This window comes from Meriones unguiculatus, chromosome 21 (assembly GCF_030254825.1).
Source record: "Meriones unguiculatus strain TT.TT164.6M chromosome 21, Bangor_MerUng_6.1, whole genome shotgun sequence".
In the NCBI taxonomy this organism is placed as follows: Eukaryota; Metazoa; Chordata; class Mammalia; order Rodentia; family Muridae; genus Meriones; species Meriones unguiculatus.
This window is the reverse complement of record NC_083368.1, coordinates 56,830,638-56,972,737: the sequence shown is the minus strand read 5'-3', so window position 1 is coordinate 56,972,737 and position 142,100 is coordinate 56,830,638. Positions and strand designations below refer to the sequence as shown.

At 47.3% G+C, this 142,100-nt stretch overlaps 2 protein-coding genes and 1 pseudogene across 10 annotated transcripts; 2 read left to right on the top strand and 1 right to left on the bottom strand.

Annotated features, from left to right (window-relative positions):
* Positions 1–44,233: 44,233 nt before the first annotated feature.
* Positions 44,234–116,352, top strand: Tnpo3 (transportin 3). Of its 5 annotated transcripts, none has more exons than XM_021641282.2 (23): positions 44,234–44,713; positions 67,229–67,429; positions 68,435–68,508; positions 70,307–70,463; positions 74,400–74,543; positions 77,371–77,546; positions 78,446–78,584; positions 84,515–84,661; positions 86,479–86,586; positions 88,078–88,169; positions 90,092–90,231; positions 93,667–93,858; positions 94,292–94,383; positions 96,442–96,518; positions 98,206–98,266; positions 99,524–99,664; positions 100,838–100,954; positions 102,478–102,572; positions 104,616–104,772; positions 104,974–105,141; positions 107,660–107,772; positions 113,793–113,926; positions 115,358–116,352. In XM_021641282.2, exons 1-23 carry the CDS (start codon positions 44,594–44,596, stop codon positions 115,522–115,524), a joined length of 3,012 nt encoding a protein of 1,003 aa, XP_021496957.1. In that variant the 5' UTR covers positions 44,234–44,593; the 3' UTR covers positions 115,525–116,352. The 5 variants fall into 5 exon arrangements, with proteins under 5 accessions (XP_021496957.1, XP_021496958.1, XP_021496959.1 ...); XM_021641284.2 differs by having other exon boundaries at positions 44,235–44,713; positions 113,831–113,926; positions 115,358–115,496; XM_060373898.1 differs by lacking the exon at positions 44,234–44,713 and adding an exon at positions 53,352–53,493.
* On the top strand, positions 60,151–64,868 carry LOC132649720 (obg-like ATPase 1; annotated as a pseudogene).
* Irf5 (interferon regulatory factor 5) lies at positions 115,482–131,182 on the bottom strand. 5 transcript variants are annotated; one of them, XM_021641288.2, is made up of 9 exons: positions 122,991–130,005; positions 121,661–121,850; positions 121,409–121,467; positions 120,942–120,975; positions 120,514–120,771; positions 119,926–120,318; positions 119,722–119,840; positions 119,401–119,519; positions 115,482–115,608 (listed from the first exon to the last, which is right to left on the bottom strand). In XM_021641288.2, exons 1-9 carry the CDS (start codon positions 123,183–123,185, stop codon positions 115,482–115,484), a joined length of 1,494 nt encoding a protein of 497 aa, XP_021496963.1. In that variant the 5' UTR covers positions 123,186–130,005. The 5 variants fall into 5 exon arrangements, with proteins under 5 accessions (XP_021496963.1, XP_021496960.1, XP_021496961.1 ...); XM_021641285.2 differs by lacking the exon at positions 115,482–115,608 and adding an exon at positions 131,111–131,182 and having other exon boundaries at positions 118,755–119,519; positions 122,991–123,196; XM_021641286.2 differs by lacking the exon at positions 115,482–115,608 and adding an exon at positions 130,156–130,335 and having other exon boundaries at positions 118,755–119,519; positions 122,991–123,196.
* Positions 131,183–142,100: the final 10,918 nt, after the last annotated feature.

Sequence of the window (142,100 nt, the reverse complement as noted above, 5' to 3'; positions counted from 1 at the left end):
TACCCTAGTAATGGGAGCAGGGTCTGTCTCTGACACAGCTTTGGCTGGTTGTTTTATTGACAATACAGAGAACAAATGGTGGCATGTTTACACAAACTTGAGACAGATGATGCTTAGAATAAACATCACAATGCAATGTCTGGATTGAAACCAGAGAGTGGGGTAGAGAAATCAGCATTTGATTGCACAAGGGTAAACTGTATACATTCCACAAGAACATTATACCAACACTTCTCCTTGCTTGTTTTTGCTTTGTTTTGTGCTAGATGGTCCACGGAAGTGCTCTACCATTGAGCCACACTTCAGTGGTCAAACTGCTTTCATTCTCCAAGATCCATGTGTCTTCACAGAGCCCACCAGCAAGTCAGGAGGAATTACCAGTGTCAATACGCTCAAGTCTTTGAAACTAGTCTTGATATCCAGAGACCGGTACTGCATTTAGTGTGCTGGCCTGGTAGCTAGAAGCAGCTTTAAAGGCTCCTGCTTGGGCTATTTTTTTCCTACAATAGCCCTGACAGGACATGTTCAGAAGCCACTGCAAGGGTTCTGCCCACTGCTGGGTATGCCTGTGCCACTGTATGGCACAGGCCTGGGCAACAACAGATAAACCGATGCCAGAACTCTGTGGCTCATTTAACAACCCCAAGCCCTGCTCTCACTGGCATGTTTTGGGCGTTTAGGACTCAGTATCCGTCCAGAGCCCGTTCCGACTTCCCCCTCTCTGATCCACAGTCATTCAGCAAAGGACTGCAGCTTCTGGAGAGGAAAATCTACGTTGTGAGTGGCTGGCTGTGTGGTGGGAGCCTTCTTCACGGGGGGCTGGACTTCATGCAAGCAGCTTGAGGTTCGGAACCTCACTCCAGTCTTGGTTAAAGACTAAGATTCTTTCCTATGGGGCCAGACCTGAAGTGTCTCCAGTTAAAAAAATAAAATTTTTAAGGGTTGGGAGAATGACACAGAGGAAGAGCATGTTAGGGTGCCTCAGGTCCTAAGTTTCATTCTCAGCAGCACAGACACGAAGGAGCGAACTTTTCTGTAGGCTGCGCATCTCCTTCTGTAGGCTGCGTGCCAACTCTCATTCTTGCAGCACAACTTGCCTTTGCCAAATTCCTCTGTAGGTCACGCTTTCTGCTCACCACTCTGGCTCCACGGTAGATTGTCAGAGCCACAGCAACATTGCCGGCTGCTGCGGCTGCTCGCTCCAGGCCACCTGGAACCCCTTACCTTCCCTGCTTTCAGGGAGCTCCTTTCTGCTCATTCGTGGCAGACAGTTGTCACCAAAGAACCCTTTAAGGAAACGCTCCTCGCCGTGTGTGTCTTGCTGCTTCGGGAAAGCTCCCTGTGGCCATGGGAAAGGGTAGAAGAGAGCATTTCACCTAAGCCGACTGCTTTAACCCAACACCCCCGCGCCTTTGGAAGTTTCCCTCGATGGTAGTCATTCTCTTCGGGAGCTGATTTTGGCCTCCAGTAGCACTTGGCAATGTCTGAAGCCATTTTTGGACATTGTAACTAGAAGTGTGTTACAGGTATCTGCTAGGTACGGGCCAAGGTACTACCAAATATGGCAGGATTCAGACGAGGCAAGGCACCAGGGCCTAAAACTAGATCTCTGACTTGGCTCACCCTAGTCGTGGCCCTAACGGTAAACACTATTCAATGCCTTGGACAGGCCTCTGACCAAGTATTGTATGAATGCTTCCAACGTTGAGCAATTCTGCTGTAGAGTATTGGGAATATCCACGGGTTAAGTCGCCTTAGGCCTAGACTTCTGTCAGCCAAACACCCAGAGCCGTGTTAGAGCGAGTCTCTGCAGGGTGAGTGCCAGTGTGTTTGGCTGCTTCAACTTTATACTTCCTCTCTCTCTTCCCCCTCTCTCCCTCTCTCTTTCCCCTTCCCTCCCTCTCCCTCTCCTTCTCCCACTCCCTCTCTTTCTCCCTCTGAGACAGGGTTTCTCTGTGTAGTCCTGGCTGTCTTGGACTCACTTTGTAGACCAGACTGGCCTGGAACGCACAGAGATACACCTGCCTCTGTCTCCAGGGTGCTGGGATTACAGGTGTGCACCGCTGCGAACTGCTTGGTCCCATACTTTTTTTTTTAAGTAAATTATTCTTTATTTTATGTGTATCAGTGTGAAGGTGTCAAATCTCTTGGAATTGGGGTTACAGACAGTTGTGAACTGCCATGTGGGTGCTGGGAATTGAACCCAGGTCGTTTGGAAGAGCAGACAGTGCCCTTAACCACTGAGCCATCTCTCCAGCCCAGTCCCATACTCTTAAGATCTTTCCTACACATATCACCAGGTTAAGATACGATGGTTGTTAAAAACTGTGAACTTGCTGGAGAGATGGCTCAGTGGTTAAGGGCACTTATTGCTCTTGCATAGGACCCAAGTTCAGTGTCCCAGAACCTATACGGTGGATCACAACCATCCATAACTCCAGTTTCAGGGGATCCAATGCCCTCTCCTGACAGGGCACATCCATCCATCCATCCATCCATACATACATACATACATACATACATACATACAGGCGAAGCACACATACAATAAATAAATCTAAAAGCAAGCAAACAAAACCTGCAAATTGTAAACTCTAATGCTGTGCATTAGTGGAGTAAGCGGCTCCTCAGTGGGCATCTGTCTGCGCGTGGTTAGGCACTGTGTCTCAGGCCGTGGGGCCTGCTTCTAGATCTAGGAGCAATGCAAGCCGAGTGCCGGGCTCTGGGAGGAAATGGCACCCTTCATAAAGCGCCTACCTCGTGGGAAACCTGTGTGATTTCTTCAGGCAAAGAGAGTCTGACACGAATCTTTAATGGAACGACATGGGGGAGAATAAATAAAAATAGTGAAGTGTGATTGAATCTTACATTTCAAGTATGATCCATTCCTTACAGATGTGATTTCATTACACAGAAACAGATGAGATTTGTCTGTTTTGGAAGAAAAGGCTGGATAGAAATTGGGTCTCATAGATGACACTAGCTCCATTATGAAACTCAAGTGTTTGTGATGGCAATTGCTGGGTACTTGTGCCCTGATTATGGACACAGTGCAGCTCACCTCTTCAAAGCGAGGCTTTTGTGACAGCACCCTGTTCTCGGTGGCACACTGTTCTCCATGGTACCCTGTTCTCCGTGGCACACTGTTCTCTGGGCACACTGTTTTCCGGGGCACACTATTCTCCATGGCACCCTTTGTGGGCACTCACAATGAGTGAAAACAATATCCACGCAGAGAATCTGGATCCTCGCATATACAACAGAGCTATACTAATGGAGCAGAACAGTGAGCTACGGACACCACGATTCTGTGCTGGGGACAAATATTAACCAGCTGCAGCTGCAAACTTAGGTGCACATGCTCTAGCTCTGAGTTTCACTAAGTTGTTTAGATGGAATGAAAAAATCAGGTTTGGCTTTGCCAATGATAAAAGAACATAAATTTAGGGAAACGTGTTAGCACGTGACTGTAGTTCTAGCACATGGGGGCTAAAAGCAGGAAGATTGCTTTTGAATCCTAGGCCAGCCAGGGCCACATAACGAGTCCAAGACGGTCTGGGATATAAAGTAAAACTCTGCTTGAGGAGGAAGATAAAAGCTTGGCCTGGAGGAACATTCGGGAGGCAGAGGTAGCGGGGCCTCTGTGTGTTCAAGGCCAGCCTGCTCCACACACAGTGAGTTCCAGGACAGCCAGGGCTGTTCTGCTATGCCTTGTTATGGCGCCCAAGCCGGCTTTAATCACCCTGCCTCAGCTGCCCGGCTGTTCAGATTATAAACACGGGCCCCAGCAGGCAAGGATAGGTGCTGCCAAGGCTGAAGGACTGGCTGGGACTCACCCAGCAGGAGGAGAGAACCATCTTTCCTGAGTCCTCCTCTCACCCTCGTGTCTGCTGTGGCTCCTGTGCACGTCTGCTCGCACAGATTTAAAACGTAGTGAAACATTTTGCTTAAAGATTACAGGTGTGTACCATGGATGGCTGCCAACACCATGCCCTGCTTCTGACATCTTTTTAAAATGAAAAAAGAACAGTTCGCCTAAAAAGAAAAGAAAACCCCGAATGGTGGGGCATGGCTGCCACCCAGCACTTGGAAGGCGGGAGCAGAAAAACTGTTAAAGCCTCGCCTGGCTATGTGCACCTGCGCTCCCAGCCCAGGGGCGTCAGCAAGAGGTGGACAACACAGCCGATGCCAGGCCGGTGAGGGGCCTTACCACACAAAAAAGTATATGGCCTGTAAGGAAAGTTACAAGTGCACATTTGTACATGCCACACACACGTGCACACGACACACACATGTATGCACACATACACACACAGTGAATTTTTTTTGAAAAAGGAAACAAAATCTAGAAGCCCACTGTCTTCCAAAATTTTTTTTTGTGTCACATGTCTGCCAGATATTTACTGTTTTTAGAAAACTGGACAATGTCAGAGGCAGTGTCGGGAATTTTTTTAAGAGCTGGAGAAATTATTTAACAAACCCCACTTGCGTTCTCCTTTGATCCTCCTGGTAACTTTAGTAGGCAACCATTTTTAGATTAATTCTTAGCGAGCATTAGAATCGCTTGTAAATGTTTCCTTTGATGTTTATCAGAGTGTGCTTCGCCTGATGACTTGGGGGGGGAGCCTGAAAACCACAGGGAGGGGAATAAGGAAGTGAGTCTTGCCGGGCAGGCGGCTGAGGCGACAGCCCAGTGGTTAAAAGCATTTACTGCTCTTGTCGAAAAGCCTGGTTCTGCTCCCAGCGCCCACAGGAAGGCTCACTCACCTGTAACTCCTAGTTCAAGGGGACCAGGCGTTCTCTTCTGACACGGGGTGCACAGACACAGAAAACCAACCCCAAATTCTGCCTCTACCAGCAGAGGAGGAAATGGAGTCCTCAGGAACAGATCCCCAGCTGCTGCAGTCTGAATGTGACCGTAAACTCTTTTAACACTTGGTGTTTAGTCCCCCAAGCCCTCTTCACCCACCCTCGTTGGGGGAACTGTTGGGGAGCTTCGGGAACTCCGGGAAGCTTCGAGGAGCTTTGGAGAGCTGTTGGGGAACTTTGGGGAGCTTCTGGGAGCTGTTGGGGAGCTGCGGAAGTAGGATCTCACTGGAGGAAGTGCGTCCTTGGGGTAGGCCAGGGAGCGCTACAGACCCACTTCCTGTCCTCCCCGGCTCCTGACCACACCAGCCTCGTGTGCTGCTGAAGGCCTTCCCCAGCAGGGCGGACTGTATCCTCTCAGACTGTGGTCTAGAGCAGACCCTGCTCCCCAGAGTTGCTTTCATCGGGCGCTTTGCCACAACAGCCAGAAAGGAACCTCTGCACGAGCCGGAATGGCGGTCACAGCCACCATGCCTATAGGACTATCAGAATGGATGGATGGATTTTCTTTGTCTCGTGGTGTCTTACAAACTTTGAATTTGGGTGACTATGCTTGAGGCCACATTCTCTCTTCAGCCATCATTTCTACCTTCCGACTTAGAAGCATTAAATTACGGTGGCCCCAGCAGGCACTTGAGTTTATAGCCACAGTGATGTCCGGGGTCCCGGCTGCCTCCAAGGGCCTTGTCTGAGTCTGTGTGCTGCCACCGGGGCCGTGCTCGTGGTGTCACCGGAAGCCACGTGGAAGTGGAAGGTCATGGTCCGGGCTCCCAAGGAAGCCACTTTTGCAGTGCTATCAACTGCACAGTGGAAGGCTCTGTGACAACCCCTCTCCCCCCAGCCCCCAAAAGTAGCAGTCTAAACAGGAAGCCATCAAAGAGACTTCTTAAGAATTGTGCTAAGGATGCCGAAGTGCAGCTCTGTACAGCTGACGTCTTCTGGTGGGGTGTGGAGGGAAGGCCTCGGCTCTGTTTAAGGGTCAGGCCACTCTTCATGCTCCTGTGAGTGCACAGATACCACAAATTGGACTTGGATTTTTTTTTTCTGTTTTTTTATTTTCATTTTTTGAGGGGGGTCACAAGGGTGGGGGGCAGATACGGAAGGACTGGGAAGTGAGTGTGAAACCCCCGGAGACTCAGTAGAAAATATTACGTTGAATAATAAAAAGTAAGACAATGAGCTTTGTTACTTACCAATATGCTCTGCTTTCCTTCCATGAATTCCCACCTCCCGAGGCTTTCCTTTTCCTCCAGGTCCTTTCCGTCCTATAGGGTCCTCACCCCTTTGTCTGCCTTCAACCCGCATACACCCTACAGCCCTTTCTTAACCCCCTTCCCCTACCATCCCTTCCTTCTCTCTCATTACCCCCCTTTTTTTTCATTTCATGACCTACCACATACTCAAATATAGACACATACAAAAACATCTGTATTTGTAGATTCTGCATATGAGACAAACCTATAGTATTTTCTTGTCTTACTCTGGCTTAATTCACTTAACAAAATGATTCCTACTTCTATCCATTTCCTTACTAATGTCAGGCTTTAATTCCTCTTTGTAATTTCGTAAAATCCCAGTCGTGGATAATGTACCGCATTTTATTCATCACTTGATGGCCATCTCCGCCAGTCCTGTTCCTGGCTACTGTGAATAAAGCAGCAATCTCATCAATTCAGGAATAGAATTTTGCCTGTAGACATAGTTTGTGTTGCTAGCGTGATGCCAACTATGGCCAGCTAGTGAAGAATGGCTCCAAATGGTTAGAGGCAAGTCGTTAATAGGGCGGACAGGTAGTAAAACTTATAAATCAGGAACATGCAGTAAGGAAATGGAAAAGTCTAACATGAAGGAATGGTGGGTCCTGGGGATTTGGAAGGTCTATACATTAGCAAGAAAAATAAGTTTCAGTTCTTTTATGCTCACTCAAGAAGACAAAAACATCCTTGTCTGTTCGAACTCGCTGGAAAATTCCATGTTTTTCTAGATCCTAATAACAGGGGAGAGGATAGTGGAGCTGAGTGAGACAGCAAAGAGGAGGCGGCACCACGGGCCTCTCAGAGGGGGGAAGAGCCGGAGAAAAAGCATGGCCCTGAAGACCTAAGCACACCGACAGCAGCGACAGTTAAGTTTGGGGCTTAAAGGTTCCCTGCTACGAGACGCAGCAAAGTTTGTTACCTGGAACCCTGGGATGTCTTGGTAGATGCTCTGTCTGAAGCATGTCTGGAGTGTAGCAAAGAACAGATGTGGAGGGAGAGGAAGGATGGGGCCCGTGGAGAGGAAATAAACGCTGTGGTCTGAACGTGTCCCCAAAGCTTCCCTATTAGAAACTTGATACTAAATTGAACAGTGTTGGGGGTGGGGTCTAATATGGGTGTTCAGGGAGACCCTGTCCTGTTCCGTAAAGGAGAGCGGCCCCTCCTCCCTGTCCGTGAGAATCTTGCCAGCTTGATCAGTTGATTAGTAAAGCACCCTCTGAGCAGGTCTGTGTGGGTAGGGCCTGCCTGAGGCAGAGCCCTCAGCGTTGGCTGGCATGACTGTATGTTCGCCAGTGCATGCATGGCTCGTGCCTGAGGAACTGTAATCACAACGGTTGTGCGCTGACATGGGGGTGCCAGAACTAGAACTCGGGTCCTCTGCAAGAGAGGCAAGTGCTCCTAAGCACTGAGCCACCTCTCCAGCACCAGGATGTTTTATGTTATGGCTCATTTTGAATAGTAAGGCTGTAAAACTAACCTTTTCTCTACCTCTGTCTCAGAAGATGGCTACCTTCCGGCAGCTTTCACGTCCTTTAAATGATGCATAAAGAGTACTAGGACTGATGTCAAAGAAATGTTATTATCACAGAGCATGGGGGTGGCTTTCATTTTTATCTTCTCCCCGGCCTCTCTCCAGACTCATGTAGCTCAGGCTGGCCTTGAACTTGCTGTGTGCTGATGGGTAAGCTTGAACTTCTGGTTTCTCCTGTCTCCACCTCATAAGTCCTGGAATTACAGGTATATACCTCCAGACCCACTGTATGTGGTGAAGAAGAGGGAACCCAGCGCACGGCAGGCAAGCACTCTACAGCCCCAGGCAAAGGGTGCTACAGCCCCAGGCAAAGGGTGGGTCTGCTCTAAGTCTGACCATCCCTATGCTCTCTGTCCTCCTCCCTGTTTCACATATGCCCACGTGCTATTCCACAGGCTACAACTACGGCAAAACGACTCTCACCAGATGCAGCCCTTCATCTTGGATTTCTTATCCTCCAGACCATCAGCCAAACAAAAGTTTGCTGTTCATAATTCACCCAGTGCGTGTTACTCTGCAGAGCAGCAGAAAGCAGAGTAAGGTGATTCATTAGTTACTTTTCCCATTGCTCTGGTAAAACACCCGTAAAATCAACCTCGCGGGGGAAGGTCCATTCTGCTTGGTTTTGGAAGCTTCGGTGTAACATGTCAGTGAAAGCAGGCTGGCCATCCCATCCCAGGGTGAGCAGGGAGTAGCGGCAGGGAGGGGCTCCGGCGAAAGACACACCTCAGGGAACACCTTCAGCCCAGACTGACCTTCACAGTTTCCCGCTTTCCGGGGGCTTCACCTGCAATCCCTCGATGGCTTCAGCTGCTCAGTAGGCAGCAGTCTCTGGAAACAGTTGCTCTCCTAGAACGTTCTCAACATAATCAAGCTGGTGGTCGGGACCAGCCACCAGAGGCACAGAGGAGGTTAGTGAATAGTTGGAGAATAGAGCCTGGTCAGAGAAGAAACTGGCCGAGATGACCGAGACCTCAGGGCCTAGCACCAGATTGATGGTCCCTCACTGAACAGGAGAATCCCTACCAGGAGAGCAAACCCCGTGTATACGACGCTTCCTGTGTTGCCATTAGACTACACTCTAAGTTTGCATTATTATTAGATTGAGGCATCAGATGGTATGCTCGCCTTCATGCTCCCCCCACACTGCGTGCGTGTGTGTGTGTGTGTGTGTGTGTGTGTGTCTGTGCGCGCGTGTGCATGTGCGTGTGTAGGCCTGAGTTTAGGCTCTCAGCTATTTACTCCATCAATAAACTACACCCCAGCCCCCTATCAGGTGTCCTTTAGACAATGCGTCTCTTTCTGGAGGGATACCCAGCCTGAGCCCTCATATCTTAAAGTGGCACACTACCGGACGCTTGTTCTGTGCACTCTCCACTCGGAGCCACCAAAAAGCAAAGGGTGAAGACGCTCAGACAGGACAGCATGCATTTGAGGTTGATTTGAACGCCGTTATCTGAGTACTCTAAAACTGTTTCAAATACGTATGCAGGCAGACCCCAATACTATGTGAGCTCAGCATCCGCTGTCCCTTCTGGAACCTTCTGCAGTCTTTCCTCTGAGAAACAACCCATCACCCGCCATGTTAGGCCGAGTGACCAAGGAGCACATCTCTCCGTAGGCCCTGACGCTCTTCTTCCAGCCAAGAAGAATGAACGGTGAGCACGTGACCCAAGCCATCCAGTCAGAATGAAGCCTGGAGCTTGGTGGGGAGGGGACCGTTCTTGAAACGTTCTCTGTGTCTCTGGAAACGCTAGCACTGATAGTGCAGGGTCTGGAGAGGAAGTCCCCACAGCAGAGGGACCCTGAGAGAGGAGACTGGCAGTGAAGAGGGGCCGAGCGCAGTCCTGGGCTTACCCCAAGTCCTGATGATGTCTGCCTTCCCATCGTCGGCGCTTACCTTCTCAGCCATGTGGGTCAATAAAACCTTGGGTTTAAAGCTTTTTTTAAATTTACCATATTTTGTTTGCTTGTTGCCCAAGTCAGATAAAAATAGCCACCTCGCAGCTTAAAAGGTACCGACGGCATGTGCTCCTGCGGCTGTGAGACGTGCTCGTTAATAGGCTTCTCCTGTTCTCCGGGCGGGCGGCCGTCAGATCTGGGCCGCCGGCTCCGCAGCCAGGCTGCTCGCCTCCCCCTCACCCCTGGCGGTGGCCTCCTTTCAGCTGCACGAGCAGGGAGCGCACAGTGGGCGCCTTCAGAGGTGGACCCAGAAGGCTAGTCACACAGACACCGGCCAGGGAGAGCTGTGTGACCACGCTGGCCTGGAGTCCCCGGGGAAGATTCCAGCCTGTCAGCGGGCCAACTCCGGGATGATCCCGCCGTCGGCTGAGGTGGAAAACACCCTCGAGAAACGTGGCTCTCTGAGCTGGGGACAATCAAGGGATGAGTCAGCCTTGCAGAGGAAACTGTCGCCTCTGCGAGGCCCAGCCCCCACCCCAGCGCGGCCTGCAGGCCTGCAAGGGCATAATAATACCTTAGGAGGGAAAGCTGCAGAGCTGAGCCTCTTTCAAAGCACTCCTGCATTCATTATCTCATTAGGATAGCGGATTTGCCATTTTTCCCTTCGGATTCATGTTAAAAAAAAAAAAAAAAAAATCAGAGCCAGCAAAGGAAATTATCATTTGGCTTTCGACAAGCTTTGAGAAGAGAAAAATCAGAATTGAATCCAAGAGCAAAGCTTCTCTAGAGACAGATACCTACACCCCTTCTCATGCTCAAAATGTCAGGAGGACAAGGCCAGAGTCTAGAGCAAAGAACACGATGTGTGTGTGTGTGTGCGTGCTCCTGCGTCCTTGTCAGGGGCCCCGGAACAGTGGGCTCACTGACCTCACCACATGAACATAAACTAAAATGCCTTGACAAATCTGTGAGAGGAAGGGAGGGAGGGAAAGAGAGAGACAGAGAGCGAGCCTGTTCTTGTCAAGCTCACTCTCTACCTGAGGGCTCTGTCCTCCTGCCTCCTTGGGGGTCTGGAGCCCTGAAGGGCGGGGAAGTGGAGCCAGAATGCAGCTAGGTAATAAGGGTGGCAGATCTCCAAGATGGCAGCCTCTTCCCCAGCCTTTTGACGTGAGACAAAAGCCCTGGCAGCCTTTGCCTCCCACTGGCAGGCTGGCTACCGATGAGCTGGCCACAAGTTCAAGGCTCGATCAGGTTGGGTCACACAACAGTTTCTGGCCAATCAACCATCCTAGTTGTTTTTCAAACTGCCCAACCCTACATTAGGGTAGGAAGACACTTCACAGGCTTTGAAAGGCCCAGGCTTGGAGAAGGGCCTGGACTTTTGTCTTTCTGGGTGCCCCGCCTGCTTTGCCAGAGGCTCTGCTTATTCTCTGCAGGCTGCATGTTTCTCTAACTGCGGGGTCTGTCTGCAGTGCTTGACGTCTCTCTGCTACCTGTTGCCTATCAGCAGCTGCTTCCTGGAGGATGGGACTTTTGCTGGGAGGGAGCCTGCAGGTTTGCTCAAGGGCAACTGGGAAGCAGCTGAAGCCTTGGTGCAGAGAAAGAAAGAGAAGGCTGTAGCCCTACAGTCACACCATGGCGGAAGAGCCTAGGACTGTGGGGAACAGGGGAGGAGAGAAGACGCTTCTGGGAAGTCCGTTCAGCCAGCGGCTCAGAACGACCAACCGTTCACACATGCACAAATGTACCTTTGGGATAACAATAGACCCCAAGCTGTTCATCGGACAGAAGTCTCCTCGCCTGAAGTCCTGACCAGAGCCTCTGATAAGCACTGAACAATGCTTAACAACCACACTCTGCCCTAGCAGCTGAAGACTGGAAATATCTACCACGGTTCCTGTCACAGTGATCCAGAGGAAATCTCCAAGCTATGGGGCCCTACATGGAGATGGCCCAAGAAAGTAAATTCTGTGAGCCTCAGAATTTTACCCCAGAACCAACTATCTCTAGATGATCTCATGTAGTCTAGGCTAGCCATGAGCTACTGTCTCAAAAAACAGAAACAAAGCAAGAGATGACCCTGGTTTCTTGGAACTGGTGGTGCTGTCCCTGAAATCCTGGCTGGGGTTTGGCTCCCGAGAGTCCCACAGGACTGAAGGGGAAGAAGATGATGAAGCAGGAAAAGAACTTATTCAGTCAGGCTGTACCGAGAAGAACAGGGATCTCAGTGTCCTCCCGCCTGGCTGTGGATAGCGACAGAAGCCCTAGGCTCTCCTAGGGACAGAGGCTGGATGTGTGCTGAGTCGGTGGCCTGCAGGGTCCTGCAGGCACTGGGGCAAGACCCCCCCCCCCAGGCTTTCTATTCCTGGAACTTGAGGGGAGAGGGAAGATGGGTTAAAGGGAAGCCCCATTAGACAGACAAAGACGAGAGCTTCCTTTTTTAGTTGCCATTCCTGTGTTCTGACAGTGGACACCGTATCTGAGGCAGGACAGAAAGACAGGAAACTCTAGGGGTTCAGGAGAGGGAAAGAAGCCCCTGTAGAGCTAGTTTTCCTTCTCAAACAAGGATGTTAAAACAACAAATAAGCAGGTAACCTGGGTATGCTGGTGCCCGCCTGGAATCTTAGCGTGGACTAGGTGGTGGCAAGAGGCTAGATGCTGGTTCAAGTCCAGCCGGGTCTACCTCGCTTTAAACTGCTTTTCTCAAGTATTTGTTACAGCCACAAAATTTCAGTACAGGTGCCTTTTAAGGCTCCACAAAAGCCCTGTTTGTTCAGTGCCCGCCTTCTGGCAGTGCTTGGCATTCCCTTGCTGGTCCACCTTCATTGTCACATTGTCTCTGCAACGTCCACCTTCATTGTCACATGGCATTCTTCCCACATGCCTCAGTTTCTAGGTGTCCTTTTCTTGTTGCGGATAGCAGACGCTGGCTTCAGAATACTCTCACCTTCACTAATACATTTTCAAAGACCCTAGTTCCAGGAGGGCCACGCTTGGGGTTCTCCACGGACACTAGCTTTGAGTAAGCAGGATTCGACTCACTCTAGGCCATCCCTTGGACCCCAAGGTTACTGTCTATCTCATGTGCAAATGCACTCAAGCTCCTCACTCAGGGCTGCAGTTGCCAGAGAGGAGACCAGAGTGCGCCACCTTTGCCCTGCAGCTCCCTCAAGGCTTCCTCGAGCCTCGGGTCGGCACACACGGATGCTACCTCTCCATTATTTATGCTCTCCTGAATTTACCTAAACTCTCCCCTGTCCAAGACTGAAGATGACAAAATCAGTGTAAATAAGTTATTTTTCAAGACTTAGGGGTTGCCATGACCAATGTATCTGTGATGGCACAGCAGGAGACTCAGCCCAGCAGGGCCCCAGCTTCTCTTTCCCGTCAGGGACCTCTCTAGGGTAAAGCAGATCCTAGGCCACGGGTCCACCAGCAAGGGAATGCCAAGCACTGCCAGAAGTTGGGCACTGAACAAACAGGGAAGATTTATCTCTGCCCACTACTTCACAGGTTTCAAAGCCACGTTCGCCTGGTCCCGTGGTTTCTAGCTGTGGTAAGGCAGAAGAGCAAAAAGGCATGGTGGAGTTGACTGCTCCTCTCCTGGTGGCCAGGAAGCAGGATGGAAGCGAGGGTCTACTCACTGCTCCAGGTCTTATCAGCTGGCCTTTTCACAGGAACCTTCAGGGGACATTCTAGGTTCAAACCAGAAGAGCACAACTTCCTCATTCAATGCACCCCAGGGCCAAAGATTTAACCAGCAGAGTGTGTGTGACCTGGATCGGGGCAAGGTCGCTGTATTCACGTAGTGTCTCACGCAGTGAGTGAGGAATGTAGCTCGGCACAGCTACGTCTGTATTTGAATCGTTCCTCTAGCAGAGCATGGTGGTTCACACCAGCACAGAGGAGATAAAAGAAAGAAGTTCAGAGGTTGAAGAGCGCCCACTGAGGGCTATCTAGAGGCCAGCCTGGGCTACAGGAGGCCCTGACTCCTTGTCCCCAAAGTAAGGCATTTTGAGGGCCAAAAATGTGTGCGTTGGGAGTGAACATGAAATTGTATAGTCTTGGGGCTGGAGAGATGGCTCAGTGGTTAAGAGCACTGTTTGGTCTTCCAAAGGATCTGGGTTCGATTCCCAGCACCCACATGGCAGCTCACAACTGTCTGTAACCCCAATTCTAAGGGATCTGACACCTTCACACTAATGCACATAAAATAAAATTAAATAGATTATTAAAAAAAAAAAAGAAATTGTATAGTCTTTGGTGCAATGGCCAGGGAAGGGGGAGGGGCGTGCTGTGAACTCGGCCTGCTCTGGGGAGCAGAGCAGAGCTCACGGGAGCTGGGACTGTTGCCTCCGCTGGCTGTTCCCCCTGGAACTGACCTCTAGAAAGAACCAAGCGCAGGGAATGCCTGCGAAGCCTGTCCCTTTCGCCTGGCTGGGAACCCCAGAGCTGGTTACTGAGTAACTGCCGGATGAAGTCAATGTGCCTGGAAGGCCTTCATGGGAGCAGCAGTTTAAAAGCTGTGAGTGAGTGGGTCCAAGGTCAAAAGCCGGGAGAAACTCCTTTCTGGTCCAAATACGCAGCTGCGGGCAGAGAGAAACCAGACCAGTGGATGCAATACAGGGAGCAAATGAATGAGGAAATATGGGGTGGGCGTTGGGACAAGCTTCTAACCTGCCTCCAGCTCTCAATGTCATTGGCTGAGCTGCTAATGACCAGCTGGGCAGGATACAATCAACTTGTCCCTCCGGTCTGATGTCAAGCCGCACAGATTCCTCCCACCCCCTTAAGACGGGCCTCTCTATGTAGCTTTGGCTGTCTTGGAACTCAGTATGTTGACCAAGCTGGTCTTGAACTCACATAGGTCCTCCTGCCTCTGTTTCCCAAGCGCTGGGATTAAAGGCCTGCCCCACTGTGCCAGGCTATAAGCACAGACTCTTAAACACAGAACGCAAGAGTTTAAGAAATAGAGAATATAATCCTATGGTCCCTCTTATTTTACTCTTCAAACACCCGGAGACGGGCCGCTAGTTGTCTGCTGTGAAAAGCCCTCACTGTGGCTCCCCCCTCTCCTGCTGTTGTGAGCAGTTTGGGTTTCTCTGCCTAGCGCTGAGACAAGCCTCTCTTTTGCACGTTCCTTGCCTGACTCAGGGTATTTGTCTTTTCACGATGGCGTCATTTCTCGTTCTGCTTTATTTGCAGCAGCTGCGAGTGGCTTTATCGTGAGTGCACAGGAATTAATCAGTGTTTAGGATATAAAGGACCTAATCAAGCCCAGCGTACTGTTTAATCTGGTCCCGTTTTCCCAGCATCCTTTGCTCCAGCCACTTCTTCCTCCTCACGGTTCTCAGCCAGGAACTGTGTTCACACCCTTGTGCCTTCTCTTCTGCTATCCTTTTCTCTGGATTCTTGTCTGCTCTCAGACATGCTGCTCCATTCCGGCCTCTCTGTCAGCCAGGATGGAAACCCCTGGAAGGCAGGACTAGAGCCATCTTTTTTTCCTGCCTGGCCCGATGCCATACAGTGCACCCAGCAGAGATTCAGTCAGGGTTTTCTCAGGTAATTAATGACTTACTAAGGTTTTGGCCAAAGCGACCTTTTGGTCTACAGTGTCCAGGGAGCTGGTATGGAACTGCCGAGATGGAATGTGTTCAAACCACAGAGATCTCAAACTTGAGATTTAAAACCTTGCCCTGAGAGTGGAAGGTGTGGGACAAAGCTCTCTCCTTGTTTCCCTGCGGCCTCAGGAGCTCGTGACACACCTCAAGGTGGTGGCTGCAGGTCAGCCAGTGGCACACTTTCATCCTCAAAACCCGTCCCATTTTGAGAGGATGGTCTTGTTGTTGTGGGGTTAAAGGCGTGTGCCACCTCGCCCAGCCGAGACAAAGGTTTTTGGGTGTTTTTTTTTGTTTTTTTTTGTTTTTTTAGATTGTTTATAAAGTATTCTGCCTGCTGTCTGCATGTACGCCTGCGCACCAGAAGAGGGCACCAGATCTCCCTATGGATGGTTGGGAGTCACCACGTGTTTGCTGGGAACTGAACTCAGGACTTCTGGAAGAATAGCTGTTGCTCTTAAGCAATGAGCCATCTCTCCAGCCCACAAAGTGTTTTTTTAAGACAGGTTGTTTGCGTTTCCTGGCTTGTAACTGCATCCCTCCCCATCACTAAAGCCAGAAATGGCAGTCTTAGTCCTTCTGAGTCCTCATCACCCACTTCTCTAACTCTGATTCTTCTGCTTCTGTCTCCCACTATGACCCCACGTTTGTGCTGTGTCACCTGGAGAATCAAGGACAGCCTAGTGTCTCCGCCTCAAGCTCCGTTACCAGTTCAGAATGCTCTAGAATCAGAATGCTCTAGAATCTTCCCTGGAGAAGCCATGACACGGGACTCTAATTCAGTAGAAGAGACATAGAGACAGAGAGACACAGAGAAACAGAGACAGAGAGAAAATGAGAGAGAGATTTCCAGTGAGGAAGACAGATCTTTGTAAACCAAAGTCTCATCTGAACTGGCTGTAATAACATATTTTGGTTCCTTTATCCATTAATGAGTTGGACAATCCCTGCTGTTCATATTGTGTAAATTCCATATCGCTGATTTTCAAAAAGCTAATTTTAGCAACCAAGTGTTTGTCATCGTACCCTGTCAGTTCTAGCAATGATTTTCTGGATGGGGCCTGAAAGGCAGGGCTTTGCGCTCGCTAGGCAAGCGCTCTACCTCTGAGCCACATCCCGACCTGTGGTCCTAATCTTACCCAACACTGCTATTACTGATTCAACAGTTTCTGCTTTCTGTGGCAGCACAGGCTGAGGAGTAGCCCATGCTGTGAAGATCTGCACTCGGGCGGGGGAGAGGCTGCTCATCGGCCAGGATTCTGGTCACAACGCCACCAGGACCGCACAGGATCAGGCAGCACGCTGCGCTTTCAGTAGCTAAGGCGTGAGGACTGATGTTTCCTTCTGCTGTTGGGAATTGGAGACGGGGCTTTATGAATACCCAGTAAGCACTGGACGGCTTCTTCCTTTCCAGGACCTCTGTGGAGTAGGTTCTCTCTGAGGTGACAGTTAAGCACTTCTTTCTGACGGTCTGTGCTAGAGCCTCTCATGCTGTCTTCTACTGAGTGGATTTGCCAACAGCGCACGGGAGCTCTGAAGAGCCATGTGCAGGCTGACTAAATCTGCAAATCACCCAGCACAGGGCAGGGCAGGAGGTCACACAGCCTGGGAGCTGCGTGATGGCGAGTGACAGACCTGTCGCCTGCAGCCACTGGGATGAGACAGCAATGGCTGCGGTCATCGGTCATCGACCACATAGGGCACTGAGGCTCAGGCACACTCAGGAACTTGCTTAGGGTCTCACAGAGAGCGAAAAAAGTAAGACACAAACCAGGGTCTTCCCAGTCCAAAGCCCTGGGTTTGGGCTTAATTCTGTTTCTTGTTACTTTTTCACCGCTTCATGTGTGTATATAATTTCTATCATACCCCCCCTTCTCCCAACTCCTTTGAAGTTCACGTTTTAACTGGGGACCTAAGCTGCAGTGTTCTCACTGGCAGTGCTGTCCTGGAGAGTGTCGAGTTTGTCATGATGACGGGGAGACATTTCTGCCACTTAGGATGGCTAAGTAGTCCTACAGAGACCGAGACAACCCTACAAGATGAGCAGCTGTCCTCCATTCCCTCTAGCTTTGGAACGTGTCCTCAGAACTGCACAGGGGAGCTGGTCACAAGCCTAAGACTGAGCACCTTTGTGTGTAAGCAGAGGACTTCTCCACAGCGTTTAACAAGCAGGTCATCTCACTGGACTTCAGCCGGCCTGTACACCAAGCATGTCTGTAGTTTCTTTTGTGGCAGAAATGTCTGCAAGTCCCAACATTCAGGAGATTTGTGAGTTCAAGGCCAGCTTGGGATTCATAGTGAGACAGCCCGTTCATCCCTGAAATTAACTACAGCTATTGTCAAACTGGAACATGATGCCAGAGACAGTAACTTTTGGAATTAGAGACTGTCAGTATAACATCTGTGCTGTTGTGGCTTTTAGGAGTATCTATCCTTCTATTCCATGTTTTAATATAGCTGTGGCCAGCATTCATTAGTTTATTGTAGTTACGCTATTAATTCCTATATTGGTGTCAACTAAAGTTTCCAGAAAAAGTCACACGTATATTAAAGATTGAGCAGGGGAACCTTTGTAGCCTGCACTGGATGCCAGCTGCCGGGATGCAGTGCAAGCCCTCTGTGACATCCGGTCGGAGCAGGAACCATAAAAGGCTAACGTTAAGGGTACCTTGTCACAGTAGGAGGAAGATGGTGTCTTCCTCTCTTTCCACAACTAACAAAGAAGTGTCATGCTTCGTCCAGGCCCCCCTGGCACGTTGATGGGTTCAGGTCGTTTGGGGACTCTACAAAGGCCAGCAGATTGGCTCCAGTTTCCAGGAGGAAACCCGTCACTGCGCATATCTGTTCAGTGAGGAGAGGCCGAGGGCACAGCTGTCCTTGTGGCACTCAGTCCAGCCAGGTGGGCATCACCAGGCTAGAGAAAGACTACAAAAAGTCCTGGAACAGAAAGCCTAACCTCACAAACAGATGGAACAAACAGCTGAGAAGATGCAGGAATCGAGTAATCTTATATTCTTCTTTCATTCAAAAAAACAAAAACAAAAACCAAAGAACGAGGATGGTACAAGGTTGCCTGGCTGGCTACGCCACTGTGCAGGTCTGGAGCATGGAGAGTCTAGGGCGAATTATCCTAGGCTGTCGTTAGTCCCCTTGCTATGCATTGGGCACCGGCCTCTGCGGCTGGCCTAGTGCGCTGTGACTGGCCAGTGAGCCCTTTCGGGATAGTTTCGTGGGTCACCAGCTCCACCCACCCGCCAGCTAGGAAGGCCGCCAGCCAGTGTCTGAGTCTGACAGCGCCCGCTGAGACCCCCTCACATGGCTGTCGCCACCTCATACTGTCTCCACCGACGTATTTGGAAAAGGACTTGAGTTGTGACGTTCTTTTGTTTGATAAACGCTTCATGGATGTGTTTTCGTGTTGGAGCATTTTACTTACGGCAACCCGAGTTGGTGTTTCTGGGCCATGGTCCCTCGTGTTTGGCTCAAGAATAAACTCTTATGTTCTTCAAGGTGAGAGCTGTGTTTTGTGTCGAGACTTGCAGTGACAATAATTCATTATAGATTATTATTTAAACTCATTTTTACTTTTTGTTTTCTTTATGTATACGGGTGTTTTGCCTGCGTGTGTGTACCATGTGCATGTAGTGCCCACAGAGACCAGAAGAGGGCACTGGATCCCTACAGGCTGCAGTGACGGAGGGTTGTGAGCCGCTGTGTGGGTGCTGGGAATATGAGCCTGGGTCCTCTGGAATTAGAGCAGGCGTTCCTGACCACTGTACCATCTCTCCAGCCCCAAGCTGTTAGCCTGTTACATCTCATTTATAACACAGAAACAATGCATTGTTTATCTTTTGGAATTATCAATTATCTTTTATAAATGGGTGCATGTCATAACATGCTTTTCGCAAAAGATAAGGGTGCTGAGTGCAGCTAAGAGTGAGGGTGGCGGAATGAGCTCTCAGGCAAAAGCCAGAAAATCTCAGCCAAGCACTGCAGCTGTGTGACTTGTTTTTGAGCTTACTAAAAGCCTCCTTGGGGGCTGGGGCTGGGGCTCAGTAGTGAAGCACTTGCCTGGAACACATGGGTCTCCATGAAAACGAACATGCTTCCTCTGCAGGGTAAGCAAAACCTCCACCCTCAGCCCCTCAGGATATGTACTGTGACCAGCACGAGATCATAAGAAGCCCCACACGCTAAGGGCAGTCTCTCCATGTGGCCTTGCTTATTTGTGATTAAACCCAGCAAAGCTCAGAACGTTCACTCTGGGTAAACCTGGGTTCTAAGCAGTTTGCCTAAAAAGCCTTGAACAAGCACTTAACAAGAGAAGATTTTCAAGCCTAATGGCTGATGAGCTCATGGAAAGGTAGCTTTACAAGGCAACACCAGCGCCCGCCTACCAGGGTGGCTGAAATGAAAACTAACACTGGTTTGTGCTCAAGAATATAAACCGTGGGAGCTTTCCTACCTGGCCGGTGGGAGTGGAGGTTAGCTAGTACAAGCCAGCAGACAGCTTGGAAAGCTGGCAGTGAGCTTCCATTCTTCACTTATGCAACCAACACAGCATGCATGTAGGTACAGGAGGAGGGGCTCAGGGTACGTGCTTGGCTCTCCTGAGGCCCTAGGCTTAGGGCTCAGAACCAGAAATCAGTCGATCAAATTCATACATCAATCAAAGGTACATTCATATTTTTCAAAATCATTAAAAGAAGTTCTCCTACGATCGTCCCAAATTTGAAATATTCCAAGAGTCCACAAAGAAACATTTCTACAGTGATATGCTAACAGAATGACAGAGACTGCCTTGGGCTGTGGGGGGTGGATGGGGGAGGGGCTGAGAAAGGGAGGGGAGGGGGAGAGAAGGGGGAGGGGCTGATGACAGGTCAGGAGAGATGGGAAGAGGCACTGTAATGCCAGGTTCACAGGACCTCAGAGACCATCAGGAGATGACTTGATGTAATAGCAAGAGAGCTTTATTACGAGAGCATTCGAACTCGGGACCCAAGTCTCACCGATGCAGCAGTAGAGAAGTGGTACCCCGAGCCCTGAGTGAGCAGGGTTTTTAAAGGGAAAGTCTGTGATGGGGGGGTTTCATGGCGGCAAGCAGGGTGGCACAAGTCTTGGTGTTACAGCATTGGGTGAAGTTTAGCAGGGCAGGGTGAACTTTTCTGCACAATGGCGAAGGCATATAATCACAATAGCTATTCTTCTGAACTATATCTGAAACATTGGGGAGAGTTTTCCCACCCGATTTCCAACTGATTCTCATTGATTATTGCCAGGGAGTTTGTCTCCATTTTCTGTGAAGCATTTATTCTGTTATATTTCCTGGAGGCTGTTGCTAGGAAAGTTAACTTTGTTCTCTGCAAGGTGTATATTCTGTGATATTTCCTGGTACCTGAATTCAGTTCCCAGTCAAGATCTTTATTTCAAAATGGAGTTATACTCAGGCTAACTTAAACTCTTCAGCACAAGTGTGATAATCTCAGTGGCCCCTTTCTCTGTCTGGCTGCATAGTTGTTATACAAACATAGGACACAAATATTGACACAAATATAGGAATTAATAGGAATTATTAATATTAATAATTATAATAAACTAATGAATGCTGGCCACAGCTACATTAAAACATGGAATAGAAGGATAGATACTCCTAAAAGCCACAACAGCCACAGATGTTGTACTGACAGTCTCTAATTCCAAAAGTTACTGTCTCTGACATCATTTTCCAGTTTGGCAATAGCTGTAGTTAATTTGGGGGATGGACAGGCTGTCTAGCCTCGTCTCTCATACATTCAAGCCAGATGTGATGGCTTATATCTGCAATCCCAGCACTTCAGGGCCTGAGGCAGGAGGACTGCATTGAGTTTGAAGCCAGCTTGGGTTACTCGGCTACATAATAAATTCCAGCCTGGCTATAGAGTGAGATGCTGTCTCAAAACAGCAACAGTAACATCAAACACACACACACACACACACACACACACACACACACACACGTAGGAGCCAAGGTGGTGTCCGTGGTTTGGTTTTGGTTTTAGAAACCGAGAAGCCTGAGAGCCAGGGCTGACACTTGTGAAAGTTTATCCCACCCCACCCCCCTCACCCTCCACCCTCCTCACCCTCCACCCCCCCACCCCCCTCACCCCTTCACTCTCCACACCCCACCTCCCTCACCCTCCACCCCCACCCCCCTCACCCTCCACACCCCACCCCCCTCACCCTCCACCCCCCTCACCCTCCACCCCCCTCACCCTCCACACCCCACCTTCCCCACAATGAAGTTCTGTGTGAAAGTCAGCAACTTTCTGTCGGTCCTACACAAAGCTCACGCTGACAGTCGGGTTCCTCAGTTGCTGCCCTGCAAATAACTTGTCTTACACCTGCTCTTTCATGTGATAAAGCTCTGTCATCTGCTTTGTCCCCTTCTCTGCAATGTTAAGGTCTATGATTGTTCCTAAGATCCTGAAAGGTTTATGCCCAAACCTTTACTCCCTGGCAGCTAGAGCATGGAGAGACAGACCTTTGTGAGTTCAGGGCCAGCCTGGTCTACAGAGTGAGTTCTAGGATAGCCAGGGCTAGATAGTGAGACCCCATCTAGAAGTGGGGGCTATCTATGCCCAACTCTAAGATAAATTTTGTTTCAAAATGAACTTCTTTAAGTTTTCATTTGACTTCCTAAGTTTTCATTTGTCTGATTTAAAATATATGCACTTCAGAACTGACTTCTTCAGTTTTCATTACAATCTAATGGTTTCCTCAAAGTTGTTTTCAAAGTTCTAACCCTAGGGCATAGAGTGTGTTCAGTGGTTAAGCGCACTGGTTGCTCATCCAGAGGACTTGGATTTAGCTCTCAGCACCCACATGTCCGCTAACAGCCCTCTGTTACTCCAGTTTCAGGGGGTCTGAAGCTGGTCTCTCCAGAATGCTGTGGCTGAAGGGGGTTGAATGGGGAAGGGGTTGGAGGAAGAGGAAGGGAGGCGGGAGGGGTTGATGAATCACTCAGGATGATCTGTTCTAGTTCCATCCATTTGCATGAAAATTTCCTTGTTTTTAATAGCTGAGTAGTATTTCATTTTGTAAATGTACCACAATTTCTGTATCCATTCTTCAGTTGAGGGGCATCTGGGCTGTTTCCAGGTTCTGGCTATTATGAATAAGGCTGCTATGAACATGGGTGAGCAAGTGTCCTTGTGTGGTGGAGCATCTTTTGGGTTTATGCTCAGGAGTGGTGTAGCTGGGTCTTGAGGTAGAGCTATTTATAATTTTCTGAGAAAGTTCCAGATTGATTTCTACAAACTGAAAAGTTTCTGTGAAGCAAAGGACACTGTCAACAGAACAAAATGACAGCCTACAGATTGGGAAAGGATCTTCACCAACCAACCACCCACACATCAGACACAGGGCTAATATCCAAGACATATAAAGAACTCAGGAAATTAAATACCAACAAACCAAATAACCCAATTAAAAATGGGGAACAGAGCTAAACAGAGAATTCTCTGTAGAGTAATATCGAATGGCAGAGAAACACTTAAGGAAATGCTCTCCCTCCTTAGCCATCAGGGAGATGCAAATTAAAACAACCCTGAGATTCCACCTTACACCCATCAGAACGGCCAAGATCAAAAACTCAAGTGACAACACATGCTGGGGAGGATGTGGAGAAAGGGGAAGCCTCCTCCACTGCTGGTGGGAATGTAAACTGGTACAACCACTGTGGATTTCAACTTCTTAAGAGAGCGTTGTCCATGTTTGACTCCTTGATTTGGGTGCTAGTTCTATGCGGAAGCTCGCTTTGTTAAAAGTACCCGGAGCTTACACGTGTGCAGTTTTCTCTGTGCACTACATGATGCAATTAAGCCCTTAAATGTTAAACACGCCTGTAACCCATGCACCTGGGAGAGCTCAAGGCCAACCTGGCTTACACAGTGAGTTCCAGGCTAGTCAGGGCTGCACAGTAAGATCCTCTCAAAATAGATAGACAGACAGGCTGACGGATAGAGGGTGGATGGATAGATGGATGGATGAATGGATGGGCTGGCGGGTGGGGGGTGGGCAGGCAGACAGGTAGGTAGGTGGGTGGTAGATATATAACAGAAAAAGGAAGAAACTTTCTCAAGCTTGTGCTACTTGGGGCCTTTTAAATATCAAACCTGAACCCTGGCGAGCTTAAGGCTCTTTTTGTGAGGACAGAACTGAGCAAAGCTACTGGGATGTCTCATGAGCTCAGCAATAGTCGTGACGCTCCAGATCAAGGGTGCTGCCCAGTTTGCTTTTTATAAAACATGCTAGAGCCCTGGCCAGAACCAACTTGGGAAAAAGGTTTATTTGACTTACAGGCTGCCATCCATCACAGAGGGAAGCCAGGGCAGGAACTCAGGGCAGGAACTGAAGCAGAGACCACGAGGGGGCTGCTTACCGGCTTGCTCCCCACTTTGCTCAGCTCCCCTATCCCGGGTTACTTGGTTTTTATTCTATATGTGTGGGCCTTTTGCCTGCGTGACATCTGTGCATCAGGCACGTAGAGAGCCACTGGAGGCCAGGACAGGCCGCTGGATCTCCTGGAACTGGAGCTGCAGACAGTTGTGAGCCATGGCACTGGGAACTGACGTCTGTAAGAGCGGCAAGTATTAACCACTGGACGGGCTCTCCAGTTCCTCAGGCACCGTCCTTACACTGCCCAGGCACGCCTGCTCAGGGCTGGTACCACCAGCTGCTTGCCGAATCCTCCTAGGTCAATTTGCAATCAAGAAAATACCTCATAGACGTGACCCTAGGTCAGCCGCAGGTGTGTCCTGTTGACAGACGAAGCTAGCTATGATGAGTGTGGTCAGACACACTCTTAGTAAAACACTAGAAAGGCATTACACAGGTTGTTTTTCAGCTCCTCTCACTCTGCAAGATAAAGGATAAAAGATAAAGGATGGCGGAGTGAAGAGGACATCACGCAAGATGGGCGTGTGGAAAACGCTGTGAAGTGTTTCCACGTTGCAAAGCAGAGGGCCGCGATGCACAAGACCAGCTCTGGGGAGCGAAAAGAACGGACAAGTATGGCACATGCGTAAGCCAGCACCTGAGGGCTGGAGGCGGGAGAAGCAGGCTGTGCTCTCCTACACTGCGAGTGCCAAAAAAAAAAAGGTGAAAGAAGAACGAGACAGAAAATGTCTCCGATGGAAATCTTTTCTCATCCACCTCGGAGGCAGGAAGAGCTTCCGATAAGCGCCTGTGGCCGCCCAGGCTGTTGGTGCTCGGCGTCTCCTGTAGTGCCTGTCTCGGTCACAAGAGGGCGGTGTGCTCACGCGGCTCCTGATTGGCAGGGCGGTGTTGGGGAGGGAGGACCTTCCGTGGAGAGCGCCTGTGTCCTCCCACCGCGCGCACACCGCTGCTAGGAGCTGGGCGGGAAACGTGGAGCAGGCCCCGGGAGGTCAGTCCAGGAGGAACTGGAGGCGTGGAGGTGGGAGTCAGGGAGTTTCCTGGGAACTCTTACAGGCACGCCTGCTGGGGCGCTCCTCCCGCCCCCACAAGCCGTACCTGGAAAGCCTTTACCCAGCAGGGATGGGGCTTCCCTACAGCCGCAGTGCTTCCCCCAAGTAAACAGCGCGCGAAGCTGAAGGGGGACGCCGATGAGGGTGGAGGGGAGCCGTGGGAGAGGTGGGAATGGGAGTGGAGCTGATCGACACCTTCTATACGGGTGTGAAATTCCCAAACAATTGTTTAAGCAAACAAAACACACGCAGGGCTTTTTGCCTGCACTGTGTGTCTGTGCAACACATGCGTTCGGTGCTCACGGTGGCCAGAGGAGGCTACCCGCCACCCTGGACTGGGTGCGCTTAACCAGCAAGCTCTCTGCAGCATCTCGCTTTTACGGCATTTAAGACTGGAAAGGCTCTTGCCTTCTTGCTCTTGTGTTCTCCTCTTTCCCCTCCCACTATCATGTCTTGCTCTCTCCTTCTCTCTCTCCACCCAATAAACCTCTTTCATATAAAATAAAAAATAAAAAGGGGGGTGCTGGAGAGATAGCTCAGAGGTTAAGAATACTCGCTGTCCTTCCAAAGGTCCTGAGTTCAATTCCCAGCAACCACATGGTGGCTCATAGCCATCTACAGTAAGATCTGGTGTGCAGGCAGAATGTTTTATAAATAATAAATAAATCTTTAAAAATAAGACTGAAAAGATATGATGGACATCAGTTAGAGGTGGTGTTCTGCCATGGAAGCCTCTGTGCCTTTAATTCATTTGTTTGTTTGTTTGTTTGTTTGTTTTTTCGAGACAGGGTTTCTCTGTGTAGCCCTGGCTGTCCTAGACTCACTTTGTAAACCAGGCTGGCCTCGAACTCAGAGATCCACTTGCCTCTGCCTCCTGAGTGCTGGGATTACAGGCATGTACCACTGCTGCCACCACCAGACTCAACTCACGACCTTTCCTGGTGGCTGTCAGGCTTCCTCGCCAGGGGCAAAGAAACAGGTATGCCAGTATGTATATATGTGTGTGTGAAAAACATATAGAAATATAGATATTTATATTTTATATATATTTATATTTATATACTTTATTTGTATATATTGTATATATTTTATATATTTTTCACTTTTTAAATTTTATTTATATTTCTATAAATTACAGCTTATTCACTTTGTATCCCAGCTGTAGCCCCCTCTCTCATCCCCTCCCAATCCTACTTTCCCTCCCTCATCTCCTTCTCTGCCCCTCCCCAAGTCTAAGGAGGGGTCTTCCTTCCCTTCCCTCTGACCCTAGCTTATCAGGTCTTATCAGGACTGGCTGCATTATCTTCCTCTGTGGCCTGGTAAGGCTGCTCCCCACTCAGGGGGAAGTGATCAAAGAGCTAGCCACTGAGTTCATGTCAGAGAGAGTTCCTGTTCCCATTACTAGGGAACCCTCTTGGAGACTGAGCTGCCATGGGCTACATCTGAGCAAGGGTTCTAAGTTATCTCCATACATGGTCCTTGGTTAGAGTGTCAGTTTCAGAAAAGATCCCTGTGCCCAGAATTTTTTGGTTCTGTTGTTCTCCTTGTGGAGCTCCTGCCCCCTCCATGTCTTTCTATCTTCTATTTCTTTCATAAGATTCTCTGCACTCTGCCCAAAGTTTGGCTATGAGTCTCAGCATCTCCTTTGATACCTTTCTGGGTAAAGTCTTTCTACAGCCCTCTGTGGTAGGCTCCTGTCCTGTTGTCTGTTTTCTCCCTCTTCTGAGGTCTGTTCCCTTTGCCTTTCTGCATGAGGATTGATCATCTTAACCAGGGTCCTCCTCCTTGCTTAGCTAGCTGCTTTAGGACATTTGCTCACACATGTTTGTAGCAGCTTTATTTGTTATAGCCAGAATCTGGAAACAACCCAGATGCCCCTCAACTGAGGAATGGATGCAGAAATTGTACATTTACACAATGGAATACTATTCAGCAGTTAATAACAAGAAAATTATGAAATTTGCAGGCAAATGGTGGGAACTAGAAAAAATCATCCTGAGTGGGGTATCCCAGAAGCAGAAAGACACACATGATATATACTCACTTATAAGTGGATGTTAGACATATAATATAGGATAAACATACTAAAATCTGTACAGATATCTATTTTTAAAGAGATTTGTTTTTTATTTACATGTGTGAGTGTTCTTCCTGCATGTGTGCCTTAGAAGTCAGAAGAGGGCACTGATCCCTTGGAGCTGCAGTTATAAATGCTTGTGAGCTGCACGGCTGGGAACTGAACCTAGGTCATCTTGCAAGAGCAGGAAATGCTCTCAGCTTCTGGGGGGCTCCAGAGCATCTAGCCTCCGGCCCACAGTCCTGCCCATTTCCCCAGGGAAGGCTTCTAGGTCCCAGGACCATCCATATCAACCCACCTTCCCAAGGAGTCCATCAGGCACAAGGAACACCCAGCCAACACCAGGGACAACCAGATGGCTAAAGGCCAGTGTAAGATCACAATCAGCAAGAGCCAGGGCAATATGGCACCGGAGCCCAGTTATCCAACTACAGCAAGCTCTGGGTATCCTAACACAGCTGAAACACTAGAAGATGACCTTAAATCCAACCTTATAAAGAAGATAGAAGCCTTTAAAGAGGAAACGAATAGATCCCTTAAAGAATACAGTCAAGTACGATCAAACAAGTGAAGGAAATCAATGCAATGGTTTAAGACCTGAAAATGGAAACAGAACAATAAAGACAACAAAAACTGAGGGAATCCTGAAGCTGGAAAACGCAGGGAAGAGAACAGGAACCACAAACTCAAGCATCACCCACAGAATACAGGAGATGAAGGAAAGAATCTCAGGTATAGAAGATGCCATAGAAGAAACTGATACACTTATGAAAGAAAAGATTAAATCTAAAAAGTTCCTGACACAAAACTTCCAAGAAATCAGGGACACAATGAAAAGATGAAACCTATGAATAATAGAAAGAGAAGATTCCCAGCTCCAAGGATCAGAAAATAGTTTTAACAAAATTGTAGAAGAAAATCTCCCCAACCTAAAGAAAGAGATGTCTATAAACATACAAGAAGCTTATGAAACACCAAATAGATTAGACCAGAAAAGAAAATTCTCCCACCACATAATAACACTAAATGTACAGAACAAAGAAAGAATATTAAAAGCTGCAAAAGGCCAAGTAACATATAAAGGCAGTGCTATCAGAGTCCACCTGCCTTCTTAATACATTCTAAAACCCAGAAGGACCTGGGCAGATATCTTGTAAGTTCTAAGAGACCACAGATGTCAGCCCAGACTACTATCCTCAGCAAAATTTTCAGTCACTATAGAGGAAGAAAACATGATAGTCCACAACAAAACAAAAGTTAAACAATATCTGTGCACAAACTCAGCCCTATAGAAGATACTAGAGGGAATATTCCAACTCAAAGAGGATAACCCCACAACAGCAAAACCAAAAGAAATACTCTCTCTCTCTCTCCCACCACCACCATCAAAATAACAGGACTTAAAAATCATTGGTCATTAATATCTATCAACATCAATGGACTCAACTCCCCAATAAAAAAGACAGAGGCTAACAGAATATATGTGAAAACAGGATCTATCATTCTGCCGCATACAAGAAACATATCTCAGCAACAAAGATAGACATTCCCTCAGAGTAAAGCGTTGGAAAAAAGTTTTCCAACCAAACGGACCCAAGAAGTAAGCTGGAGTAGCCATCCTAACATCTAATAAAATAGACTTTCAACCACAGTTAATCAAAAGAGATGGGGAAGAACACTTCATACTCATCAAAGAAAAAATCCACCAAGATGACGACATCTCAATTCTGAACAACTATGCTCACATACAGGGCACCAACATTTGTAAAAGAAACATTACTAAAGCTTAAGTCACACATTAATAGTGGGAGACTTCAACACCCCATTTTCAGCAATGGACAGATCATTAAGACAGAAGCTAAACTGACAAATATTGAAACTAACGGAAACCATGAAACAAATGGACCTAACAGATATCTACAAGACTTTTCACCCAAACATAAAAGAGTATACTATACCTTCTCAGCTCCTTACAGAACCTTCTCCAAAACTGACCATATAGTCGGTCACAAAGCAAGCCTCAACAGATACAAAAAAATTGAAATAATCTCTTGTATCTTATTAGGCCACCATGGATTAAAGCTGGATTTCAACAACAACAGAAACCCTACAAAATCATGGAAATCAAACAACTCTCTACTCAATGACCACTGGGTCAGGGAAGAAAAAAAGAAAGAAAGTAAAGAATTCCTAGAATTTTTATTTTTTTCATTTTTTGCTTTTTCGAGACAGGGTTTCTCTGTGTAGCCTTGGCTGTCCTGGACTTGCTTTTATAGACCAGGCTGGCCTTGAATTCACAGCAAACCACCTGCCTCTGCCACCCTGACTGCTGGGATTAAAAGCACATGCCACCACGCCTGGCTAAGACTTTCTAAAATTCAATGAAAATGAAGGCACAACATACCCAAACTTATGGGACACAGTGAAAGCAGTGCTAAAAGGAAAGTTCATAGCACTAAGTGCCTTCATAAAAAAATTGGAGAGATCTCACACTACCAATTTAAAAGCACACCTGAAAGCTCTAGAACAAAAAGAAGCAAACAAACCTAAGAGGAGTAAGTGGGAGGAAATAATCAAACTCAGAGCTGAAATCAATAAAGTAGAAACAAAGAACAATACAAAGAATCAACAAAACCAAGAACTGGTTCTTTGAGAAAATCAACAAGATAGACAAACCCTTAGCCAAACTAACTGAAAGGCAGAGAGACTATCCAAATTAACAAAAGCAAAAATGAAAAGGGAGACCTAACAACAGACATTGAGGAAATCCAAAGAAATACTAGGTCTTACTTCAAAAGTCTGTATTCTACAAAATTGGAAAATCTAAATGAAATGGATGATTTTCTTGATAGACTCCTCTTACCAAAGTTAAATCAAAATCAGGTAAAGTCTAAACAGTCCTATAACCCTGAAGGAAATAGAAGCAGTCATTAAAAGTCTACAAACAAACAAACAAGAAAAAAAGCCCAGGGCCTGATGGTTGCAGCCCAGAATTCTACCAGACTTCAAAGAAGAGCTAATACCAATACTCTTTAAACTATTCCACAACATACAAACAGAAGTCAGATTGCCAAACACATTCAATGGGGCACAGTCACCCTGATACTGATAAACAAGGACTCAACAAAGAAAGAGAATTTCAGGCCACTTTCCCTTATGAACACTTATGCAAAAATACTCACAAACTGAATCCAAGAACACATCAAAAACATCGTCCACTATGATCAAGTATGCTTCATTCCAGGAACCAGGGATGGTTATGTGTACATATATCCATTAATACAATCCACCATATAAACAGACTGAAGGAAAAAAAAACAAACCACATGATCATGCCATTAGATGCTGGAAAAGTCTTTGATAAAATCCAACATTGCTTCATGCTAAAAGTCTTGGAGAGATTAGGGATACAAGGCACAACACAATGCGTATATGGCCTAAACACAATAAAGGCAATCTACAGCAAACATACAGTCAACATCAATCAAATGAAGAGAAACCTAAATCAATTCCACTAAAATCAGAGTCAAGACAAGGTTTTCCTCTCTCTCAGCATCTATTCAATATAGTTCTTGAAGTCCTAGCTAGAGCAATAAGACAACTAAAGGAGATCAAGGAGACACAAATCAGAAAGGAAGAAGTCAAGTATCACTATTCACATATGATATAATAGTATAGATAAGTGATCCCTAAAATTCTACCAAGGAACTCCTACAGCTGATAAACACCTTTGGCAAAGTGGCTGGATACAAAACTAACTAAAAAACAAAACAAAACAAAAATCAGTAGCCCTCCTTTATACCAACAATAAACAGGTTGAGAAAGAAATTAGGGAAATAACACCCTTCACAATAGCCACAAATAATATAAAATATCTTGGTGTAACTCTAACCAAGCAAGTGAAAGACCTATATGACAAGAACTTCAAGTCTCTGAAGAAAGAAATTGACAATGATCTTAGAAGTTGGAAAGATCTCCTATGTTCATGGATCGGTAGGATAAATATAGTAAAAATGGCTATCCTACCAAAAGGATTCAATGCAATTCCCATAAAAATTCCAACACAACTCTTTACCGACCTTGAAAGAACAATTCTCACTTCATATGGAAAAATTAAAAACTCAAAATAGCCAAAACAATTCTGGACAATAACACATCTTCTAGAGGTATCTCCATCACTGATCTCAAGTTGTACTACAGAGCAATAGTAATAAAAATCGCATGGTACTGGCATAGAAACATACAGGCTGATCAATGGAATTGAATTCAAGACCCAGAAATAAATCCCCATATCTCTGGACACTCGATTTTTTGACAAAGTCAAAAGCAGACAATGGGGAGAAAAGCATCTTCAACAAATGGTGCTGGTCTAAGTGAATGGCTTGAAGTAGAAGAATGCAAATAGATCCGTATTGTCACCCTGCACAAAAGTCAAGTCCAAGTGGATCAAAGACCTCAGCACAAAGCCAGATACACTAAACCTAATAGAAGAAAAACTGGGGAAGAGCCTGGAATTCATTGGTACAGGAGACAACTTCCTGAACAGAACACCAACAGAACAGGCTAGAAGATCAACAATCAATAAATGGGACCTCATGACACTGAGAAGCTTCTGTAAGGCAAAGGACACTGTTATCAGAACAGAATGACAGCCTACAGACTGGGGAAAGTCTTCACTAACCCTACATCCAAAATATCCAAAATATATAAAGAGCTCAAGGGCTAATACCCAAAATATATAAAGAGCTCAAGAAATTAAACACCAACAAACCAAATAATCCAATTTAAAAATGGGGCACAGAGCTGAACAGAAAATTCTTAACAGAGGAATATTGAATGGCTGAGAAGCACTTAGAGAAATGTTCAACATCCTTAGTCATCAGGGAAATGTAAATTAAAATAACTCTGAGATTCCATCTTAAACTAGTCAGAATGGCTAAGATCAAAAACTCAAGTGACAGCACATGCTGTCGAGAAAGTGGAGAAAGGGGAACCTCCTTCATTGCTGGTGGGAGTGCAAATTTGTACAAACACATTGGAAATCAATCTAGCATTTTCTCAGAAAATTTGGAGTAGATTTACCTCAGCTATACCACTCCTGGGTATATGCCCAAAAGATGCTCAACCATACAGCAAGGACACTTGCCCAACTATGTTCATAGCAGCTTTATTCATAATAGCCTGAATCTGGAAACAACCTGGATGTTGCTCAACTGAAGAATGGATAAACGGTGGCACATTTACACAATGGAAAACTACTCAGCCATTTAAAATAGAGACATCATGAAATTTGCAGACAGACGGATGGAACTAGAAAAGATCATCCTGAGTGAGGTAACCCAGACCCAGAAAGCCACACATGGTATATACTCACTTATAGGTGGATATTAGACACAAATTACAGGATAGCTATGCTGCAATCCACAGACCCAAAGAAGCCAAGTAACAAGGAGGCTTCCCTTGGAGGGCCCAAGGGAAGATGCTGGAATCTCTCTCAGGAGGGGAAATAAAATAGACATTGGAAGTGGATGGAGGGAGGGAATTGAATGGAAGAGGGGGTGGAGAGGGAAACATGGGTGGATCAGAGGTGGGGGGCAGGGAAAGAAAACAGCAGTCAGTGGGGAGCATCCCTGGACACTGCCAGGCTCCTACGGGTGACCCTAGCTGAGACTCCTGGCTTAGGGGCATATGGAGGCTGAAGAGGCCACTTCCTGTAGCCAGGCATGACTTCCAGTGGAGGGGGCACAGCAACCCAACCACAAAACCTTCGACACAAAATGTGTCCTGCCTTGAGAAGTGCAGGGTTAAAGACAGAGCGGAGATCTAGAGAATGACAAAGCAGTCACTGGCCCCATTTTAGACCCAGCCCATGGGAGAGAGCCAACCCCTGTCACTATGAATGACCCTCTGCTGTGCTTGCAGCAGGAGCCTAGCATAACTGTCTTCTGAGAGGCCTCACCCAGCGGCTGACGGAAACAGATGTGGAGACCCGCAGCCAGACAGCAGCTGGATCTTGGAGAGTCCTGTGGAAGACTGGAGGGATAGACTGAAGGAGGATCAGGGACTCCACAAGACCTACAGAGTCAAAGACTGAACCAGCACCCAGTGAGGCGCGTGGGCTGGGCCTAGGCCCCTGCACACAGGCAGCAGGTGTGCAGCTGCTCTTCATGTGGGTCCCCTAACAATGGAGTAGGGGCTGTCTCTGCCTCTGTTGCCTGCCTTTGGGTCCCTTCCCCTGGCTGGCGGCCTTGTCTGGCCTCAGTGGGAGAAGATGCGCTTAGTCCTGCTAGGACTTGATGTGCCAGGGTGGGTTGGCACACATAGGGGTGCCCTCCCTTCTGTAAGGACAAAGGGAGGGGGAAGGGAGGAAGGGGTGTGAGGGTAAGGCTGGGAGGAGAAGGGGGCTGTGATCAGGATGTAAAGTGATTAAATAAATTAATGAGGGGGAAAAGCAAAAAAAAAAAAAAATCTGTGCTTTTTAAGGAACCAAAATTCTGAACTCACTACACCTCAGAATGAGAAAAAGTGAAAGAAAGACAGCCCCTTACAGGCTTAAATATTCTCCACTGTTCAGATGAATTATCATGTGCACTCCTGTGGCACCTTCCCTTCCTGCAAAAAGAAGCTGTATTTGGATACCTCTACACATAAACGCTGGCCTTGCCCAGTCGTGTTCTGATAATTCCAGTTCCGCCCGCCTCCTTACGCTTGGACACATCTAAACAAATAGTGTGAGCTAACAGGGGAGCTCCTGCGTGTTCACGGGGGTTGCCGGAGGGACTGGGTTCAGGCAGATCGGGGGTCTTGCTGCTTCCCCACGAGTGCCTGCAGTTTGTTTATAATCTCTCAACAGTTATTTCATGATGAAAAGGAAAGAGCACACCGCAGGGAACTCGCAAGCTCACAGGATGAAAATGTGCTTCAAATGCCCTTCACCCACTCTGAACTCTGACAGGCACAGGGTATTCGGCTGAATGGAACACTTTAGAGGATTGGGGAGACGCCCCGGTCAGCCAGGTATCTGCCCCACAGACACGGGGCTCAAGTTTGGGTTTCCAGCACTGGTGTGAAGCACTGGGGCACTCATGTCTACCGCTGGCGGTGAGGAGGCTGTGAGGTCCACGGGCAGAGGCCTGGCACACACAGCCAGCCAGTCTCACGGACCATTGAGCTCCAAGCTCAGAGAGTGCCCCTATCTTGGAAAATAAGGTAGAGAGCAAGTGAGGAAATTGCCTTCTCCATCCATGCAGACATGTGCAAACACGTACAGTCACACATATATAGCGAGGGAGAAACACAGACGGTTTGAACACTTGGGAGACCGAGGCAGGAGGATTTCTGTAAACTGGAAGCCAGCATGGATGTGAAATAACTCTATAGGCCTGCCAGTGCTGCAGAGTTAATACTCAGAAACCAAACGGACCACCAGACTAAACCAAACCCCACATCTGGGGTTGGAAGTTATGGGGAAGCGATGGCTTTGCTGGCCACCACAGCCTTGTTTCCTGCTCAGCCCTGTGTGCCAGAGCTGTGGTCAGACCGAGCCGAGGAGGCGGCCTCTCCATTAGCACCGCCCTGCCAGGCAGTCGAGGGGCTCCCGCTCTTTTCTAAGTTCACTTTACACCCTGACCACATCACCATCTCCTCCCAGCCCCCACACCCACCCCTCACCTCTCCCCTTCCTCCTCTCTCCTCCTCAAAGAAGGGGGAGGTCCCATGGGTACCAACCCACCCTGGCACATCAAGTCCTAGCAGGACTAAGCGCATCTTCTCCCACTGAGGCCAGACAAGGCCGCCAGCCAGGGGAAGGGACCCAAAGGCAGGCAACAGAGGCAGAGACAGCCCCTACTCCATTGTTAGGGGACCCACATGATGACCAGGCTGCGCATCTGCTCATGTGTGCAGGGGTCCAGCCCACGCATGCTGGTTGGTTGGTGGTTTAGTCTCTGTGAGCCTGCATGGGCCCAGGTTAGTTGACTCTCTTGGTCTCTTTGTGGAGTCCTTGACCTCCCCAGCTCCCTCAGTGGCTCCCCCAAATCTTCCCTAGGACTCGTTGAGCTCTGTCTAATGTTTGGCTGTGGGTCTCTGCATCTGTTTCCAGCAGCTGCTGGATGGAGCCTCTCAGAGGAGTTATGCTAGGCCCCTGCTGCAAGCACAGAAGAGTGACACTAGTGTCAGGGACTGGTTCCCCCCATGGGCTGGGTCTCAAGTAGGGCCGGGCCTTGCTTGGCAGTTCTCCCAATCTTTGCTCTGTCTTTGTCCCTACATGTCTGCTGGCCCAAGTGTCATGGCTAGAACTAGTGCGAGGGCTGGTGCCGATGCGCTCAGATCCTTAAAGCAACCCTGTTCTCAGAGAAACAGAAAGTCGTTGACTCATCCCCCCATGCCCCACCCCCACCCCTAGTTCATGCCAAAGACCATCATTCGCCAGCCTTGCTGCTTGGGCAACAGTTTGACCCTTAGCACACCCTGAAGTGACTAGGTGAAGTGTTAGTACATTGAATGTAGCAGGAATTGTACAAACTAATCTTGAGGACGAGGAGCATGTAGTTCAATGTTAGAGTGCTGACCTAGTGTCTGAGGTCCTGGCTTCAGTTCCCAAGTGCCATAAAAATAAACAACGAATCTTTAGAGAAAGCCACTCTCCTGAACTTTGCATGTTTTTTCTCTTCTATTTTCCTGGGTTCTCTGTAGTGTTTTGTTTTTTTGTTTTTTTCTTAAAATGAATTCCATCTTGTTCATAATCAAAAGACACCAGCGGACCTGTGCCTCTCCGCTCAGCATTTCACAAAGTTATCCCTCAGCAAGGCTGCCTCTCACTGACCGACTGAAGGCTGAGCTCTGTGCTCTTACAGACATTCACAGTCCTTGTTTAACCCCCCCCCCCGTTCCTCCCATCAGCTTCAGTTTGCAAGGGAAACGTGAGGGAAGCTGGCTGTGACTCGGGTGCCTCTGAGCTGGAAAGCCAAGAAAGGCATGTGCCACCATGCTCCACTTCTCCTTTTATAAAAAGGATTTACTTTTTATGTGTGTGAATGTTTTGCCTGCTTACACATACACACACGTACTGCTGTTATTGGAAGCTCACCAAAGATGACCACCCAGAGACAGTTTATGGCTAATTGAAAGTCTTTATTCTCCTGGGCATGGTGGTGCACACTTGTATTCCCAGGACTGGGGGAGGCAGGGGCAGGTGGATCTCTGTGAGTTTGAGGCCAGCCTGGTCTACATAGTGAGTTCCAGGACAGTCAGGGCTACATAGGGAGACCCTGTCTCAAAACAGAACAAAACAACAAAAACAAACAAACAAAAAATAAAAAAGAAAGACTTTATTTCAGTGGCTGGGACACACTCAGGAATTTGGGCCTTAAGTGAAGTTCCCATCAAGGGTCCCTAATTAAGGGGCCTTTAAAGGCAAAAATAGCATCCTGTTATCTCTGCTGCAGGGGAGCTTTGCACAAGCAGGAAGTTTAACAGAAGCTAAGATAAGCAATTAGCTGGACGGGTTTCTGCACAAAAAGTTAGATAAGTTACCTAGGGCATCTTGAACTTTGGTTTCTAGAATAGAGTTGGGACTCTCCATCAGGGAGATCAAATTCTGGTTAAACTTGAAATGGCCTCAACAAGCATACAAGATGGAGGAACCTCTGCACTGTATTGTCCTGTCACACCATGTGTGTGCATGGTGCTCCTAGAGGTCGGAAGAGGTGGTCAGATCCCTTGGCAATGGAGGAACAATGGTCATGAGCAGTCATTTGGGTTCTGGTCCTCTGCAAGAGCAGCAAGTGCCCTTAATGGTGAGCCATCTCCCCAGTCCTAATACTTATAATTGAAACCTTACTTTGAAGGATTCCCACTGTGAGTCCTGAGAGGAAGGCAGTTCTTCCATGAGCTGGAACAAGAAACTATCACCCCTGAACCTCAAAACCCTGGTACCCAAAGTTTCTGCCAGGACTTTCCTAACACAGGCACAACTGATGCTGTCCTGACAGTGCCTGCCATGTGACCAAACAGGATTTCATTTCCTCTTGGAAATTCCTCCGAATTCCACTTGGAACACTACCCCAAAGTTTCCACCCTTCAGTCGTGGGCTGGACTTCCCAGGAAGGGCCAGCTTCAGTCCTGAGCCTGTGTAGGGTTATCCTTGAGTCACCTCGGTGCCGTAACCAAGATGTTGCTCACCTTGAAGTTTTGAAGCCTAAACCAACAACTTGAGACAAGGGCCGAGCACATTCCTTACAACACCACACCATCTCATGTGAGCAGAGCACATTGGCAACTGAGATACACGACCACGCATCATCAAACAATAAGACCCGAGAACGTGCTCTCCCCTTGACTTCCCCCTTTTCTTTCTGCTCTTGTCTCAGCCAGGGTTCTCTAGAGGAATAAAACGGATGGAGTGAATATATTGTAGGTTGTCTTTTGCTACTTTGTGGGTTCTTTTTTCTCCACCCTTTATTCCTCTGGTTTCACCCCCAATCACTACGTCGGAGAGAAAGAAGGACACAGGGGAAAGATATAGACAACCTGAATCTAATTTATTCTTGTTTCTTCTTTGAGCATGACTGCTAACAAACTGCAAGCAACCCACCCTGAATGACCAACAAGCCCCAACCCCGCCTAGCGGGCCCTAGCACTTACATACCCTCTGAAAAGTTCCCAGAATTCCAAACGTCACACAACTGCAGAAATTACCTGCAGCTGGCAAAACAATGCCTCTTAGAGCATGAGGCAAATCATAATCAGCTGTTGCGGACAGTCTGAAACAGGCCCATATCCCCATAACTGGGATTAAAACAAAAACATAGTCTTATATTTGTTTTTTGTTTCATTTTGGTTTTTTGGTTTTTGGTTTTTTGAGACAGGGTTTCTCTGTGTAGCCTTGGCTGTCATGGACATTCTCTGTAGACCAGGCTGGTCTTGAATTCATAGAGATCTGCCTGCCTCTGCCTTCCCAAGTGCTGAGATTACTGGTGCTCCTGGCTATCAGTGTTTAAAAAATCAAAACAAAAACAAAATTCCAGAATTCTCACTACAATACATACCTATATAATCCCATATATGTGGATTTATTAGAGTGGCTTCCAGGCTTCGTTCTAGCTAGTCCATTACGGCTGCCTACCAACAGAAGGCCAAGAATCAAGTGTTGTTCATCCCGTGAGGCTGGGTCTCTCAGCTGGTCTTCAGAACATGCCAGAATCCTGAAGCAGTCAGCTCTAAGCCCAGTGAGAGTGCGGGCAAGCAGGCAAAGAGCAAAAGCTTCTTTCTTCCATGTCCTGGGATAGGCTGCCAGCACAAAGTATGGCCCTCATAAAGATGGATCTTCCTGTCTCCACGATCAGGGTTAAAGGTGGTCCTCCCACTTCAAATGCTTCAATCGAGAAATCTCCCTCACAGGTGCACTCAGCTGTTTGGGTTTGGTTAAATCCAGTGGTAGTGATGGTGACAACCAACAGCCCTGTCACCACCGCGTACATCCTTTCAAGACAGGATCTCATATATCCCAGCGGTCTACACTGCCGAGGAGAACCCTGAACTGCTGACCTTCCTGGCTCCATCTACTGTAAGAGTGCAGAGCTGAAGGCTCTCCATCGGTTACCTGCTGATGGGCACTGAGGATGTCTCTGATTTGGTTCAATAGGGCAATCACACTGGAGCAAACATTCTTATGTACACACATAGTTTTTTTTTTTTTTATTTCTCAAAAAGCTAAAAATAAATTTACCATATGAGCCAGCTACACCACCCCTTGTTCTATGCACAGAGGACTTGACATCCTGCTCCGAAGACACGATGCAGCCACATTCATCACTGCTCCATTTGCAGTAGCTGGGACACAGAAACAACTTAAACGTCTGGATGATTATACGTCCGGATGAACGGATAATGAAAATGTGATACACATACGCTATGTTTCGATACCTCTCAACTATAAAAATGAAATCATGAAAGCTGTAGATAAATCAACGGAACTAGAACATACACATTGACTGATATAATCCAGCTCAGAAAGACAAATGCTGCATGTTCTCTCTCATGCTCCAAACTCCAAATTTTCAGGTGTGAATATACAACATGGATAACCACAAAAATGAGGGAAAGAAAAAGATACAATGGAGGGTGGGCCCAGAGAGGGGAATAGCAGAATACAGGTGATATGAAGGGGGGATGGGAAAAATGGGGGAGGGCTTTAATTGGAGAAAGGAGTGGAAGGGGAAAATAACAAGGATGTTTTGAAAACCTCATGAGGAAGCCTATTGTTTAACTAACTAAAATTACATATAATACATGTAACTGTATGTGTATACACATATAATCTAAATGAAGTTAGGCTAACAGTGCTTGCCCCAAGAGTCAAAGACTATCGAACGAAACCCAGCATCAGGAGCTGTTGGTCAGGGGAGTCCAAGGGACTCCCCAAACAATGTAGGCTATTGCTATTGGCCGTGGCTGCCTCTCAGGGGCTGGAGGTCTCTATCTCTAAATACACCACGCACTTAGGATGCAGGACTCAGAGGCCTCAGTCTGGATCTGACCTGGAAGCCTCCTCTCTGCGGACAAGCTTTCAGAGAAGTGGAGGATGCCACGCAAGCTGCCAAAGGGAAGCTACAGTGCTGCACAACTTTGATGCCTCTAGTCCACAGCAGTGGTCAGCAAGCCACCCTGTTCCTGAGCGTGCAATAGTGGCATTTGTGTTTTGGTGGTAACCAACAGCGGTCTAATTGGATTTATGGCCTTTTAAGCATGAGGGAAATCATGTCTGGTCCTGGAAATCTAGTCAACCTCCCAGGACTGGGGAGGTCATGGATTCAGAGGAAAGCCTGCTACTGCCGCCATCTTAGTAACTCTTTTATTGCTATAACAAGAAACCATGACAAGACAATTTATTGGGGCTCATGGTTCCAGAGGGATAGAGTCCATGATCATCACGGCAGGAAGCTAGCATCAGGCAGGCCTGGTGCTGGAGCAATAGCTGAGAGCTTTTATCTCGATCTAGAAGCAGGAAGAGAGAGAGCTGCCTGGGAATGGCATGGACTTTGAAACGGCAAAGCCTTTCTCCATGACATCTCTCCTCTAACAAAGTCACATTTCTGCTGTTTCCCAAGCAGTTCTGCCAACGGGGGACCACGCACTCAAACCTCTGAGTCGGGGCCATTCTCATCCAAACCAGCACAGTTGCTTTACTAAGTGAACATACATAACTGTATTCTAAATATCCAGGTGCAATGGCACACACCTGAAATCCCAGCAATTAGTGAGGCAGAAACAGGTCTCCATGAGTTCAAGGCCAGCCTGGTCTACAAAGCAAGTCCAGGACTTCACAGAGAAACCTTGTCTTAAAAAAACAAAAAACAGAACAGCAACAACAAAACAACAGAGTAGATTCTAAATGGTTACCCTTTTACCTACAGAAAAGTGTAGCTCTCATCCCTCATCAAAGAAGCTTCCCTTTGCAACAGGCAGGGGCCAATACAGAAAAGAACAAGTGGTCAAATTGTGGAGAACAACTGACCGTGGCTTCTCAGGCCCAGGGATACATCCACAACACAATGCCTGCACCTGAGGCTCGGAGAACACCCCAGAAGAAGAAAGAGTGTAAGCGCCAAGGACCAGCACATCTGTGGTGAGACTGTGTCTCCTAAAAATACAGGGGCGCGCCACCTCCAACACAGCACCAACATGGCTGCCTAAGGCCGAACGAGGATGACACCAACAGAGGCACTGACACAGAAGGGGGCAATCTCACAGGGCCCCACCCCCAGACAAAGAACTACAGGTAACCAAGAAACAACGAGAGCGGCAGAAATAGGCTTCCCCAGGGAGGAGCCCTCTCACTGGTTATCAAACACCAACTGATCCGCCCTGAGATCAAATGCATACAAGTAGTAAATGGAGTGAGCAAGTTGTGCTTATGAATTTAGTCATATATATATGTATGTATATATCATAGATACACACACACATACATATAAAACAAAGAAAAAGGGACCATGGGTTTGAGAGGGAGCCAGGGAGGGAGCTGGGTGAGATTCCCTTTTACAGGCAGCATGGGCTTGTGGATTTGTTATTCAATAATTTTTTTCAGACAGGGTTTCAGATAGCCCAGGCTAACCTTGAACACATGCTACGTAGTTGATGATAATCTTGAACTTCTGATCCTCCTGCCTTTACCTGTCTAGTGGTAGGATTACAGGCATTCAGTACCAGGCCTGGGTTATGTAGTTCTTTGGACAGAATCCAGGGCCTCATTCATCCTAGGCAGGCATTCTACCCCTGAGCTGGATCCCCAGCCCTTGTCTTCAACTTTTATTTCTGTTTTTGTTGCAGTCAGCCTGACTTTTTGGTTTTGTTTTATTTTTGAGACAGGCTTTCTCTACATAACCCTGGCTATCCTGAAACTCGCTATATAAAGCAGGATGATATCAAACTTACAGCAATCCTCCTGCCTCTGCCTGAAGAGTGCTGAGATTAAAGTTATCAAGGCTGATTTATTTAATACGATTACAGGGTTTCTCTGTGTAGCCCTGGCTGTCCTGGAACTCACTCTGTAGATCAGGTTTGCCTCAAACTCAGAGATCTGCCTGCCTCTGCCTCCCAAGTGTTGGAATAAAAGGCATGTATCACCATCATCTGGCTTACTATGATTTTTAAAAGACATTCCTGTAATCTCTTCACCCCTCTCAGCTCTCTGTAACCTATTTATAAATGTATGAAGTATGATGTATGAGTTGAAATTCATATTAGTAATTATGATTAGACTGGAATTTAAGTAAAATCTTGCAATTTCCCTAGCCACAACTCCAGGTGAAATTAGGGGTAGTCAGAGATGAAACTGACATATTCTCAAAGTCCACTGACATTTACTACACTCTAATCCTGTGTAAAGACAGAAATATGTCAGTCCATGTTAATGGCGTAACTCACTCCTGACAGGGGGACTCCATGGAGCCACAGCTTGCTATTTAAGTGGAGCTCCATTGGAAGTCATGTGTGTCATCCTGGGATAGACAGACCTAAGCTTGATGACAATCCCTGTGACAGCACTCAGGGAACTGAGCAGCATGTCTGACATCCTTCTTCTCCTTCTACTAAAAGTAACAGTGTCTATGTTTCAGAAAGCCAAGCTTTCTTCTCCCTGCATCTTGTAACTACAGTCATCAGCACATCCAAATCCACTCTCCTAAATTTATCTTGCATTTCATCATCTCCATCTCTAATTGCCTACATCATGCCACTATGGCTCCTCAACAGGATTACTGCGGCATCTTATTATTTTTGTCTTTGTCCAAGACATTTGGTGTTGTAAGCTAGAATGATTTAAGAGACATCTCTAAGGAGCTAAAAAGACAGCCACTTCAAACAGTTTCTGTTCACCTACCATATCTTTTGCAATCTTTTGAGGACACAAAGATTTGTGAGGTATTGTTTCGCTAAGCATCAAATTTTTCTTCCAGCTGGTGTGAACTCTTTCAGTCTATAGACTCTGTAGAATACAATTTCCTCTTCCTAACATAAAATTTATGTTAATAAATTTTAACATTTATTGCCTTTAACTGGAAATAAACTTTTTTTTTTTTTGAGACAGGGTTTCTCTGTATAGTCTTGGCTGTTCTAGACTCACTTTGTAACCAGGCTGGCCTCAAACTCACAGAGCTCTGTCTCCCCAAGTGCTAGGATTACAGGCACACACTGAGGGACCAACTGGGAATGAGAAACAACTGTGATTATTTGAATTGAAGCCAGGTGCAGAGAGCTCTTGAAGGGCGGGGGTGAACTATTCTGAGAAATAACCAGCTGTAAACTATCTATAACCAGCTGTAAATTATAGTTTAAATATTTATAAATAAATATTATAATATAGTTATAAATTAATATTTATAAATAAATATTAATTTATAAATGTATATTTATATACATTTATAAATTTATATAAATTTATAAATAATTACAAATATAGCAAAAGTGACCTGATTTTCAGGTATAAAAACCTTGTGCTTTGCATGTCCAGGGTCGTCTCCTGTCTTTGGAGGGGTGACCCTATCGCGATAGCAATAAAACCTCTTGCTTTTGCATCGAGCTGTGGTCTGTGAGAGTTCCTGGGAAGGGCGTGATCCTGAGCAGTGAGACTCCAGGTCTTACAACATCACTGGGTCCAGTCACTGAAATACTTATCTTAGTTTTCTATTCATCTATTAGTCCAGTCTTAGTTTAAAAAACTTAAGAGACAGGGTATCATAAATCCCAGATTGGCCTCAGACTTACTAAGTACCCAAGAATGACCACGAATTTCTGATCTCGTCTCTCACTCTAGAGGGCTGGCATGACTGCTGTGTGTCACCACTCCTTTTATGTTGTGTGGGGCTCAAAGCCAGGGCTTTGTGCATGCTACCAACTGAGTGACAGCCAGCCCAGGGCTCAGTAATCCCTCTATTTATTTTTACTTTATGCGAATGAGTGTTTTGCATGTATGTATGCGCACCATGTGCATGCCTGATGCCTGGGGAGGTCAGAAGAGGGTCCTGGAATTGGAGTTACAGACCCTTGTTCACCACGAGTGCAGGAACCAAACTGAGGTCTTCCGCAAGAGCAACGTAAACTCTTAACTGCTGTGCCATCTCTCCAACGCCTGAAGTTTTTAGTTTTGACCAAGCCCAAACTAAAAGCGCATTTTCTTTCTGACTGGTTTTGGTAGCATAGCTAAGGAGTCATTGCCTAACCCAAGGTCATGACCATACACCTGTTTTCATCCAAGAGCGTTAATTTTTTTTTTCTTTCTTCGAAACAGAGTTTCTCTGTGTAGTCTTGGCTGTCCTGGAACTCACTGTGTAGACCAGACCGGCCTCTGAGATCCGCCTGCCTCTGCCACTCCGGTGCAGGGATTAAAGGCATGTGTCACACCCCTCACCTCCCCCACCCTCGAACCCCAGCTCAAATTCCTACTTTAAGAAATCTTATGACTAGCAGCGTGGTGGTGGCGCACCCTGGCTGTCCTGTGACTTACTCCGTAGACCAGGGGCCTTCAAACTCGGAGACCAGCCTGCCTCTGCCTCCCGGGAGCTGGATTAAAGGTGTGCGCCCCCACCATCTGGCTGTTCGGTTTTTAAAGACGGCTTCACGCAGCAGAGGCTGGTCTCGATTTCCTCCTGTGGCTCATTTAATAGGACGGTAGAGACAGTTGAACTAAGGATGTTTCTCAAACGCCCACAGGGCGCAGAGAGCAGTGCTGGGGAGAGGGGTGAGTGTGCGGGAGCCCGGAGGAAAGACTTCGGATTCGTTGCCGATGAGATATTATTCAGCCAGGGACGTGGCACACGCCACTCTTGGAGCTAAGAGACCTACAGACCTGGGGAACTACCTCGCACCTGCTCGCCCTCGCTCGCACAGGTCCGTCGCGTCACTTCCGGGAGGGGGCGGGAGGAACAAGAGGAGGTGTGCCGGGAGGGAGGCAGATTGTGGCGCACCAGACGGAAGTGTGCCAAAGTGTACGGGCGGCCGCTTCCGGTCTGCTGAGGCTCCGCTTGGGCGCGTTGCGTGGTTTGTGTCGCGCGGAGGTAGGCCTCTGTGAGCAGGGCGGGAGGTGAGGAAGCCGGAGACCGCGTCCGACTCCACAGTCCAGATTCCAGCGGGAGCGCGCGACAGAAAGGAGCCAGGAACCTCGAAACGACGTGTCCGCTGTTTCCGAGGGGGCAACTTCCACGAGGAACTCCCCTTCCCTGGTAACGGCCAGAAAGGAGGAGATGGCGCCAGTCAGGGAGCGGCTGTGGCCCAGGCAGTGAGGGAAGCTTAAGGCGGAGCGAGCGGGAAGCGTCGGGAGAAGTGTCGGAGCCCTCGCTGCCATCGCCGCGGCCGCCGCCATGGAAGGAGCCAAGCCGACGTTGCAGCTCGTGTACCAGGCGGTGCAGGCGCTCTACCACGACCCAGATCCCAGCGGCAAGGAGCGCGCCTCGTTTTGGCTTGGGGAGCTGCAACGTTCGGTGAGGGGCCCGGAGAGGCCGTTCTGCGCCGCGGGGCCAGGGCCCAGGGGGGTCTCGGCTTGAGCAGAGAGCCGCGGCCGGGCGGTTGGCCTTGGGAGCTCCTCTTTCCGAAGGAGCTGTGGGTGGGGCCGCGCAGTCCCATCTCTGCTGCCTTTCGTGAACTGGTGGCAACTGTCCGGGCACGAGCTGGCCCTTTCCCTGTCTCGTAGAATCCGTTTTGTGGTTCTGTACCTCTCGCTTGTGGCTTGTATCCAGCGCCCCTTTAAGTTCCACTATCGCTTTAGCTGTTTTTAAGGCCATGCTTCTCTTTCTCTTCTTCCACCTAAGCCAGCCCCACCTCTCACGTAGGATGCTTTGGATGCACCTTCCGTACCCAAGGGTTGCATCTGGCAGTGCCTTCCCTGTGGTAGCCTTACACCTCAGTGTTCTTTGCCGGTTTTCATTCGAAATTTCTCAGGCCTCTAGATCCGTATTCGTAAGACTTTCTTTCCCCCTCGCTTTGGAGTGGAACATAATCTAAAGAGTAATTATGGTTTCAGGAAATCTTTGGAGTTCTTTTGTTTTATATTGGATTCTTGCCTTATTTCTTCTACTGGTACGTTTTATTTGTAAGATGGGTATCCTAACTCCTTCAATTAACACATATAGTTATGCGACCATGTGGTGGAGCGTTTGTGTTTATGTTTATTGTATTTCCTTATGTTTAAATTTTTTGGTTCATGTATTTCATTTTTGACTCACATTTTAAATTTTCTCCCCTGATTTTCACACTCATTTTTGCTATGTTTCATTTTTATGAGTTTTTATAGCTGGTGATTTTGCTGACAGTGTTAAGGTTTTAGTCTATAAACTTTGAAATTCTTTGAAAACTGAGGAGGCTCGTACAGACTGACCAAACACTCGCCTTTCTGCCTGCCTTTCTTTCTCTCTCTCTCTCTTTCTTTTTTCTTGTGTGTGGTGCTGGGGATCCAGTTCAACCTACTCCCCTACCTCTCCCTTCTCCCTTTATTTTTGTATTCATACTCAGAAGCATATTTTTGTTTGGTCTCCCTTCACTTTTATCTGTTTAGCTCATAAGTCCCTAGGTTGCAAGTATATAATTAAAAATATTTTTGATCATTACATGTAAATGTGAGACCCGAGTTCTTGTTTATAGGAAGACAAATAAGATTTTGCTAGATGTGGCGGTGTACTCCTTCAATCCCAGCACATGGGCGACGGCAGAGGCAGGCTGTTCTCTGAGTTCCAGGACAGCTTGGTCTACACGGGAAAATTCGTTGTAGGCTCCCCATGTAGGCCTCACATAGTTTTTAGTTCTGCAGTCAAGGGATTACAGTTCCCTGATCTTCTACAGTTTTCTAAAACGTAAATAACCTATCAAATCACCGCTTCCTTGCTAAATCTATTAATTGTGTTTTAAATCAGTACCAGAGTGCTAATCATGGACAAACAACTTCTAGGTGTTGGTAATTGGAATCAAAGCGACAAATGTGCTGACCACATAGTATCCTCATGATGATGAAGAGTTTAGTGTTCGCAAGAGCTTAAAGAAGTTCTTCAACATGGAGCTTAAAACTCTTGCTAGCATTTACTTAGATTTAGTCCTCCTTTACTTCCCATTCTACTGCTGCATCTTTTGATCATCACGGAATCTCAACAGGAAGATGTGAAGGAGTTGACAGAATAATTAGCAGAGATTGTTTTCTTTTTCTGTTTTTTTAATTAGAGGTACTGGAGATTGAACTGAGGGCCCTACCCAAGGTAGGCAAGTTATTCATCTCTGAGCTATATTCACATTTTTTTTTCATTTTTATTTTGATACAAAGCCTTGTTAACTTCTAGATCTTTCCTGCTTCAGCCTCTGAATAGCTAGGATTACAGGCCTTGCTTCCATTTACCATGCCCAAGGAGCGTTTGTTAATAAAGATACTATTTGTAAAGTTGCAGGTCCCAGAAGAAATGGTATTATAAGCTGTAGCCAAACTCTTATCTTTCTGGAAGGAATAAGAGAGAGGAGTAGTTACATGGGTTCTTTGAGGGAGGATATTGAGTTTCTGGTGACGGAGTTGAGGTTTTTTGCAGTGGGGGCTGTGAGAATGAATTTTCTTACTATTCTTCTGGGATTTCTTACTGACCAAGCTAATCTGAAGCCAGGGGCCACTGAGAAGGTCTATACAAGACAGCCTACTGATAGCTGGGCATAGTGATGCATGCCTTTTAACCCAACTTGGGAAGCAGAGGCAGCTGGACTGCTGAGTTCCAGGACAGCCAGGGCTATGTAGAGAGGCTCTGTTTCAAGGGGACAGCCTGCTGGGGCAGAGGAGACCATGGGAAAAGGGCTAGGAAATACCCAGCAGAGTTCCTCATCATCATTGGGCAGCTTCAGGGTTTGTTGATTGTGTGGATGTGTGCGGGCACACTGGTGGGCGTCAGAAGACAAGTGAGAAATGAGTTCTCTCTTTCTGTGGTGTTGATTCTAGAGACCTGTCTCACTCTGGGTGTCAGGCTTGGCAGCTGGTGCCCTTACAGGCTAAGCGTCTTATTTGCCCGACGTGAGTATTAAATGAACAGTTCAGCTAACGCACGCTTGGGCCTCTTGATTCATCTATCTATCTATCTATCTATCTATCTATCTATCTATCTATTTCAGGTCACATAGTAGTACCCTGGGTTTTGTCATTACCAAAAAGCCCCAACCTCCAGATCACTTACTCAGACATTCTTCTCTGAACACAATTTGTGGTTGACTGTTGCTGGCTCAAGAATTTCAAGTCACCCATTGTTTTTATTATTTTGAAATCTTAAGTAATTTCAATCCTTATCAAAACTTAAAAAGTTTTACTTCAAAATTTTAAGATTTTTTTTTTGTGTTTGGTGATCAGTATCTTTGTTTTCTATATATCTAAGTCATTTGTCCTCAAATGCCTGTAGTATAAAAATGTCCACCTTATATATTTATATTGTTAATCTGTTTTCCGAACTGACCGAACTGAGCTTGAAGCCCTCAGACTTACCAACCCCACACATAGCCCTCACCTAAAAGGCAGTAAGAGTTTATTCTTGAGCCGAGTATGAATGACTGTGGTCTAGAAACATTCAGCCTGCCTTGCAGTATGTTTCACTGTAGAATCAGTTACATGACATTGTATCAGTTATAGAACAGGGAAGTGGGCTGGAGATACAGCTCAGTGGAAAGAGTGCTTGTTCTAGAGAGTCTAGACAGTCCCAGCATCTGTCCAGCAACTCAAAACTGCTTGGACTCAAGTTTCAGGGGATCTGATGCTCCCTTCTGTATGCATACTTACACACCTGCATGCACTCAGGTTAAAAAATAAATAAAAAGAACAAGGAAAGGCAAATCAAAGAATTTATGAAATACATTGGTGGGGCGTTTGATGAACAGGTTACAGGAGAGAAACAGGGGTACTTGCAGCTGTTTTGTTCTGTAGAAGTGTTGGCTGTTTTGTTTTGAGACAAAGTCTTACTGTGTATATAGCTTTGGCTGGCCTGGTATGTATACCAGCTAGATTTGAACTCATGGAGCTCTGCCTGCCTCTCAAATGCTAGGATTAAAGGTGTGTGCCACTACAATTGGCTCCAGTAGGTTTGAAGTACTACCTGCTAATATTTTTAGCCTTTGGATTGCTAGTGGTTTGCTAAGAATACTCCTTAAAGGTTGAAGGACAATGAATGGCTATTGAGGGTGCTAAAAATTGTCCAAGATAATTTGGCTTTGTAGTGGCAAGATTCTAATTCTCTGTGATCAGAAGTTCTAATCAGCCATTCAGCCTTAACACAGGTATGGGTTTGGTTTTTCTTTTTTTTAAGATTTATTTATTTTATGTATATGAGTGTTCTCTCTGAATTTACATTAGTCGGAAGAGGGAACCAGTTCACTTTATAGACTGGTTGGGAGCCACCATGTATTCGCTGGGAGTTGAACTCAGGACCTTTGGAAGAGCAGACAGTGCTCTTAACCTCTGAGCCATCTCTCCAGCCCCCAGGTTTTTGTTTTTTAAAGACAGGGTTTCTCTGTGTACCCCTGGCTGTTCTGGAACTCTGTAGACCAGGCTGGCCTTGAACTCACAGAGACCTGCCTGCCTCTGCTAGGATCTAAGGCCTGCCCCGCAGCTGCCACCACCCTGCCCAGGTATGTTCTTTGTTTTTTCTTTTCTTAGAACTTTAGTTTACAGAATCTTCCATCTGTCTTGGTTTGGTTGCCTAATTACTACTGTTCTGGGGATCCCTCTTTAACACTGTCCTAGGGATTTTCCTTCGCCCGTTTCTTTGGTGGATCTACTGATAGCTGGATTTTCAAACATTTTTTTGGATTGTTCTTTCATTTGGTGGATAATTAAACCTCTTTTATTGTCCTTGCGTTTCTCTTCTGTATCCATGTTTATGTGTGAGAAGGTGAATGTGAGTGCGTGCAGATGGGAGGCCAGAGGACAACCTTGGGTGTCATTTCAGGAACTGATGGCCATGTCCTTTGAGAGAAAGTCTCATTGCTCTAGAGCTCACCTCCCTCACATTGGAATAACAAACTGATGCCTGTTTTTTGTTTTTGTTTTTTAATTTTTATCTATTGTGAACTTTAGGGTTTAAACTGAGAACTCTATTCTTTTAAGATAAGTGCTTCTGTGACTGAGAAAGCCTCTCCAGCTTTTTAGTCTTTCTTCCTTTTGGGTGCAGAGTTTTACTATGTAGCTCAGGCTGGCTTTGAATTCTTGGTCCTCCTGTCTCAGCCTCCTAACTATTAGAATTATAGAGTACTCTGGCTTAACTCTTAACTCCCCTTCCCCCACTTGTAGGGAAAACAGGGAAAGGGCTAGGAAGTTGGAACAGGATCTTGCTGCATAATTGAGATGGGCATAGATCTTGCTTTGTGGCCTCTGCTCTAGCCTTGCACTGGAGTTTCTTCTGTCTCAGCCTCAGGGTAGGCTGCTGCCAATGACGTCCCCTACTGTCTTCTGTTGCTCTTTTTTTCCTGGACCACTTTTCCTTTGAGCAGAGCCAGTCCTCTAGTCTTCTGCCTGGAGATTATAAGATGGGCTCCAGTGCCCCGGCTGCTAGGTGGGGAATGAAGCAGGTGATGGAGCTCACGTGTGTGGGTTTTCACTTAATCTCATGTTTTTAGGTGGTATTCCTGTCCTTACCCAAGTATCCAGAGACCCTGTTTGAGTCTTGCCAGAGTCTTGCCATCTTTTAGGATGGGAGGATAGTAATCCATTTGCTTAGAGTCAAGGAGAAAATCCGGGTGTCTGCCTTTAGTTGTACCTGGTGCTCATAATTCTGAGCTACATGATTTCAGTTTATTTCTTGGCTTTCCCCGTCTCAGTTCATCCTATCCCCAAGCAAATTTCCTCCTTTTAGATTTGTCCACTAAGGTAGTTTATATGCAGGGTGGTGGTGGTGCATGCCTTTAATCTAGCACCTCTGAGTTCGAGGCCAGCCTGCTTTACAGAGTGAGTTCCAGGACAGCCAGGGCTACACAGAGAAGCCTTGTCTATGAAAAAACAAAAAATAAGATGATTTATGTATCTTTTTGGTTTTTACAGTTTTGGTGTTATCTGTTTCCTTCTTCTTTGTCATGTGGAGTTTTGCCTATTTTTAGACGGTGTCTCTTGTAGCACAGTGTGGCCTTGAGACCTCTGCATCTTCCTGTCTGTCTGACAAGGCTGGGATTAATGGTGTGTTCTCTCAAGTCTAGCTAAAGTAAGTGTTTTCTGAAGAACCTTTATTCATTATGCTACAGACTTTTTCCTCTAAAGTTTTTAGAACTCTGCAGCCATGGTTATGTTTTCTACAGTAAACAGATGTCGCTGATGACTCTAAGGTGTTTTAAAAGAAACTAAGTTATTTTGAATCAAGCCTAAAGGAGCCTTTATGTAACAGCAGTTTGCCTGTTCTGAACACTTAGGAGTTCCTTTGGCCACCTCCAGTGTGTATACAAAATTAGCAGGCAATTTAGAAAGCTGTGGGCAACAAAGACTACTTCGTAGGGCCGGTAATCATGCTGCTGCTTGTTTTAAGTTGGTTCATTGACAGAGACAATTTGTGGGCTAGGAGTTATCTTAGAAGTTATAGGTTGGGGCTGGCAGTGTGGCCTGGTTGCTAGACTGCTTGTCCAGCATGCATGCGGCCATAGATTGGATCCCTGGTTCTGCATGTGGCACGTGCAAGAAGACCACTGCATGCGGAGTGAGGCCTGCCTAGGCCTGAGACCCTGTCTTAAACATGCCAGAGAAAGGTAGGTTCCGCAGTCCTATCTGGAAACTGAAAAGGCGTCACGAGCAGTCTGTATATGAGCACACACACACACATATACACACACACAACAGTTTGGTGGTGCAGACTTTGTCACTCAGGCGTACGCGTGGAGTCCCCGCTTGTGGTTCTTTGGGTATGTGTTCAGAAATAGAGCTGCTGGCTCACATGGGCTTTTGTTTGTGCCTCTCAATAACTGTTGCTTAGGTTTTTAGAATTTTAAGCCCTGTTCCACAGTGTATAGGGAGTTTTGATCATTTGCATGATCAGCTTGTTCCATGGTGCTCACTGTCACCAGTGCTCTGTGGTTGTGCAGGTGAAACCACAGAGAAATCTTACACTTCTGTTAGAAGGGGCAAGTTTGTTGTCCCTTTTAGAAAAGTATTAGGAAACAAATCTTTTTTTTTTTTTTTTTTTTTTTGGTGAGATTTTTGTTATCAGAATTTATGTTATGGTTTTTACTTATATTTCTTCCTTGATCCTACAGCACAATTCTTTTTTTTCAGTGTGTGTGCATTGTTTCTTTGTACTTTTATTTTTATTTTATGGCAGTTGCTGTTTTGCCTGCACGTATGTCTGTGGGTGTCAGATCTTGGAGTTACAGACAGTTGTGAGCCACCTTGTGGTTGCTGGGAATTGATCCAGGGTCCTCTGTAAAAACAGTCAATGCTCTTAACCTCTGAGCCATCTCTCCAGCCTCTGTACTTTCTGTCTCATCAGTATTGTAATGATATTTACATTATCCCCAAAACAAGAGAATATATGAGTCAACTAGCAAATACACATTTTAAAATATTAATTAATTAATTAATTAATTAATTAGTTGGCTTTGAGGCAGAGTCTCTCTTGGTATCCCCATCTGGCCTGGAATTAGCTTTGTAGACAAGACTGGTCTGAATTTCTCAGAGATCTGCCTGTTCTGCTTCCTGAATGATGGACGTAGAAACACGGTAACTTCATAACTAATATTCTAATGTCACATCTCATAATTTTTATAAGTGTAAATGCTTTATTTTCAATTTTGTTATTATGGCTAATACATATAATAAACTTTCATCAGTTGAACAGGAGATATAGCTCAATTGTAGAGTACTTGCCTGGCATACACAAAGAAGCCTTGGGTTCAAATCCCAGGAGTGCATAAAACCAAGGGTAGTGGTGCATGTTCGCAGTCTCAGCACGGGTACGTGGAGGCAAGAAGTTCTGGAAGAAGTTCAAGGTCATCCTTGGCTCTGTACTGGGTTTCAGATACCCAGATACAAAGCTTCCTCTGATGAGTTCAGGCCCTGGAGCCTGTGTAGTAGAAAGAGAGAGCTGACTTCCACAAGTGGTCCTCTGAGCTCCTCCACTCACGAGTCATGGCACGTGCACGGAAACACATATGCACAGTAAATAAAAACATGATAAAAGTTTAAAATCCCATCTAATATTTGAGTTGTTCCAAATTTACTTAGGTTGGCAGGAATGAAAGTAAATAAGTTTTCTGTGTTTTTGGCGTTGAGGAAGCTCTCTTGCCTGGGCTAACCATTTGTTCTCTCTAAACAATGGTTTCTTCTAGCTTGATTGATATTCTCGGCAGAGCAGCTGGGGCTCCTAACTGTGGAGCATCTCTCCAGCTCTGCCCCAGAAAATTGAGATCACGTGATCTGGCCTAGATTTTCTAGCAGCTCTCAGTAAACAAGTCTGTCATTGAGCCAGCGAGGTGGTGGCGCACGCCTGTAATTCCTGCACTCAGGAAGCAGAGGCAGGAGGATCTCTGAGTTTGAGGCCAGTCTGGTCTACAAAATGAGTCCAAGACAACCAGGGCTACGCAGAGAAACCCTGTCTGGAAAAACCAAACAACATAAACAATACGCAGCAATCAGACATCTTAACGTTACTCTCCATGTCTCACTGAATGTCTGATTCCCAGAGACTCATTTTCTGTTTGTCAGAGCTCTTGGGTTCTCTGAAGGATTTTAAGTAATTCTGTGAAGTTTTTGTGCAGGATTAATTAGCAGCCCTGAATTGAGTCTAAATCTTGGCAGCTAATGAGCCCTTTGGCTGCCGTTTGGGTGTGTGCTTGCATTGCTGAGGCCTGCTCAGTGATTTTGGTTGATTTGGTAGTTTAGAGCTGTTGGTGTAGCAGTGAGTCCTGGAACAAGAGAGCATCAGTAAAGAAGAAAAGAGGCAAGTCCTTTGCAGATAGGCTGTGGTACAGTGAAGGACTTGGAGCATGCTAGTGAAAGGATTACCGGCCGTCGCCGGCCCGCGTTCATCATGGAGAGAAGATGGGAAACCCTGCACTGTGGCTGCTGCTGTGTGAAGAGGGGGCTGGGAAGTAGACCTTCCGTGGAACGTGTTCTCTTGTTGCAGTCTCTTTGAAATGTGCTGCCAGTGGGAGCTGCAGCTTCCTCCTGCTAACTGTGAGCCCCAGGCTTCGGTGCGATGGTCCTCTGAGAATGTGGGCCTTAGTTCAAGCCTGGATTTCAGTAGGTAGCAGCTGGCCTCTGAGCCTAGAAAGTCCTTGACATGTAAGTGCTTTACTCTCTTGTAAAGAATCCTTAGTCCTCCTTCTCTCTCTCTCTCTCTCTCTCTCTCTCTCTCTCTCTCTCTGCAGGAGGGATGGTGAGCAGCGTACTCTAGCTTCTGGGGGGTGGGATTTGGCTGCCTCGTGACCAGAACAGGAGCAGGCCCTCCCTGCTCTGGGTCTCTAGAATGCAGAATAGAAAAAAAATGAAACAATAACTTGTTACCTCTCAATGTTTAGTATTGGTATGAGGGTGGGGATTGGATGCTGGGTTTGAACTCACTCCTTGGGGATTGAACCACATGTAGGATAGACAAAGCACTTTACCACTTTGACATATTTATATTCCCAGATCTTTTCTTTTTAAAGATTTATTTGTTTATTGCAGCATTCTGCCTGCATGTGAGCTGTGAACCAGAACAGGACAGCAGATCTCACTATAGGTGGTTGTGAGACACCATGTGGGTGCTGGGACTTGGTCTCGGGGCTGCTGGAAGAGCAGATGGGGCTCTTAAATCTCTGAGCCATCTGGCCAGCCCCCCAGATCTTTTCTTCCTCTGTAGTTTGAAACAGCCTCTAAAAACTGTCCAACCTAGCTTTAAAGCCTCTGGATAGTCCAGGAAGGTTTATTTATTTTTTAACTAATAATTTACTTAGTAGCTTTTTGGTTTTTTGAAACAGTGTATCATAGAACCGAGGCTGGCTTAGAGCTCCTATGTCGCTCAGGATGACCTTATGGTCTTGTTTCTCCCTTGCATTTGTGCTTGCCCGGTGCTGAGAGCATAGGCATGGGCTCTGGTCATCAGGTTGTGAAGAGGCCAAGCATGCTAGGGTGTGTGTGTGGAGCAGTGCTCATGGCACGGTCACTGGGAGACTGGAAAAATCCATTATATTTGGTGTTTTCAATTACATTTATTTTCTGTGGGTGGGGGCACGTGTGTGCCATGGTGCAAGTGTGAAGATCAGAGGAGTCACTTTCTGTGTCTACCCTGTTGGTCTCAGGGGTCAGACTCAGGTAGTCAGGCTTGAGCTAAGAACTTTTATTATGCTGAGTCATCCTGATGGCCCCAGCATCAAGTTTTGAATTTATTTGTGGGTTAACCCTTGGATGAAATTTAGAATCTTCAGGATCCAGTTACCAACCGGGGATGCCACCTTGACACATTGTTCCATTAGTGACTCAGTTAATGAGCTTTGGAGACATTTCAGTTCTAAACTGTAATCTCCATCTAGATCACACAGTCATTAGAAAATGCAATTTTTCCTGTTTTTTTTTTTCCAGAGTATATTAGTTATTTGTCTTGTTGCTATAACAAAATACCTGAAAAAAACAACTTAAGGATGGGTTTGTTCTGTCTTACAGTTTCAGGAAACATAGTCTATTGTGGCAGAATCAATAGGCCACAACCAGGAAGCAGAGAGCTGTGATTCCTTCTGTTTACCTTACTTTCTTCCTTTCATTCAGCCGGGGATCCCAGCCCATGGCATAGTAGATACCATTCACATTTAGGTTTCTCACCTCATGTAACCTACTCTAGATAATCCCTCACAGGCATTCCAAGAGATTTGTTTCCATGGTGATTCTAAATCTCATCAAGTTGACAGTGAGAATAGCCATCTCAGAGGGTCTCATGTAACCCAGGTTCTTGTCAGACTCACTGTTTAGCAAAGATGTCCTTGTGCTTCTGAAGTTCTTGTGCCTCTATTCTGGTGCTCAGATTATCCTAGGATAGGTGAGCACCCTTAGTTTTTGCTCTGTGCTGTTGACCCAGACTCTCATCCGTGCTCGACAAGCCGCTGAACTGCATCACCCACAGTGCCAGAAGATGCACGTGTGTTCTGTTTGTAGCTGCTGCTTTTAGTACATTTCAGACATACCGAAAATATTTTGAAGTAAGCCACTTTCTAGAAGACCCTTTTCCTTTTTTCTCCAGCTGTCTTGACCTTGGTGGTCGTCCTGACTGTGTCTCCCAGTGTTGAGATTATAGGTGTGCATTGCAGCACATGGAACAAAACTTTTCAACTTTTAGATTTTGGCTAGAGAAACCATCAAGCTCTTGTCGCTAAAGAAAAATTCAATCCTGGCAAGACCTGTGCAGTTGTACAGATAAGAACTCAAAGCTATTTCTTAGGCTGGGCCTACAGTTCAGTGGACTAAGTGTGTGCTGTGCAAGAGTGGGGACCTAAGTGAGGATTCCCAGAACCCACATAAATCTGGAAGCAGTAGTGTGCTTCTGTGATTCCTCAGCTCCTATGATGTCGTGCCAAGTGAAGACGAGAATTCCCAGAAGCTTGTGGGGCCGTTAGCCTGGCTGCACAGCGGAGAGGAAGAGACCCTGTCACACCCTGCCACGCACGGCCACTCTAGCACTGCTGCACCAGCAGTCACGCGCATAGGGACTGAAAGGGGATTTCTCACCTTCTGGCTTGGGGTTCTGTATGTAAAGCCTGACTTGCTTGTTGTGTTGCTCTTTCTCTTTTTATGCATTTTAGATTCTGTTTTGATGTTTTTTTTTCATGTATGTGTGCGTATATGTATGTATATTTGGTTTTCTTGATTTTATTTTTATTTACTATGTAAACAGTGGTCTGCTACATGTGTGCCTGCACACCAGAAAACGACACCAGATCTCATTACAGATGGTTGGAAGCCACCCTGTGGTTGCTGGGAACTGAACTCAGGACCTCTGGAAGAGCAGCCAGTGCTCTTAACCTCTGAGCCACCTCTGCAGCCCCTGCTTTTTTGAGGCAGGGTTTCTTTGTATAGCCCTGGCACTTCTAAAAATAACTCTGTAGACCAGGCTGGCCTTGAACTCACAGAGAACTGCCTGCCTTTGCCTCTCTACTGCCGGGTGATATAGTTTTGTGGTCAGGTGCCTCACGTGCCTAGGAAAGTGTGTGTTGCATGTTTGTGAGAACGAAGAGGTATCATAGAGTGAAGGATGATATTCTTTCTCATACCTGACAGTGTAATGTGTTCTTTATACAGAGCTTATTGTGACCTAAGAATCTCTCAGCGCTTTGGGGGAGGTGCAAGGAGATAATTACGGTTGTTTTTGTGTTTTTGAAGACAGCTATGGCCTCTTGAATTGAACACAAAGGCTGAAGTAATCACAGTGCAGAGTCAAGGGTACAAATAAAAATGTACTATGCTAGAGATAGCTTTTCTGTTCTTTTGTTACAGAATATGTGAAACTAAAAGAATACAAGAATAATTATTGTTGTTTTCAGACAGCGTTTCTCTATGTAGCCTTGTCTGTCCTGGAACTAATTCACTTTGTAGACCAGGCTGCTGCTGCCCTCTGAGTGCTGGGTGGATTAAAGGCATGCATTATCACTGTCTGGATTAAAAATTGTAAAATCAGTAATTACGGTGCTGGGATGTAGGTCAGTTGGTGTTTTTCTAGTATGCATGTGCCTCTAGAAAAACTACAAAAAGCAGGCGTATTGGCATATTCTACTCAGTCAGAAGGCGGAGTCGGCCTTGGCCACATGGCCAACAAGAGGCAATGTAAGCTACCTGAGACTCTGTCTTTGAAAAAAGAAAAGGAAAATCAGTGGTTATGATTTTTCTGTTTTCTTCCGTTTTTTTTTTTTTTGTTTTTTTTGTTTTTTTCTTTTATAGTCCAGGTTATCCTCAGTCTCTCTGTTACTGGAAGAATGGCCTTGAATTCCTAATCTTCCTGCCTCTACCTGGATTACAGTTGTGAACCACCCACTTTATGTGGAGCAGAGATCCACATAGGACTTTGCACTACATCCTCACGCCCTTGCTCACTTCCCCCTTACATCTGTGGCTAGTCAGTTGTCCAGTGTTGGGTTTTGGGGGGTGGGGTAGGGTGAGGACAAGCCGTCTACCCCTGAGGTGGATCCCGTCACTCGTAGTAGCACTTTTAAATAGCCTGGAAGAATTTTGAATCTTTTATAGTTTCTATGTATTAACATAGCAATCTGTGGCCTGAAGTCTCATCCATTTTCTGCATATAGAGAAACATTTCTTTATTTTTTTGTTTGGTTTTGTTTTTCCAAGACAGGGTTTCTCTGGGTAGCCTTGGCTGTCCTAGACTCACTCTGTAGATCAGGCTGTTCTCAAACTCACAGAGATCCACCTGCCTCTGCCTCCTGAGTGCTGGGATTACAGGTGTGCACCAGCACACGGCAAGTTTAAATTTTTTTAATTAAAAAATATTATTTTTTATATACTACGCTGTCTTGAATGTGCAATACGGTGTTTTTGTTTACTTTGTATACCTTTTAAGTAGTCAGTGATAACATCAAGGCATAGAACATTTTATTAATTTTAACAGATTACTGAATACGTCACAGTAAATTCTTCTTGTTCCCCAACAACTCCTATTCAGACTTAAAGGAGGTTTGGTAAAATTGGCACACAGCTAACCTACTTAAAAGTGTAGCGCTTCTAGTGTATCCATAGAGTACCTGTGTTACCACGGTTGACTTGGCAACACTTCTTTATCCTAAAAGAAACCTATACCTTTTAGTTTGTTCTCTCAGTTCTGTTCCTTGACAAGAAAAACTTAAGACCTTGTTGTGTACCTCTTAAACAGTGTGATATGTATCTTGTAAGAACAAGCATATTCTTTCAAACTAAAACATCATTCTCAAGAAATTTAATGTTAATGTATTGCTAGGTTCTAATACATAGAGACTTCTCCGATTTGGTCAGTCATAGACGTCTAGCTTTAGGTTTTTACAAAGATCGGTTGTGGCTGACTTTGAACCCTCCTATTCCAGCCTTCCTGATGGCTTGACAGACTGCCTGCCTCCAAGCTGACTTTCTTATTCCCCATCTCTCTTTGGTGGTGGTCGGGACTTGAGACAGGGCCTAATGTAATTCAGGCTGACCTCAGACTCTGCCATGCATGGTTTGGTATACACTGAGGGCCAGATTCAGTTTTCGTGCATGCTGTGCAGGTGCTCTATTACTGAGCTAGCTCTGCGTGCTGCTTGCATATGAAGGACTTTGAGAGGTTTCTAACACAAGATCGGGTCATCTGAGCAGAGGTCATTTTACTCTTCCCTTCCAGTTTTCATGGCTTCTATTTATTTTTCTTACTTAACTGTGCTGATTAGAATTTATGGTACCATACTGAATAGAGTTTTGCTCCTGGTCTGAAGTGTTTTAAAGTAAACTAACAAATCAAGGCTTTGCTAGGTAGCACTGTCTGGGATCGACCTTGCAGCAGTCCTCTGTCCCAGCCTCTCATCGCTGGATTGCAAGAATGGGCCACCAGCCATCCGTGAGTCCAGTCTTTTTAGATTTACCAAGACTTTTTAAAAAATTGCCTTTGAAAAAAGATTGCATTTGTTTTGTTTTAGGTGTTTGTTTCTCTTGCACCGTGTGCCTGGTGCTCAGAGGCCAGAAGAAGGCGTCCAGTCCTTGGGACAGGGATTGCAGATAGTTGGGGGCTACCGTGTGGGTTCTAAGGGCTGAGTCCAGGCCCTCTGGGAGATCAGCCAGTGCGCTTAACTCCTAGGCTGTCTGTCCAGCTCTTTTTGCTTGGTGCCTGAGTCAGTCAGTTTGGGAGTCAGTTCTCTCTCCACCTTGGGTTCTGGGGACTGAACGGAAGTCCTGAGATTGGAGACTCTTTTACCCATCGAGCCATCTTGCTATTCCGTATTTCTTGATCTTTACTGGATTACACTGAATTTTTAGACGGTGTAATCAGAATATCTTTTCCTATGTTATTTCTGAATCCTAAAGTTATGTTTTTCAGTATGGGAGGTAAGAGTGTATTTTTGTGTGTTTGTGTGGAGTTGGCTTGCGTGCTTATGTAGAGGCCAGATAACTCTGAAAGCCACCTCTCCCCTGTTATCTTATGGGATCTGGGTTCAAACTGTGATTGCCAGGCCTGCGTGCAAGTCTCTGATTGCTCAACCATTATTATTGGGCCTTGAATTTGAATTTGAATTTCCAGTCTTAGTTTTCTTAATTTAGTTCCCCAAGTCTTTTGAATTAATTGCCTGAAGTTCTTCAGCTTCTCAGCTCTTTTGGATGAGAAAGTAGCACATTAGTATGTTATAAAAAAAAATCAAAGGCTGGAGAAATGATAGGTGATAATGTCAGCTAGTTACAGGGTGTATCCAGTGTATAGGATAAACTGTGTTAAAAAGTATCACTGCGTTTTGTGAACAAAGACTCACAGTGAGCCTTCATTACTCTGGCATCTTGAAGTTTGTTTTCTGCTTGGCGCAAGATTGTTTACAGAATGTCAAAAAGCTTTGTGTAGTAAGGCTGAGGCTATCTAGAATTCTTTTTATTTTTTAAAATTTCCTTTGTGTGTGTGTGTGTGTGTGTGACTGCATTCACACTGAGAATGAATGCAAGTGTGTGTCAGAGTGTATGTTTAAAGGTCATATGACAACTTTGTGAGGTCAGTTCTCTGTCGTGATGTGAATTCTGGAGAGTGATCTCAGGTCATCTGTATTTCCTTTTTAAAGAAAAAAATTCATTTTGACACAAGGTCTTATTAAGTGGTCAGGCAATCTTGAATGTTCCATTTTCTTGCGTCAGCCTCTCAAGCACTCGTATTTTAGGCATGCACCACCTTGCCTGGTATCCAAAGATATTAAATACAAACAAACAACAAAAAGCAAATTGCAGTCTTAGTAAAAATTCTGGAGAACTAAATCTCTTTGCCTTTTATGTTTGCTAACTTGGATTTCTGTTCACAAGTTAGTCAACTTGCCAAAGACAACTTATTCTTTGTTTTGGTTCTCACATTCACTTTTATTTATGTATTTTTATATGTGTATGGGTATTTTGCCTGCATGTATGTCTGCATCACATGTGTGGCTGGGGCCTGCAGAGGCCTGCAGAGGCCTGCAGGCGTCAGATTCCCCAGTCCGGGGATACAGACAGTTGTGAGCTCCCATGTGGATGCTGGGAATCGATCCTAGGTCCTCTGGAAGAGAATTTAGTATTTTTAACTGCTGACTGGTCTCCTGCCCCTTCTCTCCTTTATGTTTTAAATCTCTGTTTTTAAAGAAGTCAAGATAGTTAAGTCAGAAATGTAGATAATAAAGCTGGATGCAGTAGCTGATGTGCCTAACACCAGTATTTAAAAGGCTAACGAAGAGGGATGGCCATGAGTTCAAGGCCAGTTTGAGTGAGACTTGGGCTCAAAATAGCACAAACAACTGGCCTTCCTGCCTGCCTCCAGCTGCCAGTGACACCAGTCTCTGCAGCCCAGGACCCCGTGCCAGGTATCTACCCTTACCAAGATGCTGCCCAAAAGGGGAGGAGATGGACTCAAACCACACTAATCATTTCAAGACTTGGAGCCTCACTGAAAATGAGTACTGTTGGATTTCCAGCTGTTGGGAAGTTACCGTTTCCAGTATGTTAACCAACAGTCAGGCTTCAGCAGAAAACTTCCCATTCTGTACCACCTACCCCAAAGAGTAAAACCCTGTGCCAGATGAAAGATTCCATTTGCCAGTACCACAAACTAGCAAACAAGATTCTAGCTTTCCTAAATGTGGGTATTGCTGGCCTTGTGAAGTGAGCTCACAATGGGAAGGGCTTGGCATATCTTTTTATCCTATATTGCTGCCTGTGATGGGATTTTTAATTGAACATGTTTTTGAAGATGATATCATGTATGTTGAAGGAAGTGTAGTTCCCACCCCAGATACAGAAACAATAAGAGCCTCAGCTGAAAGGTAGGGAAATGATTGGGTCCATTACAGATCAACTAGGAAAGGTGGCTATGAGAGGAGGACATAAGAAACTGAAGCCAGAGAGAGGAAGAGAGAGAGAGAGAGAGAGAGAGAGAGAGAGAGAGAGAGAGAGAGAGAGACTGAAGCCCAAATATGATATAATGTGCAAAGTCAACTCTGGGTTATAGATCAAAACAAACATGTTCACTTCTGTTATAATCAAAATGACACAGATTTAAGTGCTAATAAACATTTATATTTTACTTCATTTGGTTAATCTTTCTGAAAAAGATTTTGAAAGGGGATACAATATGCCTGAAGCAAAGGCATAAAAAGACTTTCTAAAGGAGTTTCTGAGTGTTCCTTGTGACTTAGTCCAGAGAAGCCTCTTCAGGTAGCACTGGATAGCTTTGGAGCACCTCCCTCATGATGGGCGGGGCAGACAAGTGAATGAGGACCAATTTTGTAGACAGGCTGCTCATGGCTTTCATCGATGTGTGCACTCTTGCTCGCAAAGGGCATAACCTAATTCCTGGTTTACTGGGCAGACAAGTGCAAGAGATTAAAGTCAGAAGTCGAAAAACAAAGTGAAAAAACAGAAAAGTAGGAAACTATAACAGTCAGCTGGCTGGCAACCACAAAAATATGTCAGTGGTGTGAATGAAATCCATGTTTCGATTGGCTTTTCTTTACTGCCTTGATGGGAATGTTTAATGCCATAGTTGATGGTAGATTGGTGGCAAAGTTCCCCCTGACTTTCTTACATGCAAAACCTGCTGGGAAATTAGACAACTAAAGGAGCTCAAGGAGATACAAATCGGAAAGGAAGAAGTCACAGTACCACTATTTGCAGGTGATATGATGGTATACATGAGCGACCCCAAAGTTCCAACCAGAGAACTCCTTCAACTGATAAACACCTTCAGCAAAGTGGCTGGATATAAAGTTAACCCCCCCTCAAAAAAAAAAAAATCAGAAGCCCTCCTATATACCAAAAACAAAAGGGCCAAGAAAGAAATTAGGGAAACAACACCCTTCACAATAGCCACTAATAACATAAAGTACCTTGGTGTGACTCTAACCAAGCAAATGAAAGATCTGTTTGAAAAAAACTTGAAGTCTCTGAAAAAAGAAATTGAAGAAGATACCAGAAGATGGAAAGATCTCCTGTGCTCATGGATTGGTAGGATTTACATAGTGAAAATGGCCATCCTGCCAAAAGCGATCAACAGATTTAATGCAATTCCCAACACAATTCTTTACTGACCTTTGAAAGAAAAATTCTCAACTTCGTATAGAAAAACAAAAAATCCAGAATTTCCAAAACGGTCCTGTACAACAACAGATCATCTAGAGGTATCTCCATCCCTGATCTCAAGCTGTACTACAGAGCAATGGTACTGGCATAGAAACAGAATGGTGGATCAATGGAATCAAATAGAAGACCCAGAAATAAACCCACATACCTATGGATGCTTGTTTTTTGACAAAGAAGCCAAAACCATACAGTGTAAAAAAGACAGCATCTTCAGCAAATGGTGCTGGTCTAACTGGATGTCTACATGTAGAAAAATGAAAATAGATCCATATTATAACCCTGCACAAAACTAAAGTCCAAGTGGATCAAAGACCTCAACATAAACCAGATACATTAAATCTGTTAGAAGAAAAAGTGGGGAAGAGCCTAGAACTCATTGGCACAGGAAGCAACTTCCTGAACAGAACACCAAAAGCATAGGCTCTAAGAGCAACAATTAATAAATGGGACCTCATGAAACTGAAAGGCTTCTGTAAAGCAAAGGACACTGTCATCAGAACAAAGTGACAGCCTACAGTCTGGGAAATGATCTTCACCAACCCTATATCTGACAGAGGTCTAATATCCAGAATATGTGAAGAACTAAAGAAATTAAAAAAAAAAAAACAACAAATCAAGCAATCCAGTTAAAAAATGGATTATAGAGCTAAACAGAGAATTCTCTGTAGAGGAATATTGAATGGCAGTGAAACACTTAAAGAAATGCTAAACGTCCTTAGTAATCAGGGAAATGCAGATCAAAACAACCCTGAGAGATTTCACCTTACACCCATCAGAATGGCCAAGAAAAAAATCTCAAGTGACAACACATACTGGAGAGGTTGTGGAGAAAGGGGGACCCTCCTCCACTGCTGGTGGGAATGTAAACTTGTACAACCACTTTGGAAATCAATCTGGTGCTTTCTCAGACAGTTACGAATAGCGCTTCCTCAAGATCCAGCTATACCACTCCTAGGCACATATCCAAAATATGCTCAAGTACACAACAAGGACATTTGTTCAACCTTGTTCATAGCAGCTTTATTCGAAATAGCTAGAACCTGGAAACAACCCAGATGTCCCTCAACTGAGGAATGGATACAGAAATTGTGGTACATTTACACAGTGGAATACTACTCAGCAATTAAAAACAAGGAAATCATGAAATTTGCAGGCAAATGGTGGGATCTAGAAAAGATTATACTGAGTGAGGTATCCCAGGAGCAGGAAGACACACATGGTATATACATACCTATAAGTGGCTATTAGACATATTATATAGGTTATTCATACTGAAATCTGTACACCTAAAGAAGCTAATTAAGAAGGAGGACCCTGGGTAAGACGATCAATCCTCACTCAAAAAGACAAATAGGATGGACATTGGAAGAAAGAGAAAACAGTAAACAGGTCAGGAGCCTACCACAGAGGGCCTCTGAAAGACTCTACCAGTCAGAGTATCAAAGCAGATGCTGAGACTCATAACCAAACTTTGGGCAAAGTGCAGAGAATCTTATGAAAGAAGGGGGAGATAGTAAGACCTAGAGAGGACAGGAGCTCCACAAGGACCAAATATATCTGGGCACAGGGGTCTTTTTTGAGACTGATTGTCCAACCAAGGACCATGCATGGATACAACCTAGAATCCCTGCTCAGATGTAGCCCATGGCAGCTCAGCATCCAAGTGGGTACCTTAGTGGACAACATGGCAAAATCGTTCTAAAAGCAAGTGGCACCGTCCTCCCCCCTAGCCCCCCCCAAATAAAAAAGATTAAAAGGAAGTTAGCGTATTAGAAGATGTGTATAGTTATGTGCATACATTGTGTCATTTTATAAGACACCTGAGCGTCTACAGATTCTGGTTTCTGGGGGTCTGGGAGCCAGTCCAGGGTACAAAGGGATAGCTGTTGTTATCTCTTACAAATTGCCAACTGGAACCCAAGTCTTGATGAGATGCAGAGTTGGCCTCTTTGTCCCTTGGTCTTTCAGTTGTTCAGGAAGCATGTAATGTCTGGTCACCTGTTACTGTGAGACACATTACTCTAACAGAATAACTTAAAGCAAAACTAGTTTATTGTGTCCTTATAGATTTGTAGGTTGGGAATTCTTGCAGGGCTCTTTGGCTTTTGATTATGCTCATGGAGGTATCCATTTAGTGATTGGGTTATTTTAGAAGTTCTCAGACATGCTAGACACCAGAAGGAGAGCCTAGAAAGTTAGACATACTCAGACCCCTTTGTTCTCTCTGTGGTCTTGCGGCCTTTCCAAGTTTCCTCACTAGGAAAGAAGTTGGGAATTCCACGTGACAGTTGGTTCTCCGAGGAATGCTAAGAAACCCAGCAGAAGTTCCAAGCTCCCCCTGACCTGAACACAAATTACTTAAGGCCAGACCATGTTGAAGGAGAGGAAAAATAGATTTGATCTTTAATCTAGAATTTTAGCATTGAATTACAGCTCTCTTTTCCCTGTTCATTTTTGGTGATGTGCTCTGTTGTCAGTGCTGAACCTGTTGTTTTTGGTGTGATGACTGACACTATTGCTGGAATACTCTGAAGAGATCCCTGTGTGCCAGCACACCCAGCATTAGCACTGCTGCTTTGGTGCGCATATGGGGAGAGTTGTGGTTGTGGGCCGTTTTCGGGGCTGGGGAGCAAGTCCAGGCCCTCGCTCTGGAAGTGCAAGGGTGCTGTGTGATGCACGCGCTCAGCCCTCCCCCCAGCTAGTTTACCTTTACATTGGCTCTTCTTTCTCAGCCTGTGGTGGCTCAGCTGTCAGGGAGTGGGAACAGTGCACACTTCTCTTCCTGGGAGTCTCCCTCTGCTCTTCCATCAGTGTTGAAGCCCTACTCTGACCATTGGGGTATCTGAAGCTTGGCTTTTGAAAGTTAATTGTGTGTATATGCATGGGTGTGAGTGTGGGCCATACCACTATTTGAAAGTCAAGAGGACAGCCTGAGGGAGTGCTTCTGTCTTACTGAGTGGACCCTGGGCATCGGACTCTGCTTGTCAGGCTTGACAGCAGGCACCTTTAAACAGTAAGCTGTCCTGCCTGCTCAGAAATTATTCTAAAAGATTATTGTGTGTGTTGGGGGGTGGGGTTCACTGTGCCTGCATGCATTCATGTATAAATGAGAGGACAGGCTCTGGTGTGTGGATCCTCAACTTTCCCCTCTCTAGCTGTTGGCCACGGGCTGTGCACTGTGGGCTTCCTGGAGACTCTCTGGTTCTGTGCCCATCTGCAGCAGGAGCAGGGTTATAGAAATATGCCATGGCTGTGTGGAGTTTATGTGGGTTCTGGATATCAAACCTGGGTCATCGATTTGTGGTCTAAGTGCATTTATCCATTAAGCCTTTTTCATCCTGAAGTTTGTTGCTGGATGATGTTATTATTATTATTATTATTATTATTATTAAAATTAAATACTGCTTAGAAAGAGCTCAGGGGAATAAACTGAAATTCAAAAAAAATTCTCTGATTTCTTGCTTGTAACAGTTTATGGCTTTTATAATGGAATTTAGTTTGACCAGATAGAAAATTTTATAACATTTTTTCTTAATATCTTCAGCATATCATGTTCTATTTTCTTCAGAAGGGTTTCAGTCAAGAAACCCCCTTGCTTTTGTTTTTACTGTGCGAAAGGATGACGGAGATCGTATCTCGCAGTCCACTTTATCTCCCGGGGATAGCACGGTGTCTCCGCAGCATTAGTTTGGCCATCTCTTGGGTTTTCACAGACACTGTTTGCAGCTCTCCCTGCTTGCTGGATCGTTGGCCCTTGGTCCTCAGGAACAAGGGAGTGGAAGGCGATTTACTGGGGGTTCCGTGACCCGTGAGAACAAAAGTAAATAGCCGTCCAGGACCAGCTGCAGGGAGGCAGCCTAACTTTATCGGGGTGAATGAGGGTATATGGAGCTCTGCAGAGTGGATGAATGTCATTGGCTGAAGGGCTGAGGTACAGGTGGGGCCTCGGCCTCCCTAGGTTAGGCAGAGAAGAGGGAGCCCTCTTCATCCAGCTCAGGGCTTTCTGTCCATGAAGGACTGCAGCCTTAGCGGCAGGGTCCAACAACAGTGTGTTGTCTCCCTGCTTAAAGTGTGGGAAAGAAAAACCCGTACGTGTAACATACAACACAGTGTCAGTGTCAGGCAGTGATTTTTCTGTCCAGCCATTTTATATAGAAGACAGGAGTGTGTGTGTGTGTGTGTGTGTGTGTGTGTGTGTGTGTGCCACCGCCCCTAGCCTTTCTTATTATTTTTACAGACAAGTTTACTTAATTTTTTTGAAACTGATTTTAGTAGTGTTGTCAAAATCTGTTATATATATAAGCATATAAGAAATAAAGTATGTGAAAATTTTGCTTTTTCCAGTGAGACCAATGGAATACATTTTTTTTTTTTATTTATAGTAAAAAGTTTCAAGTCTTAAGTCTCAGAATGACCAAAACATTTAAGGAAAAAAGAGAAGAAACATTCAATTTGCAAATATGGTTAGAAGCTTTATAGTAATGATTTAGTTTTAGTAGAAATTTCTGGGATATTTTTCTTTATAACCTTATTCAGATTTTCCAGGTTCTGTCTTTTGATTCAGTTAAGATGTCTTAGGCTATTAGGCCATATTAGAATTGCTTTTGTTGAACAGGCCCTGCGAACTGAAGTTAATTTGTGAAATTTTTCTTCCATTATTAACTATACCAAAATTATATGACTTTAAAATTATTTATAAAAGTAATATACATTAAGATATCTTTTTATCTCCTTTCAGGTTCATGCCTGGGAGATTTCTGATCAGTTGTTACAGATCCGACAGGATGTGGAATCATGCTATTTCGCTGCCCAGACCATGAAAATGAAGATTCAGACCTCATTTTATGAGCTCCCTACGGACTCTCATGCTTCTTTAAGGGACTCATTGCTAATTCATATTCAGAACTTGAAAGACTTGTCACCTGTCATTGTAACACAGGTAAATCCTATACTTACTAAAGGCAATTTGTAAGGTGATTTGGGTACATCAAATTCATTTTGGTTTGCATTGATTGGTCATGTAAGGTAATGTTAACTTTATTGCTATATTTTCACAATTATAGCAGAATAAAAAACTTAATCTTTTGTAATAGTCTTTGAGTTCATTACGCTTCAAATATTGGAAGTGGAGAGGTGAGTTTTCTCTAGCTTGTGCTCCCCACTGTTAAAACTACAGATGATTTTTTAAAAAATCTGTACTATTATGGGTCAGAGGTCTGTGTAGTTAAAAAAAAATATTTTCTGGGAGAATTGATTAGTAAAAGTCTTATAAATGAAACAGTAAATATTTAGCCAGGGAAATGCATTAGGAAGTAAAGTTCATGAAGTGCTCTTGGATAAGGCTTCGAGGTGAGAGATGGAAAGAGGAGGGAAGCAGTCGTTGCTTAGGGCTAAGTCAGCTCTAACTTTGTCAGTAGCTTTGGCCTTTTGGCAAAGTATAATTTATCTTTGAAATTTTGTGGTATTGCCAAATAAAAGTAAATATTGATATATTCTAAGAAAATCCATGTTTTTAAATGTTTTTATTCATGTTGTTTTTAAGCTAAGCATTGTGGTCTAAACCTATAATCCCAGCTCTTGGGAGGTAGAGAAAGGGGAGTCAGGATGTCGGTCAGCTTCTGCTGCATAGTGGGTTCAAGGCTAGCCTGAGCTGGATGATCGCGGTCTCAGAAGCAATAGAAAAATAGATGTTCTACCTATCAAGTGTATATTTCATTGTTTAGTTGTTGTTGTTGCTTTTTGGTTTTGTCTTTAATTTTTAAGTTTGATCTTTAAATACAAGCATTGTGTAGCTCGCTTGATAAGTGGATAGCTAGGCTTTCTTTGGGAAAGGAGGGAAAGGGATGCTAGTCGTACTGGGAAGAAATGTGGTCTCTGCTTTCTGTTAGCATTGATGGTATGTGTGTATCTGGTCTGTTCATTTATTCACTCTCTTCCTGTTCAGCTGGCTTTAGCAATAGCAGACCTTGCCCTACAGATGCCCTCTTGGAAGGGATGTGTACAAACGCTGGTAGAAAAGTAAGTAATTTCTAAGTTGTATCATAAGAGCATTGGATTACCACTAGTCCAGAGAAATCTGCTCCAGTAACTAGACAGTTGATGATTTCCTAAATTGTGTATAAGTATGTGTCTGCATGTGGGTGTGTGCACATGAACACACACGCCAGCAGAGGGTGGGTGCAGCCTGTGCTCTGGAGCTGGAGTTCCGGTTGTGGGCTGCCTGACGAGGTGCTGGGAAGAGCAGCAAGCCCTCTTAACCACCAGTCTGTCTACTGCTTCATTCCCAAATGACAGATTTTTATTTCTCCTCCAAAAATGATTGCTTTGTTTGTGCATTGTGGGTGTGCATGCCACGAAACTCATGTCAAGGACAAGTTGAAGGAGGAGTTGGTGCTTGCCCCTACATAGGTTCTGTGGACAAGTACCTTTGCACATGTCAACTTCTCCAGCCCTTGAGTTTTACAGTATTAATTTTTATTAAAGCAAGTAAAATTTGGGTGTGGGCATGAAGGTTTCATGCATTCAATCCCAGCAGTCAGGAGGCAATGGTAGGCAGATCTGAATGAGTTCAAGGTTAGCCTAGTCTGCATATTGAGTTCCTGGCCTAGTAAGACTATGTTGTCTACCAATGAATACATGAATGAATATAAACAAACAAGCCTTCCTGTCTGCCAATAAATAAACAAATTCAAAAATATGTTGTCTCTGAATAAATAAGTAAATATATATATATTTATATATTCTTATTAGTATCTTATTCTTTATAGTATAAATTCATGAATCCACATATGACAGACCTCATAAAATTGCTGGTTGTCTTCTGAATTGAGTTACTATGATTGGTCAGACCTACAAAGTCAGAAAGATACTGTTGTTTAATACTGAGGCTTCTGATAATACAGAACCTGGCTGTGTGTGTGTACATACACACACATAATATTTTAAAATTAACCAACTGAGGGCAGAAGAGATGGCTCAGTGGTTATGAGCATATACTGCTCTTCCTGAGGACCTGAGTTTGATTCCCAGCACCCACATCAGGCAGCTCACAACTGTTGTAACTCCAGCTCCAGGGCATCTGACACTTCTGACTTCTATGGGCGCCTGGACTCATGTGCACCAGTCCCCACATTTACAATTCAAATAAAAAGAAATCTTTCTTTCTTTCTTTCTTTTTTTTTTTTTTTTTTTTTTTTTTGGTGTTTTGAGACAGGGTTTCTCTGTGTGACAGCTCTGGATGTTCTGGACTCACTTTGTAGACCAGGCTGGCCTCAAACTCACAAGAGATCCATCTGCCTCTACCTAACGAAAAAATAAATCTTTTTATTTATAAAGACTAGAGACTAAAAGTAACTTACCTTCCTTTCTACCTCTGAAACCATCTTCCCTCTTTCCCTCCCTCCCTCCTTTCGTGCTTCCTTCTTTCCTCCCTTCCTCCAACATTCCCTCTGTCCTTCCCTTCTTTCCTGCAACTATACAAGTTGGAGGCCAGTGTGTAAAGCAGAAAACCTTTTTTTCAATGAAACAAACATTTGCTGGTATGGTGGTGGCACGCCTTTAATCCCATCCCTGGGGAGGCAGAGACAGGAGGACCCCTGTGAGTTCAAGGCCAGCCTGGTCTACAGAGTGGGTTACAGGACAGCCAGGCTATGCAGAGAAACACTGTCTTAAAAAATCAAAAAACAAAATAAAGCAAAGATTATATTTTCTTTTTAGTAATAGATGTTGCTTTGTCCTGGGCTCTTCTGGCAGGCAGCATTGTGTGTTTTTGGGCTCTCAGTGACTCATGATGCATCCTTCCTCTTTTGTGTTCCAGATATAGCAATGATGTAACTTCTTTGCCTTTTTTGCTGGAGATCCTTACAGTGTTACCTGAAGAAGTGCACAGTCGTTCCTTGCGGATTGGCGCCAACAGGCGCACAGAGATTATAGAAGACTTAGCCTTCTACTCTAGTACCGTGGTATCTTTATTGGTAAGCGTGAAGTGGCCATTTGTTGACAAAGGGCAAAGACCATGGTGTGGCTGTTTTGTGACCTGATGGCAATAGTGGGAGGCAGCTTTTTTGGCCGTGGGACTACTTTGGTTGGCATTTATACAACACCTGTTTTTTGTTTTGTTTTGTTTTTTGGTGTGTGTGTGGGGGAGGTTTGTTTCGAGACAGGGTTTCTCTGTAGCCTTGGCTGTCCTGGAACTCTTTCTATAGACCGAGTTGGCCACAAACTCACAGACATTCGCCTGCCTCTGCCTCCTGAGTACTGGGTCTAAAGGCGTGCGCCACTGTCGCCTGGCTTATACAATACTTTTATGCTGCAGAATACTTTTAAGTCTGTACTTCTTGAGAAGTCTTTGTAATCCTGTGAGAGTAATATCTCTATTTTGGGAATAGGAATGGGTTTAGTGTTCTTTACGTAGAGCTTGAACCCAATTCCTTTATTTATTTATTTTTTTAAGATTTATTTATACAGTGTTCTGTGTGCATGTACACCTGCCCACCAGAAGAGGCGCCAGATCTCATTAAGGGATGGATGTGAGCCACTGTGTGGTTGCTGGGATTTGAACTCAGGTCCTCTCAAAGAGCAGCCAGTGCTCCTAACCTCTGAGCCATCTCTCCAGCCCTTGAGCTCAGTTCTTATGATATATAAAAGCTATTGGCTATTGATAAAGGACCCCACTAAAGGGAGTGCATATAAGCTTACTAGGTAAAAGATAAGGAAAGTGGACATTTTAATAAAGAGATAAAGAAGACTTGACTTTATTAATTATATATTAGCTAATAGCAGAGTTGGAATTTGTATAGTTTAGACTGGGAGTGGGTAGATTTGCTTATGAGCCGGTAGGTTGTATAGGAGTTTTAGTGAACACAATTGAACTCTTTGGGTTGCATGTTATCTCTGTGTATTATTTTATAATGTCTTAGCAGAACTGGGTAGTTTTCACAGAGACCATATGGCATGTAAAGCCTGATATATTTTGCCTGGTGCTTAATTTAAAGTGTCTGCTGGTTCCTGAACTAGATTGTGTTAATAAATTACTTAGCCTATCTTATTTTTAGGTCTTTTTTCCCAAGCCTCCCACATAGTAGGCAATATAGTTCTATTCTATCATAGAACTATAGTTCCAGCCCAGCTCATTTTTAGATTTCTACTATCTAGCTTTATTTTCTCAGTAATGTGGCTATTTTTCAATGATTTGTTTTAGTACTTCTGCAATGTCATATAGCAAACCAAACAGTTTAAAATTATATTCAGTTTGGTGTTAAAACCTGTTTGGAAAATATCTTTAAATTTTTAGTTGGTCATTTATTTTAAAGAAAATAGCATTGTAGAAAATGAGAACAAAAACCAATTATATTCAAATAATTTGGAAAGCATATGCTCTTTTTTATTTTGTGGTGTTGAGGATTGAAGTAGGCCTCGTGCATACTAGAAGTGCTCTACCACAGTTCTTGTTTGTTTTTAATTTTTGTTGTTTTGGTTTTTTTGTTGTTGTTGTTGTTTTTTTTTTTTTTTTTTTTTTGAGACAGGGTTTCTCTGTGTAGCCCTGGCTGTCTTGGAACTCACTTAGTCTAGGCTGGCCTTGAACTGAGAGATCTGCCTGCTTCTGCCTTCTGAATGGATGTTGGGATTAAAGACATGCACCACTGCCACCCACTTGTTTAAATTTCTCGAATTAGATATATTTATTGTAGGGAGGCGAACATGTGTAACTATAGTGTAGGATGTGTGTGGGGGTCACAGGATCACTTGCACAAGTTGATTTTTCTCCTTCTGCCCTGTGGATCCCAGGGATCAGGCCGTCAGTCACCGTAGCATCCATCTTCAAGCCACCCAGCAAGCCAGTTTTTAAAGGGTCTCATACATCCTAAGATGGCCTCACACTTGCTTAATAGCTGAGGATGACCCTGAACTTCTGATTCTGCTCCTCTGCTTGACTCTGCCTCAGGGGCAGCATTACGGTGTATGCTGCCACATCTGTCCCTCCCTCGTTTCTTAGTTTCTGTGTCATTAGAGGTCAGGAGACGAAAGAGGCTCCCCTGAGCTAGCATCCAGAGGCAGCTTGAGCTGCTGCTCGGTGTGTGTATAGCAGCACATACAACTTTCACTTCTCGTCTTTACGAGCAGTCCAGTACCGCCTGGAGGACACTAAGGAAACAGCCACCACGGCTGGGCTTGTGTATGTTGTTGCCAGAGCAGACACACCAGTCTGAGTTCCGTCCTCAGTGTCAGAGGGGTGTGGTGGTGACATTTCCAGTTCTTTCAGTGCATCCAGGGGCAGATGCAGACACAGGCAGATTCTGTGAGTTCCAGGCCAGTCACAGTCACATGGTGAGGGAGCTGTCTCACAAAAGGCATCAGTACAGATTGTATTTCAGATGCTTTGAGTCTGGGATTTTCCTGTGTAGGTTATATTTCCGATCCAAACAAATACCAAAATTTTATTCTTTAGACTGGTTGCTGCCAGCTTGAAATTTTTAAACTTTGATATCTGTCGATTATAGGCAATGAATTCAGAGGCATTATTTTGGAATGGAACTAATTCTGGAAGTCCAGCTGCCAGATTTTAGATCTGGTGTTTTCCTTCATGTTTCTTGAACCTCGTGGCAGTTGTGATGTTTTTAGCCTGCTGCCTGTAATCTCTCTTGAGATATTGTTTTCTAGAAGTTGCTTTATGCTTTTACTTTGACTAAAGCTCAGATAGAGGCAGTGGTGAGTTTTAGTCTGACTTATGTCTTATAAAAACCCTCCTTTTACTACTGGGAATTGAACCTAAGGTATCTGCGCATGCTAAGCTACTGAGCAATTTGCTTTTAAAGATTTCTTTCTATCTGTAAATCTTCCAGGTGTTTTGCCTATAGTTGTGTCTGTATGCCATGTGCACGCCTGGTCCTCTTTGAGGCTGAAGAGGCAGTGGATACTGTGGGACTGGAGTGACAGATGCTTGAGAGCCACTCTAGGTGCTGGGAATGGACCCTGGGTCCTCTGCAAGGCCAGCAAATGTTCTTCACTGCTGAACCATCTTTGCACAATCCCTTCCCCCAACAATTATTTATTACTTTTGTGTCTGTGTTTGTGCTTCTGTGACTCCACTCCAGTGCCATGGCACATATGAGAACGGAGGACGGCCTGAAGGACTCTGTCTTCTCCCTTCACTGTGTGGGTTCCAGGGATTAACCAGTCATGTTAGGGGGCAAAGCAAGTTTTCCTGCTAATCCATCTCTTGCCACCATGTTTTTGTTCTTGAGTCTGGCCGACCCACTGGCTGAGCAAGGCTGCGGGAAGCCAGCAAGCCCCAGGCACCCAGGGAAGACTCTCCCCTTTCCCAGCACTGTGATTACAGATGCACCTCCAAGCCTGGCTGGGTGGCTGCTGCAGATTCAGGCTCAGGCCTTACACTTGAGCACAAGCGCTTTACTGACTGAGCCGCTTGCAGCCCCTTAGTGTGAGTTTTTATGTGGGGATAAAAAGTGGGATACTTTACGAAGTTGTGTGGATAAGAGTACGTTAGCACATAAGCAGGAACTAAGAACCTGTGGTGGCGTTCAGGACGCTGTTTATCTGTGTTGACACCCCTGGCTGCCCCGGAACTCGCTCTGCAGCCAGGCTGGCCTCTGAACTCACAGAGATGCTGGGATGAAAGGTGTGTGCCACCACCCAGTGAACCTTAGTTATTGTTAATGTCTGTTTGGGGATCTTCAGCATCTCAGGACCTCAGTGTCCCCATTATAAAGAGGAGATGATACACACTGTAGCACTTTACTGGCAATTATGTGGTAACTGGCACCACTGTAGCAGTCGCGCCTACAAAGAATTTACGTGTGCTGGGTTCTGCTGTCATTATGGCCATGGTGCTTCTAATAGTGACTTAATGTAAAGATGGATGTTTTTAACTATATTTTTCTTCTCTTTAGATGACATGTGTAGAAAAAGCAGGAACTGATGAGAAGATGTTTATGAAGGTCTTCCGCTGTTTGGGAAGTTGGTTTAACTTGGGAGTTCTCGATAGTAACTTCATGGCTAACAATAAGTTATTAGCACTTCTGTTTGAGGTTTTGGTAAGTAAGGCTGTGCCTGCCATTGTCATTTTAATAACCGACCTTCTGGGTTAGTTTGTTTGAGGGTTTGTTTGGTTTGAGAGAAAAATTTTGTCTGAATAACAAAGAGTTGAACTTGATGGCACATGCCTATAATCTTGGCACATGAGAGCTAGATAGGAAGATGAGTAGAAGTTCAAAGTCATCCTTAGCTAACTAGCCAATTTGAAGCAAACCCGGGCTAAAGAACCTCCCATCTTAGTGGGGGAGAAAGCCGAGTGGAGATGTAGAAGAGCACATGCAGAAGCAAGCATGTGCTTCTGTGCAGATGGCCTACAAAGCTATGTGAGGGCTTCGATTTGCTGGGCGTGGGCACCATTGAGTGCCTAGCATCCTAGACCTGTGCAGGCTTGTGTGGAAGCACTAAATGTTCTTCATTATCTATTTTGTGTATATGTGTTTTCTGTGTGAAGGCACGCACGTACCATACCACCCTTGTGGATGTTAGAGGCCTGTGTTTGGGTCCTCACCATCCGTCTGGTGTTTGAGGCACTCCTGTTGTTTACTGCTGCCCTGCGCACTCCAGGAGAACTGGCCCGCTAGCCCTGTGGAGCCTCTGCTGTCTGTCTGCCATCTCGCCGTGGGGGTGCTTCAGTGCAGCTCTGCAGGGTCTGAGCTGGTTCTCAGGCTTGTGCGGCAGACGCTTTTGCTCCCCAAGCCACCGCCTGCCTTTCTTTTCCTGATAGAATGTCTCTCCTATTGCTACTTTGAGAAGCAGGGGTGGTGCTGGTGGTGGCGGAGGAGAGATGGCGCAATGGTTAAGAGCACAGGCTGCTCTTCCAAAGGACCCAGGTTTGATTCCCAGCACCTCCATGGGAGCTCACAACTGTCTGCCACTCCATTTCTGGGTGATCTGACATACTCTCCTGGCCTCCCTTGGCACCAGACACATGTGCCATGTATATAATGTATGCAGGTAAAACACGCATGCACATATAAATGAATCTTTTTTTAAGATTTATTTATTATTTATACAACATTCTGCCTGCTCACCAGATCTTACTATAGATGGTTATGAGCTACCATGTGGTTGCTGGGAATTGAACTCAGGACCCTTGAAAGAACAGCAAGTGTTCTTAACCTCTGAGCCAGCTCTCTAGCCCTAAAAATGAATCTTAAAGAAATAAAATATTTTTAAAGAGAGCTAAGAACCTATTGGGATGATTTGCATTTGCTAGCTTTCCTAACTTTACCTAAGTAGAGAGAATCTAAGGTCTGTTACTACTGTTGTTAGAGATGGCTCACTAAATTATATGGGTAGATAAGCCTGCAGCATCCCTCCCTGTACTTTGGCTATTGTTCTGAGGCAGAGTCCTCTGTGGCTCAGCCCTGTCTATGTGGCCCAGCTAACCTCCAGGATCTTCCATTCTCCCCGTGAGTGCTGACTTGTGCCCGCCCCGCCTGCGTGGTGGCCCCACCTTGGACCTGCGGATTTGTTTTTAGTTCCTTTTTAGATTTGCTCCTCCCTATGATGCTTATACTTTTTGGATTTTTGTTTGTTTGTTTGTTTGTTTGAGACAGGGTTTCTCTGTGTAGCCCTGGCTGTCCTAGACTCACTTTGTAGACCAGACTAGCCTCGAACTCAGAGACCCACCTGCCTCTGCCTCATAAGTGCTGGGATTACAGGTGTGAGCCACCACACTCAGCCCAACATCTTTTTTTTTTTTTTTTTTTTTTCTTTAAGCCAAGGTCTTACTTAGTCAAAGCTGGCTTGGACCTCACTCTGCCCCATGGTGATCTTGAGTTTGTGGTAATCCTCTGGCCTCATCCTCCCAGAGTTCTTGAATTGTAAGTGTGCTCTACCATACTTAGCAAGAAGCAACATGGTTTCCGTTTTTGATTGACACATTGGTAGGCAGAGCTTTGGTTAGGCTCATTGTTATGTTCTTCAAGTTTTCCAATGCTGTGTTCTCACACACGAGCATGCAGCTTGTGAGTGAGAAATTGGGAGACCTGGCCGTTTCAGCGCTATGTCTCGTCTTCAACCCAGAAGTTTTAAGAACCTCTGCTTAGCTTTGGCATTCTGAGATCTTACTTTGGCTGAGATCTCAACCTTTTGGAGTTGTTGAGCCCTTTCATTTTAAGTAGTGCTTAAAAAAGAATGGACTTCAGGATAAGACTAGGGCAGAAGCACACAGTGCCCTATGCAGAAAATCGTATACACAGAAGCCCGGGGATAATCTGCTAACTGCCGGGCATGGGCCACACACATATGATCCCAGTTCTCCAGAGAGTGAGACATAGACCACAGTGTTTCCAAGAAAGGCTAGCTACAATCAAGTTATTAAAAACAGAAGAGATCTGGTGTGGTGGTATAATAGCTTTCATCCCAATACTTTGGACCTCTGAGTTTGAGTTTGAATACTGAATTCCATCCCAGCCAAGGCTACACAGTGAGACCCTGTCACCAATAATAATAATAATAATAAGAAGAAGAAGAAGAAATGAATCTGATTGGGGGATAAAGACGTCATTTCCTTGGCATGTCTGGAAATAGAAGCAGGATAAGGAAGAACTTGTCTTGGCCCACAGTTACAGGGCTGTTCGTAGTAAACTGTCAGGCAGCCAGACATGGGAACACATGGTGTGCATCTCTGTAGTCTTACACTGTAGGCAGAGTCGGGAGGAACAAGAGGCTAGCTTCTGCTACATAGTGACTTTCAGAGCAGCAGACTACGGGACACCCTGTCTCATAAGACAAACAAAAAATAATTTTCAGAAGAAGCTTGTAATTGTTTTCCTTGGACTACATTGATTCTGATTTTTGCTTCTGTATTCTGTTTCCCAGCAACAGGATAAGACTTCCTCTAACCTACACGAAGCTGCTTCAGACTGTGTGTGCTCGGCTCTCTATGCCATTGAGAATGTGGAGACTAACTTGCCGTTAGCCATGCAGCTTTTCCAGGGAGTCCTGACTTTGGAGACTGCCTACCATATGTCTGTGGCCCGGGAAGATCTAGACAAGTGAGTCATTGCTCAAGTCTGGAGCTCTGGGTTCCCTGCAGCCTGGTGCTTTTTCAGATCTTTGTAGTTCATCTATCATTTCTTGTTCTCTGACGGTAAATGGGAAGCACATGTGTCGATGGCACATGCCTGCATCTGGAGTGGAAACTTGGTGTAAGAGAGAGGAGCACCACCACTTCCTGACTGTATCGGCTTTTTACACTTAGAATGAGAAGACTACAGGAAGTAGGCGTAAACTTTAACACATCTGGCGTCGGGCCTGGAGAGATGGCTCTGCAGTTAGGAATGCGTGCTGCTCCTCCAGGGGGCTTTGGCTTTTAGCATCCACATTGGCCCCGCACAGCTGGCTGGGAGTCCAGCTGCAGGGAGTCCAGTGCCTTCTGTGCGCTCGTGTATCCACATGTGCGTACTGTACCCACACAGGTACAAGTCTAACAGCCACAGCTGAGATGATGGGAATGATTTAAAATACCTCATGGGGAATTTTAAAATCTTACTTTGTTCTTTAATTGTGTGTATTTGTGTGCACATGAATGCAGGCATGCTGGAAAAGCAGGCATTGGATCCCCTGGAGCTGGAGTTGGAGAAGGTTGTGAGCCACCTGGTGAGGTGCTGGAAATCAAGCCTTCCAGCAGGCAGGTGCTCCTCACTCCCGAGCCATCGCTCCAGCACCTGAATTTGACATTTTTATTCACAAATGTAACAGAGAATACAGTGGGCTTGCTATCTCATGCTCTTCTGTGCAGGTGTGAGCGACCTGAGCACAGGCGTTTGCCACAGACACCATAACGCCCATGCTGCACACCCACCGAGCGCCCTCAGGCGGGAGCCCTTGTTCATTCGATTGTCCGTGTGTAGGCCCAGATTCTTGACCTGGTACTCTCATTCCACTTCCACAGAGTTCTCAACTACTGCCGCGTCTTCACTGAACTCTGTGAAACTTTCCTGGAAAAAATTGTTTGTACTCCAGGCCAGGGGCTGGGAGACCTGCGGACTTTGGAGCTGCTCCTCATCTGTGCAGGCCACCCTCAGTATGAGGTAAGGTCTGCCGGGTTAGGGCTGCTGGGCTTCAGCCTTGCTTTTGATTCACGGGGCCTGGGACTTGCATCTGATGGGAATTGTTTTTCAACTTTATTATCCGTATATGGGGTTGGAGCACAGCACACACGCTCCAGAGTGAATGTGAAACAAGGCAGTGTTGTGCAGTCAGCTCTCTCCTGCTGCTGTGTTGGTTCAAGTACCTTTACCCAGTGAGCCAGCTTACTGACCCCATACGTGGGATTGTTTTGTTTTGTTTTTCAGGACAGGGTTTCTCTGTGTAGCCCTGGCTGTCCTGGACTCACTCTGTAGACCAGGCTGGCCTCGACCTCATAGATCTGCCTGCCTCATCTTCCCAGAATGCTGGGTTCACAAGAGTGCACCACCATGCCCAGCTCATAAACTTGAGATATTTTAAGAATTGGGTGTGGGTTGCTGTTTTGTATTCTTTTCTGTTTTCTTACTTGATTGTCAAGGTTGACTGTTGGTACCCCGGAGTATCTATCAGAAAGAAAACTATTTGTTACCTTTCCACTGTGCACCCCCACCTCTCCCACCCCCCAAGATATCTACAGAGCTAGTTCCAGGACAGCCAAGGCTATACAGAGAAATTCTGTCTTAAACAAACAAACAAACAAACAAACAAATAATTCTTAACGGAGCATGGTGGCATGTGTCTTTAATCGCAGCACTCAGGAAGCAAAGGCCAGGAGGATCTCCAGGAGATTGAGGCCAACATGGGCTACATTGTGAGCACCAGGCTAGCCTGGGCTATATTTACCAAAATAATGATATTCTTTACTCTCCTTCACCTACCCCTTCTGGTGCTAGGATCTCTCTCAGGGCCTTGCACATGTTAGGCAAGTTGGTACCACCAAGCTACATCCCAGCCAGCCCTTGCATTTGTTTGTTTTTTGTTGCGCTTTGTCTGTAGACCAAGTGGATTCGTGGCTGGCGGGCTGGCCTGGCTTTGTCTCCCAGGTGCTCAGACAACAGCCGTGTGCTACTGTGACCAGCTTATAAATTTTCTAGATTTTAGGGGTTGGAGAGAGAGATCAGTGGTTAAACTGGCTGTTCTTCCCAAGGACCCGTTAGTACAGCTATGGCTCTAGTCCAGCACCCTTTTCTGGGCTCTGTGCGCACTGCGCACACAGTGGGCTCTGTGCGCAGACACACGTGGGCTGACAGCCGTACAGATCACATAAAGATAAGCAAGAAATGGAGACCTTTTCCTCGAGTTTTAGAAAGCTCCTTATCTATTTAAGAAGCTCTACCTCCTGCGTATCACTTAAGTAATTAAGGAAAGTTGTCTTAGTAGCTGTGAGCACACACTGCTCTTCGGAGGACCTGAGCTCAGTTTCCAACGCCCACGTCTATTGGTTTACAACCACCTGTAACTCAGCACCAATAGGAGCTAATACCTCTGACATCTTTGGGCACCCGCACTCATGTGTACTCATTTCTCCCTTTCTCCCCAACCCCTACATAGTAAAAATAAGCCTTTAAATCGAGTTTACTTTAAAAGAAAAAAAAAAAAAATAGCTAGGCTGTCTTGGCACATGCCTTGAATCCCAGCACTCAGGAGAAAGAGGCAGGCAGATCTTTGAGTTCCAGGCCAGCCAGAACTTCACAAAGGAACCCAGTCTCAAAAGGAAAGATAAAGAAGTGCTCTTGGTTTGGCATCGTTTCAAACAGCTTTCCTTTGGATCCGTAGTGGAAAGGAGCAACAATAGGCCCGTTTTCTGTGCTTGCTCTTTCTCGTTCCTGTGGTCCTTGTCCATAGATTCTCCCAAGGAGTCTAGATTGGGTAAATCCAGGACATCAGAGCCTGCGTGTTAGTGGTCACTTCTGAAGTGGCACTGTCTGGAAGCTGGCTGGGGCTGAACTTCCGGTTTGCTTCAGCCATCGTTCATGTTCATGAAAACAGCCACGTGAGGGCTGGACTTGAGCAGGAGAGGCAGGAGAGGCAGGAGAGCGGGTGTTGAAGCTAGCCTTGACTACATAAGACTTGTCTCAGGAAGTGGGGGGCAAGTGTTTAAAATCCCGTGTGGTACAGTTGGCTCACCTGGGAAGAAATACTGTGATAGGAGCAGAAATTTAGGGAAACTGTGCCTTAGAAGCTTTGTGTTCTCCATAGAACCTAATATGCTCTGGGAAAAGTTTTCCCAAATATAAATAGAGAGTGCAAAGCCAGTCGTGGAAGGGGGCAAAGCCAGCCGTGGAGGGGGGCAAAGCCAGCCGTGGAAGGGGGCAAAGCCAGTCGTGGAGGGGGCAAAGCCAGCCGTGGAGGGGGGCAAAGCCAGTCGTGGAGGGGGGCAAAGCCAGTCGTGGAGGGGGGCAAAGCCAGTCGTGGAGGGGGCGTTGGGAGCACTTTGGGAAGGCGCTTAAGAGGTAGCATGACGGGTCCCTCCCTAAGGCAAGGTGGCTCCTCACTGACTGTAAACATTGTGGGCGAGTGTAGCCCTACCCCTGTAGGCAAGGTGGCTCCTCACTGACTGTAAACATTGTGGGCGAGTGTAGCCCTACCCTAAGGCAAGGTGGCTCCTCACTGACTGTAAACATTGTGGGCGAGTGTAGCCCTACCCTAAGGCAAGGTGGCTCCTCACTGACTGTAAACATTGTGGGCGAGTGTAGCCCTACCCCTGTAGGCAAGGTGGCTCCTCACTGACTGTAAACATTGTGGGCGAGTGTAGCCCTACCCTAAGGCAAGGTGGCTCCTCACTGACTGTAAACATTGTGGGCGAGTGTAGCCCTACCCTAAGGCAAGGTGGCTCCTCACTGACTGTAAACATTGTGGGCGAGTGTAGCCCTACCCTAAGGCAAGGTGGCTCCTCGCTGACTGTGAACATTGTGGGCGAGTGTAGCCCTACCCTAAGGCAAGGTGGCTCCTCACTGACTGTAAACATTGTGGGCGAGTGTAGCCCTACCCTAAGGCAAGGTGGCTCCTCGCTGACTGTGAACATTGTGGGCGAGTGTAGCCCTACCCTAAGGCAAGGTGGCTCCTCACTGACTGTAAACATTGTGGGCGAGTGTAGCCCTACCCTAAGGCAAGGTGGCTCCTCACTGACTGTAAACATTGTGGGCGAGTGTAGCCCTACCCTAAGGCAAGGTGGCTCCTCACTGACTGTAAACATTGTGGGCGAGTGTAGCCCTACCCTAAGGCAAGGTGGCTCCTCACTGACTGTAAACATTGTGGGCGAGTGTAGCCCTACCCTAAGGCAAGGTGGCTCCTCACTGACTGTAAACATTGTGGGCGAGTGTAGCCCTACCCTAAGGCAAGGTGGCTCCTCACTGACTGTAAACATTGTGGGCGAGTGTAGCCCTACCCTAAGGCAAGGTGGCTCCTCACTGACTGTAAACATTGTGGGCGAGTGTAGCCCTACCCTAAGGCAAGGTGGCTCCTCACTGACTGTGAACATTGTGGGCGAGTGTAGCCCTACCCTAAGGCAAGGTGGCTCCTCACTGACTGTGAACATTGTGGGCGAGTGTAGCCCTACCCTAAGGCAAGGTGGCTCCTCGCTGACTGTAAACATTGTGGGCGAGTGTAGCCCTACCCTAAGGCAAGGTGGCTCCTCACTGACTGTAAACATTGTGGGCGAGTGTAGCCCTACCCTAAGGCAAGGTGGCTCCTCACTGACTGTAAACATTGTGGGCGAGTGTAGCCCTACCCTAAGGCAAGGTGGCTCCTCACTGACTGTAAACATTGTGGGCGAGTGTAGCCCTACCCTAAGGCAAGGTGGCTCCTCACTGACTGTAAACATTGTGGGCGAGTGTAGCCCTACCCTAAGGCAAGGTGGCTCCTCACTGACTGTAAACATTGTGGGCGAGTGTAGCCCTACCCTAAGGCAAGGTGGCTCCTCACTGACTGTAAACATTGTGGGCGAGTGTAGCCCTACCCTAAGGCAAGGTGGCTCCTCACTGACTGTAAACATTGTGGGCGAGTGTAGCCCTACCCTAAGGCAAGGTGGCTCCTCACTGACTGTAAACATTGTGGGCGAGTGTAGCCCTACCCTAAGGCAAGGTGGCTCCTCACTGACTGTAAACATTGTGGGCGAGTGTAGCCCTACCCTAAGGCAAGGTGGCTCCTCACTGACTGTAAACATTGTGGGCGAGTGTAGCCCTACCCCTGTAGGCAAGGTGGCTCCTCACTGACTGTAAACATTGTGGGCGAGTGTAGCCCTACCCTAAGGCAAGGTGGCTCCTCACTGACTGTAAACATTGTGGGCGAGTGTAGCCCTACCCTAAGGCAAGGTGGCTCCTCACTGACTGTAAACATTGTGGGCGAGTGTAGCCCTACCCTAAGGCAAGGTGGCTCCTCACTGACTGTAAACATTGTGGGCGAGTGTAGCCCTACCCTAAGGCAAGGTGGCTCCTCACTGACTGTAAACATTGTGGGCGAGTGTAGCCCTACCCTAAGGCAAGGTGGCTCCTCACTGACTGTAAACATTGTGGGCGAGTGTAGCCCTACCCTAAGGCAAGGTGGCTCCTCACTGACTGTAAACATTGTGGGCGAGTGTAGCCCTACCCTAAGGCAAGGTGGCTCCTCGCTGACTGCAAACATTGTGGGCGAGTGTAGCCCTACCCCTGTAGGCAAGGTGGCTCCTCGCTGACTGTAAACATTGTGGGCGAGTGTAGCCCTACCCTAAGGCAAGGTGGCTCCTCGCTGACTGTAAACATTGTGGGCGAGTGTAGCCCTACCCTAAGGCAAGGTGGCTCCTCGCTGACTGCAAACATTGTGGGCGAGTGTAGCCCTACCCTAAGGCAAGGTGGCTCCTCGCTGACTGTAAACATTGTGGGCGAGTGTAGCCCTACCCTAAGGCAAGGTGGCTCCTCGCTGACTGTAAACATTGTGGGCGAGTGTAGCCCTACCCTAAGGCAAGGTGGCTCCTCGCTGACTGCAAACATTGTGGGCGAGTGTAGCCCTACCCTAAGGCAAGGTGGCTCCTCGCTGACTGTAAACATTGTGGGCGAGTGTAGCCCTACCCTAAGGCAAGGTGGTTCCTCGCTGACTGCAAACATTGTGGGCGAGTGTAGCCCTACCCTAAGGCAAGGTGGCTCCTCGCTGACTGCGAACATTGTGGGCGAGTGTAGCCCTACCCTAAGGCAAGGTGGCTCCTCGCTGACTGTAAACATTGTGGGCGAGTGTAGCCCTACCCTAAGGCAAGGTGGTTCCTCGCTGACTGTAAACATTGTGGGCGAGTGTAGCCCTACCCTAAGGCAAGGTGGTTCCTCGCTGACTGCGAACATTGTGGGCGAGTGTAGCCCTACCCTAAGGCAAGGTGGTTCCTCGCTGACTGCAAACATTGTGGGCGAGTGTAGCCCTACCCCTGTAGGCAAGGTGGCTCCTCGCTGACTGTAAACATTGTGGGCGAGTGTAGCCCTACCCCTGTAGGCAAGGTGGCTCCTCGCTGACTGCAAACATTGTGGGCGAGTGTAGCCCTACCCTAAGGCAAGGTGGCCCCTCGCTGACTGCAAACATTGTGGGCGAGTGTAGCCCTGCCCCTGTAGGCAAGGTGGCTCCTCGCTGACTGTAAACATTGTGGGCGAGTGTAGCCCTACCCCTGTAGGCAAGGTGGCTCCTCGCTGACTGCAAACATTGTGGGCGAGTGTAGCCCTACCCCTGTAGGCAAGGTGGCTCCTCACTGACTGTGAACATTGTGGGCGAGTGTAGCCCTACCCTAAGGCAAGGTGGCTCCTCACTGACTGTGAACATTGTGGGCGAGTGTAGCCCTACCCCTGTAGGCAAGGTGGCTCCTCACTGACTGCAAACATTGTGGGCGAGTGTAGCCCTACCCCTGTAGGCAAGGTGGCTCCTCGCTGACTGTGAACATTGTGGGCGAGTGTAGCCCTGGGTGGCGAGTAGCAACGGAGCCGTTGTTTTCTCTGCTCCTTTTCTGTACAAATAAACCATCCCCTTTCTTCCCTAACAGGTAGTAGAAATTTCCTTTAACTTTTGGTACCGACTAGGAGAACATTTGTACAAAACCAATGATGAGGTTATTCACAGCATCTTCAAAGCGTACATTCAGAGGCTGCTTCATGCCTTGGCTCGACACTGCCAGTTAGAACCAGACCATGTGAGTTCCTTTTTCTCCTTTAAATCTCCACCTGTTAGTCCTAGCCTGAAAAACTGGGGGGGGGGGGAGGAGGGGAGGAGAATAGGCGGTAGACCCAACAATTGTCAAGATTTTTTCACTTCTGTTTACAGTGAAGAAATCGCTACTAGTATAATAAAATTAGGCCTGTGTAGGCATAGTGCTCCTGTGGAGCCAGTAATGGCTTACCTAGGAATTTGCTGTAAATGATGTTATAAAAGAATAGGTATTGTTTTGTACAAAGCAGAGAGTGCATGTTATATGTGTAGAAAATGATTAACTATGTCCAGCAACCTAAGCTTCTGTAGTTATCACTTCTATCGGCATGAGTGGTAAAAATTGGAGTGTCACATTCTGTACTCTTTGCTTGAGCTTTTTTGTTTTCTTGTGATGTTAGGGACTAAATCTGGGCCTTGATCATGCCAAGCCTGTGCTCATGCTGAGCCACATTCCATGTCCTTGGTGGTTTGCTTCGTTTTTTGTTTTGTTGTGCTTTGAGACAGGGTCCGCTGTGCAGTGCTGGCTAGCCTAGAATTCCTGTTGAGATCAGACAGGCCTCCAGCTCAAGTGGTCCACCGGCCTCTGCCTGCCAGGTGGACTAAAGGCAGGTGCCACCACACCTGGCCTCATCCTTGGTTTGGTTTGGTATGTAGTGAAGACAGTTTTAAAGCTAGTCCCCAGACTCCTGCTTGCTGTGACTGCAGGTGTGCACTAGGTTCACACTTGGCTTTCGATAGTGTGGGTTAGGGCTAGGTAAGAACTAGTAGAAAAACTATGTGAGGACGTTGAGGCTTTTCATCTCCCTGCGTGTGTGCATATTTATTTACTTATAATTTAAAACAGTATCTAGGCATTTGCTTAGAAGAAAACATACAAACACATGAAATAATTCATTGGAAAACTCTTCCACCTTCTCTGCCTGGTTTTTGGGTGGCTTTGGTCTAGGCCCTGGAGTAAAACTTAATTGCTTATAAAATTAAATCTGACCTGCTGAATTTTTCTAAACTAAGGATCCCTAGATGTAATGACATTTTTGCTGGGAATATCCCACATGAGCAGCTCTTGTCTGAGTGGAGTCTCTGCTCTTGTTAGTTCTGTGGCACCAGTTCCCTTGCAAGTAGGTTTTGTTGTTGTTTGTTTGTTGCAAATAGTTTCTTAAACTTGAAAGTTTATAGTACTTTTGGATTTTATTTATTATTTCATCAGGAAGCCCTCACTTGCTCATTATTTTTCCATTTGAGTTTCTTCATCCTAAAAAAAGGAGGCTGAACTAGAGGAACAGTTCTCACTGGTACTGAGGGATGTTTCTAGGAATTCATAACCGAAGATTTGAAGGGTGCCTTTAACTGTCTCAAAATTAATCGGTAACTCTTTTGAGAAGTGCATTGGGATGGGAAGAATTTAGATTTTAAAATTTTTGTTATCTTGTTTTGTTTTAAGATTTTTGAAGAAGAAAGTATCAGATTTATTCAATGTTAAGGAGCTGACCTTTTCTAGATAGGTTTGTAACTTTTACTGCATCTCAACAATCACTTCTCATTGCTGTGATTTTTCTTAGAAGCAAACAAGATGTGTAATTGAACAGCAGAATGGACAAACATAGTCAGACATAACGTGAAGCATTTCTCAGGAAAGTGGGGTGCTCATGCTGACTCAGCAGTGTGCTCACCTTCAGTGTGCGCACAGCCTATGGCTTTGTACTTTGTTTCCTTGGCATTTGACTGCTGAATGGAATTGGTATAAAGGGCATTGACAGCTTCGGTGACTTTTAACAAATGTTGCATGCTTTTGAATTTCAGGAGGGAGTTCCTGAAGAGACTGATGACTTTGGGGAGTTTCGAATGAGAGTGTCAGACCTGGTGAAGGACTTGATTTTCTTGATTGGATCTATGGAGTGTTTTGCTCAGGTATGTTCATTCTTGGGCCAGTTTTAGTGATCACATTGGTGTGTTTATCTAGCTTCTATATCTCCTGTAAATGTTCCATCTTTTTTTTCCCAAGCTTGGTGGCCAAATGAGATAGTTGATATGTAGGTGCCTAGCACATTGCCTGGCATATAGTAGCAGTGTTCGCTTAGGGCTGATAGAGCAGTTGTAGTGGACAGACAAGTTCAGTTATGGTTTACTCTATTGCTCTTACTGATGAGAGCTGTCCCATGTGTACAGCTGAGAAATATGGAGTCTCCAGGAAACGTGCAGGGATGTGGGCCCACTGGGAAAAATGGGCAGGTTTTCCTGCTTTAGTCCTGGCAACTCTAGTCACATCGAATTTCCACAGTCACAGTTAGAGTCTTGTGCAGTTTCATCCCAGAGGTGGATATACTCATAAAAGAGGCCTAGTCCTATGGTTTCCTGGCGATCAGTGAGTGACCTTTTTCCTTGTAAGCTTGTAGTCATTATCATCATTCCATATCACATTATGTTAGAATTTCGGGTGTTTTTGTATTGCTGGAGCAGACCTTAATGAGCTCTGATGTGACAGTTTGGATGCTGTGTTGTAGCCACAGCAAACTAACTTAAGAAAATGGGAAGACAGGTTCACGTGTAGATAAATGTATGTACAATGTTACCTAGGAAATGTCCATGAATTTGAATCTTCTGCAGAGTTGGAGATTCTTAGGAAGCTAATTCAGTGGACAGATGATCTACACTCAGATTTCAACTTTTTTCTCATGGGCTTTGTATCTTTGACTTCAATTTTGACTTTACAGTTTACAATTTTAAGTTGTCAAGTTAAGTTTACAAATTTATAAACTGTCAATGTTGCCAAGATGTGTTCTTTGGAGCTCCAGGTCCAGAAGATGTTCTTTAGCAAAAATGAAAGAAAGCAAGCTAGCCAAATCATTCATTGAAATTGGGAAATGATATAAAGATCTATATACTACATCAAAAGTTCTGTGATGCCATGCAAGAGAGTTTTTATTTTGCTTTCTTTGTGGCTCTTTTTGACTACAGAAATTTGCTTTCAAAAGAATTGTGCTTGGATATGCTGTTGTGTAGAGCCTTCTAAGCACTTGCTTCAGACTGTAACTGGCATGATGGTTGATGCAGTGATGAACGGTAGAGCAGACGACAGGCAGAGTCTGTGCTCTAAGGAGACCTATTGATCTGCACCTAATACCAGCAGACGTTAATGTTTCATTTCTTTCATAGTATCCGTTTTCTGGGCCACATGATAATCTTGATAAACTCTTGGGGTTCTAATACATTTATTTTAGGTACTAAAGCAGTCACGTCTAGTGAGGATACGAAACGTGAAAGTACTGTTCTTGGCTGGCTCTGAGCAATAACTGGGTTTAGAAACAAGAGTTGGATTTCTTTGAACTAATATTTTTTTGTTTTATGTTTGGAATTCTGTTTTTTCTTTAATGGATCCATAATCCACCTCTTCTTCTCTAGTTGTATTCTACTCTGAAAGAAGGCAACCCACCCTGGGAGGTGACAGAAGCCGTTCTCTTTATCATGGCTGCTATAGCAAAGAGTGTTGATCCGTGAGTGTCATTAAGCCTTTTGTTGGGAACTCTTAAAATATCAAGAGAAAGGAGATTTATACCATGTTTCTCTATGCTATATTGCTGGAAAGTCTTACAACTTCTATGCTGCTCTCTGGCCTTCCAGCTTCAGTCTAGTGCAGGGTAGCCTGCATTGCTGTGCAGTATTTTAATTAGTTCCTAGAGTTAATTTTTTTTACTTTTGATGCTAGGAATTTTTACTGAGGTTTTTTTTTTTTTTTCCCTTCAGTGTCTCCTTTGTGCCAGTGGGTGTGATCAAGGAATTTGTTAGAGTGTTAAATTGTCAGTATTTGCTTAAAAACAATAGGATAGGTATTAATTTGGGTCTCCTGTTTTTGTGACCTTGGATAAGTTATCCTTAAGATGTTTAATTAGATTGTTCTCTTTCTCTGTCTTAAGGAATCTATAGTTTCAGAAGCAGAGCATTGGTACCATTTCACCTAAAAGAATAGATAATCTAAATGACAGATGTTACTTTTGATATTGCCATTGAGAAATTTTAAATTATTTAAATTTGAATTATGATTGTTTAGCATGAAAAGTTAACTTTATGACAGGGTTTTTAAACAGTTTGTGTCCTGAGTTTATACATTGATGTAATAACCTTGTCATGTTCTGTTGGATTTTGATCAGCTGCTTATATTCTAACTGTTTAGGACCTTGATTGGAAAGATGGTGAAGGCAGATGCTACCTGTTGAAAGCACAGTGTCTCTTTATTAGCTGCCTTAAAGGGCCTCGTCTGTGAACTCTGAGACATTTTCAACCTAAGAATGCTTAAGGAGATGATTAGGCCTTTTTTTTTTTTTCCTAATAGAAGTTCTTCTTAATTACTGTAGTATTTGCTCTTAAACCATTTGGTGTCTTTGATGGTCTGAGGATTACCAAAGGCATTGCTACCATACCCAGCAGACGTTGATGTAAAAGGGTAGGTAGCTGCCCTCCCACAGCGGGCTGTGTCCACAGGACGTTTATGACGTGACTGAGACAGTAATTCTTGTTTACCCTCGCTTCAAACAAGCATAGGGCTTTTTGTTTTTCGTCCATTTAAAGAATTTAATAAGCCTAGTAATTGATAGGTGTGCTCATGTAATCCTGGATATCTTCATTTTTAAACATCTTCATTTCTGGATTAAATTCTACCTGGGAACATCTTCCATTCTATGTTTTTTAACACAGTTTGGTAGGTGGATGAGGGGTGATAAATTCACAGAACTGTGGAAAGTATTTGGTTAATTTTAATTTTCCTTCTTGTTCCAAATCAGGGCACCCTATTGGCTCCTGCAGCTTCTTTTCTTGGTTCTCTGTTAGTGAGCTGGCCCACCTCTTCTTTGCTTTGTAGGGTTGCAGTATCTAGCCATAGGAGATCTCTTTAGGATAGCAGCTAGTCGAAGGGGCCTGTGCGAGTTGTTTGTTCACTCGTTCATGAAAGCATCGCAGTGTGTCTCGAGTGCCCACTATGTGCCAGGTACTGTTCTAGTGCTGCAGTAGGGAATGGGTGAGAGTCTTTGCAGGATGACATTTGCCTTCAGCAAATACCTGACCTTCCAGTTGCAGATAACTCTTTTTGATAGCATATGTCCATAGATACTTCATGTCATTCAGAAGAAGGAGCAGTGTACTTCTTCTGGAATATTGATGTATTTTTATTTTCTTTTTGTCCCCATTTTGAAGGTTTGGAAAATATTTAGCGCTGGGGAATGTGCCTAAGTGGCAGAGCACATTCTTAGCGGCTCAAGAAAACAAGAAACCAAAATCCTTGTCTGAAGAACAGCCAGCACTTTGATTTGAACAGTCATTTACTTAGAAGCCCTGTAGGCAGTGTGAGGTTTCCGGCCAGCCTATTTCTTGACCACCACATCCCCTACAGACAGTAACTGTAAGTACTTGCTTTCTTCCTCAGGGAGAACAATCCTACCCTGGTGGAGGTGCTGGAGGGAGTTGTGCGGCTCCCGGAGACTGTGCACACAGCTGTGCGGTACACCAGCATCGAGCTGGTGGGCGAGATGAGCGAAGTGGTGGACCGCAACCCCCAGTTTCTGGGTGAGTGTGAGCTCCGCCTCTGCCGTCTCCGGAGCTGGCTCTGGTGTCTTCTTCCTCTTGCACGTGGTTTTCTCCTTTCTTCTCATAGAGTAATCATGTTGTAAGTTGCTTAGTTGGTAACACTTGTGGGGTTGAACTACTTAAAATTTTTCTTAAAGCACAAACATTTCTGTGTCTGTTAGACTCTGGTACATGTATGAGCTAACCAGAATCCAATCGACTAAAGGAAAGAGAAGGGGTTTTCTGTTAAGTAGATGTTTTATGTCAAAGCAAAGAATTACTCAAAATAAATATAAACTAAAATGAAACTTGAGAGTTGGAATTAGATTTGCAGTTGTTTATCCCCACACACTCAATTTTGCAGGGAGACGCTAAGATCCAAAGAAAACAAAAACATCTACCCGGAAAAAATATGTATCAAATGCTTGATATTTAAAAGAGATTTATTCTGACAATTTTACATGTTCCCAAATTTGTGAATGTTTGCAAATAATATGCTACAAAAAATAAACACGTTTCTTTTTCTCAATTTGTTTATGAAGCCTGTGATAGCTGTATTCAGTCTATACACACACGTGTGTGCGTGCGATGTCTGGGAGCCAGAGTCAGGCTTCTGAATGCCCTCTGCTCTCCCTCTCACTCTCTCGTGAGGTCTCCACTGGCCAGTGCTTGCCGTTTAGGTAGTGCGGCGGCGGCTGGGTGGTGAGCAGCACCTTCCTCCTGTCTCCAGCCCTAGGCCACAGGTGGGCACCGCTGTGTCCGCCTTCCTGTAGGTTCTAGGGATTGCGGATCACTGCACCTGGCAGCAAGCACTTTACCCTCTGCGCCGTCTCCCCAGCCCCCAAATTCCCGTTTTCTAATTCTTACATTTCCGCAGTTTCCATAGCTATTTAAACGCTAGGTTTTCTTTCTGAACCATTTTTCTACCAAGAAGCAAAAGTGGCGTCATTGTATGCTTGTCATGACTAGTAAGCAGCAAAGTTCAGCACCTACTTACAGTATCTCTTCCACATTTGTATATCAGCAGTAAATAAATGTGTTAATATTTACTCAGAAATAATCAAAATTGCTGATGTTTCATTTGAGAGCCAAAGCCTACAATACTGGAGCTTTGGGGGCGGCTGTTTCAGATTCTCAGTCTTCTGAGGGTCTTAACCAACTGGCTTTTAGGGAAGAGGATCAGCTATGCTACGCTGTGTCCCAAGGATTGATGCCAGGGCCGTGCATATGCTACCTAAGCATTGTATGTCTAAGCTACAGTCTCAGTCCAAGATGGCTATTTTAATTGGGTTTTGAAACAGTATCCTTTTGATTCCTTAAGGTTTTTTGTTTTTTTCATGGTTATCATGAAAATGATCTTATGCCCATATAGCATGTTTAATATTTTTCTTTCTTTGCTTGCTTGTTTTTGAGGCAGGGTTTCTCTGAGTAGGCCTGGCTGTCTGGAAACTCAGAGATCCACCTGCCTTTGCCTTCAGAGTACTGAGATTAAAGGCATGCACCACCACCACCACCACCCAGCTTGGTTGGTTGGTTGGTTGGTTGGTTGGGTTTAATATTTAACATTAAAAATTAATTTAATATTAATAAAAGAAGTATGATTTAATAAAGAAAGGTATGTAAGTGTACTTTTTAAAAAAACTTTTATTTACATTTCTTTTTCTTCCTACTCAATCCCATTCCCTTCCAACACCCCAGCACCAGGTAGGAGAGGGAAAGGGTTAGTGGGAGAGGGGGGCGAAGTTCTCTTAGCTGCTTCCTGCTGGTCAGGGTTGTTGGGTTCCAGTCCAGTCCTCGTTTAAGGAGATCTCCTACTTCTCGTCTTACAACAGCAACCAGGAGCAGCAGAGGGGAAGGCAGGAACAGCCTTGTTCTTTCTCCCATTCTTATGCTCTCTGGGCCCTGGCTTTTATTCTCTCTCCAGAGTTCTCAGATTTAAACTATCTGCAGCTGTCCAGGAGCTCCTCTCAGAAGCTGCATGAGGCAAATAGTCTGCGGCTGTGACCATTTGAATCAGCCCAACATCCCACCCTTGGGATTAAAACAAAAAACATGTCTATATCCACAACAAAGGTTAAAAAGAAGAGTAGAATTAACTCGACAAGTAAACCTATGCAGTCAACATCGTTGGAGCAGTTACCTTTGGTAAAAGAAAGGAACAATAGTAAATTCTTTCACTTAGAATATAGGTGGGATTTGGGAAGTGGTTTATGGTAAAGCACTTGTCCTGCAAACTTGAGGGCTGGACAGGTGAAGTGACCAACAGAAATCCCAATACTAGGGAGGCAGAGACAGTGTCTCTTGGGCAGGTTGGCTGGTAAAACAATCAGCAAGCTCTGTGTTCAATCAAGAGTGTCTGCCTTGATAAATGAAGGGGAGAGGGACAGAGGACACCCAGTCTCAACTGCAGGGCTACACATACGTGTGCACACACATGAATGCATACACATAATGCGCACACGCACATACATATTTTAAGTGTTAAAGATGTATTTGCATGCTGCTGTTTTAACGTGTAACAGTGTGTCTGTTGGGTGCATAGGCGTGGAGGTGCCTACAAAGACCAGAGCCGTCAGATCCCTCTGGAGCTGGAGCTGCAGACAGTTGTGAGCTTCTCAGTGGGGGTGCTGGGAACTGAGGTCAGGCCTTCCAGAAGAGCAGGCATGCTCCTAACGGCCGAGCCATCCTTGGACTCAGTCCGTGGTTTTCAAGTGCTGCCTGAACCTGTGGGGCTGGAGGGAGCAGTCTTGGTTATAACGAAGTTGAATGACAAAGCGGAGCTCAGCGCCAAATTAGTGGCTCATTTTTGTTTGGTTGTTGTTTTTAATATTTATTTCATGTGTCATGCTGTTTTCCCTGCATGGTTGTTTGTGTGAGGGTGTCTGGTCCCCTGGAACTGGAGCTACAGTGAGCTGCCCTGTAGGTGCTGGGAATTGAGCTTGGGTCCTCAGGAAGAGCAGTCCAGCCATTGTTGTTTCTTTGGAGACAAGGTCTCACTCTGTAGCACTGGCTGGTCTAGAATTCATTACATAGACCAGCTGGCTTCACACTCAGGAGCAGCCCACCTTGCCTCCCAAGTGCTAGGATTTTTGTTCTATTTTCTTGGAGACAAGGGTTTTCTGTGTAGTAGCTTTGGTGTCCTGGACTCACTTGGTATACCAGGCTGGCTTCAAACTCACAGAGACCTGCTTGCCTCTTTCCCTAGAGTGTTGGGATCACAGGTGTGCACCGCTTCACCTGGCACCAGGTGCAGAGCATTAAAGGCATGTGTCAACACAGCTGGTGAATTTTGTGGTGTTTTTATACTCAGGCTTAGAGTGTTTTAATAGATTTCATTTTATGAGTTACTTTTGAAAATTCTGTAAACCTTTGTTGTAATAACTATGCTTTTCTTGAGTTTCAGATATATAATCTGTATTTGGCTTTCTTTTTTAGACCCTGTATTGGGCTATTTGATGAAAGGCCTGTGTGAAAAGCCTCTTGCTTCTGCTGCAGCTAAAGCCATTCATAACATTTGTTCAGTTTGTCGGGATCATATGGCTCAGCACTTTAATGGACTCCTAGAAATTGCCCACTCCCTTGATTCTTTCATGCTGTCTCCCGAAGCTGCTGTGGGCTTGCTAAAAGGTGAGTAGCATTCTCTCTACCCGTGCTCAGGGTTATCAGTGTGATGGGATGGTGAAGGTGGCTGTTCTGTTCCCTGGGAGGGTTTAGCGTGTGTCCATACATTGTTTTCTTGGCAAGACTTGAGCCTGTCAAGTTATCTCACACTGCTTGCACGCCATGTGCTTGTACGGCATAGCTATGGGTTTGGGGTAGAGACAGCACATTCAGATTAGACACGCTTGCGTTTGCCACTAAGAAGAGATGAGGGAGCTGTGAGTGTATCAATGTGAAAGTCAGCCTGCATTCTTCTAAATATACACAAGAAATGTTACAGTTCTTAAAACAGTGCTAATCTTTTTAAAAGAATTCTGGTAATGTATGGACTGTAGATCAACTAATTTAATTACCTCAGTTCAGCCATTATGCTCTTCATTTGAGTCATTTTGTTTTTCAGGAACAGCTCTGGTCCTAGCAAGACTACCTTTGGATAAGATTACGGAATGTCTTAGTGAGTTATGTTCTGTTCAGGTTATGGCATTGAAGAAGGTGAGCCTGGATAAGTGATAGATGAAACAAATATACACTTAGATGTTCAGAAAGAAAAGTTGCAATTCTGATTTACAAGTTAATTCTATATGTTTAAAAGACGAGAAAATGGACTGAAATGTATTAAAATCAGTAATTTTGAGTATCTGTATACTAAGAAATGGCCAGTTGAATGTTCATTTGCAGCAAGAAAAGTTTGAAAAAGACATTGTTAGGCAATTGTGGTACTGTGTTACACAAGCCCAGAAGCTTTAGGGCAGTCACTTGACATGACCTCTCGGTGCAGAGCAAGAGATAGCAAGCACTGGTGTGTAATGAGGTTGCCTTTAACATAGCAACTTCTTTTTTCTGAGTGTGTATGCTTTAAGATAATGATAAGGCCAGACATTCCACCCTGCCCTTGAGAGGCTGATTCAGTAAGAGCAGGATTTTGAGGCCAGCTGTACTATATACTGAATTCTAGGCAGCCTGGACTAGAATTCCTAAAGACAAACAAATACAACCAAAGTAAAAGTAATAATAGTGTAGCGGACACATCAGTAACAGTCATAGCAGATGTTTCACACAATAGAAGAAGTAAACATTGCACACTGCTGGAGTAGCTATGAATTCTGTATGTGTTAAAAGGTTTTCAAATTCCTTACATAAAATGATTTTTTACATGTAGTCTCTCGTTGACCAAAGCCTTATTGGTGTGGCACCTGACATTTGAAAACCAGTAGATTCTCTGCATCAGTGATAACCATTGAGAGGGTCCAGTGTGGGACGATCATGTACTTTAGCAAGTAAACCATAGCCTAGAAACCAAGAGTGCTGGCACACACCTGGAATCCCAACTCTGGGTGGGGAAAGAGGAGGCAAGAGGATCGTGAGTTCAAGGTTAGCCTCAGTTACACAGTGAGACTTCGTCTCAAGGAGAAACAATTGTAGTCTACCATAGTTTGATGAAGAACACATTAAAGCTGTCAGGTCTTCTCCAAGTGCACTTGTAGTGCAGTAACAGTAGAGACACTAACTTGTGAAGCATTAAAACACTAAGTTTTAAAGCATGCTGTGCTGATCCTGAGGTTCATCTGTAATGGTCTACGTTTGCTTAAAACATACAGCGGTAATAATCTTAACACTTTATAGTGTATAAAGCTAAACATAAGTAGAGTATGGTGATGCCTGCCTATAATCCCACTAGTCAGGTACCGAGGCAGGAAGATGGCTAGGACATAGAAGTTAGCTACATAGGAAGACCTTATCTAAAACTGAAAACAAAATGAGGCTTGCCACCAAACTTGAGGGCCTGCACTTAATGCCCAGGACCCACATGGTAGAACCGAGAAGGAGAACTGACTCCCACAGGGTGTTCTGTGACACCCACATGTATTCCATGGCACTTACCTGCCTCTCCCAGCTCCTAACAATTTTTTTTTTTAAACATACTTTTAGGGACTGGAAAGACAGCTCAGAGATTGAGAGCACTTGCTGTTCTGGTAGAAGACTGGTGTTCAGTTCTCAGTACCCTCTTTGGTCTCCGTGGGCACCAGGCTCACACACGACATACTTAAATACATACAGACCAAACACTCATACACTTAGAAAATATTTTAAAGCTATGTATAAATGTTCCATATCTTAAGTATAAAGTAACAATGCACAGTTTCTATTGTAGATATGCTTTTTGTTGTTGTTTTTCAAGACAGGTTTCTCTGTCCAGCCCTGGCTGTCCCAGAACTCACTTTGTAGACCCGGCTGGCCTCGGATTCAAAGATCCACCTACCTCTGCCTCCCAGGCACCCAACTATAGACATTATCTTAGTCATGATAAAATGAAGAAAAAAATCAATATCACTTTATCCAAGTGATCAGATAGTAATACACTAATAAGTAGTCTAATCCAGGGTACAAAAAGGAGGAGGAAAGTAATTTTCAAATAAAAAATTTGTAACATCTGAGTAATTTTTTGGATCCTCTTAGAGAAATAAGCGGCTCCAGCAAGGCTTGATCTGTAAGGATGTCTGTTGCAGCACTGCTAACCGCCTGTGTGTGTCACTGTCTCTGTGTCTCCAGCTGTTGTCTCAGGAGCCCAGCAATGGCTTATCTGCAGACCCCACTGTGTTCCTAGATCGCCTGGCAGTGATATTCAGGTAAGGAGGGAGTATCTGGGCTCCTTTTAGAGTTAGAGCACAAACGAAGCACCGACATAAGCAGCCAGCGGTGGTGGCATAGGCTTACAATCCCAGCTCTTGGGAGGTGGAGGCTACGAGAGCTTGAAGGTCTTCCCTCTGAAATAGCAGGTCTGAGGGCGAGGGTAGGCTATATAGTAAGATCCTGCCTCTGACCTCACGGGGGTATACACATCACACACACACACAACACGCCATCATCGTCGTCGTCGTCACCATCACTGTGGTCGTTAGTTCAGTGATTCTCAAGCTTCAGTGTGTACCAGATTCCCCTGGAAGCTTTTCAAAACGGATTGTTAGGTTCTATTTCCCAGTCTTGACTCATTGAATCATTGATAAGATGTCAACAGTTGCATTCTAGTAAGTTCTTAGGTAATACTGCTGTTTCTCCCTGCTATTGCGGGGCAGTACTTAGAATCGGTGCTATATATCATCGCAGTCTGAAATTTAATGCGGTCTCTTCAGTGCTAGGTAAAATAGATCCTTTGCATTCAAGAGGAGCTGGGAAGCTGGGATTAAAAGGACATTTGAGTAATGGTGATCAAAATTTTGCTGAAATGCATAGTTTATAAGTTTGTTAGACTCATAGACAATTAGTATATCAGAGTAATGGTTGCATAGAAGCCTGTGTGGACATTGTTTTTGCTTATTGGCTATTACCATCAAGCATCTTTCTGGGACTTGATGCAACACTTCTCTCTATAGCTAGGAGACTCTTGTACAGGTCTGCTGACAATAAGTTTTATTGATTGGTGTTTGTTTGCATTTTTTTCAAGACTGGGGTTTCTTTGTGTAGCCCTGGCTCTGTAGACCAGGCTGACTTTGATCTCACAAGAGATCCACAGTGCCTTCACCTCCTGAGTGCCGGAATTAAAGGTGTGTGCCACCACACCTGGCATAACAATAGCTTTTATTTTGTGGTGAATGAAAGAACATCTACAGAGATATAAACAAAGAAATTTATGATATTCCTGTTAAACTTCTTAAAAACTAATGAGTAACTTGAAGTTGGTAGTTAATTATGCTGTTTCCCTGGCTTTTCTTTAAATTAGTGCTGTGAAGAACCAGATGGACTAGTTGGGTTTGACCATTTTTTTCTGTGCACCCATGATATGTGTCATAGGTTCAACCTAGAACATGGTAAACCTCTTAGTAAAATTCAGTTCTTGGAGCCTTTTGGCTTTCCTCCCTCCCTCCCTCCCTCCCTCCCTCCCTCCCTCCCTCCCTCCCTCCTTCCTTCCTTCTTTAGCCTTGCCTGGCCTAGAACTTGGTATATAGACCAGGCTAACCTCAGAGTTACAGAGGTCTGCTTGTGTCTGCCTCCAAGTGCTGAGATCTAAGATGTGTTCTAACGCTCAGGGTAGGAAAAGTAGTCATGCCTGTCCTGCAGCCAGATAGCCAGAGTTGCTTGGAATTTGTTCTAGTGGAAGTTTAGTGACAGTTTCATGTTTGTGTCGGGGGGTGGGGGGTGGGGGGGTAGGGCGGGGGGAGTGGCTTCAGTTATGTTGGTTCTTGCTTGCATGGGCTGGAAGAAAAGCGTGCTGGTGTAAGTAAAGGACTCTACCGCCTGATCTCACGAGCAGAGAGCGTGGTCTGGGTTCTCAGTTAAACTTTGCTTTCACTGTTTGGGGCTTTTCTCTTTTCCCAGACACACCAATCCTATTGTAGAAAATGGACAGACTCATCCGTGCCAAAAAGTCATCCAGGAAGTAAGTACTAACAGATGCTCTTGTCTTCTTCCTTTAAGGCTTTGGGGACCTCAAAGGAGACAGCTCTTTCCTGGAATATGGAGACCTAAGTTGTTGGTGTGGCTTGATTGTTCGCTTTAGGCCTGATGATAAAATGTTTGGGAAATTCACAAAAAGTCCAAAGAAGTAGCACTTCTAAGGTTAACTAATTGCTAGGAGGCCCCATCAGTCCTAGCACAGTCTTTTTGTCAAATATAACGGCATTAACTTCTCCTATGTGATTTTTTTTTTTTTTTTATTTGCTCAAGATAATATGAGGATCAAGAGACATGGAGTTTTTGTTTGGTTTTTGGTTTTTGTTTTTTTGGTTTTTCGAGATAGGATTTTTCTATATAGCCTTAATTATCCTGGAACTCACCTTGTAGACCAGGCTGGCCTTGAACTCACAGAGATCCACCTGCCTCTGCCTCCCATGTATGTATTAAAGACATGCACCATCTCTCCTGGCTTGGGGTTTTTGTTTGTTAGATTGCTTGCTTGTTTGTTTTATGAACTGTGTCTGTGTGCAGAGGACAGCCTGCAGGACTTGACTCTTCCCTCTTGCTGTGTGCTCAGGGATTAAGCTCAGTCATGAGTTTGGGGGCAAGTGCCTTTCCTGCTGTGCTATCTCTGCAGCAGCCATGGTTTTCACAAGTGCATTGTGACTCTACAGGTTACATAAACACCAGGCATCCCTAGCTGTTCAGTGTAGCAGATAGTGTTGGTTGTCACCCATTCCTTTCGTTTGTCTACACTTTCCTGGAGCTGCCTTTAAATATCTTTTCCTCTGTAACTCGTTTTTATCCTCACAAAGGAAGCCTGAAATTTAGGAAAATATGTATCTGGTTTTTATAAAGTTAGAGTTGGTGTCTTGTTCTAAATAGTCACTGTGTTTCTTTCAAGAAGCAGTTGGGTTTTAGTAATATCAACCTGCAAATATACATGTATATACTGCCTGAATTAGGCCATGTGTACTCCTAAAAGGAAAATTTTATCTAAATCAGACAGGTATAATAATGTATACTGTAATCCCAGTAATTTAGGAGGCTGATGCAGGAAAAACACAGGTTTGAGGCCAGTGTGGGCCTCGTAGAGCTGAAGGCCAGTCTGGGCTATGGTGTAGGACTATCTCTAATAATCATATTTCTTTAATTTAAAGCAAGTCAGATGTCACCAGTTTAGGGCTGTGTTCTCAGCTACTTGTTGATGTGCCTCTTTTCCCCTGCGCTAACTCTTCAGATATGGCCAGTCTTGTCTGAGACTCTGAACAAGCACCGAGCTGACAATCGCATCGTGGAGCGTTGCTGCAGATGCCTGCGCTTTGCTGTTCGCTGTGTGGGCAAAGGGTCTGCAGCTTTGCTACAGCCACTAGTCACACAGGTAACGCTTCCGTGAGAGGGCCTGCTGTGTGCAGAACTCTACTTTCAGACCGAAAACCTGGCTGATGAAATGAAGGCCATTTGATTGCCTAGAAAGGAAAAGATTTTTTAGATAAATAAGTATATGAAGTAGATATGGCCTGTCTAGCAAAGAGGCCTGCAAAGCAGTGGTCTGATAGATTAGCCAAAATCGTGTGACAGAGCAGCTCATGCTTGGTCTTTATCTGTCGGTGGGAAACACTTTTATATTAACATCTTTGTGGGATGAAACAAGTCAGACTCTGTTGTTTCTTGGCCCAAAGAGATTATATTCTATCTTGACCATGTTTTGCTGTTCACACTAGTCTCTTTCATTTGTCAAAAACAAATTTGTTCTCCTCCAAGTGTGTAGTGTACATGCCTATGTGTAGGTGTGTGCCGTCCAGAATTAACAATGCATGTCTTTCTCGGTTTCCTCTACTTTTGTTATTGAGGAAGGGTCTGTTCCTGAGCCGGGATATCTGGCTCTTCCAGCTGGCTGGCTCCCGAGCTGCCTCCGCCTCCCTAGTGTTGGAGTTAGAGGTGGCCGCCACACCTGTCCAGCTGCTGACACTTGTGCTTTGTGCATGAGTCATCTCCTCAGTCCCCTTATTGGCAAGTAATTATGAGGGTGTGCTTTGCTGAGGTAACCTGCAGACCTCTCTGACACGCAGCCTCGGGTCAGTAAAGTTGCCGGTGTCAGCAGAGCACGTCTAAACTTCACAGGCAGCGGCTGGGCTTTTTGTGCTACACTGTCCAGTTAGAGTTAGGAGAGTGACTGAGCCACTTGACCTACACTTCCGCTGTGTGTCTCTTAACGGGGGAGAAAAGGGGAGAGGGTCGGGTGTGGTGGCACGGCCCTTTAACCGTGGACTCTAGTTGGGAAGACTACCCTGTGCCCTAACGTGCTTGTAGCTTAAGACATTTGACAGTTCTTCCAGCATTGCTTTGGAAGGGAACCAGTGAAAGAAATTTCTGAAAAGGAAACTGGAAATTGAAGAAATAGATCCTTGTTTCACGGTGTGTTGCTGACAAAGTCTGCTGCTTTGTCTTTAAGAGAAAAGCACGGTCTGACTTTCCTCCTGGAGATAGATTCTTGATCTCTCAGCCGCCCCCTAAAGTGCGGAATGGACTTGATGGATATTTCTTCTTGCAGATGGTGAGTGTGTACCATGTACATCAGCACTCCTGTTTCCTGTACCTCGGCAGTATCCTTGTGGATGAATATGGCATGGAAGAAGGCTGTCGGCAGGGGTTGTTAGACATGCTGCAGGTATGCTTTTCTTGGCGAGAGTACACCAGGCCTTGAGGGCCGGAAAATGTGTGTTGTGTCTTCTTTATTCCTATCCCAGCCACGGCATACTCACCTTTACTCTCAGGGAGATGCTCTTAGTAACTGGTTTTCTTTTTTCTGTTTATTGATTTTAGACAGGGTCCCACTGTTTGCCTCGGAACTCACTGTGTAGACCAGGTTGGTCTCAAATTCACAGAGCTATGCCTGGCTGTTTAATTTCGTACTATATTTGTTGGGGTGTGGGTCCACAGACCACCACAGAGTGTGGAAGTCAGAGGACAGCCTATGGGAATTGTTTGCTCCTGCCTTTGTGTGAGTCCAGAGGACCAAACTCGGCTGTCAGGTTTGATGTAGACTACATCTAGCACATGGATAAGGTGTGTTTACTAATGCTGGGGCTGGAGAGACGGCTCCGCGGGTTACAGCACGTGTTGTCCTTGCAGAGGACCCAGAGAACTAAAGAGATGGCGCTTTGGGTAAAAGTTCATTCCTCAAAAACATAGGGACTTGAATTCAAATTCTTAGACCCCAAGTAATAAAAGCAGTAGCCCACATCTGTCATTCCCACCAGATGCCATATTGCAAGCGTCTGTGATCTCCGTGGCCTGGCAAGAACTGAAAGCCTCAGACCAGGAAGGTCTGAGCAGCATTTACAGAGACCCGTCTCCAGCAAGGTGGAAGGCGAGGATCCACACCCAGGGTTGTTATCCGACCCCCACATTCATGTACACACCCAAGTTGTTCTTATTCCTCGAACTGTTGGAACGGTTCATGGCTGTAATCTCATTACCAGGAAACTGGCCCGAGAGGGTTACTGTGGCTTTGAGACCAGCCTGGGTATTGTGTCTGGAGCCCTGTGACATCATCTTCTAAAATAAGTAGGTCTTTAAGGGGGAGACAAGACAGGCACAGTCAGTTGTCAGCCACTGACCAGGCTGCTCACTCTCATCAACTGGGATCTATACTTGATCAATTCTGAAGAGTGTGTGTGTGTGTGTGTGTGTGTGTGTGTGTGTGTGTGTGAATGTACATGTCAGTGTGCGGGTGTGTGCATGTTCAGAGTGGTCTCCAGACCTGTAGCCTGTCTCCTTGAGACAGGATCTCTCACCGAACCAGAAGCTTGCACTCCACAAGGCTGGCTGGCTGGTAAGCTCTTAGATCTGCTGTCCGTGGCCCAGGGCTGAGGCTACAGGCGTGTGCAGCTACACCTGGCTGTTCATGCAGGTAGTGGAAACCCAAACTCTGTTCGTGCTTGCGAAGCAAGTGTTCTTCCTTAGTCCCTGATAGGTCAGCCTTTTTTAGTCCTTTTTTCTTTTTTTTTTAAACACATAAACTTGTTCTTTGAACTGGGCAAGAGTTCTCTTTTCCTAATGTACTCATCACAGTCTTGTCATTTCCTGTGTGCTGCTTCTGCTCTTTGTATTTGCTATGATGTTTGGCAAGTCTGACTGTTGTGACATTTATATATAAGCATTTGTTTTAAAATTACTGTTTTGTTCTAGGCGCTATGCATTCCCACATTTCAGCTCCTAGAACAGCAAAATGGTCTCCAAAATCACCCTGACACTGTAGATGACCTATTCAGGTTAGCCACCCGGTAAGTCCTTCTGAAGAACAAGACTTTTTAATGTTAATCGCTCATCCGTTGTCACTGCTTAACTTTGCCATGTGGCATTTTTATTATTTTTCCTATAAAATGAGGTCATTGTGAAAAGTAGATTAATGATTCATAATTTCTTTGTGAGCTGGTCTGTCTTCAGAGGTTTGGAAGTATTGGGTGGGAGCAGAAAAGAAGAAATATGCACAAGATAAAAATGTTCTTAGGGAGGCTAAAAATGTGTCTCATTGGAGACCCTGGGCTCAATGCCTACGATCCAATGAATTTTAAAAAATAGTGCTTATCCAGTGTCTTAGTTGGAGTTAAAAAATAGTGCTTATCCAGTGTCTTAGTTAGAGTTACTGCTACTGTGATGAAACACCGTGACCAAAAGCAACGTGGGGGAGAAAAGGGTTTATTCACTCAGCTCCCTGTAACGGTTCACCATCAAAAGCTGCAAGGGCGGGAACCCAAGCAGGGCAGGAACCTGGAGGCAGGGCATGATGCGGAGCAGTGCTTGCTGACTTGCTCCGCCTGCACTCTTACAGAACCCAGGACTACGAGGTAGGGGTGGCCTCACCCTCCGTAGGCTCGGCACTCCCACCTCAGCCACTGATTAGGAAAGTGCTTCCCAGGCCTACCTACAGCCTGATCCGACGGAGTTATTTTCTCAGTAGAGACTCCCTCCTCTGCTGACTCTAGCTTGTGTCAAGTTGGCATAAAACCAGCCAGCACCCCAGATAATTCCCGGTGGTGTTCGTGCCCCGTGACACTGGCGTTCTCTCACCTCCCTCCATCTACTCGGAGAAGCTGAGCCTCCTTCAGCAAGGTCTCCCTGTGTGTCCCTGACTGGACTGTGGCAGCTACTGTGTAGACCAGGCTGGCCGAGGCCTGCTTCGGGAATTAAGTCTGTGCACCACCATGCCCCTGCTCAGACTGCCTCAATCACATTCTCCCTGAGGAGCAGCTGAAGGAAAAGGGGTCAGTGTTACTTACAGCTGGATGTGGCAGTCTGTCATGATGTGGAATTACAGCCGCTGGGCCATCACATCCTCATCAAATAGCAGAGAACAATGCATGCTTGTGCTCAGCTGACTTTCTCCTTCTTAAGCAGCCCAGGATCCCAACCCTGAGATTGCTGCCACCGCTGTGAGTGGGGCTCCCTCCCTCACTTAACCTAGTCAAGAGAGTCTCCCCAGCAGGGCCCAAGTCCTGTCTCCCACGTGATTACAGAGCTCCTTGAGTTGAAATTGAGATTAACAATTTTACCACCCCGACTCCACCACCCCCCTTTTTTTTCTTTTAATAAATGAAAGTTTAAAAAAAACTAAAAACTATATTCACAGCAAAGTTCAATGGAAAGACCTGGTGGGGGGCTGGAGAGATGGCTCAGAGGTTAGGAGCACTGACTGTTCTTCCATAGGTCCTGAGTTCAATTCCCAGCAACCACATGGTGGCTCACAGCCATCTGTAATGAAATCTGGTGCAGGTGTAGATGCAGGCAGAAGAATGTATACATAATGAATGAGTAAATAAATATATACTTAAAAAAAAAAGAAAGAAAAGACCTGGTGGTGGCGACGCATGCCTTTAATCCCAACTAATATCTATTAGTTTTAGGCAGCCTGCTCTACAGGGCTACACAGAGAAACCCTGTCTTGGGGGGTGGGGAGGAAATTCAGTGAAAAATATGCTTTCCCTGTTCCTTTTGCTGTACTCACACACACACAGGTGCACACATGGACTTTTTTTTTTTAATCAAGATTCTCCAGCGTGGTCCATTTATTAAATTTATTCTTCCACATTTATGTATTATTGAAGCCAAAGTCTAGAGTGGACATTAAGATTCGTTTTTGCTGTTGTGCATTCTGGGTTTTGAGATGAGTCCAGTGACGAGTTAGGCATAACAGTAATACTGAATGTCTCCTGTGCTCTGTCCTAACCCTCCTTCCCCATAATTCCAGCAGTGGTGGGTTTTCTTCCTTATCCTGCTGCTTTGGTGTTCTCATCTCATTGTTAATACCTAGCTTCTCTACATACTAGGTTTATTCAGCGCAGCCCCGTCACCTTGCTGAGGAGCCAAGTAGTCATCCCGATCTTACAGTGGGCCATTGCGTCTACCACCTTGGACCACAGAGATGCCAACTGCAGTGTCATGAGGTTCCTGCGAGACCTCATCCACACAGGAGTCGCAAACGATGTGAGTGTAAACACACCTTTTCTGCTTCGGGGCTTCTCGCTTGTGTGTCCTGATCTGTTTTAGTTGAGCTGTACCGTGGGCGATCGGTCACTGATCACCAGGTGCCTAACTTCTAGATCTAAGATCCGTGCTTGGTGCTGTCGGCGGTGCAGGCGGTCTAAGGCGAGCCTTGCCCCAGTGCATGTTGGTGTTTTCTTACAGCATGAAGAGGACTTTGAGTTGAGGAAGGAACTGATTGGCCAGGTGATGAACCAGCTTGGGCAGCAGCTTGTAAGCCAGCTGCTCCACACATGCTGCTTCTGTCTGCCCCCTTACACCCTACCAGATGTGGCGGAAGTGCTCTGGGAGATCATGCAGGTCGACAGGCCGGTAAGGTTGCCATCTCCCCAACCTAATGGGCTTTGGTTCCTTGTAACCAGCCTGGGTTTGAACCAGCTGTGCTGTGTATGTTCTTGGAACCAGATTTGTGCACATTGAGAAGCTCAGTTTGAAAGTACAGAGACCCATAGGAAGCCAGTAATTCGTTACTGAGTTCCTGAAAGTGTGTTTTGTCACTGAGGATTACGATGTATATCATCAGAAGTAAGCACGGAGCTGTGGTTTCACTCGTGTCTATTCTGTGGAAATCTGTTCATTGGTGAGAGATAACTATATATTCGTTACTCAAGACGTGTACAAACGCTCTGGACCACATTAGTCCTTGGTAAAACCACAGGGGCTGGAGAGATAGCTTAGTGGTTAAGAGCAGTTCAATTCCCAGCACCCACATGGTACCTCACAACCATCTGTAAAGGGATCTGATTTTCTCTTCTGCTGTGTGTGAAGACAGAGGACTCATAATAAATAAATAAATATTAAAGTAAACCACAGTATTTACAGCTGGGTTGATTTTCCCCTTTGGATCTATTTAATCAGGTCTTTTTTCCAGTTGAATATTTAAAAAAAAAAAAAAAAAAAAGGAGTGGCGTGGAGGGCTGCTCACACACGCTGAGGATCTGGAATGCTGCTTATCTGTCGCCGTGGCTCTGGGGGCTGTATGAGGCTGTCTAGTCACCCAGGTCATCTCAGCCTCCTGCTCACTTCGGTAACAGACGCTGCAGTCAGACGACCCTCCTGCCTTCAAGTGTGTTCAGTGCTAACCGCAGTCTTAAATGTTATGTAGAGTATATAACGAATTTAAGATTTATTTTTATTTTATGGGTATGTGTGAATTCCTGCATGTATGCATGTGCCCATGTGCCTAGTACCCGCAGGAGCCTGAGGAAGGTATCATGTCCTTTGGAGCTGAGCTGCCATGTGAGTGCTGGGAGCCAGAGCATAGTCTCTGCAGGAGGAGCAAGTGCTCTAGCTGGTGGCCTCTCGCCAGCCACCATGTAGATGTGGAGCATAGCGACACAGTGCAGTAGCCTGTGAATTATTTTGAATTTATGCTTTATAATTTTTAATGTTACTATGCATGTCGATTAGCAAAATATATGGTAGGACCTAAAATGAATGGTCTTCCAGAAACAATAAATGAATAGATGACAAAAATATATAATGGGTCTCTTGAGTTCAAGGCCAGCCTGACTACAGAGCTAGTTTCCGGACAGCCAGGGCTACCCAGGGAAACCTTGTCTCTTAAAACAACAACAAAAATATATACTGGTACCTATTATTCCCGTTGTTATTTGTTCAGTGCACGTGTTCAGAGCCAGATATTACAAGGAGACAGAATGAATATGACTTCTGGGAAGGATGACTTTAACTAAGATCTTGATTCTGTTTGAAGCCATATTATATGTATATTAATTCATATTATATGTATGCTTTCTGACGTGGTTTCTGTATCATCTGACCCAGATGTCACACATCTGTGAGTCTTTTTCACGAGATGACAGTACAGGTATAAAGGTGTAGATATAAATGAAGAAGTGTTTTGTGATCACGACCACTGTAATAATTGTTTAAAGGAACTCTTAAAAGTGCATGGTTTAAGCAAGTCAGATTTAAGCAAGTCAAATTTAGTTAACTATGTAGTCTTAGCATGTTCCTAATTATCACAGTTCATTCTAGCAGCAAAAATTATGTGTATAGATACTTAGCTAAGGAGGTCAGTTTAGGCATGGGTACCATTACGAAGAGGAAAAATTTGTCGTCTGCTGAATTCTATGTTCCTTATTTTTCTATCAGTTCCACTGCTTTAAAAATACAGGTACAGCCTGACAGAGGTGTTGTGTGCCTTTAATGTCAGCACTCAAGGGTCAGAGGCAGGCATTTTTCTGAGTTCCAGGCCAGCCCGGGCTACACAGGAAAATCCTGTTTCAAAAAAAAACAAAACAAAACAAAAAACAAAAAAATCAACCCAAAAAATAAAATAAAACAAAAAAATACAGGTGCAGAGTGGTATTTTTCTTAAGATGTGATCTGACTGCATAGTCTAGCTAGACTGGAATCCCATCCATAGCTTGCTTGTCATGTCATTTGATCTTTCCTAGCTTCTTCCTGTCTTCTCAAAGTTAGACTGCAGGAGTATGCTAACAGCACCTTTCTTACTATTTTGTTCTTGGTCTCTCTGATGTCTAGATGTTTGCTTTGAATTGCTTTTGGTCTTTAAGCTCAGGAGTTTTCCGGCACCCAGTAATATTTAAAAATTATGTTAGTGGTAGGAACAGAGCAAGAGTCTTATCCAGAAGACACTTGCAAGGTGTAGCTGACCTCTGCCTCTCCGGAGAGCAGCGAGGCCTGCATTTGCAGAGTCTGTGCCGGCCTTTAGAGTACTCAAACAAGACTAAAGTGCTGATCTTATTTTGTAAAAGGACCTCCTCTAGAGTTGGTTACTATCAGGAGAGTGCCAGCTAAGTAATCTCACCTTCCTTAAAAACTCTTATCCAATTTCTCTCCACAGACTTTCTGTCGGTGGCTAGAGAATTCCTTGAAAGGTTTGCCAAAGGAGACAACGGTGGGAGCTGTTACAGTGACACACAAACAACTTACAGATTTCCACAAGCAAGTCACTAGGTGAGCGATGCATCCTGGGGCTTTGTGAAAGGGAAGATGGCGTCTGGGTTTTGTAGAATACCTCTGCTTGCGTTCCACCAGTTGACACAGACGGTCAGTGGGCGGCAGCATCGCTGCGCTGTGTGTGTTTGCGCTTACGCATAACTTACTAATCCTGAAAATCTGTCTGTTTTCACATTCTTAGTTCTTGCCCTTTTTAATATTTAGGGGTGAAGAACTCAGATCCATGCGCGAACAAGGCAGCATTTTGTCTATAAAACACTGAGAGTGATGTAAACTGCAGTTAATCAGACTATTGTGACCAAACCTAAAAACACTAAAAGTCTTTTTTAATGTAAAGTTTTAATATTGTGTAAATGAAAGGTTTCTGAGATGCACTGGGCTCATGGGCTGTTTACAGTACGTTAGAGCTTAGTTTAAATGTTGTATCAAGTGTGAGCACGCAAACACCTGTAGTGTCTTACAGTCCTTGTAGTCACTGTCTTGTAGACATTAGAGTGTACCCTTTATTGCTCCAGTTTCATTATTACAATCTCAAAAAATATAATATTGTTTTCTAAATGTAACCCTGAATCAAAGTCTATGTGGGACTTTATGGTCTCTGTAATAGTACTCATGACAGTAGCTTATTTGGATTTTGTAACTGCTAACCTTTCCCTGACTTGAGAATTCTAAGTGTTAGGCGCAGGCTTCTATTCACACACTTGTGTGATGATATGTAAGCCAAAGAATGAATGTTGTAGCAAGGTTGGTAACGTCAGGGCACATTTGAAATACAATAATTAGCCATCACTATCAGTACACAGTGATTAATAATTCTTTGCTTTTCTGCATTAGTAAATAGTCACTAAAAAAGAAATACGTGTGCTAGATGAAAATGTTGTACAAGCAGGAATGGCGACATGTCCCTTTATTTTACTGTATTTTTGTCCATGGTGAGGAAAGAACGTCATGTTGGAAGGACATAGAAAAACAAACTTGCTTGCTACATGGTGTCCAGGAAGCAGAGACGGACAGGAGGGGTGAGGGTGAGAGTGCAGTGTGTACTCTACAGGTTGGCTCAGTGTTGAAGAGCATTCGCTGCTCTCTTCCAGAGCAAGTTCAATCTTAGCTCCATCATAGGCAGCTCACAGCCCACCTGAGCTCATACCTCTGGATAGAAAGTGGTGGTGTGGGGGCTTGAGGGCCTGGGCATATTTCATTTACAGTTAGGAAGCGGAAAGAGATGACTGCTGATAATTTGGCTCTTTTTTCCTGTATTCAGCCACATTATGGAGGTTTTCCCTCCTCACTTAACCCAGCTTAGACACTCCTTCACACATGACCAGAGATTCGGCTCAGGTGATCCTAGAGCCTGTCAAGTTGACAATTAACATTAGCCATTATGAGTTTTGCCTTGTTTGCCTTGTTTTTCTGTTGGCGACCGTTTAACGCTGCTTCTCTTCTTGTCTGCTGTTAGCCTGATGTAAGGGGCTGTTGTCACACACGGCCCCTAAAACATGAAGGTGTGAGCCCCGCAGGGTGGCACAGCCTTTAATCCCAGCACTCACGAGTCAGAAACAGGATCTCTGTGGGTTTGAAGCCAGCCAGAGCTATATAATGAGACCCTCTCTCAAAACACAACAACAAAAATGGCTTGCTTCTGGCCCAGCAACCTGAGCCCCAGGACGTACTTGGTAGAGAGAGAGAGAGAGAGAGAACCAGCCCCAAGCACCACACACATACACTCACACACCCACAAATAAATAGATAAATAAATAAATAATTTGAAACAGGGGCTAGAGAGAATGCTCAGCAGTTAAGAGTGCTCGCTGCTCCTGTAGAGGACCAAGTTCAGTTTCCAACACCCTTGTTGGGCAGCTTAGAGCTGTCTGAGACTCTAACCCCGGGGATCCAGCGCCCTCTGCTGGCCTCTCAGCACATGCACACAAAATAATCGTAATCATCATCTCTCTTTTTTTTTCTTTTTTTTTTTTTTTATTTCATTCTTTTCTTTGGGAGGTGGTGGGGGTGTCTAGAGAAGCTTTCTCTGTGTAGCCTTGGCTGTACTGGAACTCACTCTATAGACCATGCTGCCCTGGAACTCAGAGATCTGCCTGCCTCTGCCTTCTGAGTGCGGGGGTTAAAGGTGTGGGGCACCACCACTCAGCAGAATGTTTTATTGTGGGGCTCTGTGTGTGCGTGTGCGTGTGTGTTTTGAAAGCGGGTTTTTCTGTGTCTCCCAGCTCTTAATAGTAGCCACTTGAGCAATTCAAACCTAGTGTGAGGCAATATTTCATTTGTTTATTAGATGTCTGGGTCTTTTTAAAAAGCCTTTTTTGTGTCAGTTTGGCTTTCTTGAGACAAGATCCTGCTCTGTGGCGCAGGCCAAGTGCAGTTTGCTGCCCAAGATGATGCTCCCAGTTCGGCCCAGTGTGGCTGGGTTGCAGGAACTGGTAGCTCTCCATTCCTTCTAACTGGACTGTGTAAGACACGTTTGTTCTGTTCTTAGTTTTTGCAGTGCTGGGGGTGGAACCTAGGCTGTTGTATGTGCCTTGCAAGTGTTCTGTCATTGAGCTGTTTTGCCAGTTTCTTTCTTAAAGTTATAATTTTAATGTAGTTCAATTTATACATTTTTATTTCTTGTGTGTTTTTCCTACTCAAGAATTGCCAGACCCATCATCATAAAAAAAGGTTTCTCCTAGGTTTTCTGTGAAGAGTTATAATGTTAGATCTAGCTTCTTCCTCTCTCCATTTAGCTTATTTTATATATTTTAGGGAATGTTTTTCTTTTGCAAGTTACTTCAATTTTCTTTTTTTTTTTTTTTCAATTTTCTTTACAACATTTATTCATATGACTGTTCCTTCTCTTTGAATGGTCTTAGCACCTTCCTTAGGAAATATTTGATTGTGTACATGAGGATTTGCTTTTAGGCTATTTCCTTGAGTTCCATATGAAATGCAGAAATCTTTCTTGCTTTTTTTTTTTTTTTTTTTGTAATAATGTAACGGTTCTGATGGTCATTGTTCTTAATCAGCAGACTTCTTTGGATGTTATGAATACGATAACCGTAACAATATTGTCTTCTGAGCTGGCTGTGGTGGCTCATGTCTGTAATTCTAGCCCTGGGAAGGTGGACCTTGAAGGTACCTCAGCCACATAGGGAGTTCAGGGCCAACCTAAGCTACATGAGACACCATCTTAAAAGGCCACGTGGGTGCTGAGGCAGGAGGATCATTGGAAGTTCAAGGCCAACCTAGGCTCTGTAGTTAGTTTCAGGTCGGCCTTACTGTGATGTGAGATTTTTGTCTTTAACTGACAATTGAGAAAAGGAGAGAGAAGTGTATGCTGTTGCTTTGTGGCTTCATAAGTGGCTAAAGGTCATGTCATGCACTAGAACTCACTGAGATTTTAACTTTGTCGACAACATGCATGGCTGAAAATTAGTATGGTGACTGGCCTTTGAGACACTGCCCAAAGTGAGGGTTCCCCTGGATCGGTTAACATCTGGACCCGGTGAGCTAATGAAACGATCTGATTTCTTTTCACTGTGATTCTTTGCGGTAGGGCAACATCTCACCTGCGTGCGGGCTCAGGTGAAATTGCTTCTCGCTGCTTCTGTTTCTCTTTGCTCCATCTGGTCAACAGAAACCATGGTCTGTTGGCTCTGATTTCCTTGAGGCAAATGGAAGAGTAGGGGACTCCTCCAGAGACTGTTGGTTTGAATCTTGCATTATGCTGTTAATTTTAACTTCAGTTAATTCATTTGCAGATGAGTTAGTACTACCTTAAAGGGCTATTAAGAGATGCCAAATGGAGTCCCAGAGCTCCCACACATAATAAATGATCCGTGAAGTTTAACTCGTTTTTGTTTGGAAAAGAAGGTGCCACATGTCATTGCCCATTTCCAGGCCTGCTTGGGCATGTCTCTTGCCAGCTCTACAGCAGCCACCCACACATTTTGGAATACGTCTCCACAGGACCAGTGCTCTCGATGGAACAAATATATGAATAGATAATGAATGTATCTGAACTCCAGGTCACTGCCGTCGTTCTAATTCACGGCAGGGCGAAGGGAAAGGTGTGAGTAAAGCAATACTGTGCGTAACTGTGGCCTTGATCCTTGCCCAGCGAGAGCAGAACTGAACCCTGTAGCCTGACCCTCATTGCTGAACAAGTTCTGCAGCTGCCGGAGCAGTCTGTGGCAGACAGCGGGTAGGCGTGTGAGCAAAGGAAGGAGGCAGTGTGGAGCTAAGAAGGGGTTGAGATTGCTCACCTTCTCTTAGTAACTCTCTGGTGTGTGTTGCCCTTGACCCTGTGCATGACTCAGTCCCCCTTTTGGTTTTAAGGTCCTCCAACTCTTGCCTCAACATGCTGTTTGGTTTGCCGCCCTGGCAGGGAGGGTGAACTGGTTCAGCTTCACTCTAGCAGGTCCCGGCCTGCCTCTCAGGTGGTGTTGGTAATGAGTTCCCCAGCTCTCGTCGCTAGTTAGCCTGGAATATCGTTTTCCCTTCTAAAAACATGCTAAGCCATCACTAGCTCAAATTGATGAAGACTAGAAGAACTCCTGCCATTATTTACATCTTCTCCATGTTGGTGTGACTGCCACATGTGACCATCTTAAAGCTAAATGATGCTGGGCATGGAAAGTGTTGGTTGTGGGGCAAGGGACCAGATACCCAGGTTGCCATTACCTACACGAGATCAAAGGGTCCAGTCTCTCAGCGCATGCCTAGAAGGTTGAGTCTTGAGGAAGAGTGGCCAGAAACATATTTGGGAGAAGACTTGGAATTACGGGACTAGACTAGAAAATGGAACCTAGAAAAGTAATAGGAGTTAGAGAATAAAACCAGAGACTAGAAACCAGTCAGTGCTGCAAGAACCAAGGTAAGGAAGCGGTGCTGGCATTTAAGGAGCTTTTTGCAATTTTGTTTTGGTTTTATTTGGGTTTTATTTTTGTTCTGTGTTTTTATTGAGCTTTTTGATGGTACAGTTATTACATAGTACGCATAAGGCCCTGCGTTCAATCCCCCAGAATGCCAGGTGGAGGGTATAGTTGAGTCGTTACATGCCAACTGTAAAACTGGAAGAAAATTTCTGAACTGCTCTGCTGTCGACTGCTAGAGTCAAGGTTTTCATCATCATGTTGCTGAGGGAATTTGGAGGTAGACGTTTGATGCCTTTTCTGTTGGGTAGCCCTTAACAGTTACCACCTGTGGTTTTCAAGCCCCACAGGATGGCAAGTCTGCCTGCTTGTAGGTTTGAGTTCTAGGCTGTATCCTGGAGCCAGGACAGGGCTTCAAGAGAGTGTGTTAGGTAGTGCTTTCTTTCCCGTTGCTTTCACTTAGCTGGGGTTCCGTCAGCAGAGCTGTTAGGAAATGTCCAGAAGGATGAAATCTGCTTCAGCTGCCGTTGGGTGGGTTTTAAAGGAAATGTTTTGGGGAAAAATGTCCACTGGACATCTCAGCATTTGCTGAGAACGATGTTCTGCTCATCCTTCCTCCGCTTCTGCATGTGTTAGCCCCTTCCTTTCTCCCCCCCTCCCCACCCCCCCCGAGGAGAGCCTGAGCAGCTGTTTGGCTGGGAAACCAATGCCTGCTAGTTCCAGCTTATGGGGCAAGGCCTGTGCACAGGATCCGCCTGGAGGAGAGCAGGGAGAGCAGAGGACCTCAGCCAGCACAGGGCCTGTGGGGGCCGCCGGTGTCAGCTTTTGAGCACATCTCGGTCCCTTCCACCGTGTTGGGAACTTGCATTTACTGCTCACTGCTCTTTCGCAGCGCATGTTTTATATATATGAATTGGTTTGATCCTTTGAGTACCAGGAAGTACTAACACACAGGAGGAGACTAAAGCAAAGGTTGACACAGGAGCTAGGACTCAGCCCAGAGCCCATTTTCTGAGGACAACCAAGCCTGTGGTTATCTTCCTTTATAATACTTAATTTGACCTGAGATCCAGGTTGGTCTTGGGCAGATGTTCCTGGCGGAGTGGGCCCTTTGCAGCGTGCCTCTCCCCGGTGTGTTGGCACTCTTGTCTTCAGTCAGGGACCACCGCGCCCACCCGCCTTCTGTCTTCCAGTGCTGAGGAATGTAAGCAGGTCTGCTGGGCCTTGCGAGACTTCACCCGGCTGTTCCGATAGCTCAAGCTCCCGCCCCCGCACTGTGCCTGTCCCAGGTGAGTTCTACCCCTCCTGTTCTTCCTGGGCTCGTGAGGGCATGATCTGGCCCAGAGCTCAGATCGAGGGGGAACTTTGTGTTCAGCTGAAGTGTGCGGGACCTTGGTTGTCTTGGCCCAGAGCAGGCAGGTCATCAGTGTATCGGATCTCATGTCCCGCTCCACAGAGGGAAACTTGCAGAATGCACCAGGAAAATTTCTTCCCTCATAGAGACCTCTAGCCTGATCTGTGCTTGCTTTGGACAAGCAAGTCAGTACTTTTAGCCTCTGCTACTTCGCTGAGAACGCAACCCCTGGCACAGTCTTGTAAAGCAGACTGGCCAGGATTAATGTGCGAGTAGCTGACCCTTACTGCCCTGATGGCTGAAATGCCAGGGCAGCGCACAGAGCAGAAGTTGCTTTGGCTGTCCCCCGATGGTCACCTTTCTCCATGTGTGTTCCTTCTGATCTGAAGCGAAGCAGGAAGCTCAGCTGAGCAGGGCAGTGCCTGGGTGGAAAAGGTGGGTCGCCGAGATTAACTGCCTGAGTGCAGAAAGGCGGTTTTCAAGCCTCCCCCTCGACATCTTAAGGAGAGTATACTGTCCCAGTGAACAATATTCAGGGTCTGTGGTAGTTTCTGTAATAGATGTACTGATATGTCAAGGTGATGTTCAGTAGTGTCTTAACACACCCAAAATTATCCTAGATGTTGGTTCTTTAATGGGTAGTAACATCATCTGAGGTTGCCAGGGTTTGCAGCCTCAGATGATGCTATTACTGTCTGAGCGCTAACATTGACGCACCTCAAAAGGTTGCTGGTAGCAAGCTTTAGATGTTCACGGCTCACGTTCATGAGACCCTTACTAAGAGTCAGGTGCTATTCCTGTGTGTTGACTGGATTAACCAAGAGAATCTTCCTGCAGGTTTCTGCCACTGTACTCATTTTACAAAAAAGGAAATTGAAGGCCAAAGATGTTTAACAACTTATTGAATGTTACAGTTAGAAACTAGGGGAGCCAGGTTTCAGGGGTAGGCGTTCTGGTACCAGAATCCTCACTTTTAACCACTGTAACGGGTGGCACATCTGTACAGCACTCTTCTCATAGAGCCTGGATCAGTGGTTTAAACATTTTTCAAAATTAAATCTTACACGAAGACTAAATATTTAACAGGTTAAAGTGAGCTTTTCTGGTGACTTTGCACAGAAGGCTTAGCTCTGCGGGCTCCCTCCCAGCCTCATGGCTAGTGTCTGCAGCTCAGCACAGGAGACAAGCAGCAGGCAGTGTTTTATCGAAGTGATTGTTGCCTTGGAATTGCAAATTGGAAAAAGCCAAACTTTGGTTTTGCCTGTTTGTTAACTGGAGTTGTGCAACAGTCCACAGTGAGGTGCCTGAGCAGATAGATGCACCGTGTTGGCTCTGGTCCTGCTCACTCTCTCTTCTCTTTTGTCAGGAATGTCTTTTTTATTAGAAGACAGGAAGAAAACAACCCAGACTGTGTCCCACAATCAGAAACCTCCGTTGTGGCAGAGGGGCCTTGGCTGCCACCAGAGCATCCTGCCAGACAGGGAGAGACTTCAACCTTCGAGGCACCCTAAGGAGTCCCTGTGTGGGGCGTGAGGGAGAAACAGCACGGTTTTTAAGGATGGCTGCAGCCTGTCCGATGTGGTGGGAGGGGAACTAGTTTCCTGGTGAACTTCTTTTCTAAACGGAAAAATAATTTAAGGAAATTTAAGAAAAGAAAAAAAAAATTACCAAAAAAAAAAAAAAAAAAAAAAGCTGAGCTGAAAGCAGAACTGCCACGCTGACCTGGCAGCAGATGCTGCGCACACCCAGACACACCAGCATGCAGTGCACACGGGAACAACAGTGAGAGCTTGAGACAGCACCTGAGGGAAGTGGGGGGAGGGGCACTGCTCAGTTGGAGTCGAGACTCAGGCCGCTCCCGCCCTCTGTTCTCCTTCCTTACACCGGCCAACCCAGGAACACACACACCAGCTGCCCACCTTTAGAGACGTCACGCAAGGAGCCTGCTCTGTTTTCTGCCGTGGTCATGGGTGGCGGTCAGGACCAGCCAGGGCCAGAGTTGCTATCCATGTAGAGCACAGCCCTGGCTGCCGAGTTGCCGTGTCTGCTCCAGCTCCCATGCGTTTGCCATCAGCCCTGGGGACAAGCCAAAACTGGGGTGGATGGAGAGGACACAGATGTGTATTAAATTTTTTTTTTCTTAGTGAATTCATCCATAAGATGGGGGGAAGCAGAACAGAGGGTGAGAGTATGGAGAAAATGTATTTGCAGGACTACCTGTATTTTGCTAAAAAGTGTGAAAATTAATTGCCTTCAAGGGCACTGTTCTGTCCTGTGGTGTAGCCATCTCAAGAATAAATCAACAGCACCAAAAAAAAAAAAAAAGGGCAGAAAAAATAAAAACCAATTTTTAAAATTTTACCAGTGATTGTTTTTCTTTCCTTTCACTACTCGGTGCTCAGAAATGAGAGGGCTAATCCCCCTGTGTGATCAGTCGGCCTTCGTGGAATCTCACAGGCATCCCAGCACAGTCTAAAAAGGCAGGTCCTGCCCAAGGAGCTGCAGGCTCTGTCCTTCCCTGCAGACTCACCGGGAAGGAACTGTGTGCTCACGTGCATATAGACGTGTGCACTAAGCTGGGGGGGTGTATGTGATACACGCATGCATCTGTGTGTTACTTGTGCATTTGCATGGGAGGGGGAGACGTCACACATCACCATGGAGACCAGAAGAAGGATATTTCTGTGGCTTAAAACCCCAGTGTGGAAACCTCGCAGACAAGGTAAGAACACAATGCCCTAACACGGTGTCTTGTATGGGGTCCTGAAACCCAAAGGGTAGGAGGGGTGGAAGAAGAAGAAAGAAAAGCCAAACAAAGTAAGAACAAGGAGGTGGTAATGTGCTGCTTTGGTTGGAGAATGTTGAGAAGTGCAAGAATGTAGCAGCTCTTCCACAGACTGAAAATGAAGTATTAGAGGGAGCAGAGCGAAGGTTTCTGTTTTGAGACATGGTCTCAGTAGCCTTGGAGTGGCTGTGCTCTAATCCTCTCGCCTCATTCTCCCAAAGTGCTGGGAGTGCGAGTGCGTTCCACGCCTGGCGCTGTTGACAGAGCTGGGTTCTAACCCTAGAACCGAGCTTACTCCTCCAGCCTTGCTGGGGTTGCTTGGGTTTGGTTGTTTGCTTTGCTTTACTTTTTTTGGTTTTGTTTGTTTTTTGAGACAGGGTGTCTCTGTGTAGCCTTGACTGTCCTGGGACTCATTCTGTAGACCATGCTGGTCCTGAACTCACAGGGATCCCCCTGCCTCTGCATTTGGTTTTTTAACTTCATGTATTGTGTCTGATGATGTACGGCACATGCTTTCTCTTTCCACCTGAGCAAACTCAGGTCAGGCCTGCACACAGTGCTTTTACTCACCCAGCTGTCTCACCACTGCCGCTCCATAGCCATGGGAGAGGCTTGCCGTCCTTGCAGAGAACCAAAACCTGAATTTGATCAAGCCTCTGGACTTCAGCAGCATACAGAATGCGTCATCCGACAGTTAGAATTGGGAACAATGCTGCTTCGTCACTGGAGAATGACGTTTCTCCTTGAATGTGTGACACTAGACTGCATTGACTACTGAATGTGTGTCGGTGTGAGTGTGTGGACAGTCTCCCTAACTCTTCATAGAACCTGGGCTTCGTTAATTAGCTAGGCTGGCTGGCCAGTGAGCTCTGCCTCCCAGTGACAGCACACTTTGTGCCTCACCTTTTTTGGTTGGTTGGTTGTTTTTGTAATAGGTTGGGGGATCTCTCTAGCCCTATAAACTGGATGTTTGATTAAAAACATTTCTTTAAAGGAAAAAAAATTAATAGCAAGGAATTTAGCTCAGTGGTAGATAACATCCTTAAAAATTTAGGAGAATAGATGTTAAATATTTTTATATGAAACACTATTTCTGTATTTGCTTCAGAATAATTATAGTAGGGAGCCTGAATGGGAATTGACAATTTTTAAAACTGATATGGGGTTTTCATAACATTTTTCTATATTCACAAGTGTTTAAAGTCTTCCACGTAAGAAGAAAATAAGCCAGGCAGGCACGGTGGCGCACACTCTGTTCCATCACTGGAGGTGGAGGCAGGGGGATCTGCATTCAAAGCCACCCTGGTCTACAAAGGAAGCTTGAGTTCAGCCAGCATGATAGATTGTGTGTTCTCCACCCCGCCCACGCAAAAAAAGATAAAACAGTTGTTCAAACTAGAGAATGATTCCAGTGAGGCAGATCCTGGTGAGGCAGATCCCGGTGAGGAGCCACCATTTTGCATGTAATATCTTAATATTAGTAGCACATGCAGGAGGATAAGACTTGTTTTTTAACTTGTTCCACTCCTGTAGCCTGGCTGTTCCGGGCTGGCATTGAACCACTGCACTTCCTGTGTTACAGGCAAGCACTATACCACTGAGCTACACGGTTGTCCCGGCACTCAGGAGGCAGGGGCAAGGACAGAAGATGAGTTCAAAGCCAGCTTTGGCCAATACAAGTTTAAGGCCAGTCTGATCTCAAGAAAAAAAAAAAAAAAATTCCCAGATTTGGATGGCCTGAGGTGTGGCAAGAATACCGATTATTCCTTTTTTACTCTCTTCTGGGAAGGTGTGGACAGTTCTTAGCACACAGACGTCCACATCTGCCTCAGTCTGCTTCCTCCTTGAAAGCAAAGCCCTCCAGGTGTCTGAAGGCCCACTGACTGACTGGCGGAACCCTGGGCCAGGGCACCCCTACCAAGGCCAGTGGCAACTGAACAGTCTGAAGAGATAGGACACAGAAGCTACTGGCACTGGAAACAGTCAACTTTAGCATTTATTAATCCAAAAATATATTAAAGTCTGCTTTCTACCCCAGCTTCTTAGCCTCTGAAGGGGCAGCTGCCAGCCCCACGTGTCTGGTGACGGCCTTGTTAGACGATAATGAGAAAGACTCAAACCAGGGACTCCCCACCTCAGGCCCAGTCTCTGCAAAAGGCCCACAACACTGGTGCTTTTTGCTAAAGGAATTGGGGCAACCATAAAAGTTGGCCCTGGGGGGAAGGGGAAACTGGATGGAAGGTTCCAGGTGGTGGTGGTCCCTGCCTCCCACTGGGCCTCTGGATGCATTTCTTGAGAACCAGGCAGATTAATCACCAGAAGACTGCTCAAAGTGAGGAATGTTGGGGAGAACGTGACCTCAGGCCTCTCTCCTATGTCCTGACTGCTTCCAGAAGACTCTGAGCCCCGCAGCCAGTGGGGTCAGCCGGGGCCACTACAGAGCCATAACGGTGAACAGAGCTGCTGCAGGCCAAGTCAGCCACCATCTGTAACCTTGTTACTGCATGCCAGCTGGGTGCATGGGCCAGGGCCCCTGGCCAGCATCAAGGCCTGCCACAGGAGGGACCTGGGCCATGGGCTGCAGCCGCTGCTGGGACTGCCAGATGTGATGCAGCTCCTTGAACTGCTGCACCATGTGGTCCTTGAGATCCGGGTTCGAGATCTGCAGGCGGATGCTGTCTGCAGACCAAGAAAGCTCCCCTGCGAACATCTCCAGCAGCAACCGGGCTGCGACAGGTACCACCTGGAGCAGGGGGACATGGAAAAGTGTGGCCAGACCATTCAGCCCAGGTGGGCGTAAAGACACCCAGAGGCCGATGCTGGCCGTCCCCTCCAGCCCTCGAAACCAAGTCGTCCTGGCTGGAGGGCTGCACCTCTCCCCTGGACCGAGAGCCCAGCCCCATGCTGCCGATAGCCAGGCTACAGCAGAGGTGGCTAGGGCGCACCTGCACGGTGATAAGCTTCTTCTCTCGGGGCTTGAGGTCAGGCCACTCCTCTCCAAAGCAAAAGAAGATCTCAAAAGGAGGCGGGCTGTTGGTCTGGCCCTTCTGGAACAGGATGAGTTCTGCATCAAAATTAAGGCCTCCGGTTAGAGGTTAGAACCCCACCCTGAGTGAGGGACGGCCGGGGCAGCACGGAATGGACCTCACCATTGAGAAACTGCTCTAGGCTAAAGAGCTTGGTCTTGACTTCCCTCTGGATGGGGTTGGGGCATGAGCCATTGGTTACGGCGCAGGGCCCACTCCAGAACACCTTACACTGGCACAGACGGATGGCGTACAGGTCCTGGCCCTGCAGCTGGAGGATGAGCCCACGGTCCAGGACGTCCAGCAGCTGGTTTGTATAGAAGCGCTGCTTCTCGCTGGGGATCTCCTCTGGACTAGGGAAGCGCACCTGCTCCAGGCTCACGGGCCCGAAGAGCTCCACCTGCTCCTGGGTAGCCTCCAGCTGGCTGTAGAAGAGCCTACAGCCTTGAGGGTTGCTGATGGTGAGAGCACGGGGCGGGCGCCCCCGGTACTGGAACTTGATCTCTAAGTCAGTCACTGCGGAGCAGAGAATCGGTGGCCCTGGCTGTGAGCCCCACGGCTCTTAGGCAGCCAGCCTCCTCGGTGTACCCCTGACCCAGGAAGACTGGCCAGTCAGCCTGTTTTCCTTGCCTTCCTCCTCCCTCGCCCACCCTGCCCCAGCCCCACCGCTGCTCTGCCCGGCCAGCCCGAGTGGCCCACCAAAGTCCTTACAAGGCAGCATGTGCGGACTGGTCAGCAGGTCAGGCAGGAGTTGTTCTGTGGGGGCCAGGCTGGGGGCCAGAGGTCCAGGCTCCAGGTCGGCAGGAAGAAGCTGCCTGAAGCCAGCAGGATTTCCACAGGGAGGGACCACGAGATTGGGATCTGGGGCAGGGGGGCCCAGCCCTACCGACGGCTGGAGAGCAGGTGGCCACTTGATGTCTTCCTCGGGCAAGGAATAGGGTGCTAGGGGAGGTCCGGGCAGCACAGGTTCTGCAGAGGGTGGGTGAGCACAGCTGTTAGGGACTGACTGACAGTGACTAACAGGCCTGACTCCTGGCTTGCCTCCCCAGCCTCTCTCAGTGCCCTCCCAAGCACCTAGGGTGCCTGTCACTTCTTAGGCTAGACAGCCCACCCCCCAGCACACCACCTCCCAGCCCCACCTGTGATGCTCAGGCCTGGTAACATTCTCTGGAGCTGAAGAGGAAGACAGGGGCAAAGGAGGACGGACAGGTTATTAAGTTGGCCGGAGGCTGAGGCAACCCCCAGCTTGAGCTCAGTGGAGGCCAGATCCCACGGCTGGTCCCAGGTATGCCATCCTCGGGGGCCGTGGGGATGCCCCTCTTTCCTTTTCCAAGGGTGCGTTCTGCAGGCAGTGGTACCCCCCCCCCTGCACAAGCCCAGCCACATAACACACCATGTAACAGCAATGCCCTAGGAGGGGCAAGGTGGACACTGTTCTCCCTCAGAATCAAAGGACAACCCCTTTGAGGGCTGTAGAGAACGCTGGGTCCTAAAGCAGGACAGGGCAGCAGAGCCGCCCCAGGGCCAGCCCCGCCAGAGCTGGCTGCAGAAGCTTGGTGAGAACAGCCCCTTCCCTTGAGCCCCTTGGTGGCTCAGCCCCACACACCTCTTCCTCTTCCTCCTCTTCCTCTTCTCCCAGAATGCATTCATCAGTGGGCTGGGACTCTGCATGTCCAGGGAGAGAGAGCAAGGCAGGAAGTCAGTGACGAAACAGGAGCCGGGGCAAGCTGCGGCTCTCCCGGGGCAGCCAGAGGTTGCCCAGACTCCGGGGTTCCACGTCACAGGAGCCAGAACCAAGCAGCAGCCAAGGCCTCCCCTGAAGCCCAGACGCCACAGGCGGTCACACGGGCCGTCATACCTGAGGGGGCAGGCCCACTGGAGCAGACCTCGTAGATCTTGTAGGGCTGCGGCGGCATGTCTCGGGGGCCGTCGTAGAACAGGCGGAAGTCGCGGCTTTTGTTAAGGGCGCAGCGCAGGTTGGCCTTCCACTTGGCTGGGTCGGCCTCGTCCACCCCCTCCGTGTACTTGCCCGTCTCTTTAGCCCAGGCCTGTGGGAGGAACAGAGGACTGTGGAGCACAGGGCACCGGAGGCCCCAGCAAGTCCCTCGTCCCAGCCCAGTCACTGCGGAGGCCTTGGCCACCAGGCTAAACCTTGACAAGCTGCAGGCCTTGTCTGTGTTGGGTGGAAATGACCAGGCCTCGGCCAGCCCTCATGGCTCAGACAAACCCGATGAATTCTCTGCGAGTCTCACCGCTGCTGGGAGGGCAAGCACTACCGCGGCAAAGAACCCGAGAAAACGGACCCTCGCTCCCAATTGACGGCAATCTGGCGGTGCCAGGATTATAAGCTTTTCTTCTCTTTAAAACTAATGGCTTAATTTTGACAGAATTCACATAGAATATAGAGATAGCCACACAAATTGTGGTAAGGATAAAGCATAAAGTCTTTAAAAATACTATTTCAAAGTGTTTTCAGTCAGCATCTGTTCGCTGTAACAAATTTAACTGGAACTGGGTAACTGAGTTTTACCAAATCCTTCCAGTGGCCTGTTAAATGGCCATGAAAAGCGATGCAGATGGATGTTGGAAACCTAATTCTGATGTTGGGTGAAAAGATTCAGGTTAAAAGTCAGTATATGGGATTGGAGAGATGGCTCAGTGGCTAAGAGCGCTGTCTGCTCTTCCAAAGGACCCAGGTTCAATTCCCAGCAACCACATGGCAGCTCACAGCTGTCTGTAATGCCAATTCCAAGGGATCTGATATCTTCACACTAATGCACATAAAATAAAATTTAAATTATTTTTAAAAATTAGTATGTGTGGACCAGCAAAATGGCTCTACCCAGAAAGGCACCTGCCAGCAGGCCTGACAACCTGACCCTGACTGGAAACCCAGACCAAAACTAAAAGATTTTGTGATCAAAAGAGGAGCTGGTGACTTCATGTAGCGCATGCGTGCACGAGGCGTGTAGTTCCGTGTAACAGTAACTCAGGAGCAAGGCGTGCTGCAAGGAGCTACAGGACCCCCCCCCCCAGCCCTTCTGTCCCCACCCTGCTGCATGCTACAGATGAGAAACAGTGACCCTGCACCCGAGTCTAGGTGCGATGCCCTGAGCAGCGGCAGGGTGGCCGGCGCCAGGGGCCGAGGGCGGCCCCGGAGGCCCAGCAGCGCCCTCCCCGCGGCTCACCTTGAAGATGGTGTTGTCTCCGTCCTGGCCAGGGCCGTGCCGTGTGGCGTGGCGCCAGGGTATGTAGAAGAGCCTCCTTTCCCCGTTGACCCACTGGAGCCCCGGGTACTGGCAGCTGTTCACCTGGGCCACCAACCAGGGCTTCAGCCTCACGCGCCGGGGTGGGGCGGGCATCGCTGGGGCCGGCTGGTTCATGGCAAAGGGCTCTGCGGGAGAGAGCAGGGTGGGCCTCTGCAACCGACAACGAGGTGAGGCGGGCTGGTCTCTGCTGCCCGCCGAGGTGTCTGAGGCCGGCTGCCTTCCAACCCTCGGCACCCTTGTCACGGCTCGCTCAGCCTGTGATTCCTGTTAGGAGGCAGGAGATCTCTGTGCGAATGAGTGCTGTGGGCACCTTCCTTCAGTGGACCACTCGTTCCTGAGGTGCCATCAGTTCCCAGCTGCTGCTTCCCAAGAGAACTGTCCCAGGCCAGGCCACCCAGCACTGTGGAGTCAAAGCTGGCTCCCTCGCATGGCGCTGAGCTGACAGGCACTTCTCAGGGATGGCTAGCCCACCATGCCTTGTCTGTCTGTCCTGCTCAGCCTGTCCCTCTGCAGCTGACTCCTCTTCCTTTCCCTGAGCTACCCTTCCCCGCAGGCTTCTGACCTTAGACAGGAGCAGCACGTGAGTGGGGTTGGGGTGAGCGCACACCCAACACCCAGGCTCTTCTGCCACTTTGTGGCTGAGACCATGTGTCGCTCTGTTTCTCCTCAGCTCTCCCGCTGGTGAAGCTTTCTTCCCCTTGACCTCTTGATAGAAATCCCAGCAATCCACTCAAATGACACCAGGTACGCAGCTCAGATGGACCACCCTGAAGCCATCAATGTCCTCGATTTTGGTTCCTGCTCCTCCTCTCAAATCCATTCAGAGCTTAGGAAGCCTGTGCTGCTGCTGACCTGTGTGTGCCACACCCACAGTGGCAGGAAATGCAGGCCAACAGCTTCCCAGTGGAGGAGGTAAGCCCCTCAGCCACTCTCTGAGTGAGCCACACTCACTCCAGTTAGTTCTGTAAAAATAACTTTTACTCTCCTGTTTCAATTATTGTCTGGAGACTTACTTCCTCCTTCTGCTAGCCTAGGCCTAGTCCCGGAAGCTTCTGGCCTCTGTACCATCTAACCCAGCCCTACAATGTCTTCAGCCTCTGAGACTCACTGCTGAAAGAGCTCTGGGCCGGCTGGTTCAGCTCAGCTGTTCTGGCTCAATCTCCTCTCCCAGATGACTTTTTCAATCTGGCTTTTCTCTCAGCCCCTGAATTGCTCTGCTTGGCCTCAGACTAACACCTGCAATCTGCTCTAATCTCCTGGATCCTTCTCATTCTCTGGCTCCTTCAGTCTTCACCTGAATTCTCTCTCTGCAACTCATCTCTCTATTATTGTCCTGGTAAAACTGTCCTCTCTCTCTCTCTCTCTCTCTGCATTGCCCCTTAAGTAGCTTCCCTTTCCTCTCTCTCCTCCCGAGAGCTGGGCGTATCCTACCCTGTCAAATCTTTCTCTGATTAGTCACCATTTCTGCCACTCAATCAGACATCACTTTCAAACATGGGTGCTTCCTTCTACAAACTATCTTTACCTTCAGTGTTTGGGATTAAAGGCATGTACCACCACACCTGGATCTAAGCGTTTCTTTACCTGAAACTTGCTCTATACCAGGCTGACCTTGAACTCAGATCTGCTTGCCTCTGTCTCCTGGATAAAATGTGTGTTTGTATTCCAGCCGGATCACACAGACCTAGAAGGTCTTTGGATGTGATCTCCTGCCAGAACAGTCATGTTCTTAATTAACATTTCTCTACATAGGTCCACAGGACCCATGAAGCTCTGGCACCCTCCTCTCTACCTGCTCACTCTCCTCTTGACAGAACATGAAACTAAGAGCAGCCTAGAGCTGCCTCTTCCCTGTTGGAGGCCCTGCGGTTTGAGGTTGCAGGCCCCTCTCCCCAGCAGGGCCTCCTGCTCTCCCCTGACCTCATCTGGAGAGTGTCTTTAAGCATAGATGCCCCTATCCACATCTGATAGATGGTCTTTGGCACAGCTCTCTGCTAGCTCTCCCCTCTCTGCACCTATAGGATAATTAGGTTCCTGTTCATGATAGGACCATGCTGCCTAATGCAAATCAAGCATCCTTGAAGTGTCTAGTTCCAACCAATCATGTACAGCTATCCTGGGAGCCCACCACCACTCCCCAGGGACCCTAAAGCCTTTGTTCTCCCCCAATAAAGTCGAACTCCCTGAAGTGGTTCCCAAAGGCTGTTCTGTTGTGTTTGTGGCCTTCAGAGCTTTGTACCTCACCTTCTCCTCCAGGGACAGGAGAGCCACAGCTGGCGCCCAACATGGGGCTCCTGACTGCACCAGGACGGTGAACACCCCCTAAAACCTGACCTTCCCATCCTGAGGACTGGCCATATTGTGCACCCCACCCCCACCCCCGCGGCAGGGAAACCCTTTGCTTGACCTTCCAGTCCTGAGGACAGGTGCTTTCTTCACTTTACAGGCTTGTGCTCACTGGGGCTTCTCACTCCCCCGAGTGGATTGCCCCAGGAAAGTTAAACTTGCCTTGGAAACTTCAAGTTTCTAACGGCGCTCTCTTTCTTTCCTAATTATGGGAAGCTCAGTATCATATCAGAGAGTTCTCCAAATTCGTTCCCTCAGAGCTTGATTTAAATCTAGAGGGCTTAAAATCTCCCAAGAGGAAGGCTTAGAATTCTAGAATGAGGTGCTCCAATTCACACCTCATTATCTGAGTGAGTCTTGTCAGCAGATATCTCGGACCCAAATGTTTGGACCTGTGTCGCTTATCTGCCTGGTAAAAGAGAAGCCCAGGAAGGCCAGCCTTCGCCTCTCTTCTTTCCTCCAGTGAGGCTGCTATTAGGCAGTGCATGAGAAAAAAACCCTGAGCCTCAAAATGACCCATCGGAGGAAAAGCAAGGAAGAGGAAGGACGGGACTCAAATGAGGAGGAAGACCCTGAGAACTGTCCAGTAGCTGATTTAGCTGCTTTAGAAGAAACAACTGACTTAATTAGACAAAGTTACTCCGCAGCCCACATCACCCCTCCTCTCTCAGGCCCGTCTCCCCCACTTACAAGCCTTTACTGGCTATAGAGAACAAAGACGCTGGCTCCCCACTGGCCACAGAGGGCAAAAAACGGAGAAGCAAGGCCAAGGCTCCCAAAAGCCCTCGGATAAGCCCTTCGCCACCCTGCTGCTGCAGCTGCCTCTGGCACAGCCGCCTACTTCACCCCCCACAGCCTAGGACAGCTTCGTAGTCACAGGGACTGGCAGCTCTTTTATCTGAGAGTCACTGGAACAGATCCGCTTTTTGCTCTCCAGGACTGGGACGCTCTAACTCCCTCATCCACAGGACCTGGACAGGCCTCTCCACTGGCCCTCCTAAAACAAAAACCCAATGAAGACCCTCCAGGATTTTATACTAAGGATACAAGCCAGTCTAGACAGAAAGATAACAGACCCTGCTCTGAAGCAATGCTCTGAAACAATCCTATCTGGAATAGGATGACCCCGGAACACAGGCAGGCATGCTGGGGACTAAAACATGAACATTATGACAAGTGGGTTGTAGCTACCCATGATATTGGGACTGCCTCTTACCAGGCCTCCTCTCTGGCCCAGACCTTTGCAGCTGCAACACAGCCCAATTCCAAACGCTTTAAATATGGAGAGCAGTCTCTAGACATTGCCTAAAAACTGACTCAGCTGCCCTCGAACCTAACAGGGGTAAAACCCAAAACCCTAATCTTATAAAAGCTACTATAATTGATGATCAACAACCTTAAAACAAACAAAAATGAGTTAACTCCTTCACAAGCTACACTTTCTGTGAAAGAACAGGGGTAAAAATAACTAATAAAATTTAACTGTATCACAGTGGGAAAAGGAGAGACGCCTTAATACCGTACAGTTCAGACTCTTCTAAGCCACGTGACCAGCCTTCTCTGCCATTCTAAGGCTGTTCTTATCACCAAGGCCTCTGTATCTCTCCACAGCTCGTGCCAGGAGCTAAGCCTATGCTAACTCATCATGGTGCTGCCTTACAGGAAAAACAAAAAGCCACCAAGAACATCCTGCTAGTTAACAATCTCCAAACTGATGTATTCCTTCATGAAAGCAAAGTTAGCATCAAGGACCGAATCTCTAAGCTTCCCTGCCTTGTGCAGTCAATTTCTAAGGTTACCAAGACATACAGAGAATCCTCTTACACAGGTCACATAACTAACGCGTGTGTCATTCCTCAGACACTCCAAGCAGGTGGGACAAATGACAAAGGATGCTGGACCAGGAAAGAGACACCCCTAGCACCTGCCCCTGTTCCCCACACTGCCCACAAATCCTCTGGGAAAATGCTGCCTTTCTTTCTTTGCCACCACCTGAGGCCTCGGCTTCCTCTGTGCATCTAGACCTTTGCTGACAGTGGTGCTGCTTAGCACCACCCTCTGTACCCCGGGGCCACAGAATCCTTCACCGGTCTCCACCTGCCAGCCATTCCGCCCCTCAGTCAAATGTCTATCCTACCCCCTAACTCTCTTCTAGGCCTAAGCCAACGGATGTGCTGTCAACCAGACCGTTACCAGCTTAACCTGTACTAATTACCTCCTTTTCTTCCTCTGGTGTAGAGAGAAAATAACCTCTCGCAGAGACACCACCTGCCAGGGTGCACCCGCCTGTGACCATTTCACAGGTCTGTCTTTAGGAGGAAGAGGAAACTCCCACAAGCCAGACAGAGGTATTCATTCCCCCCTGCCAGGACCACAGCCAGGACAGCTGCCATCCTCCATACACACCAGACCAGAGACCTCCGGAACAAACAACCAGGCGATGCCATCTAGGAATGAGCCCCGAATCCCTCCAGCGACTAATCAACTCTCTTACTGGGGTTATGCTCCAAAACAAAAGAACACAGGCCTTAATTACTGCTAACCACAGGGACTTGCTTGGTACTGGGGAAAGAATGTTAGTTTTATGTAAATGTATCAAATGTTAGGACCAATGTTAATGCCCTCAAAAAGCTCTGTACATACTTGCTACCGAGATGATTCAAAATCCCTTGTTTTCCTAGCTCCTAGCCCTCTGGTCACGTTCGTTTTACTGGATGCTTGCCTCTTGTGTCATACAGTTTCTCCGGTGACAGATTACCACCACTGCTAGAGTCACCACCAATCAGGCCATGGTAAGTTACCAGACCCTAGACATGGCTATAGATGACAGATTTCTCAAAGCTTAGGATGACACAGGTGGGATACTGGAAGGACCCTGCTGTCTGAGGGAGTCCCCTCTCCTCAGCAGGCCTCCTGCTCTCTCCTGACCTCATCTGGAGAGTGTCTTTAAGCATGGATGCCCCTAACCACATCTGATAGATGGTCTTTGGCACAGCTCTCTGCTAGCTCTCCCCTCTCTGCACCTATAGGATAATTAGGTTCCCGTTCATATGATAGGACCGTGCTGCCTAATGCAAATCAAGCATCCTTGAAGTGTCTAGTTCCAACCAATCATGTACAGCTATCCTGGGACCCCACCACCACTCCCCAGGGCCTCTAAAGCCTTTGTTCTCGGAGTGGTTCCCGGAGGTCATTTCTGTCCTGCTCGCAGCCGCAGCCTTCTGAGCCCTATGCCTGGCTTTCTTCTCCTCCTGCCTTCGATGGCTGGTGGCCAACAGCCCCCCAGGGACCAGGAGAGCCACACCTCAGCATCTTCACTCCTGGGAAGTTCTGTCCCTCCCTTGCCCATGCTCTTGATCTTGAACTCTTGGCCTGGGGAAGTCAGAGACAGAAAAGGGGGAGGTGACAGTGCCACAGTGCCTTAGAAAGCAGTGTCTCATTCAGCAGGCGAAGGGAACAAAATCGCCAGGCCCATCTGGGATCTTCCGCAAGGAGCCTCAGTTTCCCTGCAATCCCATACAGCATCTATCTTTTGAGTTGTGGGTATTGCGTGCCACATCCAGGCTAGCCCAGTGTCCCTCCACAGTCTGATGTCAGTGACCCATGAACAGTGATGCCAGCTTCGGTCACAGGCTCCAGCCCTGCCCCCAAGTTAAGAAGACAGTGGCTCAGTTCCTCTTTCCGCGCCAGCCTCCACCCTGACCTAAGGGAAATGAAAGTAGCCGATGGGACAGCGCAGAAACCTGACTCACTGGGCTGACTGGGCTGAGGGTGGGAGGGCACAGAGAGAAAACTCATGAGTCCCTGCAGCACCCCATCCTCTGGAGCGCTCCCTGTCCCAAGCCTCCTCACAACGCCCATGTGTTTACTGAAGCTCCCGAGAAGCTTTGATTCTAGAACGGAGGGCGATGTTGGCCAGCAGCCGGCAATTCTGACCATAGAAAGGTGGACGCAAGGATAGGCAGGTTACCCCGAAGACCCCACACGGCCAGGCCTGCCTGAAGCTGGCCAAGGGTGGTCTGAAAAGCAGACCAGAGACTCATTCCCCTGCCCCGTGCCTTCAGGGACCAAGAAGGGGCGGAGGACAAATGCAGCTCTCTGTCCCGGCCTGACGTTTAAGTCGGAGAAAGGTTTTGAAATTACTCTGGCCTCCGTGTAAGGAAGTGTCAGTCCCTTGAGATGGAGTGGGGACATAAAGGGTTTGCACAGCAGCCAGGCCACCAGGGTCAAGAGAAGGCGTGATCGCCCGCCATAGAAGCCTCCACCCAGCAAGACCAAGCTCAGCATCCGTCCCCAGACACTCCCTCCTGCCCAAAGAAGGCTTAGGCCTGAGTCAGATTCTAGGCCTTCCAGTTGGCAACTGCAGTGTCTAAACATGGCTGCCCTCTTCTGGGTCTGGAGGTTTGGAGTAAGATGCAAAAGCCAGACTGAGACCCTTGGCTATGAGCCCTGTAAAGGAGAAACCAACACAACCCCGCCATCTTCCACGTCAAAATGGGCATGGGCTGCCGAAGACCCCACGCGATTAGGCACAGAGGCAGCCCTTGAGTCCCGGCTGGGATGGAGAGTGCCCACAGCCCACAGGGTCCGGAAGTCCCAGGAGAGGTGGCCTGGGCAGTCGGACCACGGAGAGCTCCCCAGAGCTAGTGGGGAGATGCTGCCAGAACCGGAGCAACACAGGCAGAACAGCCCCCGGTTCTCATCCCCACACCCTGCTCAAGGAGACGGCAAGGGTTACCTGCACCGGGCGTGGGCGTAAATCCGCCCTCTCCAGGTGAGCCGCACGCCGGGCCTGCCCCTGTGGAGCGCACACAGGCTGAGGTCCGGGGCAGCAGGTGCGGCAGGAAGAGCGCTCTCCCAGCTTCCTCCCAGGGGCAGGGTGGGGGAAGGCCAGAGGGCAGGGGAAAGCCCCGAAGCAGGGCTTTTAGTAGTTAAAAGGGGTGGCCTCCTACCCTTTCCCTAGCCTTGAGCCAGGAGCTTGGCGAGGAGCGCCCGGTCCTATGGCACCGGTCCTCACCGGAGGGCCTCAGCGACTCCAGCCTCCGTCGCCCAGCCCGCGACCTTTCTGGTCCTGTTTCCCTACCCCCTCATTGGAGCCCATGCCAGGTCGGTCCCTCGAGATCGTCCCGAACGCTCCACGCGGGGCATAACGCTGGGGTAGCGGGGAGGTCAGCCCTCGGGGTTACCGCGAGGCGCTGGCTTGGTATCTGTTCCTGCCCCCTCCTCTGCCTGAGGATGCGCCCACTCCCCCTCCGCTCTCTGATGCTCGGCTGCTCCTCCGTGAGTCAGGGGCAGACTGTCAAGAACCCAGACGGCGCGCGACGCCCCGTCCTTCCGGCTGCTCGGAGAACCGGCCCACGAATGCCTGCCCCTGGCGCTTCGATCCTCGCGAGGGGGCGACTGCCTGAAACCTCGGCCTCCTCCGTCCAAAGAGTGAGGCGTGGCCGGGGAGGAGGGGCTGGCCGTGCGCCCCACGGTCCCGGGTCGGAGCCCCGCTCCAGGGCGGGCGCTCGGCGTCCTCCACCCCGCCGAAGCTCGCGGAGGAGGGCGGGGGTGTCCGCTCGGCCCTCGGGGCCGGCCCCGCGCCCACGGAACCACGGCGGCCGCAGCGCAGCCCTCGGGGCCCGCCCCGCGCTCCCGGCGCTCCCCCGGCGAGGGGCGGGCGCGGCGCGGCCCCCGGCGCCCGCACCTACCTGTCCGCCGTGCGCCCGCGGCGAGCCGCCGAGCAGAGCCTCGCCGAGCCGCGCCTCCCGGGGCCCGCCCCGCCCCGCCCCGCGCTTCCGCCTCGTGCCGCCCCGCCCCGCCCCGCCCCGCCCCGGGCCACCGCCGCGGCCCCCGAGCCCAGGGCTCGCCGACCCCCGCGGGGCACCCGTTCCTGCAGGGACGCTGTCCTCTCGCAGGCTCCGCTCGGCGCCCCGTGGGTCAGCATCGCTAGCCAGACGCGGCTCTTTCCCCGGGAGGGCTGGGCATTGGCGGACTTCCCGGAGTCCTCCTCTCTCTGCGTCCTGCGTGCCCTGGGGATGGGACTGGGGTGGCTGCTCTGCGGCCAGCGCGCTCATCTAACCCGTAACCCATCTCGCGCCCCGTGCGTGACTCCGACGTCTGATTTCCGCTGGAATCCAGCCTAGTCGGGGACCAGTCCTGTCTTGGATCGTTCGTGATCTGCAGTAATTTCTATATCACGGATGATGGAACCCAGGACTTGCACATGCTAGGCAAGTGCCCCGCCTTACCATGATTCCAAAGCGCTAGTGTGTGCGTGCGCGTGTGGTTTTCTTGTTGGATTTTTAACGTTTTTATGTTGCCTGTGCTGGTCCCCAATTCCTGGATCAAGCAATTTTCCTGACGCTGATTCCTTGAGCAGTGGAGATTTGGGGTAGCACCACAGGCAGCTTAACTGTGCGCGTGATTTTTACCATCTTAGTTCCTTTTAATGGTGTATTTTTTATGTGTATGTGTATTTTGTTTGCATGTACCTGCTCTGGGAACATGCAGTGCCTGCAGGGAGCAGAAGAGGGCGCTGGATCCTCTGTGCCCGGAGGTACAGCCTATTACACGCCAGCCTGTGCGTGCTGGGAACTGAACCCCAGTCCTCTGCAAATTCAGCTGGTGCCCTTAACCACCGAGCCACCTCTCCTGCCCTAGAGATGTTTTTAATAAAGAAATATTCTGAGTCAGTCGATAAATAATTGTATTGCATTCCTTCTGTGTGTGTATCTAGTGTCTATATGCATGTGTGGGTCGGAGGACAACTTAGGCTTTGGTCCGTTCAGCGTGTGGTGCCCAGGCGTTGAACTAGCTCGCCAGGCCTGCTGAGCCACCTTGCCAGCCCCACATTGCTCTCCTTTAGATAGCAAATGAAATACATACATTCTAGACACATGTTGTATAGCCTCTACGTTTGAGAAGCGTGAGTTTCTGAGGATGCGGTGGCGTCAGCTGCATCCCATGCTGGCTTCACCTCTGTTGCTTTCCCAGGAGCAAGGAGTAAAAAGCATCCTGGGTTTGGTTTGCTTTCCTTCCCTCTGTATGTCTCCCCTCCCTCGTGGTGGCCTGGATATAAAAGGAAAATACGGATTTTGTGTCTGCTGAACACACCTGTCTCACACAGGCCAACCACTCACACAGGCTGAGCCACATCTCCTTCTGCTTCCTGCTTAAAATTTACATCAAGGGTAGATCCAGCTCAGCAAGCTCCAAGCCAGCCTGGACGGCAGAGAGACCTGTTCTCAAAGAGTAAATGAATAAAGTGTGTGTGTGTGTGTGTGTGTGTGTGTGTGTGTGAATAGGTGGGTTTTATTTCTATCCCCTCCACTAGGTTTCTTTTTCTTACATTTGTTCATGTGTGCACGCACAGTGTGCACGCGTGAGCACAAGCATGTATGCTGCGGTGTAAGTGTGGAGAAGGTCACAGAACAACCTTCGGGACTTGGTTCTCCTACACTGTGTGGGTCCAGGAGATCAAAACCAAGTTGTCAGGCTTGGTAGCCAGCCTCCTCGGCTCTGAGCCGTCTTTCCGGCCACCACCCCCTCTTCCTGCTCTTCCCCTCTTCCTCCTCCTCTTCCCCTCTTCCTCCTCCTCTTCCCCTCTTCCTCCTCCTCTTCCCCTCTTCCTCCTCTTCCCCCTCTTCCTCCTCCTCTTCCCCTCTTCCTCCTCTTTCCCCTCTTCCCCTCTTCTTCCTCTTCCCCTTCCTCTTCTCCCTCTTCTTCCTCCTCTTTCCCCTCTCCCTCTCTTCCCCCTCCTCCTTCCGCTCTTCCCCCTCCTCCTTCTCTTTCCTCTAAGGAGACAGAAAGTCACTGTATAGCCCAAGCTAATGCAATCAGCCCTCTTTTCTCAGTCTCAAGAATGTGAGGATTTCAGATGGCTTATTTCTTTTTCTTTTCGAGACAGGGTTTCTCTGTATAGCCCCGGCTGTCCTGGGCTTGCTTTGTAGCCCAGGCTGGCCTTGAACTCACAGAGATCTGCCTGCCTCTGCCTTCTGGAGTGCTGGGATCACAGGTGTGTGCCACTTATTTTCCTTTTTGTTTGTTTGAGTTTCTCTGTGTAGCCCTGGCTGTCCTGGATTCACTCTGTAGACCAGGCTGGCCTGAAATTCAAAGATCCTCCTGCCTGTGCCCCCTGAGTGCTGGGATTACAGGTGTGTGCCACCACTGCCTGACTTAAAACAGGGCATCTTAGGCAGGCGTGCTGGTCCATACCTGTGACCCTGGCTACGAGACAGGGTGTCAGAAGTTCAAGATCACCCCTGACTATGTAGTGAGCTGGTGGCCAACTTAAGCTAAGTGAAACCCTGGCTTGAAACAAAACAAACTTTGGGCTTCCTGTGGGGGCACAAGCCTGAAGTCTCAGCAGGCTGAGGCAAGAGGGTGGCTGAGAGAGGGAGAACTGAAAGGCTTCTGCAGAATTGACGCTGTGCTCCACCAATAAGAACTGCTTTCCCTGCAGCAGGGCTACGCTTTGCTGTGCTGGGCCCCGGAGTTCGTGCTAGGCATGAACACGCCTCGTCTCCAGGAGGAAGATGACACTTCCCTGGGCTGGACGCAGGCCGGCGAACAAACACTCTCTGGAAAGATTCTGCTCCGTTCAGATCCACCTTCCCTCACCAAGGGGCTTCTTAGCCAAACCTGCCCTGCCCCAGGGCGCGAAGGGTCTCATTCAGTGAACATTGCAACAGCTCCTCCAGGCAGGCCCCCACAGGAAGAGGGGAAGTGAGGCCCCACTCAGTTCTTCAGATTGATCTCGGTTCTCCTTGCTCAGTCGGGCCGGGAGGGTGCTGGGAGACACAGCCCGGGAGCTCAGCAAGGGTGCGTGACTTCCCTCCGGGACATGACCCTGCCACTCACTTCCTCCACGTGTGATCAGGGGCGCCTTTGTCTGCTTCGGGCAAAACCGTGGTTCGAGTAGAGGCGCAAAGGGGGTTAGAGGAAGCTGTGCCACCAGAGGGAACCGAGAGACCCCGTGTGAGTGACGGAAGGACAGAAGCCCAAGAAGAGCTAGACAATCTCCCGCCACGGTGAGGCCTGGGGGATGCTCTGCCGTTTTCTCTGGCCTGCAGGGTCTCTGTGCCGGCCAGTGCGTCAGACACACCACATTTCTGAGAGCTTGTGAGCTCACATCAGGCTGTGCGTCCAATCGGGGGTCAAATCCCAGGCCTGTGGACATAACACACCTCCTCTACTGCGGCCCCTTTCCGTGACATGAGAAGGTCCCATCACGCCACAGATGGAGCGTGGCAGAGGACCCCGCACCTTGCGCCTGCCAGGACAGAGTGGAGCCAAATCTGCTCATCCGAACTGGCTGTCGTGGGGCTTTCAGTCTGCGGGTGACAACCAGGCCCCGCCCCTGTCGGGCAGCACAAATGGCTGGAGCTTTCAGGGACACAGCGGGGCAGCTTGGGGTCCTGAGACCCAGCCGCTCTGGAACCTTGGAACCTCCCAGTAGTCTGTGCAGTGTTCACTGCAGTCAGAACTTCCTGTTTCTTGCTGACTCTACCTCCGAGGAGCCCTCTGAGGTGTGATTTGGAAGTCCCCCATTCAGCCAGCACTGTCACATGGGCCCTTAGGTCTCAGGACCTCACCTTCGCCACCCACACTCAGTCTCTCTTCTCCACAGCTGGGGGGTTGGGGGGGCGCTAGCAAGCCATGCCAACACCCGCTCCCATCCCAGGCGCTGTCTCTCACTGCAAAAGCTACTTCCCTTTCTCTTGCTGGTCCTCTTCTCTCCCTGAGTCCTGAGTGGACTCTGCTTTACCTTGCCTCTTAGTCTGGGCCTTGGGCTTGCCGGTTCAAGCTAGAGCCTTCAGGAACGCCCCAGCGTTTCCTGGCCGCTTGTACCTTCCTCTCTGAACTCCCCCGTCCAGGGCTGTCCCCAGGCCCACTCCTCTCATTATCCCCTTCAAACAGCCGAGGCGACCATGCCTCACTTCCCTGTGGGAGCCCTCCCCTACCGCCCTTGCTCGGGTCTCAGGGTTAGCACCCTCCCCACCTCTGGCCTGCTGGAAGAGCCCAGACTCCACCGTAGCTGGCACCCTCCCACACTCCCTGGTCTCAGGATCCGCTAAGCTCAGCATAAACATTGCCCACACAACTTCCCTCTGCTAGGCTGGACCCTGTTGAGGGTCGGGGGCCTCTCTGTGGCCTCTGGGGCGGCTCATGAGGCAGGCAAGAGGGAAGAGGAGGAAGTCCGGCTGTCAACTTTGTCCTTTTGGGACTCCTGCAGTGTTCAAGGTCCTCACAGGAACCAGCTGAGGATGTTGCTAAGTGAAGAAAGCAGAACGCCCGGGGCTAAGGACCCCTGAGAAAGCCATGGCACGCTCCTTTCTTTGACACTTGCGGGGAAGAGGAGGGTTCCAGGCCTCACTAGAATGGACCTAGAGCTGAGCTCTTTGAAGGCCTCTGCGTCCTCTGCGATTTCTGCAGCTTTCCAAGCAAAGACCCTGATGCCCAGCTGAGCCATGGGCTCGCTGAGGCCATGAAGAAGCTGAAGGGCCTAGAGAGTAGGGAGACCGTCTGCCCGCCCATATGGGCAGGTCCTTCTGACATATGCCCCTGTCTCCCAGCCTCCCTTTCCTCGACAGCGCTTCCAAAGCCACGGAGGTCCTGCTGACGCTCCATGATGGCTTGACCGCGAACCGCTTCTGGTCGATGAGGTGCAGGAAGCAGAGGCGCAGGCTTCGGCGTCAGCCTGCAGCTCTGCGGAGCTTTGAGGAGCACCAGCAGGACGAGGCACGGGCTCGGGGGAAGCACCCCGAATCTGCCTGCGTCATGGCAAATTTGCTCCATCCTGGGTACCTGATGCGGTGCTGGTTCAGGGAGCAGAGAGCAGGATGGGGGGGGGGGTGCTTTCTTGGCACACAACTGCATCCTAAACCAGCCAGGAGTGATCCTGCCATCCTCCCTCCACACCCCCACCAGGGCTGGCTGTGAGGAGGACGCTGACGAAATCACACACTGGGTTTTGAAGTCAGCTGAAGCGTGCTGACATTTTCTCACTCTGGAGTCAGACAGATACAAGGTTACCCCGGGATCTCAACATATGCCAGACACATGATCTCAACATAAGCATGTCTGCCATCTTTAAGTATTTTTAAGGTTTTGCTTTTGTTTTTTAAGACAGGGTTTCTCTGTGTAGCCCCTGGCTCTCCTGGACTCACTCTGTAGACCAGGCTGGCCTTGAAGTCACAGAGATCCACCTGCCTCAGCGTCCCAAGTGCTGGGATTACAGGCGTGAGGCACCACGCCTTCATTATTCTGACATCTTAAAGTGCCTCACGTGTCAGTCAGCAGGCAGGAGAGGTTGTTTGTGGCCCCTTGACTGGAGAAATAAGCTGAGTTTCTCGCTAATGAACGTCGAGGGTTTGGCCCCCTCCTCTGCTTGCTCCTCTCTACGTGGGTGGATTACAGTTTATTTATTTAGTTAAAAATAATTTGATGATTTCCTTTGAAAGTCAAGTCATCAGCTCGAAGTGGGTTTTGTTTTACTTACTCTGAGATGGCAGGTCTGCCGTGTAGCTCGGGCTGGCCGGAACTAGCTATGTGGACCCGGTTAACTCAAGCTCACGGAGACTGGCCCCCTCTACCTCCTGAACGCTGACATTAAAGGCGCCCACCACTACCATTATTTCTGATTTTTTTGAGACAGGTTTTCTCTACATGACCCCGGCTATCCCGAAACTTAGTATGTAGACCATACTGGCCTTGAACTCACCAAGATCAACCTGCCTCTGCCTCCAGAATGCTAGGATTAAAGGTGTGCACCCAGCTGAAATAATTTTTTACACTCTGCTTGCTATTATTACTATGTGTGTTGAATGTGTGGTGGGTGAGTGTGTGTCTGAGTGGGTGAACATGGGTAAGTGTGATCGTGTGTGTGCTGGGGTTTCTGTCAGGTCCTCATGCTTCTGCAGCAACTGTTTCTACGGCCTGGCGCTTGCTGGAAACCGCTGTGCTAATCCCTCCCCCACCCCGCGCATTCTCCTTACTGTCTTTGATGACATGCTTGCCGTGACGTCACCCAGCCCTTCGCCTTCATCTTCAAAGCCAGGGCGTCCTCTCTGAGGACACGCCTCTGACCTCAGTGGCCCCCTCTTTGGCAGTACTTCGGACCAAACCTTGTGCGTGGCAGACAAGCACTGTGCCGCTGAGCCAAACCCTCAGCAGCCAGCACGTCCCTTTAGCTTAACTACGTGTGCAGTGACCTCATTCCCAAAGGCAGTCGCATTCTGAGGTGCCGGAGGGTGGACCTTTCAGGGACGGGGTCACAACCCAACCCATGACAATGCCCCACACATCCTGCCATCGCTAAGGCTGAGGACACGCGTCACCCTCATGCACAGAGCAGGTGTCTGTGTGAAGACAGCAAGGCCCAGACAGAGGCGGTGGCTCACCAGAGGTGCACAGCGGCAGAGAAACGCTGGCTCTGAGGCCGGTGCGCAGTAAGATCTCTGCTGCAGTCGGCGGCATCTTAGCTCTGTGCAGTCTCTGCAGAGTGGACCTGATACCCCGTCAGCCTCGAAGCACAGTGCTTGGAGGAGGAGCAGGCAGGCCCAGCCCCTGCCACAGGACAGGAGCGCCGCCCGGAGCAAACGCAGCAGCCGTCATTGTGTAGCGGCGAGTCCCACCTTCTGCTGGTTCTCAGCTGCCTTAGTGACCACCCATCCTGGCTGTCTTAGCATTCTGTGGCTGGAAAAGACGCCGTGACCATGGCAACTCTTACTAGGGAAAGCATTTACCCAGGCTGGCTTCCAGTTCAGAGGTTTAGTCTATTGTTATCACCTCGGGAGCAATGGCAGCGCACAGGCAGACATGGTGCTGGACAGGCAGCTGAGAGTTCTTCATCTGGATCCGTAGGCAGCAGGAAGGCAGAGGCTTGAGAATCTGAGGCCTTAAAGCCCAGCCCCCGTGACACACTTCCTCCCAAAAGGTCCACACCTAATAGTGCCACGCCCTATGGGCCTGAAGGGGCCGTTCAAACCGTGGCACCGGCCATATCCCCAGAGCAGGTAGAACTAAGGAGGCATGCAGGTCCCCACACTCTGATAGCCTAGAGCTTCCGCACCCCCGGGACAGGCTGCCCCTGAGAGATACCCCCAACTTTTGCTCTCCTTTTCCTCTCTCTCTTTCTCTCCCTCTCTCTCATTGTGTGTGCATCAAGGTGGCTTCGTTCTCTTGAGACACTGAGGCAAGCAAGAAAGTGAGCTGTCCCAGCCAGAGAGACCCTGAGACACCAGGGAAGCAGAGAGACCCAGGGACACCAGGGAAGCAGAGAGACCCAGGGACACCGGGGAAGCAGAGAGACCCAGGGACACCAGGGAAGCAGAGAGACCCAGGGACACCGGGGAAGCAGAGACCCAGGGACACCGGGGAAGCAGAGAGACCCTGAGACACCAGGGAAACAGAGAAACCCAGGGACACTGGCTTGGCTGTTCTCAAAGGAATAATCAAAAGTTGTCTGATTCCTATGTCTGAACAGAAATGGCCTTTTAAGAAAACAAACAAACAAACACTCAGAACTGTAACTGATGAAGTCTGAATTTGACTGTAAGTAAACTGGAAATAATTTATTGAGATGTTTGCATGTACCCCAGGCTGGCCTCAAACATATTCGCCTTCTACATGCTGGATTATAGCTATGTGCCACTATACCTGATTTTGGGGCTCAAACCCAGTCTTCATGCACGCTGGGCAAACATTCTAACTGAGCTACAACATCCCTAAAAATCAAATTTTAAAGAATTTCTGAAGTCAGGCAATATGGCACACACTTGTACTCCAAGCATTTGTGAGATAAAGGCTAAATGATCAAGGCCACAGTCTGGCTCCATGAGACCTTGTCTCAAAAAGAAAGGAGGAAGAGGATGAAGAACATGAGGAAAGTTGAAAATAAATTAAAAAAATAATTCTACATGGCTTCTCTGGGTTGTGCCCCAACTGCCCTCCCCAAGGGGTCCGAGACACACATGCTCCAGCGACCCAGGCCCGCCCTCCTGTGGCAGCTTCAGCTGAGCTGAGGCCTCAGGATTGGGTGATTTTGTGAGGGGAACACCCTTGAAGGACCCATGAAGGCGTGGCCGGGAAACAGAGGGCATTTTGGCAGTCCCACCTTTCTCAGGAGTGAGGGCGCAGCCAGATGTGGGCGGAGCTGCTGGCACCCTCCTCCTGAGCTCCTAACTAAAGCAAATGTCTCTCCTGAGCCAGACCTCGAACCCATGGGATCCAGTCACGGAGGCCAAGGGACTGCCTGTTTGGGGTAAGGAAAGGGTGGTGGACAGAGAGGAGCTGAAGCTACACGAGGAGAAGTCTTTAGACCCATGGACCCCCAGCTTCACCCAGGAACAGCCAAACACGCCCACCTTTTGCAGGCTGGGAGTTCCCGGATGAATGATAGTTTGTGAATGGAAATATGAGCACACGGGTGAGCAGGCTCTGACTCTCACAGGTGCTAGGGACGAGCTGAGGACTTTCCCGGAATCCCTTCCTTTCGGGTTGTTAGGGACAGTTTTCTGAGAACTCACCTCTGGGCCTTAGAGAAATTGTGGATCAGGGTAGAATGGGGACCAAGGTCCCTGTATCAGTTGCTTTTCTGTTGCTATGACCAAATACGTGACGGTTTGAGGGGCCCAATCCACAAAGATGAGGAAGCTGTAGCATGCCGAGTCACAGAGATGCTGCCGCACCCACAGGCGGAGGCAGAGGCGATGGAGGTGGGTGCGCCCTCATTTCCCCTCCTAGTCTGGGATGCCAGCCCGGGGGATGAAGCCACACACAGGGGGGACAGACCTTCCTCCTCAGGTAAGCCTTTCTGCAAACAGCCCACAGAAACGTAGAGAGGCCAGGTTAACCGTGAAGATGGGGGCTGGAGAGGCGGCTGCTCTTCCAGAGGACCTGGGTTCAATTCCCGGCACCCCCACGGTGGCTCACACCTGTTTATAATGAGATCTGGTGCCGTCCCGGAGAACTCCCTCCAGGCAGCTCAGGGATGCAGGCTGAGCCTCTGGGACCCAGTTCCTCAGGAAGTGGGAGGGACAGCTGTGTGCGGAACTGGGCGCTGTGGTTAGTGTGGTGAACGCATCTCCAAGGCTCCTCCATGCACGCCCCCTGGTGGCAGGAGCAGAGAGTGACCACAACAGGCTGCCACGGAGGGAGCCGGGGCTGGTGGCAGCTGGCGGACAGAGGTGGGCCTGCATTCTCCCTCCGTCACATTCCCACAGGCCCTGGCCTGCTTTTAAGTCACAGCTGCAGACTGGCCTTCAGAGGCCTAGAGGCCTCGAGGTCTGAGGGACAGCCTCTGACAGGGAGGGAGAAGCCTTGAGGTCTGAGGGACAGCCTCTGACAGGGAGGGAGGCTGAAGGCCGGGTCTGGTCTCCTGGTGGGGGGAGGGTCTCTCGGCCTTGTGCCTCTTCCTCTCCCTTGAACCAGACCTTGGTAGGTAGCAGGCTTGTTGCTGGGTTTAGGATTCCAGGAAGCTGAGCCTCGCTGAAATGGGGTGGGGGTGGGGCAAGGTGAAGTTAAAGCACAGAGCCGAGATGGATGGAGAATTCAGGACCGTCAGCAGCCCTGAATTCTAACGCTCCTTACCCTCACACAGCATGGGCCCAGCTCAGATCCCGTGTTTTATGAGGAAAGGAGGAGCCTGCTGCACAGCTCAGGGGCCCACTCCCGGGCAGGATAGCAGGCAGGGGCCCTGGTGACAGCAGCCATGCCAGACGTCAACACACATGTTTGTAAGGGCATTGACACTTCCTGACTCTGACAGTCTGGGGCTGATTCCCTGAGTTGTGAGGCCCTACGAAATCTCGTCAGAGCCGAGCTCCTGCCTTACTGACTTGAGCATCTCAGGGGGCGTCTCGGTGTCTCTATTCCCTGGGGTCCTTTGGCCCAAGGCCATCCTTCCATGGGCATATCCTATGGACAGCTTGCTGAGAGGGGGCGGGAAGGCAGTGGAGCGGCTGATATGCCTGGGTCTCAGATGTGCCCTGAAGCACGCACATTGAAGGCTTGCTCTCCAAGCAATGGTGTGGGGGCGGGCCGGAAGCCTTTAGGGTGAGGCCCGATCTGGAGAAAGTTGTCACCTGATGTGTGCGCATCTGGACCCAGTGCCTCCACTCACCAGCGCGGTGGTGCGTGCTTGGAATCCCAGCACCGGGAGGCCAGGCAGCGTCTCTAGCCTGATCTGCGTAGTGAGGTCATCAAGAAAGCGAGAGGCCAGGAAAACCACGGGGAAGTGAGAAGATGGCCACCTTGGGGTCCAGCCTTTGCCAGCAGCAGAGGAAAATTCCAACACAATTAGCAGCCACTTGGGGCTGTCTCCCTTCCCGGCTGTGATCCTCAGCCAAGCTGCCCATTCACAAGCAAAGGATGTGTCCAAACCCCTCGCCGGGTCGTAGTTCCAGCACGCGTCTCTCATCCTATGAGAATGAAGGGAAATGGTTTAGCAGTCTCTGGAGCTGTGACTTGGGAGTCACTAACCCGTTTGGCCAAGGCTAACACAAACGACTACTTGGGCTTTTTTGAGACTCCTGTTAAGCCCCACGGAGCCTAGCTCTGCTCAGGCCTGACTTCTGGGGCCACCGTCAGTCATCCAGGGTTAAGCAGCGGAGAAATCCCGCCTCACCCTTGAGCAAAGGCAGTGAGAGAAGAGGCCCTCAAACGTGTCCATCCTGGGAGGGGCAGAGACGTAAGGAT

Excerpts from the sequence above, each read along its gene's own strand:
- Tnpo3 (XM_021641282.2), top strand. The coding sequence starts at position 44,594 with ATGGAAGGAGCCAAGCCGACGTTGCAGCTCGTGTACCAGGCGGTGCAG. Across the intron at positions 86,587-88,077 it reads CTATGGAGTGTTTTGCTCAG|TTGTATTCTACTCTGAAAGA; the intron begins GTATGTTCATTC and ends CTTCTTCTCTAG. Across the intron at positions 88,170-90,091 it reads ATAGCAAAGAGTGTTGATCC|GGAGAACAATCCTACCCTGG; the intron begins GTGAGTGTCATT and ends TTTCTTCCTCAG.
- Irf5 (XM_021641285.2), bottom strand. The coding sequence starts at position 123,185 with ATGAACCAGCCGGCCCCAGCGATGCCCGCCCCACCCCGGCGCGTGAGG. Across the intron at positions 121,851-122,990 it reads GAGACAACACCATCTTCAAG|GCCTGGGCTAAAGAGACGGG; the intron begins GTGAGCCGCGGG and ends TTCCTCCCACAG. Across the intron at positions 120,772-120,941 it reads ACCAGGCCTGAGCATCACAG|AACCTGTGCTGCCCGGACCT; the intron begins GTGGGGCTGGGA and ends CACCCTCTGCAG.